Source organism: Candoia aspera, chromosome 3 (assembly GCF_035149785.1).
Source record: "Candoia aspera isolate rCanAsp1 chromosome 3, rCanAsp1.hap2, whole genome shotgun sequence".
NCBI classification, from domain to species: domain Eukaryota; kingdom Metazoa; phylum Chordata; class Lepidosauria; order Squamata; family Boidae; genus Candoia; species Candoia aspera.
This window is the reverse complement of record NC_086155.1, coordinates 95,055,090-95,194,747: the sequence shown is the minus strand read 5'-3', so window position 1 is coordinate 95,194,747 and position 139,658 is coordinate 95,055,090. Positions and strand designations below refer to the sequence as shown.

The 139,658-nt window shown below is 40.7% G+C and overlaps 1 protein-coding gene across 3 annotated transcripts; it reads left to right on the top strand.

The window, feature by feature from the left end:
* Positions 1-28,899: 28,899 nt before the first annotated feature.
* On the top strand, positions 28,900-122,639 carry CFH (complement factor H). Of its 3 annotated transcripts, XM_063298396.1 has the most exons (24): positions 28,900-29,068; positions 42,786-42,977; positions 43,740-43,845; positions 55,142-55,218; positions 57,123-57,317; positions 59,380-59,550; positions 60,856-61,029; positions 69,903-70,103; positions 70,534-70,716; positions 77,247-77,435; positions 79,961-80,137; positions 82,694-82,867; positions 89,053-89,235; positions 90,107-90,286; positions 91,824-91,988; positions 95,423-95,593; positions 96,163-96,339; positions 107,344-107,520; positions 107,907-108,083; positions 110,821-110,997; positions 115,168-115,350; positions 116,359-116,555; positions 116,898-116,981; positions 122,162-122,250. In XM_063298396.1, the coding sequence occupies exons 1-23, from the start codon at positions 29,002-29,004 to the stop codon at positions 116,946-116,948; spliced, it is 3,744 nt and encodes a 1,247-aa protein (XP_063154466.1). In that variant the 5' UTR covers positions 28,900-29,001; the 3' UTR covers positions 116,949-116,981; positions 122,162-122,250. The 3 variants fall into 3 exon arrangements, with proteins under 3 accessions (XP_063154466.1, XP_063154465.1, XP_063154467.1); XM_063298395.1 differs by lacking the exon at positions 116,898-116,981 and having other exon boundaries at positions 122,162-122,639; XM_063298397.1 differs by lacking the exons at positions 91,824-91,988; positions 116,898-116,981 and having other exon boundaries at positions 28,901-29,068; positions 122,162-122,639.
* Positions 122,640-139,658: the final 17,019 nt, after the last annotated feature.

Sequence of the window (139,658 nt, the reverse complement as noted above, 5' to 3'; positions counted from 1 at the left end):
GTAAGTAAATAAATAAATATATATATCTTGGTTCTCCTTTCTGATAATTTCCATAAATTGTGTACACGTCAGAAACTTTTGTTTTTAGCTGTGTTTGTATGGGTTGTGAGCGGCTTAGAGTCATCATATAAGGTAGGTGGCCATATTTGTTGTTGTTTATTCGTTTAGTCGCTTCCGACTCTTCGTGACTTCATGGACCAGCCCACGCCAGAGCTTCCTGTCGGTCGTCAACACCCCCAGCTCCCCCAGGGACGAGTCCATCACCTCTAGAATATCATCCATCCACCTTGCCCTTGGTCGGCCCCTCTTCCTTTTGCCCTCCACTCTCCCTAGCATCAGCATCTTCTCCAGGGTGTCCTGTCTTCTCATGATGTGGCCAAAGTATTTCAGTTTTGCCTTTAGTATCATTCCCTCAAGTGAGCAGAGTGGCTTTATTTCCTGGAGTATGGACTGGTTTGATCTTCTTGCAGTCCAAGGCACTCTCACAATTTTCCTCCAACACCACAGTTCCAAAGCATCGATCTTCCTTCTCTCAGCCTTCCTTATGGTCCAGCTCTCACAGCCATATGTTACTACGGGGAACACCATTGCTTGAACTATGCGGACCTTTGTTGTCAGTGTGATGTGGCCATATTAGTCCTATAAATAAATAACTACACCAGGACTGATGCTATGAATTGTCACCGTATTCTTATATTAAATGGTTGCATTTTAATGCTTTGGAAAGTATTTCTCTTCTATGGTAGTCTGGGAACAAAAACTTCAGTTCAATTATTTACTGAATGGATTGGATTTTAGGAAGCATTGATATCACAACTTTTATAGGACTGACTCAATGGGCTTGTAGTGAAAAAAAGGTTAAAATACAATTTTTGAAGCTATTCCCTAGATCTCTTCGACTTCCCCATCTAATGAGGTGTTGTGACAGGACCCAGTATAAGCTCCCCCACAGGAAAAAAAAAAGTCCAGCAAGAGTACACTTTTTGGTTAAGGAGATGCTTGCATATTTGCAAAGCAGCTAGACCATGTATGCATGCCATATTAACTTGGAGCTGGTTATTCTAGTCTTAATCCATATAAAACCAGCCTGCATTTAATATGATTCAGTGGCTTTAAAAATGCCTTTTTAATTTTGTCCAGAGTGTTAGGACCAGTTGGGTATGCTTTCAGATACGACCTCCCTGCAGCTGCTTAGATGCCACCTGAGACAGGCTGCTTTACAGTAGTGCCCGTACGCAGACCTTGGAACTTTTTTTCCTTTAAGGCCCAGGTTGTTGGTTTATTTTGTAGTGGTTAAGGCATCAGGCTAGAAACCAGGAGACCATGAGTTTATAGATCTGAAGAACATGTAGGCATTCCTAAAGTTTAATATGTGCATGAAAATCCTTTCTCTGATTTTCCAGGGAAATTATAGTGAGATTGCATTGAGGGACAGGGCCTTATCAGTGGTAGTGAATCCAATGTTTTCTGTCTCCATAATTAATTAAAATTAGGATTGCAATGTACTTTTTTAATGTCTTATTTTTTGGCTACTGTTACATTATTTGTTTAGGTTACTGTTTTACTCATGAAAATGCATTTGACATTTTACAAACAGGAAAAATATATATAAAAATCTTACTGCTTCAGTCTCTTCCTCAAATTGTGTAGCCTCTGCAATGAATGTGAGACAGAACAACCAAGTGCATCAGTTCCTTATTCCAGCATCAGTTCCTTATTTCAGCATTAGTTCCTTATTCCAGCATAAGAATATCCTGTTTAGTCCCTGAACATTCCCTCATTCATACACTTATAGAGTTAGGATTGAGTTTGTACGTGATTAATGTATGGTTGTTTACTTGCCAGAGCTCACACAACATAAAGTACTGCTTAGTTAGCCATGGTCCACCTTTAGCATTCAACTGTTCTAAGTCTATATGGGATAATGATTAAAGCATTTTTCTGTCCTTAAATTGCTGACCAAAGTGTCAATTTGCTAATTCAGCATGCTGTGGTTTACCAAGCCAGATGGTCTCCAAATCTGAAACAGATAGTTCTGTAATTTTGCTTAAAAGTGCAGCTTTGTTTTATATAGAAAAGATTAGGAAATATTTTGGGTTAAATGCCAGATGCTTAAAATAACCCATGTTTGATTGGTTGGGAATATACTTAGTTCTTATTGTAAACTAATAATTGATAGAAATAATCACAAGTGAGTAATGGGCTAATAATCCAGAGGAACTAGAAATTGTGCCACAAAACTAGAGCTAAATCATACAGTGAAATATACCACAGTCCAAAACACAGATGTTTCAACGTTCATGTAAAATTCTAGCCATAAACGGCCAACCCTACCATTAGAGAGAGTGAGACAGCTATCTCAGACAGCTAATTTTGGTCATCATGAAACAGCAAAAAATTGCTCTTTAATTATTCGATGGTAGCCCTAATTTATCCTGACAGAGACCAGCAGAACATTTACTCATCAATATTTATAATCATTACTTATATATTGTCTGTGGTAGAAGCCATCAAGGTGATGCGTAAAAAAAAATCAAATAAAACCGTATAAATGAAACTGTTCTTAAAATATGAAAACGTCTCTAAAATGATTGGCTCTGTTTTTACCCACAAAAAGACACAGCCATCCCTTCTTCCAGCTAACTCAGTTTTGTGTCAGTAGTACACCACAGTTGGTCCATCTTGTAGTGGCCATTTTTTTTAGATCTTCCAACCATTGTAAAGGAGGCTGTCACTCGCCACTTAACTACCTATTGATTCCTCCCCCCACCCCTTCAGAGGGTAATTGTTTTTGCAAAAATCCGTAGTGGTGTGACTAAAGTCAGAACCGTTACTGCCTTGCCCGTGAATGCTTCTTTTTGCCTTTTTTTCATCCCCTCCCAGCAGTCAGTAGAATCATAGGGTTGGAAAGAACCTTGCAGTTTCACCAGTCAATAGCTCAGGAGAAAATGGCTGTAGTCCAAAAACACTACAGATGCAGAGCAGGAAAGGACAGGTGGGCTGGGGGTGGCTAGAGGATGACATTGTGTATTCTGGCTCTCAATAATTGGTTTGTAGCTTGTACACATTCTAGGACAACCTGGTCATGCAAATCAGCCTAGTCCCAAGCTGCTTTACATAACTACTATCCATCCAGTACTCTGTTGGGTTGAAAAGACTCAAAACAGAATTTATTTATTTTATTTTTTACATTTTTTTAATGCCACCTTTATTATTTTTATAAATAACTCAAGGTGGCAAACGTACCTAGTACTCCTTCCTTCTCCTATTTTCCCCACAACAACAGCCCTGTGACGTGAGTTGGGCTGAGAGCTGATTTCTGGTCTACATGTTCACTCTTTTCTTCAGTTGCTTAAAGCTGGAGAGATGGCGTATGACAGGCTGGCTCTGGGCTTTTCCTAAGATACAGATCAAACCAAACACACTGTCACTATGTAGCTTTTAAGGACCTGTCCTCATCTCCCATGGTCCATTTATAAGCTCCATTCCCTTATAACACAATTTTTTCTTTGTTTTTCTTATCAAAATCTCTACAAGCTGACATATTCTCTTTATTCACTCCTAGTTCTGGGAACTCAGCCAGAAACATCGGTATGAGGCATTGCTTTAACATTTTTTAGAGTCCTAAACAGACATCATGTGCATTTTCCCCATAATCCTTACAACAGCATAACAACATAAATTAACCTTAGTATAATTTTCATTTTTTAGATGCAACATTGCATCTTGCTCATGGTTGCCCAGTGCAATCAAGTCTTACTTATAACTACTATATCTCCACAGCTTTATCAAAGCTGAAGCCTATTAGGCTAGATTTTTTTTTTTTGTCAGTGGTAGCTCTATGTTTCTGGAAGAAAGTAGGGAAGGTCCCATTTTTGTTTGCTTTTAAATGGATCTCCACAGTTTTGTTTATCAGTCTGAATGCTTTATGGTCATCTTCAAAATGAGACCAGCGTGCCACACCCAGGAAGCTGTGTTTAGCCCAGCTCTCAATGCTTAGAAAATCTGTAAATATGTATTTCTTTCTCTCCAGGTGTTTAATTATTAAATGTGTGAGTATGTTATAATTACTGCTTTCAATCTGTGTTTTCAATTTTTATAGCCTGTCTTTATTTTTAAATTTTGCTAGCTGACTTGAATGCTTGCCAGGGTACAAAGGAAGGACGGAAATCAAATAAATAAATGTCAACCTGTTTCGAGTTTAGTATCTTTTTAATTGCATTGGCAAAGCACCTTGGCTAAAAAGGTTTGTCGTGAAAGGCAGTATAAAAGATTCTACACCAAGAAGATGGGAGGAAGCAAGCAGGGGATGACTTGACGAAGACTCATTCTCTATATTGGTCTTGAGGCTTATCTGAAGATCTAAAGTATATTAGAAATGTATTGAATAATTGCTTCTAGATGCAATTGCCTTATATCTGTTTAGCTTGCTCTTCAGGCGTACATTAAGCATGCAATTTGGACCTCACATTCATTTGTATTAACAGTAACAGAGGAAGATAAATGTTTAAACTTTTATTCCTATGCTAGATCTTAATAACATTTTGCATTGGTAGCGAAGCAACCTTATGCAATCGGATTGGAATGCAATCTGTACTGGAACAAAATTACGATGTGGTAGTCGTTTATTTTTTAACCATAATATTTTCTGATGGATTTACAAAGTGGAGTTAAAACAACAACAGTGTAACAGTGTAACTTTTTAAAAAACAATCTGTTAAGTGAATAATAGTCATTATTGGTTCTCTCAAATTCAAAAGCTGAATGATGAAACTCAGGTTCGGTCAGCAATATGCCATATGCAATCTTCTAATCCCTTCTCATTCAGTTATGCTAAAATATGCTCCAGATACCAAAGATGAAAAATTGTAGCTGTCTTTTCAGGGAATTATTGTACTGGCAATATTTAATAATTTCTAATTCAGTAGTTCAGAGTTCTTCAAGACCAATGACCTTGAAATTAAAGTCAGTTTTAAGAAAAAATGTTCTCTGAGGGCTGAATTCAAAGCTGCTTATGCAAATTATTTTTATATATTTGTATATTTTTCAATATAATAAAATATACAAAACAACAAAGATAGAAAATAAGAAATAGAGGTACAAGAAGAAATTGAAAAAGAAAAGAAAGGAAAAACATACACTATTTCTATTGAGAAATTATCATCTTAAACTTTTCTCCAACTTCTTTGTCTCATTTTTCATCCCCACTTATGCAGATTATGTTGATTGAAAGAAGCTACCCAGGCGGGGGTCTTTCCCAAAACTGCCATTCCTCATCTCTGACTTAGCATTTTTGCTGTTTCTACTTGCTTGCAGCACCATGTGCTGTTTATCTAATCCAAATAGAATAAAGTCTCCTCCAAATGAACTTGGGTATCTGCTGCCCATATATGCCCTAGAATATGGGCAGGGAGGTATTAATCTCATTATGGTGTACTTCAAAATGATCCTATGCTGTTATTGTATAAAGTCCATCAGAGTGAGCATGATGCTTCCTGCCCACACTTTAGGGCACTATGCAAATAGAAATAGCAGCTGCCAGCTACCAAAACTGTAGGGAAGACTACTGGTGGTTGCCCCCTTTTGTTGCCACCAAATATCTTCCTCAATTTCACATATTTCAGAAAGGATAGCAAAGATGTCTGGGAAAAATATTTCTTATTTGTAAATTCTTTGCTGCCAAAGTATAACTAGCAGTGGAAATTTCAAGTTTTATGGTGCACCCATCAATTACACTGCAGTGGGATTTATGTCATAGACCATTTAAGGTTGGCAAATAACTAATTTCATTTGTTTTTTAACCAGGTTCCAAAATGTATTCATAAAAGGAAAATAACCATCCTCTGATACATCATTCCAATGCTCATTTTCCAATTAAGTGGTCTGGGTATGACATTTTGCTTAATTTCTTATTCTGTGTTAATTTGGCTAAGATGTATTTCAAATGTTGTATTTTTGACTGATCTATCAAAAGTGGACATTTTCAGTGCAAAGTAATTTAAATATTTGCAGTTCACAAAAAGTGTGTAATTTAAAATCATCTAAAGCTATTAAGTTTTTTTTTCTGTAATTGAATAAAATTGTGTTTCTGAACATGCTTCTCGAAAAAAAAAGGGAAACTGGAATCTTACTTTGCTTTTCATTCCTGAGAGATGAACTACTTATTAAAAGCACAGAAGAATTGAACAGTATTAATTGTCAAGTAAATATGTTTCCCCATTAGTCTGGACTTAGTCAACTTTAGAATCATTACTACAATAATAATGTATGCTATAGATAGTGAGAGTATGTGGCTTTTTTCCCTTGGACCCTGATGTCAGAATAAATTAGTAAATCTAGTAAATAAATTAGGAGGTCTAGTTCTGGTTCTACAGCTGTCCTCTCCAGATCAAACTGCTGTATAGCTGCTGCAAGATTGGGTATAGTGTACTATTGTTTGGTGGGGTATGCCTTCTGGTTACTTAGGATATAAAGAATATAAACAAAATGCTTTTTAAAATTAAATTACCAGGATTAAGTTTGAAGAAATGCCATAAATGATGTTTGTCCTAATTGTGTCCGTGTGTGTGTGTTTATAAAATTACCTTAGAAACAGGCGGTGCTTGGCAATCTATAAATACGTCTATAATTGGTTCTTGGCTATTTTTGCAGGATCAGAACCAAGATAAATGTACATAGAGTCTTAGATGAGGTAATTAATGAATCTGCCAGACTCAGAACTCTAATTGTTGACATCCTGGCTTGCTATTTTAACTACTTTGGTAGGAATCTAAACAGACAACAAGTATGATTCAGTTCTGAGCTGTTTTTGAGCAAAGGCAGCATCTGGGACTCCAAGGATTACCTCAGTTAGAGATGGATGTAATAAATGCAAACATTGTAGGCCATAGTGCAACAGCTTCGCTTGGTGGTTCTACTGCCATGTACTGAAACAGAAAGGAAGAAAATGAGCATGTTAAGCCTGCAGTCCTGTATCCACCTAAAAGTAATACTATTGAACTCATTGGGACTTCCTTTGGTAAAGTCACATCTAGGTTTAAGTTGTTAATTGTTTCTGCCCTTATAGTCCTTAACCAAACATACAACAGCAGGTGTTCATAGGTTGATTAATTCCTTGCTCTATGTTTTAACAATAAGCAATGCAGTTCACAGATTCTGAAACCAGTTTTATTAAATAAATAATTCATGGGGTCTTAATTTTTAAATACTCATTTATATGTTTCTTACCAACTTATGTCCTTTTTCCAGGCATATCACTGGAAGAAAAGGAAATGGTTTTAAATGAAGATGTCAGCTGATTAGAAGCACTAAGGCATGAATTCTGGTTTATAATCCACAAAGACTGGGTTCAAAGTTAAATCAAAATCAATACTATGTAACTCATCCAGGAATGTTAGCATTTAGGACAAGGTAGGCATATACAAACAGGTGTTTGTGAATAGACCACAACCAGGTGTTTGCCAAAGTGAATTGATCCTTGTATCAAATAGATCTGTACAAGGCATTATATCAAAAAACTGTAGGATTTGTGGTCAAATGAGGTACAAGGTATTACTTTTTACCTTGACCATAGTACTCAAAGGTACCAAGGAAAAGGCAATGATTCTCCAGTGAGTTTAAATTGGAGTTATATATCTGCCTTGGAGATGCCAGTGGTCCCACTTATGCTGTACAGGTAGTCCTCACTTAGCAACCACAATTGGGAATGGCAACATGGTTGCTAAGCAAAAAATCACATGACCATGACTTACGATTTTACTTCCACCTTCTGTATTAGCTCTGCTTGTTGCAAGCCAACTGTGAAGCAAATGAATGGTAGTAACTTGACTGAAGGACGCCTGAACAGTTGTAAATGCATGCTGGTTGTGAAGCATGTGAATGGTGATCACCTGACTGCAGGACACTGCAACAGTTGTAACTATGAGGATTGATTGGAAAGTTATTTTTTTAGCACTGTTGTAATGTCAAATGGTTGCTATATGAGACAATTGGTAAGTGAGGGCTACCTGTACCAGTATGTGCTTTAGTACCAAGATCATTTTTCACTAAAAGTTTATTTTTAAATTGGCCTTTTAAAATCATATGGCCTTAATAACCCATATAAACACCAATGTGCTACACAGCTCTAGAACTAAGGTGTGGGCTATTCCTTATGGCCAATACATGTCTGCTGTGTCAATAAGACCAACAGGAGGGCTAGAGAGAGATCTTTCTACAGCCCTTCAACGGATCCTTCTGTTAAGAATCAACACATCAAATGTTCTAGAACAGGAGCTTTCAAATTTGTAAAACCTGTTCATTTAAAAAAAATCAGAATCCTTATCAAAAAGCAAAGTTTGGTGATAGAAAATTGGCTGCTGTAGAATTTTTTTTAAAGTTATGTTTTATTTGTTTTTGCAGTTAATCTCACAAAATTCCCATCAAGTTGTCATGAAACCCTAGGGTTCCATAGAACAGCTTGAAAAAATCTGATTCTAGAATTCTTGTTATTCCCAATTTTACTATGTAGCTTGTTTTGAGAACTTTTTATTGAAAGGTTTAATATAAGCATGATAACTAGCTGTCTGGATATTATTCACTGATAATTATATTGAACATGAAAAAATGTGTTTACTTCTTCTGGCACAATATGCCAACATGGGTGATAGATCAGCCAGTGAAAAATATACTCATTAAGTTAATGGCAGAGTCAACTTTCCATTTGCTTAGTTTCTTTCCTTTTCATTTTATTTTCTTCCACAGGATAAAAATTGTGTTGAGATATGAACTTAGACAAAAAAACTGATATGGAACAGTTTGCACAAGAACTGTAGCCCTTGAAGGTACTTATCTAAATTGCCATTAATGAGGCAACTAGCAGTTGTAGGGAATTTTTCCCATTTTCATTAGATGACAATATAAAGGAAAGAATTATTTTTATTTACTAAGATTTGTATCTCAAGCCTAGGCTCTAGGCAATTTATAACACAACAAAACAACATAATAGAACAACCATAAAAACAAACAAAGGAACAGCACTTATTCTGATAATAAACATACAACCTCAGCTGTCAATGTCAGGGCTCCCATACAAGTCACAATTCAACAATATTCATAATACAACCCAGTAGTATAACACTATTCCCCAACTGCTTTATGGAAAAGTACCATCTTTATGGCCATCCAACAGAAGACTGTTCCAAAGCAAGGTGGCCATGATTAAGAACACTGCTATGAACTTCCCAATCCTTATCTCCCCAAAGGCTGGGATCCACAGCATGCTGCCTGACCTGACTATAGTTGGTGAGCAGATTCCATTTGGAACAGTCTGGAAGGAATCCAAGGCCCAAAGCATGAAAGGCTTTATTGGTAATAATCAGCAACTTGAATTTCATCCAAAAGTAAACTGACAGCCAGTGCAGCTCCTGCAACATAGATACTAGCTGTCTGTATTTTGCACCACCTGTAGTTTCTGAATTGTCTTCAAGGACAGCCCAATGTAAAGCAAAGTAATCCAAGTGCAAGTAGTTGGAACTACTGTAGTTGTAGTGACAGGCTTGATCCAAATCATTCCCCCTTTTCATGCATACACTATTTCTTAAAATGTAAAGAGACGGGCAATCTTATCATAGACCTCCATCTTGTCTAGACATTAATATATTATAAATCCCCTACTACGGTTTTGTAGGTGAACTATAAAATTTCTTTGGAAAGAGATCATAGATGTTTTATCTTAAATCATTGGGTTGATGAAGATAGTAGTTCAGCAATACTGTGTAAGAATGAATCTAGCCTTCCTTTATCAAGCTTGCATGATACTCAACCTCTCTAATGTCATGAGAAGTTTGAAATCTACATTACAGATACTGTAGTAGTTCAGTTGTTGGATTTTATCGGGAAGACTCTAGTTCAAATCCCTACTTAACTGCAGAGCAAAATGGGTGATTTTGGGCCAGTTATTCTCAGCCCAACCTATCTTACACAATTGTTAATGAAAATTAAGGGAGGCCTTTAAGTATGCTAGTCGTAAGATGAGAGAGAGAGATGCCTATCAATATAATGAGTATTTTGCTTCAGTTTAAATTAAACCACAGCTTGCTACAGTATGTTGTCTGAATCCAGGCAAACTGCAGTTAATCCTAACAATGAAAATGATAGATTTTCAAAGCATAGTTTATTATGCTTCCTTTTCCCCTTTCCTCTGATGACTTCATGAGATTGAAAACTTTTATTTACATGTTAGATTTTATGTGCTCACCCAGAAGGTAGGTGGATGATGTTATTGCTGTCACTGTTTAAATCTATCTTGGCCACCCACTCCAAAAGACTGTGGGTGGCTTACCACATCAAAATATACAATTAAAATAGTTAAAAGCATAACAACAACAACAACACAACAGGGACTCCACAAACACACTAACCCCAGGCCTGGGAACAGAGCCAGGTCTTAAGGGCTTTCCAGAACCTCAGGAGAGTGGGCACCATCTCTTAGGAGATGCTGATCCAGAGGACAGGGACAGGAGAAGCACACTTCCTCTGTCCCATAAGATGACAATGTTTAATTGAACAGACCCGGAGTGCTCCTACTCTTCCCAAATGTACTGACAGACAGAAATGATTGGAATAACTAGGTTCTATGCCATGAAGGGCTTTATAGGTGATGTCCAGCACCTTGAATTGCACCTGGAAGCCAACTGGCAACCAGTGCGGCTCATGAAGGAGCGATGGGCCTAATGATTATTCCTAACTGTGGTTTGTTGAAACAAGCAAAGTTCAACCCTTCAAGAAAAATATAAAGCAAAACCTGTTAACTGGGTTGCTGTGTTACTGTTATGCTTAGTCATTTTCTGTTGTGTTCTTATGTAAAATTGTTGCTGTTGAGTCTGTTTTTCCCAGGAAGTTTAAAAGGTGAAAACAATTATTAAAAAAATCTCTCCAGGGGGATGTGAGAAAGAAATCTTAGGAAAGTAACAAAAACAACAATTATAAATATCAGGAAAGTTGGCCAGCAGCTGAAGTTGATGGAGAGTTCAGAAGGCAAAAGGATGAATCTGAAGAAGCCCTGTCAGAATTGCAAAATATGGTGGTTTGAGATATAAACAGAAGTTAAAAGAAAACTGTACTATCAATAAACCAGGGTGAGCTGAAATTATTGCTATATTCTTAACCTTGACTAAAGGAGACAAATAAATAAGGCTAGGTTTAGATAGATGTGTTGTTTTCAAATGCTAATTGCTATTATGGTTAACTGTTCTAGAAATTCAGGCTTCCGCTTCCTTCCCTCATGTCAACAAATTACTTTTTTTGCTGCTTTTCAGAAACTTTAATAAAATCAAGGCTTTTGTTTGTTGTGTGTGAGGTCTTGATTTTTACCCCATGTCAAACTCTTTTACCAAACTATTAATGTTATACTGAATTTACTGGGTCATAAATGTTTTATGGCTTGTTTTAGAGGCATCCAAGCAACCAGAATATATCCTTTCTAGCATTGCAAAGGATCACAGTAGGAGCAACCAGTTTAACATGTTTTTCTCCAGTCCATAAAGTGGCACAGAATTATGCCAGTGTAATTTATTCTGTTCCAATATCCTGTCTATTTTGCCTTGCAGATGGGGCCAGTGCATGGAGCTGTCCCGATAGCATTAATGTGGGATAAATCATGGGAAGCGATTGGTAGATTCCTGCTCACGAGCAAAACATTCACTCTAGAAGAACTAGGACTGGGGGTGTAGGTGAGCAAATAGACTAGCATGTTCAGCCACCTGTCAGAATTTCATCCGTGGGATGGGAGGGAGTTTTCTGCCTACCTTCCTTTACTTAGATGCCACCACTTGGATGGTCCACAGCCTATTTCTCGCTCGTGCTCACCTTGCCTCACTGCCGTTCCCATACTCATTTGTCACTCTCACCTTTCTCACTTCCTCACTAATCTTTCTCTCTTGCATTCTCTCATGCTATCACTTGCTCACTCTGTCACACTTTCACTCCACTCACCTGTTTTGTGCTTGCTCTATAATCCCTTGCAATTTTATTTACTCTTCAATCATCTGTTGTACCACTCACACCATCACCCATTTGTTCTTCACAGATACTTCTCCCACTTTCTGCATGGTTTGGATATCACCTGTTCTGTTGCCTCCTCCTTCCTCCATGATTAACTCTACTGCTTCCTCTCTCATGGTTATCTGTCTCTCTTGCACTCTGATTCACCTTTTTCCCTTACTCGTCCTCTCACTTGCTAGCTCTGTTGTTGTATCTTGATCTATTGCTGTAAAAAGAAAAAGGAAAAAAAAAAACCTGCTGGGGTGGGGGAGATCTATTATGAAATACTGATTCTTCTGAATGATTCACTTCAACCAATGCTAGTTCACCACACAAGTTGCATTTAATTGGCCATGTAGATAAGGAGCCCACATTATGCCTGATTGGTGCTTTGCATCAGATGCCCAGTGCCTGATCATGCCTACTGCTCAAGCCAAAATATTAATGGAAGGAAGTCACCAGTGACTGGAGGGAGAGGAATGCTCACAGCATCCAAAACAAGCTGGAAAATCCCATCCCCTGCTATATCATCCACATAGTCACTCCTGAAACACCACAAATTGTGTATAAAGCAAGACTTGTGTCAAGAGAAGAATGGAAACACCACTTTTAACAGTGGTTCAAATACAAACTTAGCTTCACCTATACACTGGAGATGAGGACATGTCCTTAAAATTAGGAAGACATCTGTAAGATGCAGTTAAGGGATGTGTGGATGGGTTCAGAAGTTAAAATACATGTGCTGCTATCTCCCACACAGACTACAGCCCATGTCAATGCACTTTCTAGTAAAGTCATTGTGTTTTAGTAATCTGTTTTTGCACATTCCACATGTTAGTGTTCTCTGAATTTTGTTTCCATTTTTTTTAATTGCTGGCACATCCATAATGTCATGCGCTGTCTCCCTCTGAATAACACTCAGACACTGGTTTGCGAATCAGGCTCTGGTTTATTGCAGGGCAGGTACAGCGTCGGTAGAAAAAAGCTGAGAGTGACAGGAGCGCGCCGGTGCGGGGTTTAAATATTTAAACCCCGCGCTGGTCAGCGCCCCCTCGCTCACGGTCACGTCACTCCCCTTTGTCCAATACGTTGCCCTGCCGGTGGGTGAGGGTTTCCGGGATCGCCCATCATCAGGTTTCCCATTCCTCTGCTGATTGCTTTCAGCTGGGCGATCCCCGTTGTATTGCCGCTGATGGCTTGGGTGGCTCCGTGATCCGTTTAGCTATTGTTTGTTAGCCGTTAGTCGTTGTGGGTTGATGGCTACTTATCTTGTACCCCTTCACCTATTTCCTTGTCATTGTCATGTGTGCCATTGCGCTGATGACTTTAGCTCAACGGCACTCATGACATACTGCCCCCTTTTCGAATAGTGTTCTCCCCCGGTTTTCTGGGTTTTCCCCGTGGAGCTGTCAAAACGCCACATTTTTTTTTTTTTTTTCAAAGTTCCCGCCGGAGTAGTTGTCGCCCCTCCCTTTGCTCCTCCCTCTACCACGTGCCTTCCCAGGGTGTGTCCATGCTGCGCATGCTCGGGTCCTGACCTGGCGTGCGCATGCTCCAGCCACACCCTGTTTGTTTGGCTCAGTTCGGCGAGGCGAGAGGCGTGGCTGGTCGGGTGCTTCTCAGCTCCAGGTAGGGCCCTTCTTTTTCTTATTTAAAGTGCGTCGCCTTTGTTGTGTCTCCTGGGCGTTGCCCCCAGGTTGCCCTGTTGACTTGCTTGCCACTCCCCCGCGGCCGGGGGGCGGGGGGAGGGTGCTGGCGAACGTTTGTCACCACCCCGTGGGCCCGGGGCGGGGGGAGTGAGTCCCGGGGGGGGGAAGGTCCACCCAAGTCGCGGGCTTGGGGGGGCCCTTTCCCTTGGGGCACGGGAGGCGGGGGGGGGCCTGCGGGGGGGGGTTTGGTTTTGCTGACCTTGGTTGCGGTTTGTCGGGGTATGCCCGGTGAAATGCTCTGGTCAGGTCAGGCGCGTTAACGTTGTGCGCCGCCACCCATTCCGGGTGGGGGAAGTGTTTCCACCTGACCAGATAGTGTAGAGTTCCTCGTTGCTTGCGGGAGTCGAGAATGTCCCTTATCTCGAAGTGGTGTTGCCCGTCGATCATTACCGGTGCGGGCAGTGGCGTGCTTGGGTGCCATCGGGAGGTGGTTGCCGGTTTCAGGAGGCTGGTGTGGAACACCGGGTGGAGTCTCCGGAGGTTGTGTGGCAGGTCCAAGCGTATTGCTACCGGGTTCACTATTTGCGTGACTCGGAACGGCCCGATGTACTTAGGCCCCAGTTTTTTCGAGGGTTGGGTTGACTTTAGGAACTTGGTGGATAGATAGGCCATATCCCCCGCCTGGAACGTCGGTTGTTGGCGCCGGTGCTTGTCGGCCTGCTCTTTGTAGGCAGCCTGTGCATCCTTCAGCGCCGCCGTGATTACTGGCCATGCTTCCGCGATCTTCCGTCCCCAGTCGCTAGCGTCCACCTGGGGTTCCGGGGGTTGAGGTAGCTCCGGTATGGGGACGAAGTCGCGCCCCGAGACTACTTCGAACGGAGTTTTCCCCGTGCTCGTGTGGACGGCGTTGTTGTATGCGACTTCGGCGAATGGGAGCGGTTCAGCCCAGTCGTCTTGGTGGTAGTTAGTATATGATCGTATAAATTGCTCTAAGGTGGCATTAAGAACCTCAGTGGCTCCGTCCGTCTGAGGGTGCCAAGCCGTAGATAGGGCCTGTTGGGTCCCCGTCAGCTTCAGGAAGGCCCGCCAGAATTTGGAGGTGAACTGTGTGCCCCTGTCGGTCACCACACGTGCGGGACATCCGTGTAGCCTGTACACGTGGATGAGGAAGAGTTTGGCTAGCTGTTGTGAGGATGGGACCGACGTGCAGGGGATGAAGTGGGCCTGCTTTGAGAAGTAGTCCTTCACCACCCAAATGGCCGTTTTCTTCTGGCTGGGTGGGAGGTCCACTATAAAATCCATAGAGATTTCCTCCCATGGGCGGGAGGGTTCTGCCACCCGTTGCAATAGCCCCGCGGGTTTGCCTGGTGCCCGTTTGGCCCTAGCGCACGTTGGGCAGGACGCCACGTAGGTTTTTACGTCTCGCCTGAGCGCGGGCCACCAGAATTGACGCCGTGTTAGGTGTAGGGTCTTGAGGAACCCAAAGTGTCCCGCTTGCTTGGCGTCGTGTGACCTATGCAAGATCGCCTGGCGTTGCGAGTCCGGGACGTAGATTCTGCCTTCCCCCCATGCCAGGTCTTGTGCCATCGTTACCTTGTCGGGGTTTGCCAGGAACCAGGGGTCGGTTTTGAGGGCGGCGGCGAGGTCCGTGCGCATTCCCCCTGGTAGTTGCGGTTGGCTTCTTTCCGTCGCCGGTTGTCCCGCCGTCGGCTGCGCCGTAGAGTCGAGCTGCCTCCGTGCGCCGCTTCGGGTGGTCACGGCCATCCCCAGTTGCGAGGCGGATAGGACCGTCCCAATGGTGTCTGGGGCGGGCTCTTCGTCTTGGGGCAGTTGGGAGAGGGCGTCGGCCAGGAAGTTCTTCTTGCCCGGCATGAACTTCAGCTGGAAATCAAAGCGGCTGAAGAATTGGGCCCATCGGACCTGTTTTGGGCTAAGGCGTCTAGGCGTTCGTAGGGCCTCGAGGTTCCGGTGGTCCGTCCAGACCTCGAATGGTTGGGTGGCTCCCTCGAGTAGGTGTCGCCATGTCTCTAGTGCCGATTTCACCGCGAAGGCTTCTTTCTCCCAGACGTGCCATCGCCTCTCTGTCTCGGAGAACTTCCTTGACAGGTAGGCGCATGGTTTCAGGAGTCCCGTGGGGTCTTTCTGTAGCAGGATGGCTCCCAGGGAGAAGTCTGAGGCGTCGGCTTGGACCACGAACGGCCGTTCTGGGTCCGGGTGCGCGAGGATTGGCTCCGTAGTGAACAGCGCTTTCAGCTTGTCGAATGCGGTCTGGCACGCGGGAGTCCAATTCAGCACTGTGCCTGGGTTCTTGGCGCGTCGGGTGTCCCCCACCCCTTTGGTTTTGAGGAGGTCCGTTAAGGGGAGGGCTATCTCAGCGAACCCCCGGGCGAATGACCTGTAGAAATTCGCGAATCCGAGGAAGCTCTGTAGTTGCCGTCTGTTGCGGGGCCGCTCCCAGTTTAGCACCGCTTCGACTTTTGCGGGGTCCATTTCGATGCCGTCCCTGGAGATTCGATACCCCAGATAGTCTAGGCGCTCTTTGTGAAACTCGCACTTTGTAGGCTTTGCATAGAGCTGCGCCCTTCTGAGCTTGTCGAGGACTTGCCTGACTAGGGTTACATGTTCCTCGTGCGTTTTTGTGTAAATAAGGACGTCGTCGATGTAGACCAGGACCCCTTTAAACAGATGTTCATGCAGTACCTCATTGATGAGCTGCATGAACACCCCAGGGGCCCCCGCGAGTCCGAAGGGCAGTACCTTGTACTGGAAAGCGCCTAGGGGGCAGTTAAACGCCGTCTTCCATTCGTCCCCCTCCCTGATTCGGATGCGATAGTACGCCTCGCGAAGGTCCAATTTGGAAAAGACTTTGCCCGTGGACAGGTGGGCGAGCATGTCCTTCACCAGGGGTAAGGGGTATTTGTTGGACAGGGAAGCCGCGTTTAGGCCCCGGTAGTCGGTGCAGAGCCGTAGGGTCCCGTCTTTCTTCTCCCGGAATAAGACGGGGGCTCCGACCGGTGAGCATGCTGGCTCTATGAATCCCCTGTCTAGATTTTTATCGATGAACTCCCGGAGGGTTGCCATCTCCTTCGGGGTCATCGAATAGATTTTTGGTCTAGGTAAGGGGACGTCGGGCAGTAGGTCGATCCGGCAATCCGTCTTGCGGTGGGGGGGTAGTTGGTCAGCCTCTGCCTCTCCGAAGACCTCGGAGAAGTCGGCGTATTGTTCTGGTAGGTCTGCTGTGGTGGCGGCGTTGTCTTGTGTGGTCGCCTCCGCTCGTCCTACCGTGGGGTGGCTTCTGCCCGCTGGAACTGGTGCTCGATACTCGTCGTCGCCGAATGTGAAGGTGCGGGTCTCCCAGTTGATCCGCGGGTTGTTTGTCGCGAGCCATGGCATCCCCAGGACTGCAATGGGCCGTCCGATGTGCGTGACTACGAACGATGTGCGCTCGGTGTGAGTGCCCATTTGCAGGGTGACCGGCTCGGTTTGTAGCGTGGCTGGTTTCCCTCCCGCTGTAGAGCCGTCCAGCTGGTGGAATGCCAGCGGCGTGGGGAGGGGGAAGCAGCGGAGTTCGAGTTTGGCGACTAGGTCGGGGTGGATGAGGTTTTTTGAGCACCCCGAGTCCACTAGTGCCGCGGCCGTGGTGGCTCCGTTGCTGGCAGAGAGTTGAATTGCTGCCAATATTACGGGGCTTTCGTCGTTTCGTTGAGGTGGTCCGCGTTGCTGTCCCACCGCCTGCCTCGCCACGCGTCTCAGGGCAAGCGGGGAGCATTTCCCGCCGGCTGGTCGGGGTCTGTATTGTCCTCTTCCCCCCAGTAAGCGTCCCAGCCCTCTTCCGGTGTCGCTGTGGCCACGGTCATTCGGCGGTGAGGAGGCGGCCCCGGGTTGGGTGGTTTGGGGCTAATTTTCGGAGTGGGTTTGGGCGCGCTGGTCGGCGGTCGGTTGGCGAAGCAATCCGCCGTCTTGTGCCCTAATTTGCCACACCTCCCGCAGGGCTCCCGGTTGAACTTCTTTTTTGGGTATATGGGGCCGGCCATCCCCCCGTGTGGTGCGGGTACCTTTTTCCCGGCATAGTTTGTGTCTTCCGTGGTTGTCATGAGGAAGGTGCGGTGCGCGTGTTCGGCTTTCCCCGCAAGGTGGATCCACCCGTGTAACGTTTCTGGGTCGTCGCGGTAGAGGGCCCATTGGAGAACGTCGCGGTTGAGCCCCCTTTTGAACATTTCCAGCAGGGTGGTCTCGGACCAGTCGCTGACCTTCCCCGCGAGGGTTTTGAACTCCAGGGCATAGTCAGGGACCGTGCGTGTGCCCTGTTTAAGTCTTTGGAGTGCGCTTTTCGCCCGTACTTTGGCTAGGGGGTCTTCGAAGTAGTTTTTCATCTCTTTGATGAAAGCGGGGAAGGTGGCGAGGGCGGGGGAGCTGGACTCGTACAGTTGGACGTACCAGTCCGCCGCCCTGTCTTGGAGTTTGATCGCCACGGCGGCGATCTTGTCAGCCTCGGAGTCATAGGAGTGTCCGTGCCTCCCCATGAACTCCCTAGCGTTGGTCACGAAAAATGAGAGTTTTGTGGGGGTCCCATCGAAGAAGATGGGGAAGTCCTTTGGGGCCCGGGCGTTTTGTGCGGCCCCGCCTCTCGCTTCCCGGGGTGTGGTGTCGGCCGCCTGTGCCGTCTGCTGGTCCTCCGCTGGCCCGTGTGGGTTCGGTGCTTCGCTCGGGGTGTGGGCTTGTGCGGGGACGTCGTTGGGTGGCGCGGGGGGCATAAGCGCCTGGAGCATGGTCCGGAGTTCCGTCAGTTGAGCCCGCATGGCCGCGAGTTCAGCTCGTGCCTCCTCGTCCACAGCCCGCGCCGCCGCTGGGGCCGGTTCCGTTGGCGCGTCCTCGGGGGTGGGTTGCCGGCGGGGTTCATCGTCCCTCTGCCGCGGGTCCGCTTCCTCCGCCGTCTGATGGGTGTCTCCGTCGTCCTCCTCCGTGTTGAGCGCCGTGGGGCTGTCGCTCCACGCCCGTTGCTGGGGTGCGATGTGGGGCGCGGGGTCCTCCGCTGGTTTCGGAAGTCGTGCTGCTCCCTCCCGCGGTCGGGTTGCCTCCGTCGCCATCTCCCCTTGGGGTTGGAGCTGAGGCTCGGGTCGGGTGGGGTGGGGTGGGCGTCCATGGCTCCGGGAGTCCGCGGTGCCTCTGGCCTTGGTCGGTCCTCCTCTGTCTCTTGCCGCGCGGCTCGCCCTCCTTGCCCGCGCCGTTCCGGCCTCATCTTGCTGGTCTTCTCGCCGTCTACTCCTCCCGCGGCTCGTTGTCGTCCGGTGGGGCTCGGCGAGGCTGAGTTTATGACTCTCAGCTTTATGTCATGCGCTGTCTCCCTCTGAATAACACTCAGACACTGGTTTGCGAATCAGGCTCTGGTTTATTGCAGGGCAGGTACAGCGTCGGTAGAAAAAAGCTGAGAGTGACAGGAGCGCGCCGGTGCGGGGTTTAAATACCCCGCGCCGGTCAGCGCCCCCTCGCTCACGGTCACGTCACTCCCCTTTGTCCAATACGTTGCCCTGCCGGTGGGTGAGGGTTTCCGGGATCGCCCATCATCAGGTTTCCCATTCCTCTGCTGATTGCTTTCAGCTGGGCGATCCCCGTTGTATTGCCGCTGATGGCTTGGGTGGCTCCGTGATCCGTTTAGCTATTGTTTGTTAGCCGTTAGTCGTTGTGGGTTGATGGCTACTTATCTTGTACCCCTTCACCTATTTCCTTGTCATTGTCATGTGTGCCATTGCGCTGATGACTTTAGCTCAACGGCACTCATGACACATAAATTCAATGAGTGCATACTTTTTCTCATGTTCATTTTAATGCCTTTTTTTTCCTGAACCACATTATTGTGATTATAATTATTGTCTGATCATATGAAGACTTTTTATCTGGGGTAATATTCTAGTGTATATTTTCTAATGCTGCCAAAAAAGTCACCTCCAAATTTAAATAACTTTAAAGAGAATGGAGCAAGGACTGCAAGAGCAGCATAAGATTAGATCTAGATATAACTAGAGGTTGCAACACAACCTCCAGTGCATGCCCACATGCAAAAAATACTGAAAAAGAAGTTCTACTAAAGCCAGTGTAACCTCTGAGTCAGTTTGCCTTGAATCATGCAGAATAAAGAAATAGACATTTCAAACATTTTTCCTTACTGTAAACATAGTGTAAACTTGACAATTAATAAACCAATCTTAAATTAAAATTGCCTCGTATTGTTATATACCACCATCTAGATGCATTGTGGAAATTGCACATGAGCAACTCAAGGGTTGAGCAGACAGAAGGGATAGCATATGCCTAATGTGGCCCAGACATTGGTATAACTTAGTCTAATTTAGATTGTGGAAATTGATGCGTAGTTTTGGAATAAGACAGCAAATATCTGGTATGGCTGGAGAGCTTCAAAAGGATGCTTCACTCCACTGAGTCTTTACCTGAAGTCTCCTTTCAAGCCAGTTGCAAAGTGGTGTCTTTCCTTGCAGGGGGAAGGAAGCACAGCATGTCCTTCAATTTTTCTTGGAAACTGCAGCTTCTGTCCATCCAGAGAACCTGCTGTCAGCATATCAGAGCAGCCAATCAAGAAGGAGTGACCCCACCTCACTTCTTCATTAGACTCAACCCCTTTTATGTTATATTTGGTCTTTTATGTGTATATATCTATGTGTATACTCACACAACTATGCACACACATACACCATCATACACAATCGTGCTTTAACTGATGCTACATTGTACCACAGACAGCTCTTGTTATGGGAGTTAATTTTTTTTAAAGCAACTTTATTAAAGTTTCAGCCTAAAGATAAAATACAAAAAGATAGAAAAAGATTAAAAACTAAAAAGTGCAGAAAAAAAAAACAAATACCAAAAAAGGAGTGACTTCTGACCTTCTCCAGCAGAGATACTAATAAAAAATAAATTAACCTCATACTCTAATTTTAATTATAGTAAACATTATTTCTATAAACGATATCCACCTAATCATCAAATCCCAAAATCAAAACTTCGTTTTTTTTCAGTTACAAGCAAATGTTATGGGAGTTAATTAACTCTTGGGAGCTCGGAATATATGGTGGAAAAGAAATTAGAACACATTTGCAAAATTCAAGGAAACTCACATCAACTGATCGCTTTTGCTATGTGGATTTCATTGAAGATGCAGCTGTAAATTTCTCCAAGGAGCTCTGCCATAGCACTAGCAGCAGGCTTAAGACCAAATACATGGATAGATCAAGAACTTACTGTGCAACTAGATATGGTGTAAAGGATGCAATCATGTCTTATATTAACATGTTTTGCTTTTAATATATATTTTAATACCAAGAGCATAGAAAGCATAACAGGAAATGCATTGCATCATACATTCCATTTTAAACTTCAAATTGCTTGTGTCCAGTTCTAGTTACCGTCAGAAAAAAAAGTTTGAATTTTCATGTCCCATATTCAAAGCTATGTTGTGCTGCTTATGTTCTTTCTCCTTTAGAACTCTAAGAATCCCAGAGAAAAATATTCCTAGGATGAATTGTTATTTTTTTATGCCCACAAACTAAAAGTGCTAGGGCATTCTTTGTATTAATTCTTTGCATTAATTCTTTGATTATTGAATTATTTGTATAATAACTTCTGGAAGCAAGAGAGAGTTACTTTCTTCTCTACAGGAATTAATACTGCTATCCTGTGTCCTTTTACTTTTGAAGTAAGCTCCACTGAAATCAATGAAGCCTTTCCAAGTAGGCATCTATTCAATTGTGCTGTTTATGCCACATCCACACTTTAAAACCTGGGAGCTGCTTTTAATGGACAAAGTATCACACCAAATATGAGGCCAGGCTTAATTTCAAGACCTGCTTTTACTTTCTACTGCATTGTTTGATATTTCTGCTAGTTTTACCATGTTGTAATGTTTGACTGGCAAATATTGCAGAGAGATTATTTACACTCTATTCCGAGAAGAGACTCCCACTGACAATCCTTTGGCCAAAACCAACTATAAGCTCATTTGAGCTGGACAAAGTTTAGAAGAGAATGAAGCAATAGACCATCCAAAATTGGAGGGTATTACTAATGAAAAGTGAGGGTTGGGAATGGGGGAGAGAAGCTGAAGAAAATATCAAAGACATGGTACAGAAAATTCCAAAATTTGAAAGCAGAAAAAGTAGATATTTTAGTCTCATGCATCCAAAGAACATGTTACATTTCCAGTATATTTCTGGACTTCATTGCATGGGGCTTTGTTTGTTTTACCAATTTCTAGCGTGCTCTGAATTGGGACCCTGTCAGGGATGTGGGAATAGGACGAGTAGCCCTATTCTCTCTGATATGTTTTTTGTCTGAATTGAAGGTGTGGCTGCAGATTCAATCACCTGAATTAATACACTGAATGTGAATGTTTTACCAATGTAAATTATAGCAGTGAGGTTGACTAGTGCCCATATGTTTAAGGTTTATAATATAAAGGTTGAAATATTCTCAAAATCTCCTGGTGACAAAGCAAAAATGATGCTATTCAAACTCTTCCACTCAATAAATTTAAGAGGTTGAGGTGCACCAGTCAGAAGAAGAACGGTGTAACCAGTCCCTTGTTGATGTTTTTAAAAGATCACTAAGATTATTACTCTTTCTCTACTTCAGAATTATTACCATTCTCTCATTTGTTTGTTTGCTTTTATTATGACGTAATTACTTCCTTTTTGTCCCATCCTCCAGAGGGAACCATATCCTGTGACTGGAGAAAACAAAAATGTTAAACTTAGAATAAGAACAGAATACACATCTTACTTTTGGACAACAAATTTACTCTTACGTATGTGAGTGATGGTAGAACACTCCCTTAGTCAACATATGAAAAACAGTAGTGTTGTTTTTAATACTGTACACACATTTTCCTACTATATTCACTAACTGGATAGCCAATATTCCCCATCCCATTCCATGTTAGAAATCAACTGATCTGGCAGTGACACAAATAACACCTACCGCACCTGAGAGCGGAAGATTAGCTTGGGGGGCTCAGGGAACATTGTAGAGCACACATAATTCTGTAGTCCAGCTCCTGGAATGTTTAACCAGCTGGTTACCTTTCTGCCCGTTCATTCAACCTGGGACCTTTCCTGGTTGCGCTATTAAGGATAGGTAAAGGTAAAGGTTTCCCTTGACATTAAGTCCAGTCATGTCCGACTCTAGGGGCGGTGCTCATCTCCGTTTCAAAGCCGAAGAGCCAGCATTTGTCCGTAGACACTTCCATGGTCATGTGGCCGGCATGACTAAATGGAACGCTGTTACCTGCCCACCGAAGCGGTACCTATTAATCTACTCACATTTGCATGTTTTTGAACTGCTAGGTTGGCAGGAGCTGGGACTAGCAACGGGAGCTCACCCCGTCACGTGGATTCGAACCACCACCTTCCAATCGGCAAGCTCAGCAGCTCAGTGGTTTAACCCACAGCGCCACCGTGACACCTTGGGAGAAACTAAGTAGATGAAAGATAGTGTGATTCACCTAATAAACATCAACAATGTCAGAACAACCACTGATTCAGCCAGAATGAGCTGTCCTCTCCTGCTTGAGGTGGTTGCCAGGCTCTTCCTAATGATACATTAAGCATGGTAGAGAATGTATTACTACAGATATCTATTATACAATACTTATATAATTCCCCCCATCCCCCCAAAAAAGTCTTATTTCTGTAATTTTACATCTGATAACTAGAAAGGAAATTTTACTGAGTCTTGCAGAATTTATTTCTCAATAATCAGTGGGTGACATATACAGTACCTCCTGCTATAATCTTATGCACACATTATTTGGAAATATGCCCCTTGAACTCAGTGGAATTTGATTCCCAAATAAACAAGTTAAGAATGATGTTTTAAACTGCTTCAGAAAAATAACTTTTATAAAAAAGACCCTTTACCATAACAATGTTCATTTAAAGAACATAATAGCAGAAGCTCAACTTACATAATAATTCCTATTACAGCCAATGGTATCAGACTAACTTTTTGCTATTTCTCACCTCTCTTATTCATTAAAAAGAATGAAAGAGCACAGCAACTGGGAAGACTTATTCCTGCTCCATCCAAAGTTATAGCTCTTGAGAAAACAGTTGGCTATTGCAAGACCAGATGTTGGCTGCAATGAGAATTATTTATGAGTGAATGTGCCCAGGTTTGTTCACTAATTCTACTGAATTTCTGAGTAAGCATTACTAGAAGTGGAAATCATTTTTCTTGCTTTGATTTCTGCAAATTCTATGATGTTGAAATATGTCTCATTAGATTCAGTAGAATTTGGGTCAATGTAACCATCCTAGAACTGAATGTATAAGAGGCTATTCTTTTAAAGCCTGCATTCAAACATAATGCTAAATGTGAAAATAAGCTTAGTAAGCTTTGATTTTGTATGCTATCCTTCTGACTGGAAGGACTGCATGATTTAGCAAATGCTTTTTGTGCATATATTTGCCAGAAGCTTTGATCAGCATATTAGTGCTTGGATGAAATTGAACATTTGTAGATGAAGGAAGTCATCTAGCGATCTTGGCTGAGGTGAATCAATTTGAAGATGATTTTCTATCATCCCAAAGATACAGTGGAATGCATGAACTACTGTGTGGTTATAATTATGGGGTAGATGAGTGTGAACAGGCAAGGTCATGGCAGCATGAGTACAAGCATGTATAAGTTTGCATTATGCAGGCAGTCCAGTTTGGAAGTTCTCCTAGACTCAGTGTTAACCAAGGAATACTGTAAGTGTGGCCAGGAATGTTTTCTATCACCATAGGAAGGTACATCAGTTGTGATGCTGTTTGAGGAGACTAGGCCTTGTAAGTTACTCATTTTCTACAGGTATCTATACTCTCTTATTATAAAACACTCAATATAAGAGTGCCTTTAAATATATTTTGGGTTTGTAAAAATGTGCTCCCTGAGTACTGATAGATTCTCATCCTGCACAGGTTGCCACTGTTTTTCCTTCAGTTTAAAGTTTTGGAGTTGGTTCTATACCCTAACTGGTTTGGCTCTAAGCTCTTTGAAGGACTCTCTGCCTTTTGATTCAGCACAGAAGGCCACTACTGAGAAGGCCCCAAATGAAAGAGGCTTCTCACTAATGAGTGCACTTGTGGAACCAAGTTCTAACTGACATCTACTGGATCCCATCATTACAGGCCATCAAGTGGTCCTGAATGCCTTGGCTTACAACTGAACCACACAAGTCAAGCTCTAGTGTGCACGGCATTTGTTTGAAGTGGCTAATCTTGATTTTCCTGCTTTTTTACCATTCATCTTATTAACATTTTATCACAAAGCATCTACAATTAAAGAAAAATTGTGCATCTTTGAAGTAAATAAAAATAATGAAATAGGTCATTGTATTGATTTAATGATGTCATACAAACTTTCAAAAAGGACTGCTTGAACCTTGGCTTCCAGGACATGTTACTCCATAAATGAACTTGACATCTGACTGGAAATGTCTCATTTACAACTGATGATTGGGAGATACTTTTTTTGCTGAAATAATGTGTTATGAGCTAAAAGCCATCATCATTATGGCAATTAGTAATTATGCTTTGGTAATTATGCCTTTTAATAGCATAGATATTAAACATAGATTTGTTGTAGTTTTAGTCTTTGGAATAGAGATGTACTTATAAAAATTATACTGCAGAATAAAAATGCATTATAATTATAGATATCTATTATCAATGAGTACAAACTGCAGAATTGTTATAGTGAATCAAGCCAAAGACCCACCCAGCCCGAGATTTTGTTCTCAAAACAGCCAACTGTGTGCCAATGAAAATGCACAAAGAGGACAAGTTGTTTGGTTGTGAGCTGCCCAGAGTTTGGTTTTCAAGACGGGTGGCCACACAATTTTTTTAAATGAATGAATGAATGAATGAATGAATGAATGATTGTGATAGAATCTTTCTGCAAATGAGCCTTAGCAACTGGAATTGGCAGGCTTGCTACTGTAATACATAGGAATCATGACTTAATAGTCACTAATAGCCTTATATTCCATGACTTTCTCTAATCTGAAATGATGACCTCCTGTAATCAACTGACACCTCCACTACATTTTCTGGTAGCAAATGCTCTAGTTTGATCTTTGCTCACCATTCAGTTTAATTGAACAACTCCTTCAAAACATCTAAAGGTTTGAAGAGAATTAACACTGTTCCATTCAAAGGTCTCTATATTTGCCAGGATTATTTCTTCTTTTTATTTAGAAAATTTATACGGCTGCCCACCTTAAGCAAATAACTCTGCTTAGGAACTGCAATTTAGAAATCCTAGACAGAAATAAGCAAGGCTCCAAAGGATAGATCTGCGGTGTTGCCAATCTATATGTGATAAGTCTTGGTCAAATATAAACAAGAAGTGGATAATAAAACTCTGTGTGTTACCTTTTCAAAGTCTGGTTCGCTCTCCTATTCAAAACATTAAGGAAATTCTTTTAACTATTATCTTTCAGGGAAAAGAAGTCCATCAACATTAAACAAGGAAAACTACTGGCAAAGATTAATGAGTATATGTATGTTGCTTGGTTACATTATCAGTATTTTTTCTGTCTTATCTTGCATAAGTTAAAAGTCTCTGGGCACATGTAGTAAACATTTTGAATCACCATATTAGAATCCAAACAGTATTGCTTTCATTTTGTTTCATTGCTTAGAACTGTAATGGAGAACAGTGAGGAGAAATTCCGATGTTATAGCTACACTCACTGACCCTTTTTTCATTGATTCCAATCCAACAGAATGTTGGAAAGGAAGAGCTCAGAACTTTGTCAGCTCTGCAACAGCACAACTCACAGAAAAATGAACAGAACAGGATTAGCTTGGTGTTGGGGGTGAGAAGCTAGCAAAAGAAAGATCAAGTTTGAAAACAGGATGAGTCGGGGGGGAGGGAGCTGCAGAGGGAAGAAAGGGATCTCAAAAAGTTTCCTCAGTGCATTGCTGAAGGTGAGAAAGTTGGACAAGAATCAGAATGTTGATGATTGCTCCATTGTAAGTTCTCCTCCCTCCTGGTCACGTGATCCAGAGCGGAATGAATGCAGCTGCCCCGGGGCTTCCCAGTGCACATATGCAAATACCTAGATATGACACAAGGGCAGAGCAGAAACACACACACAGATATAACATGTCACTTTATTTTAAAGCAATACAGACACCTCCAATGGCCACTGCTAGCAAGGGGTTGGACAGAGTCTCAGAAATCATGCCTCGCTCGCTCTCCCTACCATATTTTATCACAGGGATGGTTTTGAAGCCCAGTAACCACAGAGTCATTTCAAGATACAAAATGAACTTTAGATACAAAGAGAACTGTATGCCTGCTGGGTCTTGCAGGGAGGAAAAATGTCAGAAAAGTGAAGGTGAGGAGGAAGAGGCAAAGGGAGCTTTTCTTTCATACAGTCCCATTCTATGGAGATTGCTGGGTGTTTAAAGGCTTTGTGAGTCCACATCTGTGCATGAATGCACATAAGGCAGAGTGTGGTCCTTAAGGGAAAAAAAGCTCCATAATTTGATAGTTGATTAAATTAACAATGAAGGATAAAATGCCCATGCTCATCAATATAACAGGTGGCAGAACTCTCTGACACCTAATCTACTTTTTAAAGGTTTGAGTTTTCTCTCTGATGTTGTTTGTTTGTTTTACTGCTGTTCTGTGGAATGGTCCAGCCCCACCATTTCTGCTTTTTGGAAAAGAGTTCCTCTTTAGCCAGGGCTTTTCAGTTTGAATTAATTAATAATTGACTTTCATTGTTATATGGCAATAGGACTTTTGTTGTTAGCTTTGTTTATTCTAGGAACCATCTATTTTTATTGTTAATCAGAAAAGCAGCCTACAAATCAAATAAAATGTATTAGAAGTTGTTGGATCAAAAAACTCTATTAGTGGAACAACAACATTGGATTCAACCCAAAAAGCATCAAGCAAGCCTGGCCCTGCTCTTTGCTTACTTCCCAAATGTTCAGAGTTAATTTTTTGGACAGTTGCAGGGTGGAAGGGATTTGAGGAAACTGCCTTCTGGGTTGAAGATGCACTTCAGTATTCCAAAAGGTATTGGAAACTGCCATTTCTTTTTTCACGGGGCCTTGAGTGATTGGACTGACATCACCCTGGATTGTTGATGGGGAAATATAATAGAGACCTGTAGGTCAAATTTAAGAGAGCCAGTTTGGTTTAGTGGTTAAAGCTACTGGGCTAGAAGCCAGGGGATTGTGAGTTCTAGTCCTGCTTTCAGCACAAAGCCAACTCTGGGCCAGGCACACACTCGCTCAGCCTTAGGAAGATGGCAGTGGCAAACCACTTCTGAAAATGTTGCCAAGAATATTGTCTGGACTTGTTCCTGTAATTACCAAGAGGCAGGTCAACTCAATGAACCACAACAACAACAGATGAAGTTTCCTCCATGTGGAGGGCCTGCCGTGACTATAAACACTGGCCTGACCTTGCAGTCAGAGCAGCCTGCAATGGCTGCTCTTTAATAGTTTATTTCCATATGGGCAAGGTATCCATGAACACACCCAATTAATTAGGGGAGGCATTCTTTATAATTTGCTGTTCTGCACTGCATGTCTTTTAACAAGAGTCTCCACATGGCAGGACAGTGTATTCACATTTCCAGTCACAGCAGACTCATGAAATGAACAATGCAGTCAGCACTCAGCAAACCAAGAGGTAACAGGGAAGGCAAAGTATTGCAGCACTTGCTGTTTAAAACACAGGTGCAGAGAGGAGTAAAACTGTTGGCAACTACGCAAAGGGTAAAATTCTGTGACCAGGAGAACCATGGTTCTGACAGCCTCTGCTTCTGTGGTTCTGTCTTTTGTTAAGAACTGAACAAAAACTGAAAAATCCTTGATGGAGAAAAACAGGATTCCTTTTAAGCAACTTGCTTTTAATGTTGAAAAAAATAGAAGTAACAATGACCCTCTTTGTTAAGAGCTTGTAGGTGAGATTACTCACTATGTGAAGCCTAAGAGGTTGAAAACAAACAAACAAACAAGAGCTAATTGAGAAATTGGGGAGGGTTTTTATTTTTTTATATATATATATATATATATATAAACAAACCTATTTCTCTGTCCATTGCCACACGCACACACACGCCCAACCAAAGCTGAAAGGAAGAAAGAAAAGATTGGTTGCATGTGTCGCAACAGGATCAAGGGGGAGTGACTAATGAAGAAAAAGCTTAGAGTAGGCCATTCTCTGGAGCAGTCAGAAGAGGCAAAGTCAGAATAAGAAGGTTTGAGAGAAACCAGGGGAGCCTTGTGGAAGGGCAAAAGCTCCCTGCCCTGTGATGGCTTTCCGTTTTCTGGGATACGTTTTTCTAGTCCTGTCATGGGTGTGCTTTACAGCTGAGGCAGGTAAGTCAAAAAGTTAAGTGGATGCAGCATTTGATAATAACTGTATAGAAAAAAACATGGAAAGAGACAAACCATATTTAAACATAGCTTTTTGTTTTGTTTTGTTTTGTTTAAACTGGAACTCTAAGCGCCCCAACCTGAATGTACATACCAGTATTAGGAGCTCTAGATAAATTCTTTTCAAGTTTTAATTGTGGAATTAATGGAATAATTGGAATCTACTATGATTTCAGTGATCTTTGCAATAAAACAGTGTCTTGCAATCTTTACTCAGCAATCCCATATGAAGTTTTCATTATCTTGTTAGAGTTGCCAGCCCTACAGACAAATGTAACAAAAGCAAAAAGTGCAGGTATTTAGACATGAATGTTTACATTATTTTTATCATTTTCAGCACGGCATTAATCCAAAGCAATTTTTGTTAAGTAATCTTCATTGCCTGTAGGGGAATTAACAATACACTCAGAAATAAAAATAACACAAATCTGTTCATGACTACTCAGAAGTAAATCCCATTGGTTTCAATGGATCTTATTTATTAAGTATGCATAAAATTGCAAAGTAGTGGTATTGAACTATAATTAGATTTCAAAGATGTGCTGGGGAGACTGATTTTTACTAAACCACAGGGGTGTGTAGTCTTACATTTAATAATGGCTGCAAAGGCAATCATTGCTATTTAAAAAGGGGGGGGGGAGATTTCTCATGTAATTTTAGAGAAGTAATAAAATATTAAGTTTAGCCAAATTGTTAACTGCATGCTTATATATACTTACCTGGGAATAAGTCTTACTAAAGTATATGTGATAAATCTTGACTTGATGCAAATAGGATGTTATTGCTGAAGACAGTAGAACAGAGTTGTCCTTTTTATTGATTTTTGGAAAATTAAGTTGAAATCAATATTAATGTATTACATTATAAGGACAGATTCTATTTTACTTGTGTCAGATATTTCCTTATTAGTGATTTATTAAGTCTTCTATTATATTATCACTATGCTGAGATAGCAATAATGAGGATAGACTGGCTTTATATTAATTACCTCACTGATGATGCTAAGACAGTCTAAATTTGTAGTGAGAAAATGACTATAGCATCACATACCAATTTTATTTTGCATAATACAGCTGCAGTTCTGTATTTACCCTAGTAAACATTCATAGGACATCACGCTGAATTTTTTTCTATTTTTGTGATTTATACAGATGCAGCTACATAAGAATAAAAAAATATAACAGTTGTATTATTTTCTTCCTCTGGCTGCCCAATATCAAATGTTTATTATATGAAAAGCAGAAAATTACTAGGAAAGTGACAATAAGTACTGATTTTTAAAAGATGACACTGCTGTTTTTTTTAAGGTATGTTCCTCCTGCCAGGTAGTAAATAGCTATTTTAAGAATTGCTGCTTTTCATATCCTCTTTAAATATTTACTCTCAAGTTTACTAAGTTTGTTTAAATAGGTCCAACATATTTCTTGTTATTAATAATAACAAGGAAGAAATTGATCCCAAGAATGTATTATGTGCTGCTTCTGGAAATGGGCACCTCTAATTATTCCAAAGTGAATGGGTAAATGCCCACTCTCTTGGGTGTTTGTTGAGGAAGTGATCAATAACAATCATAGCCTCAGCTATAATACTAGAGCTGCTTCTGGGTTTGAGAGCTGCCAAGTAGAATCTCTTCCAATGCTTATCAAATTTAGCCTTATCACACCTGTCTTCAAACCTTTCTACCAGGAGAGGACTCAAGTGGGCATTTCATTCCAGGTCCAATAAGTCTTAAGACGTATGGAGAGACAACACCCCATTACTTTCCTACACTTCAGAACCAAAGATTGGATTCAGCTATACTACTAGCATTCACTCAATAACCGTATAGATTAATACAAATATATAAACACAATAATGATTTGAAACAATAACAACTTTTGAATTATGAACTACCCTCCCTTCCAGTCCTTTTTTTCCCCAATAATTTTATTAAGAATTACTTTAAACAGATAAAACTAATTCAGAAACCTAATACAAAAATACATTGAAAATATTTTAAAAGTACAGAAACCACCCTCCCTGAATAAAGGAAAAAAAGAAGGAAAGAATAAGAAGAAACTTCCCCCTTCATACCCAGCAAGTATACTCAACATCAGCAAGTAACCCTCCTCCCTTCCAGTCCTCATAGGCTTGTTTGGAGAATGTAATCTCTGCCCTGTAACCCAAGAACCAGACAGGTTTTTAAAAACAAAACAAAACCCAGCATATATTCAATTCCAAATGCACACAATTCAACAACCTTGGTTGCCTTACAAAAATCTCATGGCACAATTTACTCTCCCCTCTTCTTGGCTCTGCTTGATTCTTCTTGCACATCCCCCTTGCTGGCCCAGATCCAAATCCCGTTTGGCTGCTCATTGCTTCTTCTGGTCTCAATCCATTCCCTGGCTATCACACACTGGGCAACCCTTGCCATCCTGGCCTCAGTCCTCTTTCCGATGGACATGTTGGGTTGATATCCTTCATGGGTGGAAACTGCCTGCCAGTCTGTTGTCCTTGAATCCCAAGCTGCAGGCTGGCATGCCAGCAGGGCACACAACACTATTCCTTTCCTCTTGCTCATAAGCAATCTGTCTGTCACTCTCTTAAGTGGAATGTTTTGTTTTCTGTCTTCCTTTTCTGTTAAACTGCCTGACTTATGAATAATGTTTCATTTTAAAGCTTTTCCTCCTTTACTCTTGAATAATCCATCAGTCTCACTTAAGTTGCTGACTACATTTTGTTAATGCAGCCTGTAAGCATAGATAATGGGTGAGCTACTCATAATGCCACTTGTAGACATCTTTTCCAACAGCAGCCAGAATATTCAGGTCACATAAAACTCTCAGTTAAGATCACACATGTGAGAAGAATCATGAGGTCACAGAAGTTAACAAACTCTTATTACTAAAATATACAGTGGATACCCCATCACTACATATGTTGAGATTGTTGGACAGTGTTGAGGTTTAGTGTCTGTGGTCTAGACAACAGATTTCTTGACATTTCACCAGCAACTATGGCTGGCATCTTCAGAGGCAAGGTACACAGGCAATTGAGCAGGGACTGACTTGACCCTTGTCATTATAGCCAGGTGTCCTGACTTCTGATTAGTCTTTAGCCAAGCTGGTTTCTGATTGGTGCAGCTTGATGAGGGCTATATTGAGACGCTTTGATAAGCTTTTTGCAAACATGCAGGTGGTAGATGGAATATGGCTCTTTTAAGTGATGGGGACAGGACTAATCCATGTATCCTAAACAACATTTTTAATAGGAAGGAATCAATTTATGTTCTCTCTATGAACAGGTACAGTGTAATGAGTATGGTTGTAACGTGTATTTCTGTTGATCACCAAACATTATTGAGGATATAAATGAAGGAGGAAGGCATGTTACTTTTGAGGAGATTATTTTTTTTCATCTGTGTATAGTTAAGGATTTTCAAGTTGGATTAAAGTAATCCAACTTTATGGGCATTGGCAGTATATTAAATAATGCCAGTCCTAGAAAGTTGGTCTTCAGCAAAGGATCGTTACCTTGTCATGGTGCTGGAGCTTGAGCACCTCAATGATGCCATGAGCTAAACCGTGAAGGGCCACCCAAGACAGGAAGGTCTTGACAGAGAGGTGAGACTAAATGTGATCCCTGGGGAAGGTAATGGCAACCCACCTCAGTATTCTTGCCGTGAAAACTAAATGGATCAGTACAACCAGAGATATGTCGGTATACCATCGGAAGATGAGACCCCCCAGGTCGGAAGATGGTCAAAATGCTACTGGGGAGGAACAGAAGATGAGTTCAACTAGCCCCAGACGTGATGACGCAGCTAGCTCAAAGCCGAAAGGACGGCTAGCAGCCGACGGTGCTGGTGGTGAACAGCGAATCCGACGTTCTAAGGATCAACACACCATTGGAACCTGGAATGTAAGATCTATGAGCCAGGGCAAATTGGATGTGGTTATTGGTGAGATGTCAAGATTAAAGATAGACATTTTGGGTGTCAGTGAACTGAAATGGACTGGAATGAGCCACTTCACATCAAATGACCACCAGATCTACTACTGTGGACAAGAGGACCACAGAAGAAATGGAGTAGCCTTCATAATTAATAGTAAAGTGGCTAAAGCAGTGCTTGGATACAATCCAAAAAACGATAGAATGATCTCAATTCGAATTCAGGGCAAACCATCTAACATCACAGTGATCCAAATATACACCCCAACCACAGATGCTGAAGAAGCTGAAGTAGAGCAGTTCTATGAGGATCTGCAGCACCTACTGGACAATACGCCTAAAAGAGACGTTGTTTTCATCACAAGAGACTGGAATGCTAAGGTGGGCAGTCAAATGACACCTGGAATTACAGGTAAGCATGGCCTGGGAGAACAAAACGAAGCAGGACATAGGCTGATAGAATTTTGCCAAGACAATTCACTCTGCATAACAAACACTCTCTTCCAACAACCTAAGAGACGGCTTTATACATGGACTTCACCAGATGGACAACACCGAAATCAGATTGATTACATCCTCTGCAGCCAAAGGTGGCGGACATCTATACAGTCAGTAAAAACAAGACTTGGAGCTGACTGTAGTTCAGATCACGAACTTCTTCTTGCACAATTTAGGATCAGACTAAAGAGATTAGGGAAGACCCACAGATCACCTAGATATGAACACACTAATATTCCTAAGGAATATGCAGTGGAGGTGAAGAATCAATTTAAGGGACTGGACTTAGTAGATAGGGTCCCGGAAGAACTATGGACAGAAGTCCGCAACATTGTTCAGGAGGCGGCAACAAAATACATCCCAAAGAAAGAGAAAACCAAGAAGGCAAAATGGCTGACTGCTGAGACACTAGAAGTAGCCCAAGAAAGAAGGAAAGCAAAAGGCGACAGTGATAGGGGAAGATATGCCCCATTAAATGCAAAATTCCAGAGGTTAGCCAGAAGAGATAAGGAATTATTTTTAAACAAGCGATGCGCGGAAGTGGAAGAAGACAATAGAATAGGAAGGACAAGAGACCTCTTCCAGAAAATTAGAAACATAAATTCCAGGCCAAAATGGGTATGATCAAAAACAAAGATGGCAAGGACCTAACAGAAGAAGAAGAGATCAAGAAAATGTGGCAAGAATATACAGAAGACCTGTATAGGAAGGATAACAATATCGGGGATAGCTTTGACAATGTGGTCAGTGAGCTAGAGCCAGACATCCTGAAGAGTGAGGTTGAATGGGCCTTAAGAAGCATTGCTAATAACAAGGCAGCAGGAGACGACGGCATCCCAGCTGAACTGTTCAAAATCTTGCAAGATGATGCTGTCAAGGTAATGCATGCTATATGCCAGCAAATTTGGAAAACACAAGAATGGCCATCAGATTGGAAAAAATCAACTTATATCCCCATACCAAAAAAGGGAAACACTAAAGAATGTTCAAACTATCGAACAGTGGCACTCATTTCACATGCCAGTAAGGTAATGCTCAAGATCCTGCAAGGTAGACTTCAGCAATTCATGGAGCAAGCATTGCCAGATGCACAAGCTGGGTTTAGAAAAGGCAGAGGAACTAGGGACCAAATTGCCAATATCCGATGGATAATGGAAAAAGCCAGGGAGTTTCAGAAAAACATCTATTTCTGTTTTATTGACTATTCTAAAGCCTTTGGCTGTGTGGACCATAACTAATTGTGGCAAGTTCTTAGTGGTATGGGGATACCAAGTCATCTTGTATGCCTCCTGAAGAATCTGTATAACGACCAAGTAGCAACAGTAAGAACAGACCACGGAACAATGGACTGGTTTAAGATTGGGAAAGGAGTACAGCAGGGCTGTATACTCTCACCCTACCTATTCAACTTGTATGCAGAACACATCATGTGGCATGCTGGGCTTGAGGAATCCAAGGCTGGAGTTAAAATCGCTGGAAGAAACATTAACAATCTCAGATATGCAGATGATACCACTTTGATGGCTGAAAGTGAAGAGGAACTGAGGAGCCTTATGATGAAGGTGAAGGAAGAAAGTGCAAAAGCTGGCTTGCAGCTAAACCTCAAAAAAACCAAGATTATGGCAACCAGCTTGATTGATAACTGGCAAATAGAGGGAGAAAGTGTAGAAGCAGTGAAAGACTTTGTATTTCTAGGTGCAAAGATTACTGCAGATGCTGACTGCAGTCAGGAAATCAGAAGACGCTTAATCGGGAGAAGAGCAACGACAAATCTCAATAAAATAGTTAAGAGCAGAGACATCACACTGACAACAAAGGTCCGCATAGTTAAAGCAATGGTGTTCCCCGTAGTAACATATGGCTGCGAGAGCTGGACCGTAAGGAAGGCTGAGAGAAGGAAGATCGATGCTTTGGAACTGTGGTGTTGGAGGAAAATTCTGAGAGTGCCTTGGACTGCAAGAAGATCAAACTAGTCCATCCTCCAGGAAATAAAGCCAGACTGCTCACTGGAGGGAATGATGTTAAAGGCAAAACTCAAATACTTTGGCTACATAATGAGAAGACAGGACACCCTGGAGAAGATGCTGATGCTAGGGAGCGTGGAAGACAAAAGGAAGAGGAGCTGACCAAGGGCAAGGTGGATGGATGATATTATAGAGGTGACGGACTCGTCCCTGGGGGAGCTGGGGGTGTTGTCGACCGACAGGAAGCTCTGGCGTGGGCTGGTCCATGAAGTCACAAAGAGTAGGAAGCGACTAAACGAATAAACAACAACAGAAAGTTGGTACTGGTAACTTTTCTGAGAGAGAGCATTATTTCTTCAATCAAAATGTCTTTTAAAATGTTCCCATTGTGTGCACAGAAAATGAGACTGATAGTAGGAAAGAACATTTTGTGAAGTAGAAATACCATGTACCATAACCCAGATTCAACATCCTGGCTATTCAATGAAACAAATTAAATAAAATCTAATGTAATTTAACTTTAAAGAGGCAATTCATTGAATATAAATAAAAAGGGAGGCGATTGGTTTTCCTCTTTTTAAGAAAGATTCTATTGTTCGCTACTGTGAAAATATGCTTAAAGTATCTGGCAGAAATCTCAGACATCAAAAGAAGGGCTGAATCAAATTCCTCATACCAGGGGTTGGGGCTACAGTATGTGTGTGTGTGTGTGAGAGAGAGATTTATACACCACTCTTCAATTGGATATGATACAAAAATCACAATAATTACAGGGAATCCAGTGGGCATCAGTCTCTCCAGTTAAAGCAATATGAGATAATAACTTTGGTAAGATGTGCTCCCAAAGCAGAGGGGCAGGAGTGGAGGAAACCTGCTGTGTTAAAGTTCAGAGCAGCTGGAGTGATCAAGTGATAGTTAAATGAATGGTTTGCATAATTTATTTACTTAGTTTAGACTACAAGTTCCTTTCCCACGAAGTTATAGATAAGGACTTTTTCTATGTAAGTATAGTTTAGGGTCAAAGCATGTCTTGAGACCTTTACCTTACATTTCTTCTGCTTTCACTGGTAGTGTGTTCCTGGGTGTCTGCTTATATATTCCTCTTGAGTTATTGTCTAAAGCAGGGTTTCCCAAACTGTAAGGTGTACCTCCCTTGGGGAGATGCAGACGAAGTCCAGGGGAGGTGTAAAGACCTTTTTAGTACATTGTTACAATCAATCCACCTGTCCCAAAGTTTCATTGTATTGCTCATTGTTCATTTGTGTTCATTTTAGTGTTTGGATTTTTAAGGGAGGTGTGTATATTAAGCTTACACTAAAGGGAGGTGCTATGGCAAAAAGTTTAGGAACCCCCAATTTAGAATCATGCTGGATGGAACTGCACATGTTAAGCCACAAAAATGACTTGATAGAGCTAATTTTTTTTAAGGACATGGATTTGAAACATTCACAAGAAATTATCATCTTTATTCACCCTTAACCTGCATGTATCCAGAGGCAGCTGGGTGGCTGTAGTTGGAGATAAAACAGAGACTCAAACACAAATAGTACATCAGCACTATTGTGACCTGTAAAAGAATCTACAAAATATAATTTGGATATTCTGAAATAAGATCAGAAAATAGATTATTTCAGGACTTGAAGCATTATTCATTACAGAGAGGACTGATATAAAATAATAGCAAAAGTCTATTCAGATCATCAGTTCTCATATCAAGGAAAAAAGAACATTTCTATTTACAAAATTGAATGTTGGAGCAATCCAACATTCTTATGTTAGTCCATAAGAAGAAGATCCAAAGTCCACAGTTAGGTAATATTTACTGTAAGGATCAACCCGCCTTTTGGAACATCATCACCCCTGAGGTTAGATTGGCCACAACCCTGTTGGCCTTTAGGAAGTCCCTAGAGATATGGCTGTGCCATCAGGCCTGGGAATCCCATGGAGGTATGGAGCCTGTAAGATGGCTGTATTGTTCTAAGCTGTTAGCTGGCATTCTCCCACATTTCATGTTCCTGGTTAATTTGTTTTTATTATTTTTATTTATATGAGTTTTGTTGTTTTAACTTGTGAGCTGCCCAGAGTCATGTATGTGAGATGGGTGGCTATATAAATTGAAACAAATAAATAAGTAAACCAAAATGACACAAGATAATACATGAAGTATGAGACAAGGGATAGGAAAGAAACAAAAGCAAAACTCAGTTCAGGTGATAAACATCAACTCAACAGTTCAAAATCTTCAGACCGAATGGATTTGTTAATAATAAGTATAATCAATGACACAATTAATTACGTAGGGATGAAGAAAATGGTTGCGCCTCCAGTTATGAAAAGACAAAGACCATTAGTTTCTGATATTCATCTTCCCTTTGGCAAAGAACACAAAGATGCTGACTCTAATTTTGAGGGGTTTCTAAAGGAATTGGCATGCTAGTCTCTGTTACAGGTGAACTCATTTATGATGGTTTAGGTATTTGTGAATTACAGGCCAATCCACTTCAAATTGCAGGCCATAAACAGTTCTATTGCAATCAAACTTGTCTTTCACTTTGAATGGCTTTTTCTCATTGGGGCTGTAATGAATGCCTTTCCCAATAAAGTACTCAGACTCATAAAGCAAAGTTTAAGTTCTGATTTTATTAGGAATAGAATGCAAACATAATGAAAGCTGAGAATGAGAAAAGCGCGCCTAAAATCAAACTAAATAGCCCCGCTACAAACAGAGTCCCACCCCCCCTTCAAACGTCTCAAATTCACATTCCCAGGTGCTCCTAACGAGTTCTGCTGATCAACGGGCAAAATGACCTTGAACCAAAAAGATAACCCAAACACATTCCTGCCTAACGAACAGAGATAGAGGGCTTAGTACAAGGTTTCTCAGCAGCTCCCTCCCAGCTAGGAACGCGCGTCAGCACCCTGGCATGCAAACCGTTATGATGTACCATGCACATCGAAACAATGAGCATGACAGGGGCTCTCTTTGGTCAATCATGACATGTTTATACTATGTAACAGCTCCCTCTGGTGGCTGAATCATTGCTTAATCCTATAGGTTACTTTAAAATGTCTCAGCAAGAGAATCTCTTCTCAGTGATGGTCTTCTGATTATAGCTGTAGTTTGAGCTGGATAGATAAGTCGCATGTCACATTTGTGAAGGACACCATTTTATGTTCCTAATTTAGTCTAAATTATTCCCCTTAAAGCTGTAACGTTTTGTCTTCGATGTTCTAAAAGGTCTCAGAAGTTCCACTGAAGTTAATTTTTTTAACATTTTCAAAGAAGTATATAGGATTGTTCTTTAAATGTTTTAATCAATTAAATTATTACAATATTTAATTAAATGTGCTGGAATAACCAGGCAAAAAAAGGAAAATATTAGTCAAAATTTAACATGAAGCAATCATTTAGAAATATTTCTAATTTCATAGCAATAAATGCCTCTTCTGAAATACTGCCTGCTATGACGTATTCTAGGTGTGATACAGTAGGGTGATCGAGGAATGCTATCAAATGCAGTTGCCAATAAAAGTATAGTAGGTAACAGTAGGAGACATCTGGTTAGAACCCAGGAGACCGTGAGTTCTAGTCGTGCTTTGGGTACAAAGCCAGCTGGGTGATTTGGAGCCAGTCACTCTCTCTCAGCCCTAGGAAGGAGGCAATGGCAAACCATTTCCGAAAAACCTTGCCAAGAAAACTGCAGGGACTAATCCAGGCACTCGCCAGGAATCAACAGTGACTTGAAGGCACACACACACTCACAGGAGGTGTGGAGATGGATTTCCCATTACAGAAGCTGGATATTTATAAGAAATGTACCATTTTAGAATCTATGCAAGTTATCTAAGCTGAAATTAATAGTATAATTAACAGTGTGCTGACTATCATAAATGGCCTTAGGAAGATAAGGCCATTTGAAACAAAGTTTAAATTAAATCTGTTTATAGTAAATAGTGTTGACAGATATGGACCAGCATAAATCTGTGTTCTAATCCACATTAGCCACAGAAGTCAGCTGGGTAACTTTGGACCAGTCACTCCTTTCCTACAGTGTTCCATCTGTCTTTTTATCTTTTGTTGGTTTCTGGTTTCTATTTCTGTTCTGTCAAAGTCTTTACTACTACTTCTTTTTTTTGCGTTTTTTGTTTCCAGTTGGGCTTCTTGACTCTTCTCCTGGTCCAAAGGTGTCTAGAAGATCTTTTGTGTAACACCAGGTCTGGGGGAAGAAAAAAAATGCCTCTCTCACCCCAGTTTTCCCAACTTCTGCCCCCTTTTCTGTTGTATCTTTCCTAGCAGACCTGTTTATCCTTTGGTTTTACTTGCTACTTTTATTCCTCGGCTTTGGCTCTGTTTATTTAGCCTATTCTTCATGAGGCCTGTGGCTGCAGAGCTCCCAAGTAGCCATCTTGTCTTCCTCCTCCTCCTTCTCCCTGTCCAGTGCTGCTGTTTGATTTGCAGATGCTGTTTGATTGGCAGCTGGGTCATCCTGATGATGGGGGAGGGCTATAAGGGAGGGGAAGGAAGGAACAGATGCTTATTATCTGCCAAGGCAGTCTGTCCTTCGGCACGCCAACTTCTACCTTTTAGGGAAGGCTGTTGAGAAGGTAGTCAAACAGCTGTTGCAGAGGATCCTGGAAGAAGCAGATTGTTTGAACCCATTTCAATCAGATTTCAGGCCAGGATTCTGATGACCTTTGGCAGAGCCAGGATTGGGATTCTGTGTTCCTCCTTGTACTCCTCTATTTCTCAGCAGCTGTCTTTTACTTTGATTACAGTATCCTTCTGGACTAACTTAGAAGGATAGTTTGGGAATTGGGCACACCATGTGTAATGGTATGTGGGAATGACAGGAGGAAGAGCTGCAGACTAGACAACTGTCACATAAGAGTTATCTCAGTCCACAGAAGGAAGGGTGGGGGGTGGGAAGCATTTCAGAAGGGACTCTCTTTTCGGCGGAGTTAAAGGAAAAGAGGTGAGAAATACTTTCAGACTTGCAAGATTCTGTTAATATAACCTTACAATAAAGGTAGAGCTAGTATTCATGATTGTGCTTCATGTCTGGACTACCTTGAAGGGCTAACACCATGTTACAGTGGTTCTTCTCCTTTCTCAGCAGCTGGTTCCAATCAGAGTTGGTGGGGGGAGAGGTCATGCCATCAGCCCCTCATCCTTTGGGTGCCTCGGTGCTTCATACTCAGTTCCCTCCTGTTTATATTTAGGTAAAAGTGCTAGGGAGATCCTATGTCAGCTAAGAGACTGGCATCAATATATGGATGATGACCAGTTGTGTAACTTAATCCTGGGCAGGCCAAGTTATGCTGTCAATATACCATCTCAGTATCTGGAGGCTGTGTCCATCTGGATGGGGAGGAACAGACTCAGACTCAATCCTGCTGAGACCAACTGGATTTTTGTTCCCCACCTCCTCCCAGATCTGGGGACTTTCCATCTTTAATCTTGGATGAGGCTGCATTCCCCCACTCAAGACTGATGCCTAATCTGGGAGTCTCTGGAATTTATTTTTATTTATTTATTTAATCAATTTTTATACCCACCTATCTCAACAAGTGACTCTGGGTAGTGAACAATATTAAAAACAAACATAAAAATAATTACAACCGCAATTACAAGAATTAAAATTCATAGTATCTGAGAAAAATATCACAATTATCACTTGTTAACACACCCAGGAGATGGGTCCCTTTACACACTTGTGGCCCCAAGTTCTGTTCTCTGGGCACAGAACCTGGTCTTTAGGGCCTTACGAAAGGCCAGCGGAGTTAGAGCCGAGCTGATCTCTGGAGGGAAAATGTTCCAAAGGGCAGGTGCTACAACAGAAAAGGCTCACCTTCTGGGCCCTGCCAACCAGCATTCCTTAACTGACAGAACCCTGAGCACACCCATCCTGCCAGACCAGACTGGATGGCTAGAAATGACTGGGAGAGACCCAGTTCCAAGTCATGGAGGACTTTAAAGGTGGTGACCAGCACCTGGAATTTCACCTGGAAGCACACCAGCAACCAATGTAGCTCACAAAGTAGTGGTGTCGCATGCGCCGAGTAACCAGCATCATTTACTACCCATGCTGCCTTATTCTGCACCAGATGAAGCTCCCAAATGCTCTTCAAAGGTAGCCCCACATACAGCACATTGCAATAGTCCAGATGCCAGGGCAAAAGGGCATAAGTGACAGTGAGCAGGGCTCCTGGTCCAGAACGAGCCAGTTTGGTCTAGTGGTTAAGGCACCAGGCTAGAAACCAGGAGACCGTGAATCTAGTCCCACCTTAGGCATGAAAGCTGCTGGGTGACTTTGGGCCAGTCTCTCTCTCTCGGCCCAACTCACCCCACAACTTTGATTACAGTATCCTTCTGGACTAACTTAGAAGGATAGTTTGGGAATTGGGCACACCATGTGTAATGGTATGTGGGAATGACAGGAGGAAGAGCTGCAGACTAGACAACTGTCACATAAGTTGTTGTTGTTATGGGGAAAATGGGAGGAGGAAGGAGTATTAGCTATGTTCCCCGCCTTGAGTTATTTATAAAAATTATAAAGGCAGATTAAAAAAAACTAATAATATCCCCCCAGAAATCTGTTTGGCTCCCACCCTGATAACATTCCAGAAGTCTTTAAAACCCCTTGGAACAGGGTATGGAGCCCCATTAGTTGTGTTTCCTGTTATAGGGACTGTGTTTGTCCAAACACATTTGGTTTAGTCTTGTTTTCTATTTTTTAGGGTAAGCTGTCCAGAGTTGTTGTGGAGTTAGGCGGCCTCTAAATCTTATATCTAAATATAAATAAATATTTACCGAACTGTGAAAAAAATAAAGCGGAAATTAAACATAGCGTAGAATCAAATAATGTAAAACACAATTGTTGGAAATGAAATGAAAATAGACTAACTTTTAATTTACATTTTTTCCAGCTGTACATCTCTAATTAAGAACACATATGATCAAACACTTTATAGCTCATTTTACAGTTTTGTACACCATCACATTTTACAGATGCATTGCTACTGCAACTCATATAATTCCAAACTAGTGTGACCTCTGGCATTCTTAGGGAAGGCTGGTCTGTCCAGTGGCCAATGTTATACAATTTACCATTATCTGAGCAAAACTAATGGAACTATTCTGAGTGGTTGTAAAGCTATCCTTTTACAAAAGAATTAATTTTTTAACTCATTTTTTACAAATTACAGAACACAAGATTTGGCAGTTAGGTTTTGCTGAATGCTGTTTCTTTTTCATTGCTATCTAGCTGAAAAAGAATGTGGACCACCTCCTAGAAGAGATCATGAACAGCCTGTGGAAGAATTGATTGAAGAGTCATTTGCACATGGAATGACAATATCATATAAATGCCGACCTGGATACGTCAAAGCTTGGGCTGTTAGAGTTCGCTGTAATGATGGAATCTGGGAACAATTGTCACCTTTGAAGAACTGCACAGGTAAGTAATAAAATGTTTGCAAAATTCAGTGAAGTAGGATACTGAAATGCTTGAGAAGTATTCTTTCCCCATTTCTGATTAGTATTTTTGATTATATGCCATCAAGTTGATGTCAGCTCGTTCTCCTGGACCATCTGTTCCCAACTTGTCTTTCAGGTCTTCAAAGGTGAACTCATCATTGCTGTAACTGAGTCCATCCACCTTGCTGCTGGTCATCCTCTTCTTCTCTTTCCTTCCACCTTTCCCAGTGTTCTCCAGAGAGCTAGGTCTTTGCATAATGTGTTCAAAGTAGGATAATTTGAACACGGTTGTTCAGATAGTATTAAGAAGTCCCATTTTTAAAAGCTTGAAATTATATTGCTTTTTTTGTCTCTTTTTTCCCATGTATTTTGTGCTTCACTTTGTATTCTTTGTTTTTACTTGATACTCAGTGCCACGAATTACATTATTAATGACTACAAATAGACACTACCTTTCAGACAAGATGCTAGGAGGATTGTATAGCTGCTTCCATGAGTAACAGCCTTGCATTTGCAAGGGTTAATGAAAGGGATTTAATATGATTCCACATCACTCAGAAAGTGCTCACCAGTGAGGTGAAACAGGAATGGGAGGATTCTGAATGCAGTGAGACCATCTTTAGTTCATGTTACCAGTGAAACAGGAAAGGGGGGATGCCAGCGCTGGGCAGTCTGAGGGCTTTCCAAACACTAATTTCTTGCTGTATTGCATTGCATTACCTTTTATTTTTTTAATTTCCAGGAGTATCTTGTGGACATCCTGGAGACGCTGATTATGCCACTTTTGAACTTGTCCGTGGGAATGGTTTTACTTTTGGTGCCCGTGTTGTTTATACGTGTGATGAAGGGTAATCCTTTTTTTTTAATAGAACTTTATTAATTTTCAGAGTAAAGTTAAAATACAAAATATAGACTATAGAAAAGATGAAGTACAGGACTAAAAAGAAAAAAGAAAAACGATAAAAGTACAAAGCAGACCGAAAACAGAAACAGAAAGTGACTTCCGACCTTCTCCAATATAGATAAAAATGCATTTACAAATATAATCTCTGACCATTAGTTAAACCTTAGTAACATTATTTCTATCAAATCAAACCATTTAATCATTAAAACCCAAAATCAAAACTTCATTTTTTTCTGACACAAGCAGATAGTCTAAAAGTGGTTGCCAAATAGCGACAAATCCAGACATGGTATTTTGTCTTATCAGCACTCTTAACTTGGCCATTTGGGGCAGCTCCATCAGTTTGATAATCCAGTCTTCCATGGTAGGAATTTGTGGTTCTTTCCATCTTTGTGCATATAAAGGTCTTGCTGCTGTAATCATGTATAAAAGCAAAGTCCCATGTTGTTTCTCAAGCTGCTTCTCCATCAATACCAAGAGAAACAGCTCTGGGTTTTTTGTAAGTCCACCTTAAGGATCTTTTGAATATTAACACATATTTGATCCCAAAATATTTTGGCCTTCTCACAAGTCCACCAAAGATGATAAAAAGTTCCTTCACCAAGAAAACATTTCCAACAAACATCCGTTACTCCATTATGCATTTTTGACAACTTATCTGAAGTTAAATACCAATGATACATCATTTTATAAAAAATCTCTTTTAAGTTATAATTCAAAGTAAATTTCAAACCTTTGTTCCACATATTCTTCCATTGCTCGAACATAATATTATATCCAAAATTCCTAGCCATTTAATCATACATTCTTTAACTTGTTCATCTTCTAAATTAATCTGTGACATTTTATACACCTTTGCAATAATATGTTAATCATTATACAGAATTCCATTTCAAATTGAGTTGTTTCATTGACAAATTTAAAATTCTTTTTATTCACTTTAAAACGTACTGACAGTTGCGCATATGTGAACCAATGACATGCAAAACCTTCCAACTCTAACTGTTCCCTTGTTTTAAGCTTCGGTTCACCCTCTTCAAAGTTTAACAAATCTTTATAATTTAGCCATCTTGTTCTCCCCACATTTTCTCTTCTAACATATGCTTCATGAGGTGAGAACCACAGTGGTACATTAGGAGACATTCTTGCTTTATGTTTATTCCAAATCCTCATTATGGCATTCCTAGAAAATGGTTTTTAAAAATTTTATTAACTTTATCATACCACAAATAGGGGTGTCACCCAAATCTCAGTTCGTGTCCTTCAAGTTGCAATATCTTCCTGTTCTTCATAATTATCCATTCCTTCATCCAAAGCAAACAACAGGCATCAAAATACAATTTTAAATCAGGTAAACCCAAACCTCCTCATTCTTTGATATCTTGTAACAATTTATATTTAATTCTTGGTTTCTTGCCTTGCCAAATGAACTTACAGATATCCTTCTGCCATTGCTTGAATGGTAAATCTGTTGTCAAAATCAGTATAGTCTGAAAGAGAAACAACGTCCTAGGCAAAACATTCATCTTAATCACAGATATTCTCCCCATAAGCGACAGTTGTAATTTTTCCCGTCTTAACAGATCTTTTTTCACATGATTCCAAATTTTAACATAATTATTCTGGAACAACATACTATTCTTGGGTGATAAAATCACTCCCAAATATCTAACCTTTTTTTTCAATCTTAAAACCAGTCTTACCCAACAACAATTCTTGATTGGACGAAGTCATATTTTTAGTCAGCATCTTTGTTCTTTTGTTTATTTACTTTAAGTCCTGCCAATGACCCAAATTCTTTCAATTTCTTCATCAGATGTTCTGCAGTATCCAGAGGGTCAAAACTAAATAATCAGTGAAAGCCCTTAGTTTAAAAACCTCTTTTTTAATCTTTAGGCCCTTTATTTGTTCATCTCATCTAATATCTCTATTAAAAACTTCCAACACCAAGATAAACAGCAATGGCGACAAAGGACTTCCTTGTCTTGTTCCTTTTTGTATATGACATGGATCAGTTAACTCATCATTCACAGTGAGTTTTGGGGTGTATAAATTGACTTAATTCCCTAAATAAAATACTCTCCAAAATCCACATTTTCCAAGACTTTAAACATGAAACTCCAGTTCAAATTATCAAAGGCTTTCTTTGCGTCTAGGAAAATAAGAGCCACTTGACGCTCATTGTGATATTGTAAATATTCTATAATGTCCAAGACAATACTTACATTATCTTTTAGCTGTCTTTTGGGTAAGAACCCACACTGATCATGGTAGATAAATTCCTGTAAAATTTTCTTCATTTTTTCAGCCAGTATTGAGGCAAATATTTTATAATCATTGTTAGCAATGAAATTGGTCTGTAATTCTTAATCAAAGAAGGGTCTTGACCTTCCTTTGGTAGAAGTGCAATATTAGCTTCTTTCCATAAATTTGCAAGTAAACCAGCATGTAAACTGAGGAAAGAAAGAGAGAAGAAAAGGACATTATTGCAGAGCCTAACAAAATAGAATTCCTCAGTCTTTTAAAAGATTGAAGAATCTGATCCTCAAAACTTCTATAATATGATGCAGGCAAACCATCAGGGCCTGGTGCTTTTCCCAATTTAGTTCTTTTTATAGCTTCCACTATTTAAAAAGGAGTTATAGGATTATTCAATGTTGCTTCTGTGACTGAAAGTTTTGGTAGATCTTGTCTGTTCATCTATCTTCTCCAAAGAGACTTCTTGTTTTTTATACAAGTTAGCAAAAAGAAAACTATAACATGCTTTCTTAATCTTCTCATTGTCCAATAATTCCACATTTCCTTCTTGAATCTTTAATATCCTTTTCTTCTCTCTTTCTTTCCTCAGTTTATATGCTAACCATCTTCCTGGTTTACTTGCAAATTCAAAATGTCTCTGTTTAGTATGTTTCAACTTCGGTTCTATTTCTTTCACAGTCAACACTGATAAATGCAAGAGTAATCCTTTTGTTGCTGTTTTTTCTCCTTTCTGATTATTCATCATATATAACCTGTAGGGTCAGACATGACTCCGTGCTTGCACAGGGGACCTTTCACCTTTCACATAGCCTGTATATTAAAAAAACCCAAAAGCTCTGTCTTCCAAAAGGATAATGCAATTATATTGTATTCTAGTGTGGGAGTTGTTTATGCAGCTGTAACATATCACTACAGAGTCCTACTGTCTTACCTGCATCCAGATCTTTTGCATGTGGCTAGCCCGCAAGAGAAAAGGGAAGCCAACGGGAACATAATAGGAGAAAAACAGCTCATGTCATTCATTTTTACAGGTATGCCTTGTTTAACAACTGCCCTGTTTAGCAACTATTCAAAGTTGTGATGGTGCTGAAAAAGTAAGTGTATGGTCGATCCTCACACTTAGAACCATTGTAGTGTCCCCACAGTCACGTGATCAAGATTTGGGTGTTTCACAACTGGTGGGCGTTTATGACTGTCTCGAGGTCCCATGGTCATATAATCGCCATTTGCACACTTCACAGCCAGCTTCTGACAAGCAGAGTCAATGTTCAGTGGAGAAGCTGGCAGTGAAAACAAAAGTCATGGTCACATGATGTCTCACTTAACAACCATTTATCTTAGCAACAGAGTTGCTGGTCCCAATTCTAGTCGTTAAATGAGGGCTACCTGTATGTGTGTATATATGTGTTTGTGTATGTGTATACATAAGAGCCAGTTCGGTGTAGTGGTTAATGGGCTGGCCTAGAAACTAGGAGACTGTGAGTTCTAGGCCTCCCTTAGTCATGAAAGCCTCTGGGTGACTGGGCCAGTCACTCTCTCTCATCCCAACCTACCTGACAGGGTGGTGGTTGTGGGGAGCATAGGAGGCAGGAGTATTAGTTATGTTCGCTGTCTTGAGACATATATAAAAAAAATTATATAAGAGATAAACATCTAATTTTATACACATACACACACATGCATACACCCACATGCATATATACATATATGTATATATATTTGAAGATGGGGGTAAGATGGGAGTCTGATCTGACTGTAACCTGTGGGCAGGACTGTCTAGGCTGTCAGGAGAGTGGATGTTATTTAAGAAAGAAGTCCTTTTTAAAAAATATTCTCAGCATCCTTTGCTAACCCCTATTCATCATGAGCTTTTGCTTTCCTATCATCAGTTATAGAGTTCCAGGCTGCGTGTCTGCATTTTTCCTTCAGGCCCTAGCTCTCTTTATCTTTCTGTTTTCTAAGCTTCACTAAGCCATCAGCGTTAACCACATTGGCTTCTGCTCCCACCCCACCTGTCTGTCCTGAGGTCCATTTTAATACCTAATTGAAATAGTTTGCAATAGTATTTTTACATTCTTGTTAGGAACTCCAACACATTGCTTTTCCTGCTGTGGAATCTTAATTATCATTGTTCTGTGTTAAAATCTGCTTTTTTAGAAGTTCAGGCAACATGTTTAACTATACCGAGCTTTAAAAAGGTAAAGGTTTCCCTTGACATTAAATCCAGTCATGTCCGACTCTAGGGGGTGGTGCTCATCTCCATTTCAAAGCCGAAGAGCCGGCGTTTGTCCGTAGACACTTCCGTGGTCATGTGGCCGGCATGACTAAACGGAACGCCATTACCTGCCCGCCAAAGTGGTACCTATTAATCTACTCACATTGGCATGCTTTCGAACTGCTAGGTTGGCAGGAGCTGGGACTAGCAACAGGAGCTCTCCCTGTCACGAGGATTCAAGCCGCCAACCTTCCGATCGGCAAGCTCAGCAGCTCAGCGGTTTAACCTACAGTGCCACCACATCCCTTATACCCAGCTTTACCTTCCCTTAAATTCAAAGAGTCCAGCATTATATGGTCATTTCCCAACACTTTTCTTGCAGATTTTCTTCCAGATTTTGTCTCTCAACTGATGTTGGGGTAACTAAAATCTCCCATCACTCTGAAAAACCTGAAATTTTCTTTTGAAAGGTATCATCAATATTTCCTTCTTGGTTGGTTAGATGATAGCAGTCACCAACAAAACATTGCTTTTATTTGTTCCTTCAGTTATTTTAACCTGAAGTTATTCACAGCATTGCCAAGCAGATTCATTTGGATTTTGAGCAGGTATGGTGTGTGTGTGTGTGTGTGTATGTATATCTCAACATTTGCAGCTTTACATCAACAGAGAACTACCAGAAATCCAAGCTGGATTTAGAAGAGGACGCAGTACAAGAAATATCATTGCTGATGTCAGATGGATCTTGGCTGAATGTAAAGAATACCAGAAAGATGTTTACCTCTGTTTCATTGGTTACGCAACTGTGTGGACCATAACAAGTTATGGTTAATATTATGAAGAATGGGAATTGCAGAGCACTTAATTGTACTCATGCGAAACCTGAACATGGATCAAGAGGCAGTCGTTAGAACAGAAAACAGTGACACCGAGTGGTTCAAAATTGGAAAAGGTATGCGGCAAGGTTGTATACTTTCACCCTACTTATTCAATGTATACGCTGAACAAATAATTCGAGAAGGAGGAATGTATGAAGAAGAATGGGGTGTCAGAATTGGTGGAAGACTCATTAGCAACCTGTGATATGCAGATGATACAACTTTGCTTGCTGGAAGTGAAGAAGACTTGAAGTACTTGCTGATGAAGATCAAAGTCAGCAATACAGACTACACCTGAATGGGAAGAAGGTGAAGATACTCACAAATGGGCCAATAAACAATGTCACAATAAATGGAGAAGAAATTGAAGTCATCAATTTCAGTCTACTCGGATCAACGATCAATGCCAAGGGAAGTAGTAATCAAGAAATCAAATGATGTATCGCTCTGGGAAAATATGCCATCAAAGACCTATCTAAAGTTTTCAGAAGTAAAGATGTTAATTTACAAACAAAGGTGTGTCTGACTCATGCCATGGTCTTCTCAATTGCCACATATGCCTGTGAAAGTTGGACATTAAAAAAGGAAGATAGAAGAAGAATTGATGCATTCAAATTGTGGTGTTGGCAAAGATTACTGAAAATACCATGGACTGCCAGAAGAACAAACAAATCAGTTTTAGAAGAAATACAACCAGAATGTTCCCTAGAGGCGAAGACAACTAAGCTTAGACTCTCATACTTCGGGCACATCGTCAGGAAAGACCGATCGCTTGAAAAGGACATTGTGTTTGGTAAAGTCGAGGACCAGTGGAAAAGAGGAAGACCTTCAATGCAATGGATTGATAGAATTACAGCAACAATGGATGCAAACATTGGAACAGTCAGACATATGGTACAAGACCGAACAGCAATTCGTTCTGTTATATGTAGGGTCGCCATGAGTTGTAAATGACTCGATGGCAGTTAACAACAACAACATGATATATATTTAGCAATCATTGCAGCTCCTTTTCCTTTCTAATTCTTCTTTTTAAAAAATTGTATTCCAGTCATGGAAGTCATTCCATCAGGTCTCCATAATACTTACTGAATCATATTTGTCTGTACTAAAATCTTGGTCATTTTGTTTATTCCCCATATTCTGAGCATTCATGTATAGACAATGGAGGCCATGAATTTTATTGTCAAGAATCCAAGGCAGAAAAGCAATATATTCTTCAGAGGCAGCTTGAATTTGGGTGAATCTTGTGGATTATAAATCTTCACGGAGATTTACATCCTTTGCCATAAGCTAACCATGGTAAAATTAGACTGACAAGACCCAGCCAAACTGCAACTTTCAGTTTTTGCTATATTTTATATCAATTGTTTACTACTTTCTTAGTAATATATGGACTTTCTTTTATACCACTTGCCTCTTTTCTGACAATATTGGGACTTGGAGGTTTGAGATTTTCAACTCAAAACAGCTCAGTTTGTCAAAGTAGCTTTATTTTTCTTTGTTAGTGGTTTAATTGCCTTCTACAAAAAATGTTTACAGAAAGGGCATAAACTGTATTTGTACTGAAATCCTGAAAAGGTTCTGTAAGTAAATGCTGCACTTTTTTATTTTTGAATTTATGTGAGAAACCCAAATGAGATAGCCAGATCAGTGAAAACAGACTACATTACTAGTTATAAATGTTTATTTTCCTTTCTTCTCCCAGATTTCACAAGAATTATATAATCATCTGTGCTAGTTTGGTGATGACTGAGGATAGAATCATCCTACTTATTTAATCTGAACTTATTGCCTGTTGGTTTTATCTAGACTATGTATTACACACACACACACTTATATATATATGTATGTATATACTGTATATACTGTGTGTGTATGTATGTGTGTGTGTGTGTGTATGTATATATATATATATATATTTGGTAACAGACTCCACTTTGCAGTGCTATACAACATTATGCACTAATTCTCTGCACTTAAATATTTGTAGCCACAAGAGGGGGCTGCTATACAAGGAATAATTACTTGAGATTTTCACTTACACTTTTTGAGCAAATACTCTACTATATATTTACATGTTTATATTTGTGCGAGAAACCCAAACAGAATATTTAATCTGGTGAAAACAGATTGCAATTTTAGTACATTTTAGATTTATCTAAGCTACATGATATTGTATTTTATAAAAGATTGTAATTGTAATATCACTAGCACAAACCTTTTAGATGCTAATCTTTTCTGTTTAATATACCTTTTACTGCAAGAAGGAGCTCTTGTATAGAGGATGATTCCTGGAATTTTCGTTATAAAACCTTTAAATACTTTATTACTCTGAGGTGCTAGTAATAAGTTGTTTTTAAAAGATATGTAACATTTTAAAAGTTTATTTGTTATTTACTTCTTATACTTTTATGCAAAACATTTAATATCTAAAGAATTATTTTATTTAGGATGTCACTCTTAACAGTATAATCCATTTTTGAACTTGTTCAAAGAAAAGACATTTAGCTGATAAAAATGTTCCTTGTCTGTTCAAAATGAGCAACAGAAGAATATAAAGTTGAAAATCTGACAAGAATAGAGTGTCTAGCCATAACAGCAAACCACAACAGCAAGAAGTTGGTTCCGCTTTTGCTTTATTACAATTTAGAGATTTATTTATAGTGAACTGAGCAAGTTTCAACAAAACTGGATTCACAAATTTTAAAAAATCAGAAGATAACATACTTAAACAAGCTCAACAAAAACAAGGTTTAGAAGCAAAACTGGATCCTTTTTTAATTATTTCTTTTTTATTAACTGTATGGGTGAATTAATATGTTCGATATTACTCTCAATTATACAATAGACAGATATTAAATCTGGAAAAGATTGCAGTACTTAAATACAACACATATTATAAAATTTACAGATCAATAAAAGGAAACCCTCAATAAATCAGTTACAGAAGATGAAACAAATTTAGCAATATGGAATTTGAAATTGAATAAATCCACAGGACCATTTTTTTTCTCCAATTTATTTAAGACCTTCCAGGAAACTTTGATTAAACCATTAATTCAAGCAATGAATGAGATCTACTGTAGGAATGTAAGGTACTTCCCCCTTTATGGTAAAAAGCTTTTATTTCTTTGATTTTAAAAGAGGAAAATTACCCAACTCATCTGGAGTCATTAGAGACCTATCACTCTATAGATTACAAGCTTTTATGGCAACATGTGCAGAGATTAAATAGCCTTTTGAGTGATTAAATGCCATCAAGTTTGTGTTGATTCTTAGTGTCCACATAGATAGACCTCTATCCCCAACCTGGCTCTTACAGTCTTCCAAAAGCGCACCCATAGTTTCAGTAATCAAGTCCATCCAGCTAGCTGCTGGTTGTTGTCTTCCCTTTCTTCCATTTTTCTTTTCAAGGGAGATAGGTCTTCACAAAATGTGTCCAAAATTTAATAGCTTGAGCCTGGTCATTTGTGCCTCAAGATTGATTTGTTCTATGATTGATTTGTTCTATGATTGATTTGTTCTATGATTGATTTGTTCTATGATTTCTTTTCTTGGCTATTCATGGTATTCTCAAGAGTCTTCTCCAACACCAAAGTTCAAAAGCTTCAGTGTTCTTTCTATCCTGCTTCCTTAAAATCCTACTTTTGTTTCCATAGAATGTTCCAGGGAAAATCTACTGCCGGCATGATTCTAATCTTTATAGGTATAGCCATATTGCAGCATCTGAGGATCTTTTCCAAGGCCTTAATTGCTATTCTACAAAGTGCTACTCTGTGGCATGACTTGACTGCTGTTTCTTTATTGCTGCTATTTGATCCTAAAAGGCAGAAATGTTATTACTGTTAGTTATAAGGCTGGTTGCTGTACCTGTTGTCATTAGTTTGGTCTTCTTTATAGTCATACTCCCATTTTTTTCTGTGCTGTTTAACTTTTATTAGTAGAGTTTACAGATCATTTCCTTTTTCAACTATCAGAGTAGCATTATCAGCATAACATAGGTGATTGATTTTTCTTCCTGCAATTTTAAAACTACACTTGTGTTCTGCTAATCTAGCTTTTCTTCATATATAATCAGTATATCGGTGTACAGCTTAGTCTTATTCTGTTTTGTCATGTTCCCTCCAGATTGTGGCTTCCTCACCTATAGTATGTATAGGTTTCCTATGAAGACAATGAGATGTTCTGGGATTCCCAATTTTCAAAGGACATGCCACAGCTTGGCTTGGTGAACAAACATTAAGGCCTTTCTATAATCAGTGAAGCACTTACTAACTTATTTTTGGTATTTTTGGCTTTCTTAATTATCTAGCATGCATCAGCAATAATGTCTCTTGCTTTGTAGCCTTTTCTAAAGCCAGCTTGAAGAATAGGCATTTCTTCATGTAGGGCTGGTAAGCCAATCCACATTATTCATTGTATTTGGGTTAAAAATGCAAAGGTCTGCTTTTCCACAGATGGGCTTATCTGTCAGTATAATGGGAAATACAGGTATTTTTATAAAGTATTGCCATATGTACTTGTGGATAAGCCCATCTGTGGATAAGCTTGATTTTTGGGGGTGTATTTTGACACCTAAAATTCTAAACTTATCTGTGAATATATGCAGTACCCTTGGCATACATTCCTAGCCTTTTCTGTTTATCCCTCCAAAGAACACCACACCCACACCCACATACCTAAGATGAGCAAGACTTTGGTGGAGAGGAAATGGTCTTTTAACTGAACTACCACAACCTGATCATAGTAGATTTACACAGAAGAGATACATGAGGGATTATGTATATGTATATGTATATAATACTATTGATAAAATAAACTTTAAAAAATCAAGAAAATGGTTATGATTTTTCTTGATATGGAGTTTGCTCATTCAGAACAATTTCATACAATTCTGAAGAAGCTGAACTGCAATTCAAATTTGCTTACATGAATACAGAGTATTTATAAAGAACACAAAGCCAAGGTAGTGGCAAGTGGACTTTTATCACAAAAATATACTATAACAAAGGGCAGTAGATATGCCTGCCCCATCTTTCCTTCCTTTCTAGTGATATTAGAACCCTTGGAAAAGAAGGAAGTAATCTAAGGTTACTTCAAAATTGTATTCAGCCTTATATGGCTTCTAAACTTTTTTCCCATTTTCTTTTTGTTCCCCTTACATTTTTCCTGCTTTTCTATTTTATTCTGTTCTTTTTAAGTATCTACTAAAATAAATAAAAATAGATTTTTTTAAAAAGGAAGGGATCTTGTTTCTTATTTCCTGCTGAGGTGCTCATGTTAGGAAAATATAATCTCTTGACTGACAGGGAAAATATAGTAGGAACTTGTCCCTTATACTCCTTGACCAAACTCTACTGCAAAATTCCTATTAGCTAGTTTTGTTCCAAGTGCTTCCTGCAACTTGGAACTTGGTTTCATGGGAATGAAGGAGGGAGGGCAGTCTGATTTAATGATTGTATTCTTGCTGTTTTTAATATCTACAATGCTGTTTTTGCATGATCCTGGGTGTGTTTTTTTTTAACTTGAATATCATTATGTTTTGGAAATGTAATACAGTACTGTATATCCAGAAAAGCATTTGAATTTGGTGATAGTTTCAGAAGTTTTGGATGAGAAAATAGATTTAAAACTTGGGGAGAATGAATTTCTCTTTTCCTAACTCTGAGACGGAATTCCTAACTTGTTTCAGGTGAACACTTCTACAAGTCCAAGAATGATCAGTAATAGCTAGAATAATGCTTCTTTTCTCTGTATGTTCTCAATTATTGTAAAATGTGCTTTTGATGTGCAATTCTACTGCTAACATGTTAGCATGTTTGATGTGCAATTCTACTGCAAATATGTTAGCATGTTTGGTTTACTATTTTTTTTTTCATTATCAGCTATAAGATGCTCAGCCAATATGATTACCGTGATTGTCGTGCAAATGGATGGACCAACGATGTTCCTCACTGTGAAGGTAAGTAGGCTCTCCAAAATTTTACTTGGGATCAAAGTAGCACAAACATGTTTAAGCTTTTAAACCTGAGCTTTTGTAAGCTTGGAAATCTCTTCTGGGCAGTTTCTCGCATAGCCAGCAAAGACAAGTGACCACAAAGAATCTGACCAAATTACCAAAAATAATTCAAACGAATTTGGAAAATCGATTTGAAAGATTTATGTCATTTACAACAGATAAATGTGAAACCGGGCTTATGAAGATGCATGCACAAGAAATAAAGATGGGAAATGATTATACAAGTGTTTTTTTAAGGGAAATAAAAAGAACATGGAAGAAAAATGTGAAAATTACACATGAAATTAAGTGTGAATAGCTCTGATTTAAGTTTAAGTAACTCTTGCCTAAATCGTTTTGCATGCAAAGCAAAATCTGCTACAACTTAAGCCCTTCATATAAATCTTCTATGTTTGCCCTGGTATTCCGCTCTTCTGCCCCATTTAAAAGCTACAGTGAAAAAGGTTCTGTGGGACCTCCATTCACAACTTTCTCGATCTTTCAGAAATGTTTGGTGGGAATCCACCCCAGGTATATCCTGCAGGTAGGCACAACTCCTGCTGAACCCCTTTATCTTAGGCACCCAGTCCAGGTGTGAGCCCCTACATTGCATCACATCACCTGGCTCAGTCTGGAGGCAATGCCGAGCCTTCTGAGCCTATCTTCATGGCTAGGCTTTTCTACAAGTACTGTGCCACATCTTTAAACAGATTCTTTTAATAAAAAAAAATAAAATGAGATGTAGACATGCTGCAAATCACCACCTGCCAGTGTTTTCACTATTTATAAAGAATATCCCTTGCCTTTATAACAGCCCCGTAAGCATTCACATAAAATAAACACGTTGAATTGTTGCCCCAGAAGCATTCACAGAACATAAGCACAATTAATTGTTGCAGTCAAATGCAGTATATGTTTTAGAAAAAAAACTACAAAGGTGGGGGATAGTATTTGGGGAAGCTACAGAAGTGTGAGGAGTAACTTCACCTATTTGCCATTTAAGATATAGCCCAATCAGACTTGAGAGATTCTGTTGTTATAGCCATTCAATAAGAGTAATTTTAGCCTTCCTGTGGAGTTGATTTCCTGGTCTGGTCTACCTGATAGGACTGACAGAAGGGCCATTAAGGCCACTGACTTCAGCCCGTGGATCCAAGTTAAAATTCATCACTTCAGATTTAATTCATGTTAGCTGTCTTGTTTTAGGTGATATAGATGGTAATATTTTAGATTTACAGTATACTTACACCATTAATTAACACACCATTATAGTATGTTACATTTTTATTTGTTATTTTATTTTTGTTATGCTAGTATTTTATCTCATCTATAGAAAAGAGACAATAGAAAAGCCAAAAGACCAGTACACTCCCTTGCCAGCAATCAACACCCAGATATGCAAAAATCAACACTAGATTAACACCAGATGAACCATCAAACAGCACAATACACCCTAATCAAGGAACTATTAACTCAGGCAATCAACCAAGCAGCAAACAACAGCCCAATCAAAGAGCTCCCAAGGAGAGAACAACACCCCCACCAACACAAGCAGGGCAAGCCATGATATATAAACTGAGAGCAAGGCCCACTCCCTCTTTGCACTGAAGATGTTGCCTAGTCTGGCAATGAAACGTCTGCAAGAAAACAACACCAAGAGAGCACCAAGGACTCCACAGTTCAACCCTGAGCTACAAATATTTGCTTTGACTGGTACAATTCATTTTGTTGAATATGAGTTTCAGTTTATACAGTATATGCCTGCCTGCCTGCCTGCCTGCCTGCCTGCCTGCCTGCCTGCCTTCCTTCTTCCCAAGTTTAAAAAGTTTCTTAATTAACTTTATATTACAATGTTACTTGATTTACAGTCAACAAATGCTTTCCAGTAGCACCACCAGCAAATGGGAGGATTGTTCAGGGAGCAAAAGCTCAGGTGGACGATGATTTTTTATCTGGTGACATAGTGATATTTGGATGTCCTGGAACCTTCAAAATCAAAGGAGCTGATAAAATTACTTGTAAAGGTGATGGCACCTGGAGTGCGCCTGTCCCAGAATGTATAGGTAAGTAAGGGGACGAATAGTGTGCTCTGGGGATGGAGTGATTACCATCACTCATTTCTCATGGTTGGATTACTCTTTGATTGCCCTGGAGTCCTCTGGGGCTGTTCCCCGCCTCAGATAGGCTGGACCTATTTTATTTATATATTTATCATATTTTTATGACAGCCCATCTCCCCTGCACGGGGGACCCTGGGCGGTTCACAATAAAAACAATTTAAAATTCAATAAAATCATAAATAATACTATTTGATTGGTCTGCCCCAGGCAACTGATATTTTTAAAAAATTATTTCAAATTCAGGCCACTTCACATTAAAGAGATAAGTTTCAGTCTTTACTTTTAGTTTAAGAACACTATTAATTCATATACACAGGCCTACACATGAACCTAATATAAGAATTTTGTAACTTCAGGCCTATATTTGAGCCTGAATGTGCAGGGGTTCCCTGAGGCCTGAAAAACATTTCAAGGGTTCCTCCAGGGTCAAAAGGTTGAGAAAGGCTGGTCTAGAGTGCCACTGGTGGACAACACGAAGTGAACCCAAGTAAGCATGAGTTAGAGCTACTGCTAAGGCCTATCTCATGGTCAATGTTAATCTGCCCTTATTGCATGTGCCGATAGCCATCTGGTAGTTTTGTTCAAGGTAACCCAGGCCGTCCTGAGGAGGATTGTGAGGAATATGCTAGGCATCTGTTGGATAAAGCAGCTTGGATTCACTGCAAACTACATTCTAGCCTTGAGGCAAGCTGTGTGGAGCTAATTGAGACCCAGTCTAGCTTGGTTATCTGGGAGGAGTTTGAATCTGTTAGTACTGACTTTTAGCTTGGCCATCTATATATTACATCCATCTCCCTCCTGGTAGGCTAAGGTCTCCCATCAGATGGGGCATGGTTGGGTTCTGACAGTGGTGAATGTTTACTTCAGAGAGGAGGTGGTCCCATATTCTCTTAAGGAGGCAGTAGTGCACTCTTTCCTCAAGAAGCCATTACTAGCTGGATAAATATTGTCCAGTCTCCCATCCTGGGGAAGGTAATTGAGAGGGTGCAACTGCTTCAGAGAATTCTGGAGGAAGCAGACAATCTGGACTCCTTTCAGTCAGGTTTCAGACCTCAGTATGGAACTGAAATGACATTGATCACACCTGGATGACCTCTGGTGGGAGCAGGTTGGTGTAGTGCATCCATCCTTTTTCTTCTTAATATCTCAGCAGCTTTTAATCATGGTAACCTTCTGGACCGGCTTCAAAGGTTGGAATGGGCAGCACTGCGTTACATTGGTTCTTCTTCCTCTGGGGCCAGTTTTAGTCAGTGCTGATGGGGGGAGAGGTCCAGCCCACAACTCCTGCTTTGCAGGTTGTCTTAGAACTCAGCACCCTCCTTACTTCTGTTCAACATCAACAAGAAGCCCCTGGGTGAAGTTGAAGGCATTTCATTTGATTGTAAAAATAACTGAGAATACAGGTAGTTCTCACTTAACGACCACAATAGGTACTGGAAAACTCATTAAGCAGTGTGGTCATAAAGTGAGTAACCATGTGATCAGACCTGAATTTATAACCATTTTTGCATTGGTCGTTAAATGAATCCAGCTTCCCCAATGGATGGTTTTTGCTGGAAACTGGCAAAAAAGGTTGCAAATCGTGATCATGTGACCGCAGGATGCTGCAACTGGTCATAAATACAAGCCAGCTGCCAAGTGCCCAAATTATGATCTCATGACTGTGGAAGTGGTGCGACATTTTGTGACAGTCATAAGTGTGAGTACAGATTGTAAACACTTTTTCCAAGGCTGTCGTGACTTCGGACCATCGTTAAATGAATGGCCGTTAAGCGAGGACTACCTGGCATTAGGCATTGAATATTATCTGTTCCCAATGAGTATGATAAAAAGTCACTTATTCAACCTGATCTTACCTGAATCCTATTGGGATGAAAAATGAGATTAGAATTACAAATAGAGCTCTTTCTTCTTTAATCTTTTAGATAAGTAATATGGATGTTTTTTTGATTCAAGTGATTACAGGGAATATTCATGAAAAACTTTTGTTCATATTTTATAATAGAAATAACTTGCCAGGCAGACTATATTCAGCATGGAACCATATTATCTCTAAAGAACATTTATAAGGAAGGTGAAAGAATACGATTCTCCTGTGATGAAGGATATACATACGTTGACCGATCAGATGCATTATGTACTGAGAGTGGATGGGGTACAAAGCTTGAGTGTACAGGTCTGTATATGTTTCTAATGGTCATGGGTTGCTTTGAAAACTTACACACATTTTACTCTTCTTGCTATGCATGTGTAGGATTGCAGCTCCAATCAATCTGACCCGATTAAGAACTTTCTGGTAAATTAGGAAAGGTCCCTTTGCGTGTTTATACTTGATTTTGTTTTCATCAGAGGAACTTCTAGATAACCCGAATAGCATGCATTGTCAAGCAAGAAGAGTCATTCTTTCTTTCTTTCTTTCTTTAACATGCAAAAGAAAATGCTGTTTCCATTTTCCTCTGAACCTATGGATTATTTATATGCATACTGACTTGATTGCCTAAAGTAGCTATAATTAGTTTAAAAGGTATAGTTTAAAAAGAGCCACTAATTCTATAATTCTGATATCTTATTAATCTTTGATAAATAAAAACTCAGGGTCCGTGGTTTCCTGGAACTTGTCAAACCAAATGGCATACTGTACTGTCTTTTAATTTTAATTGAACAGACTTAGAAATGGCCAGTGTCTTTCTTCTGAAGATCATCTGGGGTCAAACATTTATTTCTCTCTGCAATCTTCCCTAAGTAGTTTGGTCAGCAATAAATGTGGGGCCAAACAGAAATGAATGTTTCATGTAGCACTCCTTGGACAGGGGGAACATAATTCATCTAAACGGCTTTGTCTATCAAAATCTGGGTGTAGTCCCACAAGGGGGCAGCTCAAGCTATTTTGGAGACATTCATAGGAGGCGGAATTGATCCCCAGAAGATCAGTTGACCATCTCTGTTTCAGACTGAAATCACCTTGTGACTTCACTATTGGTCGTTCTCATATTTGGGCACTATTCCTATTTTTCCCTTCTTTTCTGAGTATTGTAAAATCATATAAAGCCAGGCTGCAAAGTGAGAACATAGCATCAGGGCAAAACCCTTGGGTCAGGGTTCCCCAAAGTGGCCAGTATCAACCCCCAGGGTTCCTAATTCACTGAACCTTAAGAGGGAGGAGGAATACAGCACAACCAGACTGACCAGATTCTGTTACTATAGCCAATCTCAGTGAAGGTAGCCTTAGCCTTCCTGTGGAGTTGATTTCCTTATCTGCTCCATCTGGTGTTGCTGACAGGACCAAAACACATGAGACAGAGAGAGGTCCCACAGCTTGTGTTACTGGCAAATTGAAAGAAAAACGTCATAAACATGAAATAAATTCTATAGGCCCACCTCCACGGTCTACAGCATGAGGCACCTCTCCCCCTTTTGCAATAGGTTAGTCTCATAGACAGTGATTTATTGACCACGTATCCCTATTCATATTCCTCCGTAGCAATTCAGTGTCGCCCTCCACAAGTGACGAATGGCCGCTTTCAACCTAGACAACCTCAATATGTGTATGATGATGAAATCGAAATAAGCTGCGCAGAAGGGTTTATCTTTGGAGGCCCAAGAAAGATTTCCAAGTGCACTGAGAATGGTTGGAAGCCTCCTGCCATCTGCAAACGTACGTAGATTTTCCTTTTTAGTTTCTGTCTAGAGCAGGAATTGCTTCATTGTTTATGAATGATATACCTGTAGTTAGGGTGGATGAGATGAGATAATTATGGTGGCAGGAGGCTAGTTTATTATAACTACTAGTCGTAATGGTAGCATTTCTGTAGTTTTCTCATAAAAGAATTCCCAAGGCATTTATAATAGTCATAAAATTGTCCCAGAATAAAACAAGGAAAAGCAAGATTAAAAATGGAGTAAATGCAAATTAAATAATGATACAGTCATTCCACAGCACATTGCTACCAAGCAGAAGACCTGCTCCATGCCATCACTGACCAGTAGTCCGTAAGCCACAGCACAAGGGGTAGGACCCCGCTGAAGATTGTAGGGACCCAAGAGGATGATTTAATCAGAGCGATTCTTTAAAGAAACCACACCCTGCCACAGCAAGGGCAGGAGAGCAGCTCCAGGGCTACAGATGTCGGTTTGCAACTTTCCTTGTTCACTTTCTGAACTAAAAGCTTCACACAATCACACGTTCACACAGGCCGCATACCTGCCCAACTCAAAATCTGAACCTGAGATGCAGGCAGAAGCAGGCCGACGTGTGCCAGGGAAACAGTGGCTGTCCTTGCACCGTGCCACAGACTGTGTGGATCTGCCCTAAGTCCTCCCTGTTGCTTAGTATCTGTTCAAAATGGTTGATCCCCCTCTGCCTTCCTCAGCGACACAAGTCAGAAATTTCTTGGAAGTGGCAGTGTTTGTTTCCCAACAGATGTCAAGATAACTGAAATCTCCTACTCAGCCTGCAAAGTTTGGAAGCGGGTTAGTGGCAGAAACATAACACTGGGAGTAGCATAGGAGAAGAGGGTAAGGTGAGAGCATCCAAAGGCCAAGAGGGCATTGCAGGCCGCATAAGACATCCCACCAGCTTGCATTTTTTCTTCCCTAATCAGTCACTTTCGATAAACCTTTCAGTCACCTTGCCCAAAAAGTAGGTATTTGCTAAGAGCAATTCTAATCCTTTAAATCCGGAAAGATGGGTCTGTTTTGTGTCCCGTTCATGCACTTTGAGTCTGAAAGTTCACAAAGCCTTCAACTTTTTGGGGAGGAGGCATATGGTAAAAGATTGCTTCTACTGCCCCATACCAATAACGTGCCCCCTGGGCTGTTTCTGAACAGATGCTCCTGGTCTCTTGAAAGCCCATGCAACAGGAAGACCAGTAAACCATTCTACCAGTGGTCTCTGAGACTAGTAAACCTCCATCCAGAAATAACCAATCTGACAGGTCTCTGGAGGGAAGTGGGGATATTTGTTGAAGCTCCTTGCCATTTGCCAGCCTTGCAATCTACCAGCTGTCCTATTTTGGGACAAAGATTTATTGGTCTTATAGAACAGTCCTGGATAGTTTTACAGCTAGAAGGAGAAATGCTCAGAACTCTTGCGGATTTCATCCCAGCTTGCAAGGGAATGCTGGCAGGAAGTGGCAAGTGTACCCTGAAGTATGCTGGGGAGTGTGCAAAATGACATTAGAGTAGACAAAATGGGATATTTCCATGGGATATTCCTCTGTAAGATGACAGGCAGGGACAAACAGGTAAACGTAGATGCCACATTATCTATTCACAGCAGGTGAAATTCAGAGGTATGCTGGTGCCTCGCCCATACAGGAGTTGGTCTATCAGTATTCCCAAACCCTGCCCTTTTCAGGTATATAAGCAGCCCCATGCCAGGCCTGACAAGTGCTCACAAAGCAAAGTGTAGGTGGGCTTTACAGGGAAAGTTCTTTTCAGGCAGGGTCAGGCAGCCCAAAGTGAAAAGGCTGTGGCTGCCAGTGCCCAGGGGAAAGCAAAGGTGTACCGCAGATAGACTGCATAGTACTAGGTGTGGAAGCAGAAATCAGACAACACAAGTTCTGATGCAGAGCAAGAAACGACAGGCAGAAGCAGTTATTGCGATGGGCCAGGGAACAATGCTGTGCATTCTGGTCCTCAACAAACTCTTAGTGGGGCATCTTTGCTTCGGGGCAAGCAGGAAATGTGGATGAGCCTGTGCCATAAAAGGGACAGATAAGTTTGCTAGTTTATCTTTTTTCCTAGCACATGACTAGACCTAATGCAGCAATAGAAGGAAAATCCTAAGTTGAGGAAATGAAATGTTATTAAATGAGGAATGGAAGGAGTATTACTGAAATGGCAGGGCAGAAGGGCTAAACACCAAGAAATGTTGAACGCCGATGGCTGCAGGCATGACATGCATAGCTTTAAGGAGGGAAAGAAAAAGACAGAGTAAAAGTTAGAACTGCCTCAGTCTAGAATAATAGAAAAACACAAGGATCTCATGTCCTGTTTGGTTTACAGATGCTTGAGAAACACAGTGAGCACAGTCCACTCTCTATAAAGGTTGTCAAAAGCCACAAGCTGTTTAAGCACTCTTGAAATCCATGTTGTCCAAAAACTATCAATGGTGACTTATCCAAAGGTGATGGTAGGGAAACTAAACCGAGATTTGGGTATTATTAGCAATTCTGATGACAAAATTGTTTTTTTATCAAAACTGAACTTTAAAAAGAAATAACCTTAAAGAGGCAAGGAGAAACAGTAAAAAAAAGTTAGCCAAAAGGTGGCCCAGTAGTCGGACTTTGGCAGTACCTTCCTAAAATGTTCTAAGTTTCCAGTTTAACCACCACTGAACTCAAAATCTGAAACTCATGAGGAGTTCAGAAAGTCTTCTTTAAACCAAAGAATGCTGAAGTCAGGAGCTCATTTGTCACACTAAATCACAATGAGATATGTCATTATCTACATACAACAGAGTTGTTCAGAAAAAGATATTCTGGTGATTTTTTGTTCTGCTTATTAGATTTTCTATCCTGCTTTAATATCCAGATATTGAATCAAGATCATCTTACATGCTTCATGAAAAAGAAGGAATATGAACCTGCCTCTTTCCTGTCCTAACCCATAGCTGTAGCCACTGCAATGTATCATGAGAAGTCCCCCAGGTGACTGGCAATTTTGGTTGAAAAAGAAACAGAAATCCAGAAAAAAGGTCAATGCTCTGGGCAAACCACAATTCCTGGAATTCTGTCTGTCCAAAATCTCCTTAAAGATACTGGTGAGGTTTTGCTTTCTCATCAGTGATCACATCTATCAATTTTTTTAAAAAAATTGTATCTTACGAACCTGCCTGAAGCATGCATAAAGCTGAACTTAATCATTCTGTTCCATAACTTCTACAGTGACTTGGAAACGATGGAACTTAGCATCACCAGAAAATGGACATCTAAATCTTAACCCAAGTTCCTGGCTAGACATTCTACCTCTTTCACCAAAAACAGAAGACATTCTGAATCAAATCGTCTTCTGTTTCAGGGTTCCTGGACATTTTCTCAGAGGCTGCTGGGAAGATAGAAGTCCTTCTCCCAGCTTGCAGCCGGGAACTACTTTTTGTCTTAAAAGTCGTAACTCTTTTTCCCCTCCAGAAGGGGGCAGGGGGTGCCAGGGGAATTCAGTATGTGACCAAAGCCATATCTACTGGATTGTGACTTGTATCTCAGTGGCTGCAATCTGCTATTCAACCTATTTTCACAATGTTAAGTAGTGCTACATTACCTGTCTAATAATGTCCTTGTATCTGAATGGCCATGTTTAAGGATCTGAAGCTTAGAAATGGAATGAGAAATAAGGATGAAAGGAAAAAAAGACTTACTGAATAGTATGCGCAAATGTTCCTGATGAGGCAATCAAAGAGTCATTTTTTATTGGAAAGAGTCATTTCTTAAAATATTAGCTGAGGAAAGCATTTTTTCTTAGGACCAAAGCAGTATAATTTAGTTCTCAGCTTATAATTGGTGCAAACCTTGAAAGGAAGTCTTTGGTGAGGAATATTATCAGAACTTGTGATCATTTCACATGGTGGGATTCAGTAGGCCAATCAAAGATGTGTGTGCAGGTTGGCTTTCTTTCAGTAGAAGCTAAACAGGGAATGAAGCATCTGAGTACATCCAGAACCAAATGCCCAGTATGAAGAGATGAAAGCCCCACACATGCAGGTTTCCTCAAAAGCAACACCTGTCTGCATCAGCTAAGTTCATCCCTAGGAAGGTTTCACTGTTTATATGTCATTCTACCACAATTATCCATACCTCTAATTCAGCACACTTAATTGTTTATAGCTGTTGCTTGTCAGCCAGGAAATGTTTCTGTGAGACAACACCAGCAACCCCTGCCCCCCTCCCCACATCACCATTACTTAACATAAGTGGATGGCCTTGGCAAATCATTTCCAAAACGAAAAGATAAAACTTTTAAAGTAGAGTGCAGGAGAAGATGAGGAAACAGGTAACCATGAGAAACACCTGGGGTGGGGAGAAGCTTAGAGGCTTAATTTTAGAAATCTGAGCCTTTCCTTAGCCATGCTCTGCACAAGAATACAGAGGAGAAGCCACTGGTGCACGAAGCACAGAAAGCCAAGCACACAGTGAGAGGGCTCTTTTGGAAAAGTTGCAGATTGCCAACAAGGAGAGGACTGTTAGTGTCTCCAGGAAGGCTTTTATTATACAAAAAACTTGGCAGACTTACTTCTTTCTCAACTTCTCACTTAACACCTCTCGATAAACCTATACTCCAGAGCCAGTTTGGCGTAGTGGTGAAGGTGCTGGCCTAGAAGCCAGGAGACTGTGAGGTCTAGGCCTCCCTTAGGATGAAAGCCGCTGGGTGATTTTGGGCCAGTCACTCTCAGCCCAACCCACCTCACAGGCTGTTGTTTTGGGGGATATAGGAGGCAGGAGCCTTAGCTATGTTCCCTGCTGCCTTGAGTTCTACAGTATATGAAAAGGCAGAATCATCATTGTCATCCCCCAGTGAGGCACTACCTTGATGCGGTTGTGGGGTTGCGTGCTTTGAGGAGGAGGAGAGCTATGCCCGAGGTTCAGCCATACTGGACAGGTCTCATCAGAGGATCCAGACAAAGAATGCCTCATCCATAGACCATAAGGTGAGACCTAACTTACAGAAACCTATACCGGATCAGTCGTCACCCAGGTCAACAAGGACTGCGTGAGGTGTTTGAGTTCCTGGACATCTGGTGACAAGTGGGCTACAGGAGTCAGGTTTGTTGGCTGAGTAACCAGGGCCAGCAGCTGTAGAAAAGGTGGTTCCCATCGCAAATATACAGAGACTGAGAATGTAGAAATAATGACCTGCTATTACGAATCAAGTCAAACGAGAAGAGGATATCTGAAAAGAATGCACCCCTTCTGGAAAGAACAACATCTAGAATCAGAAATAACAGAACAGAGGCTAGCAGATCAACGTCAATTTTTAATACGAAATAAAGTATTCACAGAAGTAGAATTGGAAGAATTGCAAAGGTCTACCCAGGGCAAAGAAACTGAAGCCTTGTGAGAAGTAGCTCAGACTCCCGAGGCAAACCAGGGCAAGCTGGCAATAGAGGAAGCCAGTATGGCTACTGAACCAGTTTCATTCTCAAACCAGGCACCCTCTTCTCTGCCTTCTCCTCAGAAAGAACCAAGTCCTCTAACTGAGAAACAGGAGGAACTGAAACAAAGAATGACTAATCATCTAGAACGGTACAAAAAAAAAAAGAATAGATTGCCTGCATTGAAGCTTGTTATAAAAAAAAAAGGTAGCACAAGTACTAAAAGACGCCAAAATGTAATATCAAATATACTGTAAGTACCAGCTCATTGCAAGAAACAGACCAGCTGATGTACAGCATGGCTGGAGTCATGACTGAAGATCTTGGATGCAAAATCAATAAACAAGAAAAAAAGCCAAACAGTGCATCACCAAAATGGAAGATCAGGTTGGAAAATAAGATCAGCATTCTAAGGTCAAATGCAAGCAAGCTAGAACAGATGAAGGAACAGAAGCTGAAGAACAAGAAGACCAAAGAGTACCTGATAAAGAAATGTCACCTAGAGACAAGGAAGATCAAGGAAGCTCTGGAAATAATAAAGCAGCAAATAACAGCCATAGCTTATAAGATCAGCATATATGAAGCTCGAATTGCACACTATAGGCAGAAGCTCCAAGTCCAGTCAAATCGGAAACGCTTCTACCAATCCATCAATGGGGAGACTGCAAAGAACCAGCCAACGCCGGAGAAAGAAGAAACAGTGCAGTTCTAGGTGCAGCTATGGGACAACCCAAAGAAATACAACACGAGTGCTGCTTGGATAAAGGAGGTGGATAAGAATAAAAAAGAAGCTGAAATAAAAGAACCTGTAATAAGAGCAGAAATGGTGGAGAGGAAGGCAAGGAAGATCAAGAACTGGACAGCACCAGCTGAAGATGAACTGCATGGTTTTTGGCTGAAGCATCTGACTGATCTGCACCCCTCACAGCCAAGCGGTTTAAGACCATACTGCAAGGAGGTGAAATTGAAGATTGGTTAACAAGTGGCAAAACCTACCTGATAATGAAAGACCCAACAAAAGGGGCAGCACCAGGCCAATTACCTGCTTACCAACAACTTTCAAATTGCTAACTGGTGTGGTAGCTGATGCAGCCCAAGAGCATCTACTTGAAAACAAGCTCTTTCCACCTGAGCAGAAAGGAAACCGCCCAAACAGCAGAGGAAAAAAAGATCAGCTCCTAAACGGAAAGACTGTTTTGGAAAATTGCAAGAGAAGGAAGACCAACCTCAATGTAGCTTGGATTGATTACAAGAAGGCATTTGATTCCCTGCCACGTGACTGGATAATCAAGTGCCTAGAAATAACAGGAGTCAGTAGAAACGTCAGAAGCTTTGTGCAAAGATCAAAGGCAGAATGGAAGGCACAGTTTCTGGTCAATGGTGATAGACTGGGGGAGGTTAACACCAGGAGAGGAATCTTTCAAGGAGGCTCACTCTCACCACGACTGTTTCTCACCGCATTGATTCCTCTGTCAACAATACTGAACAAGTCCGGCCGTGGCTATCAAACATCAAAGCCATCTGCCAGGCTACCCCACCTCCTTTACATGGAGGATCTGAAGCTGTATGGAAAAACACCATCTGAAATAGTGCTCCACACTGTCCGAACGTACAGCCAAGATATTGCAGTGGAGTTTGGACTGGACAACTGTGCCACCCTTACCAACAACAGGGGGAAAATAGTGAAAACTGAGGGAATCAAGATGCCCTATGGAAATAACATCAAGAGGCTGGAGGAAGAAGATCACTACAAATACCTTGGCATCCTTCAAGCTGACAACATCAAGCACACTGAAGTCAAGAAGATTAGTAGTGAATATATCATGAGAGTGAAGAAGATCTTACAGTCCAAACTCAGTGGAGGAAATACCATCAAGGCGATTAACACCTGGGCAATTCCAGTCATTAGATACAGAGCTGGAATAGTGGACTGGCCTCAGGTAGAACTAAAAGCCCTGGATAGGAAGACCAGAAAAATAATGACAATGAACCTTGCCCTTTATCCACGCAGTGACATTGACAGACTCTACTTACCAAGGAGCATAGGTGGGCGTGGAACATTGCAAGTACAGCAGACAGTTGAAGAAGAAAAAAGGGTATTGGAAGAATATCTGAAGGACAGTGTGGAAGATGCCCTGAAGCTAGTAGACCATGAAGGTCTCCTGGATACCAAAGAGACCAAACTGGCCTACAAGAAAGTGAGCAAATGATGAACAGAAAAGAGACATGGCAAGGCAAAGTATTACACGGCCAGTACATGAAAAACCTAGCAGGCAAAGCAGGCAACAAGAAGACCTGGCAATGGCAAAGGGCAGGAAAGTTGAAGAAAGAGACAGAGGGGCTAATTCTGGCTGCACAGAACCAAGCCTTACAACAAAGGCATATAAAGCCAGAATTGAGAAGACAGCAACAGACAGCAAATGCTGCCTCTGAGAAGAAGCTTAGGAAACAGTGGAGCCCCTGGTTAGCTGCTGCAAGAAGATTGCACAGACTGACTACAAACACTGGCCTGACAAAGTAGCAATGATGGCGCATTGGCGTATCTGCAAGAAATACCAGTTGCCTGCAGGCAAGAACGGGTAATAGAAAGTAACAGAAAATGAAGAAGGCAAAGTGCTCTGGGGCTTCAGAATCCAGACAGACAAGCATATGCTGCACAACACCCCAGGCTTAACAACTGTGGATAAGAAAGACAATAACGTCTGGGTAGTGGACATTGCAATACCTGGAGACAGCAGAATAGAAGAGAAAGAACTGCAGAAAATCACAAAATACAAAGACCTGCAAATAGAAGCAGAACAACGGTGCCAAAAGAAAGCAAAGATAGTGCCCACAGTGCCTTGGGTGCAATCGCAAAACATCTGGGGCACCACTGGAACACCACCAGCACTGCCAAATCAGCATCAGTCAATTGCAAAAGGCAGCTTTACTTGGAACTGTGACGATACCTTTTACACCATCAAACAACACCTCCCTACCCTAGGCCCTTGGGAAGGACTCGATAGGTGGGTCAAAATGCCAAATCCAGTCTAAACATCGGGCTGACTGTGTGGCCAACCATAGTAATAGTGCTTTGATAAGTCACTTTCCTAAAACAGGAAGGTAGAAAGAAGTTGCAAAAACCTTGAGTACCATTCTACAATTTCTCCACTTTAAGATCTACGGCGTCAGGCCATCATCATTCCATTCTCCCCACAGCCCAAAAAGATGGTAAGCGGAAGAAATAAGGGCCTCTTCTCCCATCCCCCATTGACACGCTCTGTTTCCTTCTTCCGATGCAGGGGAGAAATCCAGGCCAGACTCTGATATTGTGCTAGAACAACAACATTAATAACAGGTTCATCCCTGATGCTAGCACAGACTTAAGCAAAGCACATGAGCTAATAGAATATTCTGAATTTGGGGGTGCTTTACTTTTTTCCGTCTCCTCTTTTCTGCAGGAAAGGGTTGTGACTATATCCGTATAGAAAATGGAAGAATGTCTGATTATTATCATAATCAGTGGAACACAGCATTTCCAAGATGGGAGGGACAAACTATTGACTTTTATTGTTATCGTGGATTTCTGCCTGAAAACAGACAAACATGGCACAGGGCTACATGCATCAATTCTCGCTTTGTCCCAGAACCAAAGTGTTTCAGTAAGTAATTTTTTCTCCTTTGCATTTTCTGTTGTGATGAGGAACACAGGAGATACCGCCAAGCATAAACAGAACAGGCTGGGGAGATGCTACTCTGACCTCGCTTTGACCTGGGAGAAGCAGCGCGCAGTAGCAATCTCAGCCTGTTCCTCGATTCCTCTGCCTGCTTGGTGTGACTTCTACTGCTGTCTCCAGGGACCCTCAAGGCTGTTTCGGAGTGTATGGTTTGCAAAAGTCCGTGTACGAAAACCTTAAATGAGAGAGGTGAAGACCTGGGTCATTTTTTAAAACAAAAACAAAGAAAAAAACAGAAAAATAGAGTTTTTCCTCATCATCTTCTTGACATCTCTGTGAATTAGCTATCAGGTGGAGTATGAATTGCCTTCCAATAACCATGAATTATGAAACTAACCGCTCCTTTTGCTTTTAGAAACGTGTGATCCTTCTTCACGTTTTCGTCATGGTTACTTCGTTTATACTTATCAGAACAACTACATAGAGGGTGACAACATTACATTTGCTTGTTACGATGGATATTCTCCTGCAGAGCAGCAGTCAACAGTCAGGTGCACAAGAAATGACTGGTCACCTGTTCCAAGGTGCATCCAACCAGGTAAGCTTTAGGACTGTCAGCTAAAAATGCCTGACCTGAAATTACTTATCATGCTTTGCTGTAGATATTTTTCTTGGTGCTTCGCTCAAGACAGAGTTCTCGGGGGGCAGGGGGACTAGGAGACGAGGGAATTCCTTCATTGCTCCAGCTGCAAAATGGAGCCTTTTGAGGACAATAAGGTCATGCACTTTCCCTGCTAATTGCTTTGGGAAACGGCTTATTACTGGACTGAAGGAAGTTAGACCCCTTTGGACTGACAAGATTGGGAACACCAGATGGGTGAATGCTCTTAATCCTCAATATAAGACTATGAAGATTCATTTTTATAATCTCCAAGAACTTAAAATAAACAGACAAAAGTAAGGTAAGCCCTCTTCCTTAAGGGCTCCCCTGCTGCTCCAAAGAACCGACTCTCCCACTTCTTCTGCCAGCCCCGCCAGTCCTGCCAGCCGATACCCAAGGCTTGCCAGGGCTGAGGGAGATGGAAGGGGTCATGTGTGAGGAAGGCTACGGAAAACGTTGGAGGTCTTGGACTTTGAATATTAAAATATTAAGGTTTTGAAGTTTTTTTTTTTAAATAAAAAATAAAAATATGCTTGTAGAGAAGGGGAAAAAATTGAGTTTGGAGACAAGCAATTTATAATGGCATTTAGAGACATCTGTGAAGAACTGCTCAGAGACCTGTGTTGTGGAGTGGAAGCTGTGTTGTGTTTCCTAGAGAGGTTGTTTTCAAATAAAGAGGTTACCAAACGTGATTCACAGCAAAATTTACCCAAGGAGAATATGAACGCTTTGAATGAAAATCTGTTACTAGATATACCAGATGAGGTTCTAAAAATCAAGAAGGAAACAGAAAGGATAATCCCAGAGAGTAATTGGAATAATCTCTTTTTGCTGAATTTACAAAAGAGATGGTTTAAAGTGTAGAAGACGTTTGCAGCGGGGATCGGCAATTGCCTGAATGGATTGTAGGGAAAGACTGTCTTGTATAATAGAAGAAAAGACTACAAATTTGGCTTGTTTCATTAGGGTTAAGATGGAATAGATTGTCATTCTGGGTAATTCTTGCTGGATTTAGTGATATCATATTGGATTTGTCTAAAATGAATATGATGTAAAAGCTTGTCCCCCTGGAGTTATTCTATATAATCCTAACTTGATAGAATATACGGTAGATGGCTTTACATTTAACTGCTTTTAAAAAGGAGAAATTGTGTCTTTTTGTTAGTTAAACTTTAGCTTTTTGTCTGTATTAGGATGCTGGGATTATTTTATACTTGTGAAATGTGGATGTGCCTATACTTTAGAGTGGAGATAAGGAATGTATCTTTGAAGATAAATTGTTAATTGGAATGTGGTGTGTTGGGGCTTGTCTTTTGCAAAGGAGAAATGGTCCCTTTTTGAACATTTCATGACTTTTAAATGGGATTTTGTTACAGTTAAAGGATGAGATGTGGGATGTTGCGTTTTATATATGTTAATTAATGTTAAAATCTTAGAGCTTTGTTTTTTTTATTTATAAAACTTTATTATTTTCAAGATACAGTTAAGATACAACTAAAAGAGAAGATAGAACAGATAGAAAACAGAACTAAAGAAAAAAGAGCACACTATGAAAGTGTCAGTAGAAAGAAAAACAGAAAAGGAAAGTGACTTCCGACTTCCTCCGATACAGATATATATTTCAATTAATTAAGCTATCTTAATGTTATTTCTATTAAAGCAAACCATTTAATCTCTAAAACCCAAAATCAAAAGATCAGTTTCTTCTATTACAAGCAAGTAATCCAAAAGTGGTTGCCAAGTTGATATAAATGCAGAAACAGAATGATCTCATATTAAAGCTGTCAATTTAGCCATTTGAGCCAAGTCCATTAGTTTCACAATCCAATTTTCAACTGTAGGTATTTGTGGATCTTTCCATCGTTGTGCATATAACAATCTTGCGGCCATGATCATATATAACAACAACACTCCATGTTGTTTCTCTAATTCCTTTTCCGTCAATCCCAAAAGAAAAAGTTCTGGTTTTCTTTGTACAGTTACTTTAAGAATGTTTTGAATAATAATACATACTTGATCCCAGAACTTTTTAACCTTCTTACAAGTCCATCAAAGATGCTCAAAGTTTCCTTCACCCTGTAAACATTTCCAACAGACCTTAGTTACACCATTATACATTTTTGACAACTTATCAGGAGTTAAATACCAATGATACATCATCTTATAGAAGTTTTCTTTTAACTGATAATTCAGCATGATTTCAAACCTTTCGTCCATATATTCTCCCATTGATCCAAGATATTATATGCAAAATTCTTAGCTCATTTTGTCATGCAGTCCTTGACTTGTTCATCTTCCATATTCATCTATAACAACATCTTACATATCTTAGTAATTACATGGTCATCATTTATACAAAGGTCCATTTCAAACTGAGTTATTTCATTAACAAATTTATAGTCCTTTTTGTCCAATTTAAAACGTTCTACCAGTTGCATATAGGTGAACCAATAACAAGTAAATCCATCCAACTCTAACATTTCCCTTGTTTTAATTTCTGGGTCACCTTCCTCAAATTTTAACAAATCTTTATATTTTAACCAACTTATAGGTCCCACATTTTCTCTTCTAACAAATGCTTCCTGAGGTGACAACAATAAAGGTACATCTGGAGATAACCTTACCTTATATGTATTCCAGATTCTCAGTATGGCGTTCCTGATAAAATGATTTTTAAAATCCTTATTAACTTTAACTTTGTCATACCATAAGTAAGCATGCCACCCAAATCTCAATTCATGTCCTTCAAGCTGTAGTAGTTTCTTGTTCTCCAAGGTAATCCATTCCTCCATCCAAAGCAAACAGCAGGCATCCAAGTACAATTTCAAATTAGGCAGGCCCAAACCTCCTCGTTCTTTGGCATCTTGTAACAGTTTATATTTAATTCTTGGTCTCTTGCCTTGCCAAATAAATTTGGAAATATCCCTCTGCCATTCTTTAAATAGTAAATCTGTTGACAAAATTGGTATAGTCTGGAAAAGAAACAGCACCCTAGGCAAAACATTCATCTTAATCACAGATATTCTTCCCAAGAGAGACAATTGCAATTTCCCCCAACTTATCAAACCGCTTTTCACGTCATTCTAAATTTTAACATAATTATTTTGTAACAACATACTATTTTTAATTGACAAAATTACCCCCAGATATCTGACCTTTTTTTCAATCTGAAATCCCGTCTTGCCCATCAATAAATCTTGATTGGACAGGGTCATGTTTTTTGTTAACGTTTTAGTTTTTTGTTTATTTACTTTGAGTCTTGCCAATGACCCAAATTCTTTCAGTTTCTTCATCAGATGTTCTGCAGTCTCCAGGGGATCATGTAATATCAAAACTAAATGGTCAGCCAAAGCTCTTAATTTAAATTCCTCTTGTTTGATTTTTAGTCCCTTTATTCGTTCATCACTTCTAATATCTCTCTTTAAAACTTCTAGTACTAAAATAAATAACAAAGGTGATAGAGGACATCCTTGTCTTGTTCCTTTCTGTATCTGACATGTTTCAGTTAATTAGAGCTTTGTTTTAATTTTTTGCTGGTAACTGGATTGGAGAAGATGTTCCTTATTTGATTTGCCTACTGTTAAGAAATGGACAATGGGATGAAGAGTTATATATTTCTTAGCTAAGAGAAGGCAAAGACATTAAGGAATTGTTTATACTTGCTGTGAGGAGGGTGAGGAGTCGCTTTCTTAGGGGGCAGGATTTTTTTCCCTTCCCTTTTTTTCTTTATATTTTTCTTATCTTTATTTATTTTTCAAATTTATATAGCTGCCCATCTCACAAACAAGTGACTCTGGGTGGCTTTTAGTGTTTTATTCAAAAACCTTAATAAAAGTATTGGGGGAAAAGGAGAATATATATATATATATATATATATATATATTTAAATTTCTATCACCGCCCATATAAAAATTTAAATTTCTATCACCGCCCATCTCCCCCAACCGGGGACTCTATGTATTGTATATAGGATCATATTTGTGTAAAAAGAATTAGCTCTGTATTCCAAATACTTCCACAATTGTGCAAAACTACAGAACTCTTAATCCCCCAAATCCTATCAGTGAAGCTGTAATACCACTGATATAACACGCTCTTCCACTCACACAGATGGTGCAACGTATCATGTTATTACTCCTATGTGTCACTATGCATAGCACTAATATATCCTTACAGTTTTAGGGATTCCAAACCCCATATGTGGTTGTCTTTGGGATGGGGGGCAGTATAACCCCATCTAGAACAGAATGTTCTGCTGGAGTTTTCAAACCCGTTCTTGAGCATTTCCATCTTCTCTGGATTCAGCTCCAATTTCATATTCCTCATTTATTCTTCCATAACAATTTCAGGGAAATGGCTAGAGATGTTGCAGAGAAATACATTTGGGTGCCAGTAGCATCCTAATAGGATTAAGCTCCAAATCTCCTGATGCTGTCACCTATGCCTTCACCATGTAATCCAAAGGGTCTGGAGCAGAATAGAGGACATTAAAAACAGGTGAGGACCTGCAGCCCATGGTCCACCTGGAGCAATTCCCACAGGCATGCCCAGAGGAGACTCAGATCATGCTACTAAAATATGGAACACATGATTCTAAGGCAGTATGATGTGTTTATTTTTTTCTATAATTAAGGGGCAAAGTAGATGCTTTACGTGTCTTTAAAAAAACAAAAGACAATCCGGAATCTGGCTAATCAGACACAGGAATTTCTTCACTCAATCTGCCTATGGATTTTTCAAAGCTTTGAATACAGCATCTCTTACCTATCTCGTCGTCCCGTTATTCTTGGCTTTGAAAAGAGGCAATCTTCCTCCGGCCCCACTGTTTGTCATGGAGAGTGACAGCTCTGCCAAACAGCTGGTTGGCATCTCAGGCCTCTGCAAGGTAAAGCAGGACAATTGGCTCCACTTCTGGGTGTTGAGAGGACTCACTCTCCAACTTTGCCCGGGAACTTCTGCAGCCACCAAATTAGCTGCCCAGTGGGTTTTCCTTGAGCATGGATTGAATGCTAAACTGCTGTCCAAACTGGACCACCAGCCAGCTGTCCAGGGGAGTGGAGGAGCTGTCCCATAAAGGAGTATAGTTTTCCTTTCCTCATAGACAATTCCCGCCAATGAACTGATAGCCCTCTGGCTGGTTCCAGGATGTGGCAAGTACAATACAAGAACCCAACTCTTTCAGACTCTCCACCTCCCCAAGTTTGCCAGGCAGCTGATCAGGAGGCTCCAGAAGGTAGTGGGTTCAAAAGAGCTGGGGGGCTTTCACATCATCCATCCCCCAGATCAGCTGCTCAGACTTAGAGAGGCAGGGGGTTTTGATAGATGGCTAAACTTAGGTCAACTTAGGTATTGATCAAACCTTTCTGCATTTGCCAGCGCTGTAACTGGTAGATGGTTTCCTAGTCTATGGTGACCTTCAGAAAGGGAGAAGGAAGCAAATCCAGAAGGATTAAAAGCCAATGACTTTCCATGGTAAATCTGCCCTTGTGGTCTATGGATCAGGCCCCGCAGCATCTAATCCATATGCATGTGGTGCATTTTGGAAGACCACTCAGTGCATATTTGGAATCACATCCAGCGTTCTTCCAGAGGACCACCAACACATGTAAGAAAATGCATTCACTCGGCCCGCTAGATCACCCACTGCTATGCTACTTCCCTGGGGCTGGGTGGCAGATTTACCATGGGGGAGCAGCTAAGGAGCTGCTTCCTTTCCCCCAACAGCTCTCCAATCCCACAGAATACCCCAGTACAGTAAGAGAATTGCTGGATAAAGTCACTTCCTTCCCCACACATGACTCTCTTTCCATCTCTCTAAGCCCTGGCAGCCCTTGGTATGTGCTGGCAGGGTTGGCAGAAGAAGTGGGAAAGGTGGCTCATTACCTACTGCCAAAGAAGATTTGCACTGGAAAATGGGCCAAGGAGCAGGGGTATGTCCTGACAGCAGCCTTAGGTGGACAAAAGGAGCAGGGAAGTTCCCCAGCTTTCAATTTAATTGACCTGAGGGCCAGAGACAGTCCAAATGGTGATGTCATGAGTAAGGATGGCGAGCAGGGGGCTCCCATCCAGACTGTCAAGCGCATGCGTAGCACTGAGGAATTGTTCAGCCATTCAAAGAGACACAGATCGGGACCGCCTTAACCCTTGGGGGTTATATGTCTGGGTTTTTCCCACGCTTCTTCAGTTTGTTAGGATTCCTGTTAAGTACTAGTAATAAATATTAGAGACCAGTTCCTTGTCTCAGTGTGTTTCCTGGTTGTTAGGACAGGTAAGCTGTGTAGCACCACAAGCTACTGACAAGAAGAAGAGGAAAAGTCAAGTTCAGGCTACCTTGGTGGTGGGTTGGGAGTGAGTTGCAGCTGGTATCCCTTTCAGTCTCCTGGAAACTCTGTGTGAAGCATCCTCACACTGTGGTTAGTGGGCCATGCAGAGGAGTTCACATTTATACTAATGACTCCTTTTTCCAGTACCAGTTGAACGCACCTGTGAGAAGGTTTCTCTACCTCATGGGTATTTTGCTCATCGGAAACAGCGTTTTCAGGTCAATGAAGAAGCAAAATATCTATGTTATGATGGCTATACAACTCCAGAAGGAGGGACTGAGGGACAGACACGGTGCCTTGAAGAGGGCTGGAACCCAGAGCCAAAGTGTACCAGTAAGTAGATACAATTCCATTGGAAGATAGATTAAAACTGACTGGCACAGAGACATGGAAAACTTATTAAGTGAAGTTGAAGAATAATCTGATATAATACCCATTTGTAATGTGTATCTCTTCAAGAAGTCTATAAAAGTATAGCACCCTAAAACATACTGGATTTGGTGAGGATTTGAAAAAAATAACTTGGAACTTAAGTACGTATACACTTTCACGGTAAACAAAACAGCTTGTAGAATTTACATTTTATTTCCTATCTCCATAACACAAAATATTGTATAGATGGAAACAGAAAACATTTCTGTAGACCCTCTGTTTCTTCCAGAACTCTGTGAGGCTATGAAAATCTGGGGCATCCAAATGAAGATCAGTCTGTAATTAAACACTGCATAAAATAATAACTGAGCGCTAGGACAGCATATACTCTGGTTTCTCTTCAGCCTCAAGAGTACAGTCCAAAGGAGAAATGGTAAAATAGAAAGATTGGAAGGAAGAAAAGAAAATGCAACCAAGTTACCAAAGTTGAAGTCAAAATTTAAGTATACCAAGTCATATCATCCCCACAATTTCACTTAATTTGTTCATTCTTTGTATTAAGAGCAAATCCAATTTCTTCTAAACAGTTTTGGATTGCTGTCATTTCCCAACAAGCCCTTCAGAGTTGTGAGGCCTTGGAGAGGTTCCTAAATGTCCTGCTGGAAGTCTGGTGGGACCAGTTCCTTTCAGATCAGCAGCAAGTGACTTTTTGGCAGCTTTGAGCTGCAATTTCAATACCTCTATTGGTCTCTGAGGGTTGCAAGAGTTATGACAGGGACATGACACCCCTGGAGGGGACAGAGCTGGAATACGTGGCCTCTTTCCACACTGGCAAGGGTGTGTGGAAAATTAGCAGGAAATCATGTGCTCGTGATTCAGCCACTAGCATCCTAAGCAAGTAATTAACGTTCTACATTTTCCACTAATTTCTCGCAGCCAGAGTAGCTCACAGAGAGTAGAGAAGGCAATAGGCATATTAATGTGCAGACAGAAAATGGAAAAAGCTACTCCTAATTTTAAGAACAGATTTTCATGGGGTCAAAAGTGTATTTTGGGCAGGGGGTGGGGGCTGCCACTCCATTAGCTCTGACTTTTTCAAGATACCTGGGTGGAAAAGCCAGGTTTATTTAGTCAGAATAACATTGTTTCTTCTAAATCTATTTTGGGGATAAATAAATGCCGTTTAAGCCCAAATGAGAAAACGAAGAGTTTGCCTACTGATGTTACTCCCTTTCTTACCACCTCATCTTCTGATAACATGGTGTCTTAGGCATGGGGCCTTATTATTGTGTCCCTCATTTGCTTGGAAGACCAGAATTCTTTTAACAATAACAGTGTATGAACAAATTATATGCATATAAGGGGGGTGTTTAGAGGTATCACTTATTTATAGGACATATGCTGCCTCCTGCTGTTTCTCTCTTATTTTTCAGATACGAAATGCACACAGATTATCTCTTTTTCCTTTCCTTCTGACCTTCCATCATCTGACAGCTGCCCTGCCATGAACTACTCTTTTCTATCTACTACTTTCTCCTTCAGTTCTCCAAGCTCTCCACCACCACCTCTCTTATAAAGGAGGACTGAATGAACTCTTCATTTGCCTTTCACTTAAGCAACAATCTACCATTCCATATACAATTTCAATATTTTTCTTCTTTTTCTTAGGAGTTTGGCAAATGGGCAACTCACAAGTCTTACTAGCATTCCAACACTGTTGTTCCAGCAAAACAAGTCTTTCAGGAGATGCCACAACTTGGGCTGGAGTTTTCATTTACAGGGAGAGACGCATCTCGTTACACTCACAATACTGCAAGAAAGCCTCAGAGGTTGAATACCTATCATTTTCTGTACACAACATATAATAGGGGTGAGATTCACTTCAGGTTCAAAAGCAAAAGGTACTTCAAAGCACTCAGGGTGCTCATGCAACTGTCTGCAGTGCCTGGGATTGCAGTTCCTGGGATTGCATGGCAGTTCTCCACAACTGCAGCAGAATCCTGAAAAACCATGCATCTTGTTCAGGAGTTGAACAAAACAGCTTTCTGCCTTTGAATCCGAAGTGCTATTCAGACCTAATATGTAATGTTGCCCTTTATTCCTTGTGGAAGGATTTCAAAGTCAGAATCTTGTGCATCATGACATAGAAGGAAACTCAGATCTAAAATCAACGTGTTCATCAGATGCTCAGTATGGCCCTGTGGATATGCCAAGAGATGCTAGAATCATGAAGGGGGCAGTGAACCAGTCGGCAAGACCAAGTTGTCTATTGTTGCCTCCTGGCCCAGTTGAAGAACAACTAACCGTGTTTGCCAAAATCACCAGTGTGAAGCAGTGGCAGCTTATTTATAGCAACTCACCAGTTACTTCCTGCATGTGCCTACGCCTGAGAGGTCACTCTTCAGTGGGAGTTTTTGAGCTTATGGCCGGCGCTCATGAGAAAAGAACAGCGGGTCATTAATAATATCCACTCTTTGATTCCTCAGAGACGTGTCAAAAGCCACCTGCAGATATGTTTATCCTCAACTCAACGAAGTCGGTTTTCTTCTCTGGGGATGAACTTCAGTATGAATGTAAAGAGGGGCTTGAAACCCTTAAAAAAACCACTGGTGACACCGTTGTGTGCAGTGAGGAGGGATGGCAGTCAACTCCTGCATGTCTGCGTAAGTTCCTAAAATGCCATTCTAAAAATACAGTGGCCTAAATCAGTTCCTCAAGAATGTTGTTTCTGATGATTTCCATAGTATCGCATTCCCACTTAGGTATCCCTAATTCTAAATTAATTCCCAGAAATTGGCTTTTCAAATATAAACTAAAAAAAATGTAGAATAATTAAATCATGTATTTAATTTTCTCCAATATGAACTTCCAGTAATTTCTAATTATTAGCTATAACTTCCGCAATAATAATCTGTTTGTCGTATATTCACTGATTTAAAAAAAGTGCTGAGCAGTAGCTGGCAGAACATGTTTAACCAGTACTGGAATCTGTCTTCCAGCAGTTTTCATTAAAAAAGCTTTTATTAATATGTTCAGTACTTCAGCACTGTGTGGGTATGAGTATATATCTTATATGTATAAATGTTGATATAAAAGTTTCAATAAAGGATAATTATATCTCATTATAATCATTCATCCATAGTCTCTGTTTGGGAGAGCCAGCATGGTTGCACCTTGCTGGGAAACCCGGTTTCTAGTCTCCCCCTCAATGCAGAAAGCAGCTCGGTGTCCTTGGCCAGTCCCTCCCTCTCAGCCCCAATAAGCGTCAGCCTCTGGGACAAGCTGGCTGAAAAACAAAACCCCTCATTGCATCATGCATTGATGGCTTTACTGGGTGACTAGGTGAGCATGGTGCAAAAACAAGCAGACTTTGCAACCAAGTGGGGCAAACCCTAAAAAGAAAAACACCACCAGTAACATGGCCCATATCTGTAACCAATTCATGTATAAGTCACAAATAACATCAGCCTACTGAGTAATTGGGGGCATAAATGTATATCTCCAAATCTGAAGGAGGCATCTCTTGAGAAGGGCACAGAGAATCCGGTTCTGTGGTCCGGCCATCAATCCACTACATAGTTAAGTAATTCAAGAGAAAATGGACATCTAAAAATACTCAATTTGCCTCAAAGTCAAATTAATATATGTCATGATTTCTTCCTAGAATTTAATGATTTTAGGGCATTGCAAAAACATGTTTGAATGAATACTCTGGTTTAATCTCCAACAATAGGTTAATTTACCCATTCCTTTTCTATAGAAATGCAATGGAGTCCAATAAGTCCAAGATACTTACTTATTTACTCATTTATTTTTCAAATTTTGCCACCGCCCATCTCCCCCCAAAAGAAGGACTCTGGGCAGTTTACAACAAAGCTAACAAGTTAAAAATAATAACCATAAACAGTATATAAAATGTAAATACAAATACAAAATATAAATATAAAAAAATAAAAATAAAATCCAGATGGCAGTAAAAGATCTAGTTCAGTTCATATGTATGTGAGGAGCACTCTAAGGTACCAGCCATCCCCAAGAATGACTACTCCCCTTCCTGCCCCAAGTGAGGTGGCAGAGCCAAGTCTTCCGGAAGGTCAGGAGCGAAGGGGCCTGCCTCAGCTCCGGGGGCAGGATGTTCCAGAGGGTGGGAGCCTATTGATCAATTTTAAGGTCTGGGTTACCTCATAAAATTCATTAGCATGAGAAAATGTATCAAAGTGGGATTTTCCAGAAGTGGTGTAACGCAATCATCAAATTGATTTATTTGTTACATGGATTATGTCTAGTCTGTTTTATTTTGAACTTCAAGCTGTTCAAATAAATAAAGGTATTATGTATGAATATTCCAAGAGGGTCCCAAAATGAGAGTTTATACTAAGTAAAGCTGCACAAAATTTGGTTCTAATCAAAATATATGCATAAGATTGTAATTCAAGATTTGGAAAACTAAAACTCCTTTTTCCTTATCCTTCTATATCTTTGGATCTGAGTTTTGATAATTGATAATAAAGTATTAATGCAACTCCTGAGTTATCATCTTGAAACAATCTCAGAACTGAGGATTAGAAGAACACACAACTGCAATTCAAGTCCACAGGACACTAGATATTCACTTCTGTAGGTTCAATAGTTATAATGTTATTAGTGGGAAATATATAAACAACTCTCATTTCTATCACACTAGAAAGAGTCCTGATAAGGCACAGAAAATGGCATTCATGGCTGGTTGACCGTCCAAATTTGTGACATGAAGGGAAATGTCGTATACGGAGTGCCTGCAAGTTTGATTTTGGTGATCTTGGTTGCCCCATATCCTCCCCCTTTGGAGAAAGTCAATGGTGGCCACAACATGGATGAGAGGAGGGGAAGGTTGCTTTAGGGAAGAGATGGAGCTTAGGACAAGGGACTGCGCTCAAAACCATGGGCTGAAAGGGATGGCTTAACAATCCAGATTAGGCCTAGTGTTCCCCATTCCGGAGAACGAGGAAGGATCGATATCTGAGTCAGGGTTCACCTCCTTAGGATTTAAATGTATTTATACTGGGAAAGTCAGAGGAAAACAGAACTCATGTTGCAGCTAAGGAATACAATATAATGTTTATTTGTATACCTCAAACTTGCAAAGACAGAAATTGTACAGTCGAGGAAATATTTTATAATTTTGGCAATCTGTTTCATTCTGAAAAACTCTTATTCTATTTTATTCAACATTTATTTAGCAATAGAATGTCAAACTCCATTTCTGGATAATGGCATGATTCACCCAAGAGAGGACAAATTCCTGCACAAAATGGTGGTGCATTTTAAATGCCATGGAGGATTCACAAGAGTTGGGTCTGAGTCTGCACAATGTTACCACTTTGGATGGTCTCCACAGCCTCCAATCTGTAAAGGTAAATATAGGCAATCACTGTAACTGAGCTGGGGAGGGAGATGTGGGGCAGGTTCTTAAAAACACATTCTGTTTTCTAGATTGTGTGAGGAAAGCTGATCGCTGGCCAGTAAATTGATTTCTCTTAGCAATATGCGTTGAATGGGTCTCTCACTCTTCAGCAATTATTCATATACAATTTACAGCAGAACCGTATTCTTAAACTGTGAATAGAAAATGTTAAGATTTTAATTGTTTAGAATGTTAATTGTTTTTCAGTTGTACATCTTTTGGAGGCAATGGGACTGTTCCTTTTTCAATATATTCAAGGGGCTTTTGAATATATTTTTAATGTGACTGTGCACAAAAAGAAATCAGATAGCAGAATTAAAAGCCTAATGCAAACAATATTTTGACAGTCATAAATACAGACCTATATTAGGCTTAAACAGACTACCTATACAAAGCCAGAAATGTATATTGCAGAAAGAAAGAAATTGAAGTTCCCCTGTATTGACAAAGAATGCACCACTGTATTATCAATCAATCAGTCCATCTTTATTGCAATCTTTAACAAGCACACAATTTCTATAGTAATTTTATTAAAGATCACAATTACAACAGTAAAAACTAATACTAACTAAAAAAAGTAAAGAATAATGAAAAAAGAGAAAGTGCAGAAAAGAGAAAAATAGAAATAGAAAAGAAAGAAAAAATAAGAATATAGTAAAGAAAAAGAAATATCTAAAGAAATTACTTCCCCCTTCATCACAACTAGTATAAACAATTTTAGTAACTTAGCACCTTCTCTTAATATACAGCAAATTATTTCTTCTTCCCATATCCCATCTCTTATCTATAAATAAACCCATCAAGCCTCATTTCAGTCAGGATGTCAGCAAAAGTCCATTAAGGGTTACCAGAGATAACAACACATCTATTTTAATCTTGATCAAATAAGCCAACTTTATATTCCTTCCTTTTACTTCTAACAATCTTGATCTTAAGATCCATCAAATAATGTTGTAGAACTTGATTTCTTTTTATTTTTTTTTCTCCCTTCTCACAAAACTCTTCAAAACTTCAACAAGCCTCTTTTGTAAATCCAATATAAGAAAATTATCCTCTTGGTTTGTTATTTGTATCTCCCCTTTAATTATTAAGACATCAGCCGGCTTCTTTTGTATATCCAGTGTAACATCTTTTTCCATATCTTTCTTGTAGCCTGTCATTTTAAAATCCACTGTTAGATCAGCCTCCCTTTTGTCCAGGAAAAGTTGTTCCTCTTCCATAATATCCCTTAAACGCAGTCTATCTATAGAGGCAGACACTCATGAGATATTTACATTATATAAATGTCTCCAAATCTAAAGAATCAAAGGATTCTTTATACTTAATTCTAAAACCTTATTTCAAATTTATCTGGACCTTTAGTCAGTTTGTAACTTTCTAAAATCAAAGTTTTAATTATCCTTTTGCTTTTCATTCCCCCCCCCACCCCCAACTTTTTCTAAGTTCTTAAACTTGTTGTTAAAAACTTCTTTTGCTAAGGATTGAAACTGGGAAACTCACCCAGTGCTTAAAACTTGTCAATCCAAAGGTTCCTAATTTTTGAAAGGCAGTTAACGAGCAATTTCTGAAAGTGATTAGAAAAAGAAGTTTATGAACTTAGTGTCCTTTCAAAGGCGCTGACTGCAGTTTGAGCAAGATGGCTATTCCCTCATCTCTCAGAGCTCTAAACCTGCCAGAGACCTGCTGTCTTGTGGTTTCCTCACGAGGAGCAGCTTTCTGAAGCACTTGTGGTGATCTCAAGGCCTCTCCTTGTCTGGAAAGGAGTTATCAAAGAGCTGGTCTACTTACTGGCTCTTCATTCTGCCACAGTCATTGGTTCCGCTTTTTGTGGAAATGTCTTCAGTCCTCAATTTCTTCCCCAAAAGTCTAACCAGCACACCATTTTATGTATTACTAATCAGAAATGAAATGAATTATTCCACAAGGTGGTACTCCATTTCCTTCGAGAGTTTACTCAGTCCCCCCGTGATTTCTACTTCTCCAAAAAAGAGTTAAGGAATTCTTCTTTAGGCAGGCCTTTTCCATTTGAATTGGGTAATAGTAATTCTAACTCTTTTTATCCTCTTTAATGCTGGACATTTTATTTCTTATACTAAGCTGTATTGAGAAAAGCAGGATATAATTTATCTAAGCAAACAATGAAGTAAGTAATACAGCATGCCCAGAATTACTAATTTTTGTTGAAAACTGCAATTTGAAAATGCTGAATTCAGAATGATTTTCAAATATTGAATTCATAAGCTTCATTAAGTTGTTATTTAAAGTCGTCAGTCATTCAATGATTACTTAGAGTAGATTTTTAAATTTCCTGTTCTTCCAAAACATCAAACCAAGACTGAACTTGCTTATTTCTCTCCTGGAGGCAAGGAATGATTGAAGGGGATAAGAAGGAAATGAAAAGAAAAGGCATGATAAATTCATAGCAGTTAACATTAACTTGGAGAAAACTTGGGTAGGGAAGGCATTGCACATTCCCAAATATTGGATCTTCCTACAATCAGGCCTATTGTCTCTTAGCACTTAGGAGCTAAAAGCCTTGGGATGGGATTTCTGGGAAACCGTTTCTACATCTCTTCTTAGCTATCTCTCCAAGAACTTTTCATCTCTTCAGACTGCAGAATATATTCAATTTATTGTGAAAGAAAGGCAGAGAATAAAGTTGGTATTATTTATTATTGAATTCCAAGGTTTTTTTTCCAGAGCTATCCTACTTCCTGTGGGTAAATATAAACATTCCTCTTTCCCAAACATTGTACTCTTTTCTTTGTCGTCTTATGCTTTTGAGCTAAATGAGAATTGCTCGAGGGCAACTCTACCAAAATAATAAACTATGGAAATTCCACCTGAATGGGTAGGATTCCGCTTTATCCCCAAATTCATGCACCAGACATTTAACTATACTGTATAAATGTATCTGCATCTGATTAAAAGCTACTAGAGCGAAAGACTTTTGATTGGTTTATTTTCATTTTATTTACTTATATGGCCACCCACCTCAGACACATGACTCTGGGCATCATACAAAGAAGAGAAAAAAATCAACCAATACATAATAAAACAACACATTTCATTAAAATCTTCTAAGAAAATAAAACAATGATCAGAAACTCCTCAGATGGGAACTCTGGTCATCCTGACCCAAAGGCCCAGGGAAAGATCTTACTGTAGCTACTTTTCTAAAGGTCTGCAAGATGGGGGCCAGTCCTATATTGGGGGAAGATCATTCAGAAATGCTGGTGCCACCATGAGAAGGCACATCAGCTGGGTCCCATAAGATGACTTTGTTTCAATGAGGGAACCCAGAGTGTATGAGATGGGTACATACCCTTGGGAGCAGTTGGCCCTGCAAGTAACCAGTCCTATCCCATGAAGGTCTTTATAAGTGATAACCAGTGCCTGGAATTGCACCTGGAAGCCTATTGGGAGCCACGGCAGCTTGCAGAGTAGAGATGTCACATGGTCATACTGAGAGGTGCACATAACTACCCACATCATTGTATTCTGGACCAGTTGAAGGTTCCAGATGGTCTTCAGGAGCAGTCCCATGTGGAACACAGTGCAATAATGCAGTCAGGAGGTGACTAAGGCATGAGCAATTGTGAGCAGTGCCCCTGCAGAGAGTAAAGAGGATGACCTTGATGGAGAGCGGGAAGATCCGTTACCAAGGCAACAAAGAAATAAATATTTCAGAAGCCCAAATGAGGGGGGAGGTGTACAAAGACATCTCAGTTGGGCATCAACCTAATTCACATGAGATATAAAAGAGGGAGGAGGGGAAGCAGATTCTGACTTGCAAGATTCTATTGCTATACCCAATCTTAATAAAAGTAGTTTTAGGCCTCCATGGTGTCTATTGGTCTGATTCAGGAACAGGCACCACTGGCATACAAGATGAAGCTTTATGAAGGCTCCCCTGGCCACAGCTGCCACCTCTTCAAGAGGAGCCATGAGTGCAGGAGGGCCCCCAAAGTATGCACCGAACCCCAGCAAGGAAGTGCAGCTCCACTCAGAGTCAAGGATGGCATCTCCAGTTCTAGGACCGACTGGGCCAAAACCCCACAGCCACCTCGTCTTGTTAGGCTGGATCGGAAGCTTGTTCTTCCCCATTGAGACCCACACAACCTCCAGACACTGGAACCAAGGGAGCATCACTTGAATAGCCAGGGACAGAAATGTACAACTAAGTATAATTGGCATACAATAATGCTGCACAAATGCTGATGAATTACCGCCCCCAGCAGTCTCATGTAGATGTTAAAAAAGGGGGGAGCCCAAAGTCACCCCACAAAGAAGGGGGCTAGGACTAGTTTACTCCACCCCACACTGACTGGGACCAGCCCTGGAAGAAGCAGAAGAAATGCACAACTCGCCCAAGCCCTGAAGCTGGTCCAGAAGGACACTGTGATTGATAGTATCAAAGGTTCCTGAGGGGTCAAGGATGCACTACCCTTATCCCAGATGCCCAACCAAAGCTATCTCTGTACCGTATCTTGGTCTGAAATCCTACTGGAAGAGAAGGCTCTCTATGGAACGTCAAGTCCCAGCAGCCATAGGGAACATGCCCATTAGAGAGGAATGCTGGGTCTGGTGGTTCAGTAATATCTGCAGTGATTCAATTTGCCTAGACCAGTGGTTTTTAAACTGAGGGGGATTACTCCTAAGGGGGTAATTTGAGCATATCTTGGGATAATGGAAGGATTTGGAATTGCTTGTTTATGAGTTGAGGATCCAGTTTGGAACTGCCACTGCTGAGACACTGCTAAGTCAACAGTCTCTTTGAGGGGAAGGGGGGTAAGAACATGATTTGAGACCCGGAAAAGGGGTAATTGGGTCAAACAGTCAAAGAACCATTGGCCTACACCATACAGACCAAAATCTGCAAAGTTTTTGTTTAATAAAGTGTATATCAATATTTATATTGTGCTAGTTAATAAAAAAGGGGAAAAATCGAGATCTTTGGCCCCATACAAAAACAGGGCAAAATTCCAGAAACCCTAAAACTGGAAAAACTACTGCATAATCTCATAATCCAGCCCTCAGTTTAACAGCCCCTGAGTGAATTCATCTGTTTCTTTCTCCCACCTTTACATGATAACAGACTTTTGGGGCTATCTGTGTAAAAGACAAAGTCTGATTGAGACTTTCAGGAGCAGCATAGTTCCCAAATGATGGGAAGTCCACATTTTACATTTGTTTAAAGTCCTGCTCAGTTTCTTTCAGGGCTATTTATCTCTGCAGTTCATGCTTTCTTTCAGATGAGCCCATCATTATCCCTTTATTGCCCTTTCTCTTGGAATTCAATCCCCTTTTTAAAAAAAACTCAAGACACACTCATATTCCCTTTGCTTTTATATTGCTTCAAAATTAGTCACTGGTCTGAGATGGGTGGCTATATAATTTAAATACTATTTTGAATACACTTTTTTGGTGCCATGTTGTGTGTTGGAGGTTGCAGTTTTGTAGCATGCCCCTGAAAACTGATTACTTGCTGCTTGTCTGAAGCTGTTCTTGGGCAAAACTTTGGGCATATCTAGATGTAATGCAAAGTATATACAATATTAAACACATACAGCCTTCCTGCCTCTAGAAGTCAGACTGCAAGGATTTCCTGTTTCTAGTACTTTCATTCATTCCCCTGTTCATTCATTCATTATTTTTTTCCCTGGTGGTTGGTACCAAGTCAGGTCAGTTGATCCTTTTGTAACTTTCCACATCCTCTGAAGAAGACAATTGTTGGAAAGTCATATCTTAGTATGGCTGAAGTGACCATGCTTGAGAGAGTTTCTCCCTATTACTACAACTTCAGATCTCTTTGAAATATTTGCAAGCTTTTTACATCTTTTTTGGGGATGAGGGAGGAATGAGGAGCAGTTCCCAATAGCAGACATTAAAAGCTACTTATGGTTTTTACAGATATATCAAGTATATTCCCTTGGATATCAGAGCTGTATTGACATTTTTTAACAAACAATATTACAACACTCATATTACAGCAGTTCATTCTACTGCTTTTGTTCCTGTGGTTGTCGTAGTACTTGTAATAGAGTTTCATCATAAGGCTAATGATATTCAAATATATCCTTTGGGGCCTTTGAGTAAACACGCAAAGTGAGAGTGATATTCTCTTTTTTCTAGAAAATGTTAAACCTTGTCAGGCACCACCCAGCATTTTACACGGCGTGGTTATTGGTGACCTTAAAGAAGTATATCAGCATGGTGATAACTTGGAAGCTCAGTGTAACATCTCATTTGCACTTCATGGATCAAAAAGCATGGAATGCATGGATGGTGAATGGGCACCCTTACCATCATGCATAGGTGAGCAGCAATTGCCTGAAAGGTGTGTTCACAGGAAGAGATATGAGCAGACAGACTTGCATGTAACATGGTAGTTGCTGTGCTAGCATTTAGCTTGGGGGTGGGGGGGAGACGTTCCTTGATGTGCAGTCTTCATAACAAATTTGAATATATTAGTCGTAGAAAAATGGAAGTGGAAAGATTCCTTGCCAGTGCTTAATAAATGTCTAACTCCACTACATCTTAGCAGGCTTAGGACACTAATAAATTATAGAGGAATTAAATTATTCTGATTAATCATAATAATCTCATGAATTTATTCCTGTGTTCAGTGGTGGCATTTGAGTCTTTGGTACTTGCAACAGGAAGTAGAAATTGAGAGCTGCCCCTTTCCTTGCAGTGTTTTGCACTGCTACATCAGTACAAGGGTAAAAAATACATTGCTACAGATGGGGTGATATCCTGAAAATCTGAGAAATATTGAAAGTAAAGTGAGTTGGCTTAATGTAGCCATTACGTTTATCAACTCCTCTTAAAAATACCTTTATAGATTTCGAGAGTTCAAGGTTGCAAATTAAATAAAAACTTAACAAAATAATTATAGCAAATGACTCAAATAATTAGCAATACAAATTATGTAAGTCATGATAATATACTACAAACTGAGGGTATTTGGAATGCAAAAGTCCAATTATATTTGCCAATAATACATATCTCATTTGATCAGTAATTTTTCTAATAGATATTAATTGCCTCTAACAAAAATTAAAACTGTCCTCAGTTTATTTTTTTGATAATGGAGTTACCATAGGAATGGAGGGATAGATAGTTTGGAAGAAGCTAAAGAATTAATACTTTATCCAATAAAATCTTTTTCTGCTGCTTTCAACAGAGGAAGTAAAAACTTGTACACGGCCTCTGAACATTAAGAAGGGAACACCTGTCAGTGTTAAGTCAACTGCATACCGGCATGGTGAAACTGTGCTATATGAATGCCGACAACGTTCTGTTATTACTGGGACCAACCCAGCCAAGTGTCTTCATGGGCAGTGGGAAGTACCATCATGTCTTGGTAAGCTGGAGTGTTATGGGTGAACCTACAGAAATGAATGTTAGGCCTGTGTTGGAATACATCAGCATTTATTATTACCATGATTGCTGAGAAGTATGATTCAGTGGGGGGGGGGGGAACTGGACCTGCTGCAAGGAGATCTACTGAACTGGTTTATGCCAGCCTGGGCCATGGGCACATTATTTTTCCAGCAGGATCCCTATTTAAAATGGAAGTCCTCAAAGATAATGGGGAGGATACATAGGACATAGCAACCCCTTTTGAAAAATATGCGGGGCATATGAGTAAAAATTATGAGACATACCAAAGATACTTTCAAACTGACTAATGGTTTTTATCCCCAGTTTGTAGCTAGCAGTATTTATGAAACAGTACTCACAGTGGTTTTACTTATTATGCACTTATGACTAAGCTCAGTACAGAAACAGAACAAACCTATTAATTCAATAATATAGGAACCTCTAAACTAAAAGATCCATGATATAGAATAATACAAGTGAGTTCGTAATAAGTTTATTGTTCTGACTGCAGGTCATACCAGGACATAATAGTATTAATCTCAATACGTTCCAAATGGCAAGTTTGTATTTATTTTAAGGCAGCTTCACAGGGCCCATGAAAAAGAAGCATTCTGAGTGCTTTTGAAAGTGATCCAATCCCAAGTATAATCCTGATGGGAGTCTCTTCCAAAGAAACAGTGTCAGGTGATACAAGCATGATGTGGCTCTTCTATTACATGGTAGAACCAAATGTGCCTGGCATGACTACTCCTGGCTCAAGCTCTCAGGTAACTGAGCCACCAGCAAGTCTTTCAAATAATTGGGTAGGCCCATATGGAGGCCATGATGTGTTGACCCCATAAATTCATACTATTATTGTTCTCAAATTCCCAACCAATATAACAACTGACAGTAAAAAGAGGTAGGGGCGAAATAAGGAAGGTTCAGGATCGTACAAACAACAGCATTCTTGACACAAATCAAAGGGCAGAGTGAGGTGTTAAGTAACCCAGCCAACAAACTGCTATAGTAGTCCAGGGAGTGAACCAGGAGCTTGACCATCTCAGTAAGAGAGAAACTGAGAGATTCTCTAGACATTCATTAAATGCAAAGAGCGTTTCCATTTTTTCACTGAATTGTTTTAAAGACCATCTATCATAGATTTGGACTCCTACATTCCTCACAGTTGGGGAGACCTATAGCTAGCAGCCCTGAAATTCAGAGTAGAAACAGAAAGTAGAGGGATGAGATTACCAGGGGAACACAATCATCTCTGCCTTCTCTGTGTTCAGTTTAAGTTGAGGAGCACATCAAATCTAAAATCCTACCTAGGAGTTTGGGAAGAGATGTCTCCAATGTGTCATCCAGAGTAGGGCCAGATGAATAAACCAGAAATTCATCATTGTATACGTGGTAGATGTACTTGAAATATGAAGTCAGCTAGCCGAGAGGAGGAATTATGGATTTATTATCTAAATAAAGAGAAGAATAATGGATTTATTATATAAATACTTATATAACAATATTTGAATTGTTAGTTAATCCACGACTATGTACACGTCCATCGAATGCAGTCTTTCAACCAGATGTTTCTCTTGCAAAGCAGTTTAAGATCAATGAGGTTGCAACCTACCTGTGTGGTTCCAATCAACATGAAACAAAATGCATTGATGGAGTATGGTTTCCCGAGCCACTATGTAAAGGTATCATTTGCATGCTATGTATAAGTTCGTGGTTTCTTCAGTAGGATGACATTAGTCATCACCAAAAGCAAAAGTGGGGCACACCTCAGGAGTGTTTTCCTATGTAACATCTTTTGATGGCTTCTGAAAAGACCCATCAAGGTCCTATGAGCTCTGCATGCTTTGTCTGATCTGATGTAATGAAACAGTGTGATATGTATCCATCTCAAAAGCAAAGACATTTTTTCCATATGGGAAAAAACCCTTCTCAATGTCACAGGGAGAAAAGCAACAACAGTATTAGCCTTACAATCAGTTGGTTTCTTCCTTAGCAGCTATTTCCTTTCCTTCACAGCAGCAGCTCCATCTCAAGGATCAACTCAGTTGTGGCACACAGATTACAGATGTGTTCCAGCCTGAATTGGAGAGCATAATTTTGCCACCTTTGCCCCATTTGGCAACGATCTAGATTCAGTGATAAAATTTCATGTGTCGCATTACAAAACTTGTTTGCTTTGAGTCTCTCATGACTTGGGCAACTGAAATAATCTTACCTAGAACAAAAGCATGTAAATCTAGTGTGAAATTGAATCTTGGTACTTGCATGGACACATCCATGCAGGTTTCTTGGCACAAGACAAAATCTCACTGGAAGAGGTTTCAGAACTTCTGCTGCTTAAGTGGAATTGTCAAACAAATAACCCATTGTACCATTATATTGCTCCCCGTTAATTTCAAAATATCTTCATTAAGGGAAAATGATTTTATCATTACAGGTAGTCCTCACTTAGCAACCATTTCTTTAGTGACACTTTGGACTTACAACGGTGTTGAACACAATGACTTATGACCGTTTCTCACACATATGACCATTGCAGCATCTCTGTGGTCACGTGATCACGATTTGGGTGCTTGGCAACTGGTTCACATTTATGACCATCACAGTGTCCTGTGGTCACATGATCACCATTTTTTACTTTTCTGACCAGCTGGCAAGCAAAATCAGTGGGGAACCACATTATTCGCTTAATGACCACCACAAAAAAGGTCGTAAAATCACTTAATGACCACTTCACTTAGCACTTCACTTCAAACTGCTTTTGAATCAATTAAAGCTTCTTTTTGTTCAGTTCAGGGATACCCAAACATTGTAATAGTTGAATGGATAAACTATTCCTGGATTAGATGACGGATTGCAACTGGCTACCTGAGCTTACCAGTGGCCTTTCCTCATTCTCTAGATTCAGTCTCAGCTTGTCCACCTTCATCTAATTTAGGTTTAAGGTTGTCATCTACTTTCATATGTGGCAAACAGCAATACAGTTAAATTTCACATTAATGTCATCTCTGCAAAGTTTCGATGGCTCCAGCTGGTTCGCCAGTTGTGGCTTTAAAGTAAAAGGATCTTGCAACAGTGACTCATTACCACTGCTATTTTATGTAGGTAGGTATTGCTGGAGTTTAGTTTGTGATTGCTGAATTGGTTTTGAACTTACATGTCTTTTACTATAGTTGTTTTTTGTGTACACCATTGAAAGTCTCATGACTGCAGTAAAGTTCCAGTGTGATCACTTGATATTAGGGAACAAATGGCTCTTTTGTAAGAGTTTCCAGGTGAAATGTTTAAGGATGGATTATACATTCTATCTGACAGCAGAGGGTTAGAACTGGAAGAAACAGACATCATGACCTTAAATTTGGGTCTTGGAATATCCATCAATGAGTCAAAAAACAGACTGGACAATATGAAGATGAATGTGAGAGTGGATAGCAGAGAAGAGAGATTGAGAGAAAAGAGAGATGAAGGACTTACATTGTCTGATAAGAAATGACAGCTGTAGTTGTTTTTTGTTTGTTCCCCAGCTGGGTGAATCCTGGGGTTCAATATCATTGTGGGAAGAGAAGTCTGTGTGGCATCTATATGGATGGCACTCTGTGATGGAATTTTAGCGTTTGCAGTTTGTTGAATCAGTGTGATGGCTTCCATTTCCACTACAGCAACCACTGGAGACCCAATCAGAGCATGGGGTTAGGTGCTAAACCTTGGAGAAGACTTCTGGAGGAAGAAGTGCTTAGTCAAGGATTCTCACCGTGCAAGCAGTCTACTCCAGAGACAATGAGAGACTGGCAAAGGAACGAATGGCACGTAGGGCCTTTCATTGGTTCCCAATAGATTTCCAGGTTCAAATGCTGGTGTTGACCTATCAACCCTATATAGCTTGGCCCCTGGATACCTGCAGGACCACCTTCATCAATCACACTCAGCCAGACCACATGGTTGTGTCAGAGAAGGTGCTGGTTGTACCCGGCTTCCATGAAATAGGGGGGGGGGGCCTGCGATGCACAGTTTCTTTTTCTCAGGAGTAGCACCAGCTCTCCGGAATAGTATTTTTCTTCTAGGAAAATGCTCAAAACTGACACACCAGTCAAGAAAGATGAGAACCACCACAAGTTTCTCCAAGCCTCAGCTGTCAAAGAGAGAAGAAGAATATCCTAGCCAAATGTACTGAAAGTGGCCAAAAATTTGAAGGGAACCACAAAGACCACCTGCCAGCTCTACCACCCAGTCATTTACCAACTGGCTGAAGCAAATTTCATCCTATAGCTCAACTGAAAACCTGACTAAAATAAGCCCTGATAATTGTATCATACAAATATAATTAGGATTTCAGTCTCACTGTGACCAAGGAATTCTCAATCACAGTAGCCAAGAAAGAGATGTGACTTGATCTCTTCCTAAGAAAATACTCAGGATTCATCTTCATTGGGTGAAATACAAATGAGATAATACCGAGCAGGTTTATTCAAAGATTTACAAACTTTAAAATATTCCATTCATGAAGAATTATGTCTTGAAATATATTGGGAATCCTGCAATTGTATAACTGACTTCTTTATTTTGGTTGTGGCTTTATAACTGATTTTGCTCCTTGTTATTGCTCACAATTACCTTGGACAGAAGTTCTCAAAGTGTGAGTCTGGACCACCCAGCATGTGATGAGCAACCCTGAAGGGACGTTAAATCAATCAAGCCAGCGAGCGAGCCTGATCAGACTTAGGCAGGCAAGGCTGATGCAGGCAAGGCTGGACCACTGTTAAGACTCACTCTGGGCTTGGTTCCCCATGTTTCCAGCACAAGAGCACTGTGGGCAATTGTACCACAAAGTCTGAGGATCACATGTATGTTAGAATTTATCAAAACTAAGTGGTTTATTTATTTCTAGCCCAGACCTAATCTCAGTGAAATCCTTAGTTCTCTACACAGGGGTGTCTTATCTGCATTAATGTATCATTTCAGGGGGTCACAGTACCAGAAGGGTTGAGAATTGCTGAACAACTGTTTAGATTATATTACAACAGTTATCTAGTGACACTTTGAACCACATCAGGGGTCAAAATACTTGGGAGGAAAACCCATCTAATCAAGCTCTAATGGTAAGATGTTTTTGTTGAAGAAACCTGCCCTCCACCACCTCAGCTTCCCAATGCCATCAATATAGCCGAGATGAGAATCTACAGGAGTGGAGAAGAAATCAGCTTCAGGTGTAAACAACAATTCCTTCTTCGTGGGCCACAAAAAATAAAGTGTGAAGATGGAAAGTGGCAAACACCTCCACGCTGTCTTGGTTTGTATGCTCAGTTTTACTTTCATTTAAAAGAAACTGGACATTACAGAAAAAATGTAAACAGCTGCTTGAAAGAAGTTTGGGAAAGCATCCAAAGTGAGGTTGATGGAATTCTTCCCGGCCATTCTTCAGCAGTGGCCTCTGGGTGTATGTGTGTGTTCTCCTCCAAGGGACTGATCAGGTTGCGGGTATGCTGTATGTGTTGCCTGTGTGTGTGTTTCTGTGACAGTCAGATAGGGCTGGAGCATGGATGCTGCCAGGTTTTATGTGTGTTTCTGCTCTGCCCGGTGTCTGTGTGTGCTGGCAAGCATACAGGGATTTCACATGCCCCACTCTGGATCATGTGACCAAGAGGGAGGGGCTTAGGTAGAACAGCTGTCAGCATCTTGAGCCTCTCTCAAATGCCTCTCCCATAGGGACTGGGTTTTTTTTTTTTTTTTTGCGTAGGGGTCTTTTTCTGAATGGTCTCTCATTGAAAGGTAGAGATTTGCTATACAGATACAATAGAATTTTCTTTATGGTATTTGATTTCTTTAATTAACCAACCTTCCTGTATTTCCAATTTCTAGATTTACGGTGTAGCCCTCCTCCTGAAATTGACAATGGTGTAGTAAAAATGGGTAATCGCACAACATTTTTACCTGGTGAAAGTGTGGAGTATCTCTGCTGCTCAGGTTTTGAAACTGATCAGATAAAATATGTAAAATGTGAAAATAAGAAATGGTCTAAACCACCTGTTTGCAAAGGTAAGAAATAGTTTTTCCTTCCGTTGAAATGTCAAGGGTGGATCGTAGTTCTTAGAAAAACTTGTCCAGGCAGTTTTTCAATCTTATGCTGTTGTTTGAAATTATGCAAGGAAGATGCATAAACAAGGAACTCAGTGGTTTTATATAAATATTGAGAAGCCACAGATCTCAAAAATGTCACATACAGTATATGGTCTCAAACAATAATCTTAAATGAAATGTCCTGCAAACTTCCTGTTGTCAGAGCAGGGTTCTGACATGTCAGGCCCAGCCCAGGAACTTCAGAGAATCAGTCCAGCCAAACTCCAGTTCTTTATTTGCTCGCACTGTATAGACAGAATCTTGCCAGACTAAAGCTACTCTATCTAACCTGGGGGAAAATAACCTGGGGAAGCTCTAGAAAGCGGGGCTATTCTGAGCCTTTTTGTTTTCCCACATTCGCTTTCTGGACTGTGTCTCCTCTTACCTTGTCCTCCTCCTTGAAATGTGCTTCCTCCTTCCTGAAAACCAGCAGCATTACTGAAATCCACCACAGACTTCAACTTATGCTTATACTCTTATACTTATTCACAGTTAAAAAAAGGATTCAGAAAGAGCCATTTGGGCACTAGCCCAGCACCTCTGTTGTTCAGCAAAGAAGCTTAATTTTTCCAAGGTGAACCTGAAAAAGAAATGCCACTTCTTTAATGAATCAGCTTCAAAGATTATCTTTTCAAAAGGCCTCACTTTACCACTGCAGAGCATAGATGGAGGGTTTAGATAGTTTAGACAGGGGCCACAAGGTAACCGAAAGGACACCGAACAAGTAAGCACAGCTCTGCAAAGCTCTGGGAAGCCCTTTCTTGCCCTTCCTTGGCTGGGACTTCACTAGTATAGTGTCCCTTTGAACTTTGGCCCTTCAGGGCTATTCTGGCAGCCCTGTTTTCTCTTCCAGATGTGAGCTACAAAAGTAGGAGACCATTATTGCTTTCTCTGGGGAAAAACAAAGACCTTTTGCTCTGATCTACAGGAATCTCATCTCACTGGGATTGTCAGCATTTCCATGAAAGACATACAATCTCTCTCAGTTTCTCTGGAAAGACTGGGTGGGGGACAAAGCTTGGGAGGTCTGGGGCATTCACTTCTGCTTGGGGTAGGATGCCAAATGGCTATTAGGAGAGATTGCAGTTACAGAATGAACAACAGGATACAAAGGCTGGTGCAGGTCATTACTCTGTGTGTGTGTGTCTGTGGATGCGTGTGTTTGTGTGCGTGCACACACAAGCGCATGTCTTTAAGATTTTACATGAAGTAAAAGACAAATCTAAAGAAAGAGATACAAAAGAAAGAAGAAAGAAAAACTAAAGTTATGAAATATGACATCCGACCTCCTCTTTAACAGATATTAACAAACCTATTCTCCCTCTTAACTCTTCCAGAAATCCCTTCAACCCCTTATTTAATTCTCATCTCTTTCAATCATTAATTTCATAAATCATCGTTTCACTTTTTTCTTTTAACAAAAAGTCCATGAAAGATTTCCCGTCTTTTAAAAAAGCATTTGTTTTCTCCCTGATCAGATAGGTCAGGTTTGCTGTTTCCACAAGCTCTGACATTTTAACGATCCATTCCTCCATTGTGGGAATTTCAATAATCTTCCCATCTTTGTGCATATAACAATCTTGCTGCCATTACCATATAAAAAATAGTCTGCAGTGTGTCTTTTCTAATTCAGTATCCATAAATCCCAATAAAAAAAGTTTTGGTTTCTTTGCAATATTAATCTTTAAAATTCTTTGTATCGTTGTATGTATTTGTATCCAAAATTTCTTGGCTCTTTCACAAGTCCACCATGCATGGTAAAATGTCCCTTCACCTTTTTCACATTTCCAACGTTGACTTGAGGTACTTTTATAAGTTTTTGATGGTTTCTCTGATGTCATGTACCAACGAGACCTCATTTTATAAAAAAATTCTCTTAAATTATAACACAATGTAACTTTTATCCCATTTACCCACATTCTTTCCCATGTATCCATTGGTATATTATAGCCAAAATTGGTAGCCCATTTTATCACCCAGTCCTTAACTTGTTCCTCTTTAGTTTCAAATCTTAACAAAAGTTTATACATTTTTGCAATTACATGTTCATCATTTGTACATAACTAATTTTCAAATTCTGTTTTACGTTTTTCAATTCCAATTACCCTTTTATCTAGGTTAAATCTTTCTTTTAATTGCACCTATTAAAACCATTGAAAACTATGTTCCTCTGCAAGTCAGTTGTTCTCTTGACTTCATCTTAAGCTCTCCATCGTTCTGTATTAACACATCCTGGTCTCTTAACCATTTCTCTCTGTCTGCTGTTTCTCTTCTGTAAAACGTTTCCTGGGCTGAGACCAATAAAGGCTTTTTTGGACACAACCTGGGTTTGTCTTTGTTCTGTAATCTTAGTGTAGCACGTCTCACATAATAATTTTTAAAATCCATATTAAGTTTTTCGTACCATAAAAATCCATGCCAACCAAACTTCAAGTTAGCTTCTTCCAAAGCTACCATTCTTCTGTTTCTTGGCAACAACTGCTCTTTCATCCAAACTGCAGGCTGCAAAATAATCCTAATCCTCCTCTGTCCTTTGCATCCTGCAGTATTTTAAATTTAACCCTTGGCTTCTTATCTTGCCACACAAATCTAGACATCTCTTTTTGCCATTTTTAAATGGTGCATCATTTTTCAAGACTGGTATTGTTTGAAACAAAAACATCATTCTAGGCAATACGTTCATTTTTATCAAAGAGATTCTACCAAACAATGACAGTTGTAATTTTTCCCATCTTTTTAAACTTCATTTCATTCCTTCACATAATTATTCTGAAATAACATACAATTCATATTACATATACTAATACCCTGATATTTAATCTTTTTTTCTATCCAAAAAACAGTTTTCCCAGTCAATTCTTTTTAATCTTCTGTACTGATATTTTTTGTTAATAATTTAGTTTTCTCTTTGTTAATTTTAAATCCAGCTAACTTTCCAAAGTCATTCAGTTTCTTCATTAATAGATTCCTTCGAGAGGATTTTAAACTATTAAAACCAGACTATCGGCAAATGCTTTTAGTCTATATATTTCTTTTTTTACCTTCACCGCGGTTATTTGTTCATCTTGTCTTATATTTCTTTTAAGAACCTCCAGAGCCAGAATAAGCAACAAAGATGAAAGTGGACAACCTTGCCTTGTGCCTTTCTGTATTTCACATGGTTCAATGAATTCACTATTCACTATAATTTGTGCTGTTTGTGATGTATATATTTTTACCCATTTAATAAAATTATTTGCAAAATCCATACTTTCCCAAATTTTAAACAAAAAAATCCAGTTCAGATTATCAAAAGCTTTCTCCACATCAAGAAATATTGGTGCAGCTTGTTTTTCCACTGTGCTGTTCTAAATATTCTGTAAAGTTTACAGTGTTTATTGGCTTATGATTTGGTCCTGTAAATAAATGCAGTAAGCCTAGCTCTAGAGAACATTCAATTCTTTGATTAGTGATGGTACTTATCTCCCCAAAAATTTTACATAAAAAAGGTATAACTTCATCGCATGATCACCACAAAGGAAAAAATGACCCCCCCTTTTTTTTTTTGGCAACCTCTCCAACATTTGGAAGTATAATTTTGATATATATGTGCCAGGAGTCAAATATCAGCGATGTATAATCCTCCACTGCATTTCTTGCATTGAAGCTGAAGTGAATCCACTTGGTTTCTATACCTTCTGCCAATTTGTCTCCTGTATGGGATTACCAAGATCAGTATCCCAAGCTTCCTTTAAACCATATGGTGGATCCCCTATTTTTGATTGCAATAATAACCTATAAATTTTTGAAATTGTTCTTTTTGGTTGCTCGAAATACTGAAGTATTAAATTCTTGAAATTGGTATAGGGTCATGTTGCTGAATCTCTAATATTTCTGATATTGCTCAAGAGAGAGCTAAGTTGATGACAGAAGAACTGTGGTAATTTATCACCAATTCATTGCTCAGTTTGATCTTTATTGAAAGGTTCCCTATTACTATAAAAAGCACTTGGTCTATAAAGATGATATTCTCTCAAAGATTTCATTTTAGCCAAACCAAAATAATCATCCTGACATATATATGTTATTAAAGGAGTTAAAAGGGAAGTGTCTTTTATCAAAACTGTGTATTTTCCAAATCTGAAGCATTGTTTTGGTAAAACATTTTCAACCTCTTTTATTCTAGAAAAATATTTTGTGTGAAAAAATCTGATTTATAAACTTATCTGGCTCTAATGTAGTTTCAGTATGAATCCATGTCTTCCATAATAAATGGAATCATATGCTGCTTGGTATTATATTAACAAATTGGGCATGCCCCAACCTCCCCATTTCTGAGGTCTATATAAGATCCTTTTATTTACTCTCAGTTTTGTGCATGGAAACAGAAGCTTTCTATGTAATATAGAAAGCTTCTATATTACCTATTTCTGTATTCTATATTCTTATATAGAATGTTCTATATTCTATATCATATTATATTATACTATATTATATATTTCTGTAATATAAATTGATTAAATAAATAAATAAATAAATAAATAAATTCTGTGATATAAATTAATCTCTCATAAATACCTTACTTGCATCCCAAACTTTTTTTTATATCTGTATCTTTATTTTATTTATTTATTTATTTATTTTCTATCCTGCCTTGATTGTTTTTTATAAATAACTCAAGGCAGAGAACTAAGTGAGAGCTGCTTAACTCTCTACATGCCTACACAGAAGGGAAACTGAAACTAAAACAAGTCCAGGCAAGTTCCTCCCTTAGGCAACGCAACCATTAACACGTGAAAAGGGGACAATTAAATTCAACCTCTTAAAATAGTTACCATGGTAACCTTAATCTGTAGTAGAAAACATATTAACACATCTATATGTTTTGTTTTGTTTTGCTTTATTTTGTTTTCCATGCATTACCATAGTCACTGGATTATGATCTGAGAAGTTTTTGCTACTAACTTTGCTTTACTAATATATGTAGATAGCTTTTTTGAAATCAATAACATATCTATTCTTGAAAAAGAACTATGTCTTTCAGAAGGGTATGTTATATTCTCTAGAATTTCCATTTATATGTTTCCATATATCAATAAGTTCCAAATCCTCCATCATTTAAAAAAAACTCTCGGAAGTTTGTCTTGTGTTAATTTCTTTCACAGACATTTTGTCTTTTTGTGGACAAACCACTCCATTCCTGTCACCTAAGAAACACCAATTTTCATATGTCAATTCTATTAATATTTCCATCAGTCCTTTAAAGCACATAGCTCTGTTGCGTTTGGTGCATATAATTCTACTAGCAAAATTTTCATTTCATTCCGTTTAATTTCTGCAGCTATATATCTGCCATGTTCATAATTTAATATTAGCTTTGGTTGCAACCATGGATTTATATACAGAGCAACTCTGTTTTTCTTAGTTGTCCCTGTGGATACAAATCCTTATCCCAAACGTTTATAGGTGAAATATTTTTCATACTTTTCCCCTGTGGATACAAACTCTTATCCCAAACTTTTATAGGTGAAATATTTTTGATCCTTTTTCCCTGTGGATACAAATTCTTATCCCAAACTTTTATAGGTGAAATATTTTTCTTCCTTTTTCCCTGTGGATACAAATTCTTATCCCAAACTTTTATAGATGAAATATTTTTGCTCCTTTCTTATATGCATTTCCTGTTAGCAAATCACATCTTGTTTTAATTTTTTTCAAATGAAATACCTTTTTTTTTCTTTTTTAAGGAGCATTAGCTCCATTTATATTCCACGTTAGGCACCATAAATCCATGTCTGTATTCCAAATTTGGACAACTTTAGTCCTGCGGTACTTAATACTGTAGTCTCCGTCTCATCTTCCTGTTGTGCTTGTCCCTCTGGATCTTTCTGTGTTGCATGCCTTGTCCTTGTTATGGCTGCAGCTTTTCCAGATCCTCTTTAAACTTTTCATAAAAAATCTCTTGCCTTTTGTACAGAGTTCAGCATGTACCTCTGTTGACTGAATGTCAGAATTATTCCTTCCACTTTGCCCCAATGAAATGGTATTCTGTTTTGCTTAAGGTTATCTGTCAAAAAGTTGTATTTCTTTCTTTTTTTGTAATATTCTGATTGGTATCTCCTTCAGCAAGATTCCATCTGTGTTGTTGACCTGTAATTGGTTGCTGAAATGTCGCTGAAGTAGCCAGTCCCATGTCTTCTTTCTTACAAAGTGCACCAATATATCCCCTGGGACTTTTCTCATTTCTGCAAAGCTAGTAATAATACTGTACACTTTGTCCAACTCTGCTTCCATATCTTATTCCTCCGTTCATCAAAAAGTTTGATAAGGACTCCACAGCTTTCTGTCTATTACCTTTACCAGACTCTTCTGGCACTGCTATCAATCTTAAACAATATCCTTTCTCTCTTAATTCTACAAGAGCCATATTACATTTCTCTTTTAATTATTTCCCCTTTATTTTCCAGAATTTCAATGTTTGTGTATTTTCTTTAACCTCTCCAGTTAATTTTTAAAGGGGTCATCAGGTTTTCTATCTATATTTTTCCATATTTGTAAATCTCTCTTCCATTCTCTCCTCCAAATTATCCAATTTTTTCCCCAGGTCTTTAACAGATATAAACAAGCTTCCCCCATTCCTCCAACATTTTTGGTAAAGTATCTTGATTAATTGTTTTTTCCATTTGTTGACCTTCAGTCAAAGATTTCCTCCTTGATGTAGTCAGTTCTGTAACATTTACTGCTTTCCTTGTAATTGCCATTATTTTATATTTAAAAACTTTATAATCCAAGTAATAGGAAGGAGAGATAATCAAAAGCAGAAAAAATAGATTCACAACCAGCAATTTAATACTTCTGGTGTGCTGTATCTTTACAGTATTCCAAACAATTTTGTAACTTCCTGTTTCATTTCTCTATCACCTCTGTCGTCCCTTTGTTTATCAAAGGCAGCCAATTCTCCTCGCTCAGCAATGCAAAACAACAATTTTTCCCACAGAGGTGTGTTTTGTTTGTTTATTTACTTTGGCTCCTTTTATTTATTTAATTAGCAAAAGTCTCAACTTCATCTGGTACCTTAGTCTGTTTTTAACTAACTTAGTGCAATCTCTCAGACAGCTTTTTGCTTTCAGTTTCTTCCTTAGTATTTTTAGCCCTTTTATTTCTTTCCATGGGTTGAGGGTCCACTCACCGGGCTGGTAATATCCCCTCCATTGAACTGAAGGTCTCTTTTGTCAGTAGATTCTTTTGCATAACAAAAAAGGTGCTCAAGAAAGTAGACTCGACGAGCCCAATGTCTGTTAACAGTTTCCAACTGAAGTTTGGCATATGCTCTCTTCCATAGCTCCCAGTGCTCTGTTTGAGAGGTGCTAGTAACATCCCTTCGGATCCTGGCAGCTTTCTCTCAAGCCTTCCAGAGCACAGACGGGTGATCTCAGAACTTCTCCTTGGTCCAGGAAAATGCTGTTTGCATGGGTGTAAACCCAGTTGCCAGCTAGATCCTCAACATTGTCTCCACAATTAGGCAAAGGCATGTTAGCTTGCCGGTGTTCTACCTGGAAGTTCTGTATCATGATGGATTTTAACCACCAAAACAAAGAAGCCTCCTGAAAGGATGATGACATTTGGCAGGAAGCAATGGAAGAAAGATTATTATTAGAAATGCTTTTTAAAAGTGGAGTAATAGCTCAAAATAAACCAAAAGACAAACAAATATAAAATACAGAGCTACAACCCCAACCTAAAACAGCTCAAGTGGAAGAAGGGAGTAGCATAATAGTATATTGGGATACTGAAAGTATATCTCAAAGACCAGAGTTATTGGCAGGAACATAGACAATGAACCTAAAATCATTGCAAAATAGTTCCAGAAACCAAGAGGATAGTATTTAACAATATAAACTATAATTTGTAAAACTACAACACAATGGAATTAAAGGAAAACATTCCAGAAAGGTATCCCTGTGCCAGCTTTTGTCTGATTTCCATTGCAGCAACACAAAGTTTAGCTACTGAGCAAGTGATGTAGGATTTCAAATCTTCTAAAAGGAACTTCCCTAGGTGCTTGTTCAATCTTCCAGCATGGTTGCATGATAGGGGTGAAATCTTGGTCTGAATGGTCCTGTAAAATCTACAGTGTAGTAGGACGTGGCTGATTGTATTTATCTCATTAGCACCACATGGGCAGAGATGCTAATGCAATTTTAGCTCCCTTCCTTGCAGCAATGCAGAGGGAAGGGTGCTATGTCCGGCTTTAAAGAATGCCTTTCTCAGTGTGGGGAAGGTGTGACTATGTAAATATAATTTTGAAATGCTTGATTTTAACTTGATTGGCATATTAGCAGTGAAGTCCATTCTTGACTGGATTAGTACATAAGAAGAGAATTGATAAGGCTAACCATGATGAACCTAAATACCAAGTGTTTCCCTGGGAGTATGCTTATCACACCTACATGTTCAGCAGCACACATATAATCATTTTTATTTACAATTGTAGTGACAGGCTGAGCCCAAACGATGCTGAAAGGCTGGAAGTCTCAAAGTCTGCATACTCCAACCATGATTCCTGCCTTGGTTTTGCTGCTTGATAATCCCAGGGGCATGGCAGCCTATGCTCCGTTCTGGGAAGTAAACAAAAAAGTAAATGATAAAGATAAAAAGATAAGATAAAAGGGAACTACATTCTATAGCACCACCTCCTGTCCCTGTGTAGGGAGGAATGTGACTGTAGAATTCAGCAGCCCTCCCCCACCCCCACTTGGGAGACAGATCGATCTCACAAAGCATCAATAGAATCAGGATTTTTTTTAAGGGAAACAAAAATGTATAAAAATCCTTTTTCATCTTTAAGTAATCCCAATAGCAAAGAAACTAAAAATATAGAGCTGCTAAAATTACACAGAGCAGTTGAAAAGACTCTCCTATACATGATGATTATAATGGACATCAGATGGCTCCGGACCAGGTAATATGTCTGTCCTTAATTTAGAGGAACTAGGCGATGAATAGATTCCAAGTTTCATAGAAACATACAGTTTACTGGGCAGGTATGGAGAACATGAATATGAGAGATAATAAACCTACAGAGTATCAATGATTAAATTTAATGCATAATTCCTAGCTGGACTTGTTAGTCTTTTTGTCAGGATGACCTGTGCTTGAAGCTAAAGTCACCTGCTTGCTTTCCTCAACTGTTTTCAGCTTCTCCTTCAAGGGGAGTGGGGGAGAAGTTAGAACGCCCTATCACTGGTAAGATCAGGATGTTTCATATTTAGATCACAATGAAAGTTAATTATTGTGGCCATGGACCATTTTGACCAGTCCCCACACAGAACAGAGTAAAGCAAGAATGCTTTCTGGCACTGCGTATGTTCAACCTAAATGAATTCCTCAGGTTTATAAACAACAGACCTCTTCCCAATAGAACAAGCTTGATTCTTTAGATATTTAGGCATGATCTTCCAAGCATTAGACAGTTGGACCAAACAGGTAAGAATCATGACCGATTATGCTCACAAGAGGTCTCGAGCTATTTGAGGTTTCTTACCAAATATTGACCAGCTGCCTTTAAGATTTTTAAGGTTCAAAGTCAAAATTTCTCAAAGCAACTTCCCATGTTCCTTGCCATGTAGCAGATACATTGCTGCTGTTGGCACCTGAAATGTCTTCATTTGAGGCAAGTGTGAGGATTTGTCATTAGAATTGCTGGTGTAGCTTGTTTGGTAGATAATCCATAACCACTCATGTTCGAGAAAGTACATTCTACAATTTCTTTAGAAAGAAAATCAACAGGATGAGATTATTTTCATAAAGCCCATCTCTTGTCTCCTAGGACTGGGTCAGAGTGAGCTTTTCAACTCCCAACAGCCGTTTCCCAAAGATAGGATGCCAGAAATTATTTTCAAAATGCAAACCTTGTACTAAGCCCAGTCTTTTGTACATGTCCACAACAGCTTCAGAAAGGGCATACTTTACAACACTGCCTTGTGGCAGTGAGTATACTTCACATTAGTGTCTATTAATTTGCTTTTAGAATGTAGTGTTAATAATACCCGAGGAACCTCAAAGCCCTTTTAGTGGTTTCTCTTTGAGAAAGTGAGAAATGTGTATAGTTTACATTAGTGTCTATTAATTTGCTTTTAGAATGTAGTGTTAATAATACCTGAGGAACCTCAAAACCCTTTTAGTGGTTTCTCTTTGAGAAAGTGAGGCAGAGAAGCTTTTATGCAAAACAAAAACAAAAGTTTAATGAACTGCTTCAATGTGTTTCCTTGGTAAAGAAAAGGCATTTCAGTAAAATACAAACTACAGTTTTCACTTTATTATTAAATTATGCTGTTCTGACTCAATCATACAGATTAGCTCCCATAATCTTCTGCAGCATGTAGGATTTTATTTTAAAAATGTATTGGACTTCTGAAATTGATAGCCTACCATGAGATAATTCTTTGCAAGGAGAAAATCTGAACAGCACTAAACTATGAAAGCCAATATCACAAATCCAAACATTTCCCTAATGTTTGCTTATATCATGCATGTTAAATAACCAAGCCTTTTGCTTTTATTTTGCAAAATTTTATACAATATGCAGTTATGAAATACTCTGACTACCCTCCCCTCTTCCTTTTCACCCACTTCTGACTGTCCCTAACTTCATGTGGGCTTTTACCTAAATCCATGATCAAATCCCCTCCTTTATTTTGGGACTTGATTCAAGCGAACACAAGAACAGCTCCCCTTCAGGTTGGGGAATGGATATGCACAGCCTTTCCTCTACCCGGCCTGGTGCATTCAGATAAGCTGAACAGGGCTCCTGCCTCTCACCCTTTCCAAAAATGGTATTGATATTGATATCCAGCTTTTATAATGTTTAAAGAAATCTTGGCATAAAGTGATTTGTGTTGAACATTGTTTTTCCAATGTCTGTGTTATTTTTATTTTTTTCAGAAAAGTCATGTGGTGTGTCCCCCAGAGTCCCAAATTCTTCATTAGAGCGAGAAGATAGAGAACGATATGAATCTGGAGAAATAATAAATTATACATGTAATCTAGGGTTTGATGCTAAAGAACCAACTAGCAAAACATGTAAAAAAGGACAATGGGTGGGATCTTTCACTTGTGAAGGTACAGTAAATATTTTGCCCGGTTGCAAGTTCCCCAGGTAGTTGTTTTCAAAGCAAAACTGTTGAAAACCAGTGCTGAACAGCAGTGGAAAGAGGACACACTTTCTCTCTCACTCTTTGTAGCTCTTCAGGCTCAGACAGACAGGAATATGTTGTTCCAGAGACTGAATTTTCAAAAAGCTCTTAATCGGATCACGTGGATTCTGCGGAATATTTTTAAAACCTGAATTAAACAGACATTGAACAGGGGTTTCAACTCTTTTGCTTTGATCCTTTTCTCCTTTAGTGAATATCTGAAAAATCCTAGCGCTGTTATCTTTATCCCCGATAAGACATTAAGAAAAATAAATAGCAAAAACCACTTCTCTGCATCATCTCTCCATTTAGATACAACTTGTCCAGAACCTCCTCCAGTTGAACATGCTGTAATTGTGGAAGAGAGCCGCAAAACGTACCTGTCTGGCCAGCAAATAAATTATCAGTGCAATGACGGTTTTGAAATATCTGGGTCAGCTACGGTAACATGTACAGAAAAGAAGTGGTTACGTTTACCGAGATGTGAAGGTAGGAATGCATCGTCTCTGGGATACGCTCCGGATGTTCTTGCTGAGAGCCAAAATTCACCTGGAGGGTACGGAGAGGGGAAATTTGAGAAATTAGAGGAAATGAGGGCAGTGGGTTTTTTTGATCTCAGAACATTTTTTTTAAATTCAGAAATGACATTAGGTATTATTAACCTGACAAATAGGTAAGCCTGTGGGCACTTTGATAACCCACCATTTTCCCACCCATCCCCAGCTGCGCACCTTCCATCTCGCAGCTTTCCTTATCTACTCCCTAAGTACGCCAGCCTTCCCTCCAGCTGGCCAGTAGGAAGGAGCTAAGCATAGCCTCTAATTAGTGGGGGGGGGGGATTAAGTTGCCACTTTTCAGAAGATTGGCAAGACTCTCCTTCGGATTGACTAGGAAGGACAGGGACTCCCTGGCCAGCTGCAGTTGCTGCCTTGGCTTCTAGAAGGTAGCGATACTGAGAGCTGGGCGGTGGGATGAAGCAGAAGTTCCTCCAGGGGGAAATGTCTGCTCTTCTGCTCGAGAGGAAATGCAGCTCGACACTCTTGGCAGCAGTTCCTCTGTTTCAGCGTTTCCTAATTGGATCCACCTATGAAGATTTCCACAGTCTCCACAAGGTCATGCAGACACGGGATGAGAGACAGATCAGTGCAATTGTTGTGCCTGGAAATAGCATGTGTGTCTGTCTTGGTCCCTTTGAACGATCAAGTATATTTTTCTTTCTCTCTGTCTGTCTCTCTCTCTCTCTCTGTCTCTGTCTCTGTCTCTCTCTCTCTCTCATCTTCCCCACTTCTACCCCACCACAATCCAGAGATTCTGAACTGCTTATATAGAGTATAGAAGCCAAATAAAATATCCACAGTATTACCCAACTATAAAATCAGTAAAAGAACAGCACCGAAGCAGAAAACTACAAGCAGTTAAAAAGAGAAAAGGAGACTGACTAGCCTTCATCTCAGCCTCTTCTCTCCCATCCAGATCTGACAGCTTCCAAGCACCAGGAAAGGACGTTTAGGGCATCTCCCTCATAGCCTAGGTAGCTGATGATAGCACAGCCTGCACTGTCAGATGACCTTGCCCAGTGGCTCCATATGGATTAAAGGGCAAGCAGAGAGGACTGGCCCCGATGGAACCCCCAGAATCAGGGGCCTTTGAGCCAACCTCTCCTCCCCAACCAATCCAATTGCATCCATAGCTTTGATATCCAGCTTCGTGAGAGACTGATGGGAAGGTAGAAGGCCAGAGTAGTTCATCAAGCAGAGATTCATTAGACAGCTTCTCCTCTGCATGTAGTTCATAAAGGTTTTATCTGATTAAGTGTCATGCTCCCCAATCAAACATTCCCAGAACATCTGATTGGACTCACATGCATGAATGGTGTCAACATGTGTAGAGACTTGTGGGTCAGTCGAGTTGGGAGGGGTGTGATGGTTGCCTTAGTCCAAAAGAGACAAAGACTCATTTAGTCAGGGCTAAGGATTTCCGGTTTATTAGGAGTAGAATGCATACACAGAAAAAGACGGGAATGAGCACATGGCGTGCGAGGTAGCCGGTAAATACCCGCGGTGCGGACCCGATCCTTCCCCACCCCCTATTGTCCCAAAATCCTGATCCGGAGTCTTGATGGACGATCAGGGGCGATTCCGGAGTCTTGATGGGCAATCGGGGGGATTAGCGCTGATTGCCTCTGTCCTTTTCCTGTGTCCGGAGCAGGTGTGTCCCCCGTGGTAATGCAGAACTGTCAGGGAGATAAGATGATGGTTTTCCCAGTCAGGACAAAGGTATGGTTCCTTTGTCCTTTATTTGTATTTGACTTTCGTGCTTATAAGATTATCACTGGTTCCTTCCTCCTTCCTCCCCTTCCCTGGGAAGGCATGTTCCCCGTTGTGATATATGTATACATTGCAATGGGGGACATGACAAGGGGGAATGTGCAAGGAGGGAAAAACATCTTGCTTGGACCATCTCTGGCATTCAAGGCCAACCTGCTGAGAGCTGCTGGGAACATCTGTAGGGAACCGGACTGACTGGCACAAAGGGGCGTGAAGAGGGGGGTTGCGTGCCTGAGAATGGGGAGGGATTTTAACTCATTGGGTTGTTTCACTGGGAAAGCATGGGAATTTCATTCACAACCTTTTCACTGCTACACTCCGTTAAAGAGATTTCTGAGTAAACACTTGTGAATCAGATTTAATGGAAAGTTGAGCATCGCAGTCATTACATTAAGTTTCTTGCAGGATCATGCAGTGTTCAGGACAACATTTCGGAATGGCTCTAAAGCACAGTTACCCAACTTTCATCTGTATTCTTCTTTAGCTTTTACAAACAAAATTAGACAACAGATTGCATGCTTTACTGGGGTGCCCCAACCCCCAAGTTAATGTTCATCTTGCAAAGGAAGTTTCAGGGCAAATTATTGACACAGACAACCCACCACCGTTGATCTCAGGCTGAGCAGGTATCATGACAGCAATTAGTGAAAGCACCAATTTCATCTCTGCGCGATGGACAGAAACAGTCACTGCTGGAGGAAGAGGAGATCCCATTGTATCCCACCCAAGTCAGCAGGAAGCACCTTCAGGCCTGCAGGGCCACCGTTCTATTTTCCATTCCATGTGATGTGGGCTGTCAGTCCTGATTTTAAAAGTGGGGGCATGTTTAGACGAGTTTGCTTCGGGGGCATGTTTAGATGAGTTTTACTGGAATGGGACCATTTTTTTTACCATTTTAGATGTAAGATGTCCTCCTCCCCCTCAACTCCCAAATGGTCAGATGAACGGTATAATAAAGGAAAGGTATTTGCCCATGGAGAGGGTGAGCTATCGATGCCGCTCGGGTTATAGTCTTATTGGACGTGCTTTCATCACATGTTCGAAGCAACGTTGGACAGAAGCACCGCGTTGTGCAGGTATTTATGTCCAGGTCTTTACTGTGTAGAAATGAGGACAGAATTGGAAATGAATTTGCTTTCGCTATACCGGGTCCTGCGTGTCATTTTGGAAAGGTTCTAGCATGCTTTTTCAATATTTTACTGCTAAAATTATGTGCTGTTCCTCAGAATTTGATGTTTCTTGCTGGACTATGAAGGTAGAACATGTTTTCACTCTTCTCGAAAAGTTTTGAATTTCCACTTATATAAAGGAGCTCAGTTTCATTTTCTTGCTAGAACCTTTTTCTCATTTGGGAGGGTATGTGTCTCCTGGAGCACACAGACACAGCTCCAATTCACAGTTAGCCTCTTTTAACTCTCCCTTTCAGCCCTGTAACATTACGTGATACGAACTTGGTTGTCATTTTAAAAATCTCACATATAGTTATTTATGACAACGTCTCCCTCCATTTTCCCACCCTTAGTCCTCATTCTGTCAAGGTAGACAGATCCGCCTACTTGCTTCATTTTCCCCCATTGATTAATAATGTGTACTCCCTTTCCCCTTTCAAATTTAGCTATTTCAGTGATCACTATATACTCCGCATTGCATCATTCACGTATCTAACAGTCGTTGCAGATCGTTTACCTTCTCAGCCAACAATAAGCCTCCACCCATAAACAAGAGTAAGGTCGCATTCACGTCCCCAGGCATCCTTACAAGCGCTCAGGATGCTCTCATACAGGAACGTGTAATAGTTAAGCAACGCAAAGAGCGTCACATACCCTTGTCTTCCTTCCTGCTTGGTTAAGGGTTCCCTTGATTGTCATGCTTGCCTTAGATCTCTCCACTACCACTGTTACCACATTCAGCAACCAACTTCCAACTCCACGTTCACACAAAATGTTCCGTAATTCAAGCCTGTTCCCTTTGCTGTAAGCTTATCCTGAATCAACAAATGTACAATAATGTTCCTTTCTCACATCCAAATATTTCCCAGTGACCAGCTAAAGGGCAAAAATATGGATTGTGTACCCCTGCCCAGCATAAAGCCACGATGACCTTCCCCAATTTTGCTCATTGTCACATCTTGTATTCTCTCCCGGGTGCATTCACAGGAACCATTAATAAGCTAATCCCCCTGTAGCTTTTTCACTCACCCTGGCTACCTTTCCCTCTCCATGGGGAGCAATAGCAGCATTCTTCCAATGATCAGACACAGATGTGTTGAAACGTGCGTGCGTAATAAGCCACATAGCACAATTTCCTTGTTTGTTAGATTTACATCCCACCTTTCCTGCCCTTTGTAACAGGAACCACTCCTAGCCATTCTCTTTGGCTATATTTTTGGCAACTCTCTTCTTGCTCTCTAGGAACGTTATAAAATGTCTTTCTCTCATCCCTATTTTTTTCCCTCACAATCATTTCCCTATATGACTTTTTCTTATTTACCGACTCTTCCACTTCATCCCACTAAGCATCTTCTTTCCTGCTTCCTATGATCATAACTCCACACACTTTTGAAGCACACTGTGATGTAGTTTTTCAGCCTGTTGCTAGCAACTTTCTTCCAGTAATTCTGGTAGGAGATTACTCTAACTGCTAATAATGTGACCTGCAGGGCTCATACTTTCTCTTGCTGCAGGCCTGCTACTTTCCCTTCAGTTACTTTCACTTTATTAGTAATATTATTTTCTTCTATGTCCATCATTTTTTTCTGAAGACCAAAAAGTGTTCCGCCCAAATTCAGAGACTCGTCTTGCGCTTGTATGCTTCAGTAAGTCTCTCGTACTTTCACCATAAACAACCAAACGGTGCTTTTAGATTCTTTTATGCTACACGTATGCATGAGTAGACATATGCTTAACCCACGTATTCAAAACAGACAGATATATTATTAACAGATATTCACCAAATAGTGACATTTTTCATTCATTCTTGGGTCTCTGAATGATCCAATCACTTTTTCTGTAATCTTTCATTTCCTTCCATCCCTTCATGCTACCCAATATTTTTTGCCCTGGATTGCATTCATTCCGAATGCTGCACACCTTTCCCCAAAATCTGTTCCTTGATATTTCATTATTACCATTCACTGGAGCATAACATGCCACTATTATCAACCTACGTGTTCCTACTTTCATACACACCCACAACACTCTAGATGACAGAAATCCATATTTTCTCACTGGTTATCCTTAACTGTCTTGAACAGAGGACCTACTATATTCGTAATTATCTTTATAAAAGGAACTGGAATCTCAGGCTCTTTCTCCATAGGATTCCTATCTGCCACCCCTTTTGGATTCAATATTTGGCATTTGGGACAAAGTTGATAAAATGGTACCTCTTCCACTGAAATCCCTAGCCAACAGAATCTAACCAAGGTCCAGAAAGCAGTCCAATCATTGCCAAAATGTTCTGCCAATGATTGATTCGTGTCTTCTACTTTGAGTATCTCGGTCTTACAGTTGTCTGGCACTCTGGTTCTCCTGTAAGAGTGTGTTATTACACAATTCATCACTCTTCAAATTCTGGCTTTTCTTTCTATCCTGTAGGAGTCTCCATTTCCTCTTCCCACATGCCTTTAAGGATTTATCTTTGGTTGTATTGGGCCTAAGCCCACCTCCCACTGGATTTCTTTCTCTTCCAATGGCTGCACTCTAGCCTTATCTGTTTCCGCAAGCTTTTCCTTTACAGGGACAGCCCACACCTCCCATTAATTCCCTAGTTAGATAGAGCCAGGAAGTGATCTTTGAGAAAGAATCCAGAGGCCGTTAGGGAAACCCCACATGCAGAAGAAATATGTGTTAAGTCCAGAGAGGTGGGACAGTGTTCTGAAGAGATTCAGCCTACCCTCCCACTCCTCCTCCTTGGGGTATAAGAGGAAGGGAAGGGAAGACAAGACACAGTGTTATTGAGACTGCTGGTGAAGAAGAAGGGGGCCCTCTCCAGCGGGAAAAGCACACGGGTAGTGTTGAATCTCTTGGGCTCCCAGACAAGAAGGCCAGAAAAGACCTGACTTCGGTTTCTGGGTTTTTTTCTGGTAGAGTTTGCTAGTGCCTTTCAGTTTAACAGGATTCTGTCTAGTAGAGTAGAACAATAAACACTAGAGCTTAAGCTTCTGGTCTCAATGTGGTTCTTCACTCTATATCCTGACACACAGACAGACTTGCAAGCTTCTGTTACTAAAACCTGTCTCAATAAAGCATATTTCCAGTCTTCCTGTGGAGTCTGTTTCCTGATCTGGTCTAACTTGAAGGGATGACACTATAGCTAAGAACCAATGAATCCTAAAATTATTGAATTGGAAAGTTCACAGGATCTAATGCTTTCATCAAAATTGTGATGGATCTCGGAGCTGGAGGAGGAGGGGCTGCATTTCAGGGAGAAAAGCGTTCTCACCATGTTGAAAGCCTTGACTGGCTGACAAACAAAGTTAGGCTGGCCCCACCTAGAGTCCCAGGAGTAGTTTTCCCCTTAGAGCAGTTAGGGTACCTTCAGTCTAGCAAGATTCTGTGTATGGTAGGAACAGTAAAGAAACTAGAGTGCAACTCCAGCTCAGCGTGGTTCTTGCCAGTTCTGCTGAAAAAATGCAAATTCCACCCCTTTTTACGTCTGTGCAACGTCATGACACTTGTACAAAAAGGGCAGAGGTAGTACACTGTTTTACTCATCCCCCCACCCATCAACATTTCCTAAAAGGAAATCAAAGCTTTCATGGAAAAGAGTCTAATTAGAGGAACAGGTAGGAGTTCCAGACATCAGGATCAAAAAGGACAAAGCTTTTTTAGGAAGCAGAAGACTTTCGGGTATTAGCACTATACAACATTCTGTACAACAACGACACATCCTATTAGTGGAGGATTTGAACGGTTATTAATAGAAAGTGGGTAGTAGAATTAAGAACCCCTTGTAGGGAGATCCCATGTATCTCAGTGCCACGGCTATTCGTGTGATCACAGATCTGATTAAGGTACTACGAAAGTGCTGATGATATACTTTCTAAAGTTGAAAGACAACAATAGGGACAACTGATTAATCATTTTCTGCTCATCAGTTAAACAAGCTGTATGACAGTGTTGCTTTTTCAAAATTACTTTGCAATGTAGTTCCTTACTGAATAAGCTTATAAATATGTCTGTGTGTACACTATAATATTTGTAATCATGAGGGGTGTTGCTCAATAGATTCTGTATCTAATGTAGATATTGGGGGAAGATGTGGACGCCCACCTCATGTGGATGATGGAGACATCGTGGAGATCCCCAAGTCATACTATAACACAAATGACAGGGTAACTTATCAATGCCAACATCGTTATAAAATGATAGGATCTCCAAGAGTGACTTGTCAAAATGGCTATTGGTCACAAACACCAACATGCAGAGGTATAAGTAATATTTATAATTCTTTATATATTTATTCTTTATAGAGAAATATTGTACTTCTTGAAATGTATAAATTTCATGACGACAGAGCTGTTGTGTCAGTATATTATAGTCAGAAGGTGTTTTACTGCCCTATAATGGCGTTAGAAATGATTCTGTCATGAACCAAGGGAAGGGAACTATTTCAGAGAGAAACTGCCTCATAAGGGGAATTGTACAATTACCATTTACAAATGTTGTCCTCATTTTGTGAAACCTTCCAGTGAAATGCTGCTTCCCCTAAGCTGCACTTCATATCAGTCCATTTTTCAATCAGTAACCTGACTGAAAAGAACTTGTCAACATTCAGAATTTAGCTTACTTGACCTCTGCAGTCTACATTTTCTCCTTCTTAGTGTTTCACCGCTGAGAAAACAGGGCGCTCCAATCATCGTCGTCATCACCAATCATTCCATGAACAGAAATTGTAAAATGCCCAGTTGCCCAACACCCCGCTAGGCTTTTCTGAATGCTAGTAGTAATTGAATCTCTGGGGAGCAAAAAATAATTTTTAAAAATAGAAATTTTAAGTATGGATGGTAGACTCTGCTCTCTTTTGACTCAGTCACATCTACCCTGACTAGTCCATGCTGAAAGAGAAGATCTGAAGTGACGTCCCAGTAGCAGTTGGCTGAACCTGTTCTTTGCATAATTCTGACCTTCAGTAAGAGGAAATCTGGAAGAAGAAGGGGACTAAAACGTTTTCCTTCTGCCTTTTAGACATACAATGTTGTCTTGCTTAAAAGACGTTCGTGTAAGTCAGGCGGTTTAGTTCATGAATGATAACAGTTGAAAGACAAAAGGAAAGGGGGGCAGTAAGAGGGAAAAAAAAAAATTACTCAGAACTCTAACAGTTTTTACCCTATTGCAACACAGAATTTCATGCCTAAACTTTAATCTCTTTATCAGAGAAATTGTTTGGTGCAAAATTAAACTTCTATATGTCATCTGATTTTTGTTCTCCTGCAGTTCCTTGTACAGCAAGTGAAGAAGATATGAGACAACACAATATAAAGTTGAGGTGGAAGCCAGATGATAAAATATATTCTGAGGCTGGAAAGGTGGTTGAATTTGAATGTAAAAGAGGCTATCAGCCAGATCCAGCTTCTGGATTATTTAGAGTTCCTTGCATAGAAGGGAAATTTCAATATCCACGTTGCATTGATGTATGTATATTCTCAGAAAAACACTTTAATTCACCAATATTAACATTTCTTTTCCCTCCCAAACCTGGAGAGAGATTTGTGCCTTAAAATAAGAAATGGCTCCTTTTGTGATTACATATGCCTTTATTGTCAGATCTGGAAACCATCCTGAACCCCAACTTGCAACATAAAACTAACTTTGCAAATTATTTTCAAATTATTTTCATTAGCCCCTTCCCTTTGTGTTCTTACTCCTCTTTCTTATCTGTCTCCTTTCCCCTGCTATCCTCATCTTTCCTTGTCTTCCCCCCATATTTTATAAGCAGTTTTGAAAAAGAAAAATCATTTTCTTCTGTTTTTCAGATGTCTTCTATTATTCAGCACTGCCAAGGTGATTGCAGCTCTTCCTCCTAGTTGGATAGACTCCATCATTAAGCTAGATGAATGGTGAGTAATTTATGCCTAAACTTTTTTCAGTTTTCCCTGGTTAACTTGGATAAAAGATCATTTTGGTGATATGTCCCGTAAAATGAAAAAGGGCTCCCTTTCAATTATCTTGAGCCAAAAGTTCCCCTTTCAGATAACAGAGAGGGAGAAAAGCAGGATGAGTTTGTGTACTATTTTTGTATATTATATATGTATCTGTGCATTGAAAAGCACTTGAAACATTAAAAAAGCCAAAGGTCTGGCAGTTAAATGGATGAAATGGATTCTAAGCCAACTTGATCTTCTGTAATTGTTCGAAATCAGGACAGTTCTTAAGCTTCCTGTGATCTAAATAAAAGTTCCTTCTATTCAGAGCAATGGCAGAGAAGTATTGTGGTGGTGGTGGTGGTGGGGTGATACTAAAAAACACTTAGGAATGGGACAGGGAGATACGAACAGCTGCCATTGTTTCATCTCTTCTGGTCTGTTGCTGAATCCTGGCATATTCCAAGACTGAAGACCAGGAGATTCCTCTGTCCTGGGGCTGAAATGGGTGGAAACTCGACTTTAGCCCCAGTGGGCTGTTTTCACTGATTTCAGTGGTCTCAGTGCAACAAATTTAGTCAGTTTTGTTGTTTATTCGTTTAGTAGCTTCCGACTCTTCGTGGCTTCATGGACCAGCCCACGCCAGAGCTTCCTGTCGTTCGTAAACACCCCCAGCTCCCCCAGGGACAAATCCATCACCTCTAGAATACCATCCATCCACCTTGCACTTGGTCAGCCCCTCTTCCTTTGGCCATCCACTCTCCCTAGCATCAGCATCTTCTCCAGGGTGTCCTGTCTTCTCATGATGTGGCCAAAGTATTTCAGTTTTGCCTTTAATACCGTTCCCTCAAGTGAGCAGTCTGGCTTAATTTCCTGGAGGATGGACTGGTTTGATCTTCTTGCAGTCCAAGGCACTCTCAGAATTTTCCTCCAACACCACAGTTCAAAAGTATCGATCTTCCTTCTCTCAGCCTTCCTTATGGTCCAGCTCTCGCAGCCATATGTTACTATGGGGAACACCATTGCTTTAACTATGCGGACCTTTGTTGTCAGTGTGATGTCTCTGCTCTTAACTATTTTATCAAGATTTGTCATTGCTCTTCTCCCAAGGATTAAGCGTCTTCTGATTTCCTGACTGCAGTCAGCATCTGCAGTAATCTTCGCATCTAGAAATACAAAGTCTTTCACTGCTTCTACATTTTCTCCCTCTATTTGCCAGTTATCAATCAAGCTGGTTGCCATAATCTTGGTTTTTTTGAGGTTTAGCTGCAAGCCAGCTTTTGCACTTTCTTCTTTCACCTTCATCATAAGGCTCCTCAGTTCCTCTTCGCTTTCAGCCATCAAAGTGGTATCATCTGCATATCTGAGATTGTTAATGTTTCTTCCAGCGATTTTAACTGCAGCCTTGGATTCCTCAAGCCCAGCTTGTCACATGATGTGTTCTGTGTACAAGTTGAATAGGTAGGGTGAGAGTATACAACCCTGCCATACTCCTTTCCCTATCTTAAACCAGTCCAATTTTCTGTGGTCTGCTCTTACCGTTGCTACCTGGTTGTTATACAGATTCCTCAGGAGGCATACAAGATGACTTGGTATCCCCATACCGCTAAGAACTTGCCACAATTTCTTATGGTCCACACAGTCAAAGGCTTTAGAATAGTCAATAAAACAGAAATAGATGTTTTTCTGAAACTCCCTGGCTTTTTCCATTATCCAGCGGATATTGGCAATTTGGTCCCAAGTTCCTCTGCCTTTTCTAAACCCAGCTTGTACATCTGGCAATTCTCGCTCCATGAATTGCTGAAGTCTACCTTGCAGGATCTTGAGCATTACCTTACTGGCATGTGAAATGAGTGCCACTGTTCGATAGTTTGAACATTCTTTAGTGTTCCCCTTTTTTGGTATGGGGATATAAGTTGATTTTTTCCAATCTGATGGCCATTCTTGTGTTTTCCAAATTTGCTGGCATATAGCATGCGTTACCTTCACAGCAGCATCTCGCAAGATTTTGATCAATTCAGCTGGGATGCCGTCGTCTCCTGCTGCCTTGTTGTTAGCAATGCTTCTTAAGGCCCATTCAACCTCACTCTTCAGGATGTCTGGCTCTAGCTCACTGACCACACCATCAAAGCTATCCCCGATATTGTTATCCTTCCTATACAGGTCTTCTGTTTATTCTTGCTACTTTTTCTTGATGTCTTCTTCTTCTGTTAGGCCCTTGCCATCTTTGTTTTTGATCATACCCAATTTTGCCTGGAAATTACCTCTGATGTTTCTAATTTTCTGGAAGAGGTCTCTTGTCCTTCCTATTCTATTGTCTTCTTCCACTTCTGCACATTGCTTGTTTAAAAATAATTCCTTATCTCTTCTGGCTAACCTCTGGAATTTTGCATTTAATTGGGCATATCTTCCCCTATCAGTGTTGCCTTTTGCTTTCCTTCTTTCTTGGACTACTTCTAGTGCCTCAGCAGACAGCCATTTTGCCTTCTTGGTTTTCTCTTTCTTTGGGATATATTTTGTTGCCGCCTCCTGGACAACGTTGCGAACTTCTGTCCAGAGTTCTTCCGGGACCCTATCTACTAAGTCCAGCCCCTTAAATCTATTCTTCACCTCCACTGCATATTCCTTAGGAATATTAGTGAGCTCATATCTAGCTGGTCTGTGGGTCTTCCCTAATCTTTTTAGTCTGATCCTAAATTGTGCAAGAAGAAGTTCGTGATCTGAACTACAGTCTTGTTTTTACCGACTGTATAGATGTCCGCCACCTTTGGCTGCAAAGGATGTAATCAATCTGATTTCGGTGTTGTCCATCTGGTGAAGTCTATGTATAAAGCCGTCTCTTCGGTTGTTGGAAGAGAGTGTTTGTTATGCAGAGTGAGTTGTCTTGGCGAAATTCTATCAGCCTATGTCCTGCTTCGTTTTGTTCTCCTAGGCCATGCTTAGCTGTAATTCCAGGTGTCATTTGACTGCCCACCTTAGCATTCCAGTCTCCTGTGATGAAAATAGCATCTCTTTTAGGCGTGTTGTCCAGTAGGTGCTGCAGATCCTCATAGAACTGCTCTACTTCAGCTTCTTCACCATGGGTGATTGGGGCGTATATTTGGATCACTGTGATGTTAGATGGCTTGCCCTGAATTCAAATTGAGATCATTCTATCGTTTTTCGGATTGTATCCAAGCACTGCTTTAGCCACTTTACTATTAATTATGAAGGCTACTCCATTTCTTCTGTGGTCCTCTTGTCCACAGTAGTAGATCTGGTGGTCATTTGATGTGAAGTGGCCCATTCCTGTCCATTTCAGTTCACTGACGCCCAGAATGTCTACCTTTAATCTTGACATCTCACCAATAACCACACCCAATTTTCCCTGGCTCGTCGTTCTTACATTCCAGGTTCCAGTGGTGTGTTGATCCTTAGAACATCGGATTCGCCATTCACCACCAGCACCGTAATTGTTCGAGATCAGGACAGTTCTTAAGCTTTCTGTAATCTAAATAAAAGTTCCTTCTATTCAGAGCAATGGGAGAGAGTGTGTGTCCCAATAGCAGTGACAAGTGATGTCCCAGTAGCAGTTGGCTGAACCTGTACTTTGCATAATTCCGACCTTCAGTAAGAGGAAATCTGGAAGAAGAAGGGGACTAAAACGTTTTCCTTATGCCTTTTACACATACAATATTGTCTTGCTTAAAAGACATTCGTGTAAATCAGGCGGTTTAGTTCATGAATGATAATAGTTGAAAGACAAAAGGAAAGGGGGGCAGTAAGAGAAAAAAAAACATTTACTCAGATCTCTAACAGTTTTTACCCTATTGCAACATTGAATTTCATGCCTAAACTTTAATCTCTTTATCAAAGGAATTCTTCGGTGCAAAATTAAGCTTCTATATATCAACTGATCTGTGTCCTTCTGCAGTTCCTTGTACAGCAAGTGAAGAAGATATGAGACAGCACAATATAAAGCTGAGGTGGAAGCCAGATGATGAAATACATTCTGAGGCTGGAAGGGTGGTTGACTTTGAATGTGAAAGACGTTCAGTTAGTGATGGCTAACCTCTCTTGTCCAACTGAGTTCAGAATCCATTTTCTCCATTTCTTCTAAGCTTGGAATCATTTCATAGGATACCTTGTTTTACAGGCAATGAATGGTTATCAGTAGTTACTAATTCAGTTAATGCTTATTTTTTCTTCTGGTCCTGTGGCTTCTGACAGATATGTGTGTGTATGTATGTCTGTGTGTGTGTGTATGTATGTAGGTATGTATACACACACACACACACACACATACTGTATACACATACACACAAACAGACACATATAGAAACATAAGTGAGTTTCATATGCACATTCAAAGGGGAGGGGAAAATGTCAATATCAATGCAAATGAAATAAGTAAAATAAAATTTAATGGGCGTTCATTTGGCACCAATCACTTTGATTCTAGAAATCAGGAATTATTGTATCATAGGGCTTGCATTTGATATTACAATTAATACAAACAGTATTGGTGGAAATACCAATTTGTGTTGAGATTTACATGTAAATATCAAATATTTCCCTAGTCGATATTTTACTGGAACTTTTTCCTTCCTAGCCAATAAGGAAATGGGGGCTTTCTTGGTATTGCTGAACTACAGCTCCCAGTATCCTTTCTGCTGGCTATGTTGGCTGAGGATAATGGGAGTTTGTTTATTCACTGCATTTCTATTCCACCTTTCCTCAAGGCCATCCCCTGTGAGGGTGAATTGGAGTTTGGTAGCATCTAATTCCCCACTCCTATTTTTAAAATGTTGGGCTTGAGGATCACTCTGGCTGCCAGAATTTATATCCTGAAATATCAAGAACATTGCCTAATAAATATTCTTACAGTTTATTACATTTTATTTTTTCAAAAGTAACTAAAAAAAACCAAAGAAATTGCTCAGTAATAGAAAGATCTACAGCTTTTGAGTCACTTGAGTAATTTTAGCCATTTGGTTTAACAAATTGAGGGACGGACATTTCAGAAACTTCTTGTCCATGGGTGGAATCAGTTTAAAATCTTAAAATTATCAGAGGCCGCCTTCTGCTGCAGATCAAGACGTATCAGTTTAAAAAGGAATTACATAAAATGTACACATGCCAATTTATTTCTTCATTGTTCACATTGTGTTTTACAGCTCCAGGTAAATGAACAACAGGACATATACAGCAGCCTTTCTGAACCAGAAGACAGATGTCAGGAATCATGTATCATTCGCTTTAATATGACCATGTGAAACTGGATTCTCCTTTTTGAAAATTGTTTTTATCTGGATTGGCTATTAACAGTGGGTCTGAACCGAAAAGCCTACTTTGTAAAAGCCAAACTTTACCAACTGTTATTACTGGAAAATGATAACATTTATAAGCATGTTTATGGACCACCTTTAAGGCAGATAAAATATTACAATGTAACTTTATATAATTCTTTAAAAATACATCTGGAGTGAGGAATGTAGATTTTTTCTATATACATTTTAGCTGTAAACATTTGATTAATCAGAATTATCAATCATTAGCCCATGTTAAAGCAATGACAATAGATAATCACAGTTGATATTTTTAGCATCTGGTTGTGTTGAGTTCATTAAAAAAAATTAAAAAATCCAAAAATGATTTTTATTGCCATACAATTTGTAACATGTTTTTTAAAGAAACAGAGGCATACAGTAAACACTCCAATTCTCAGTCCAATCCAAGAACCAGAAACATTTTGGTCCTCCTCAAGTTTCTCTGTAGGTAGCATATGTTGGCAGAGTCCTAGAAAGCATTTGGCCCAGGAGAGATCAGAAAAGCCACATACCAGGCATTTCTATATAAATAAATTTATTTACAGAAAGCACAAAAACATATTTACAGGCTTTGCATTTTCACAACCTCTCACAGAGCGGCTTACTATCTGCAAGTCTAAAAAGAAGGAAAAAACTAACAAAACTGCCCTCGCTTCAGGCTATGCAACCATTAACACATGAAAAGGGGACAATTATATTCAACCTCTTCACCTGGCCAAAATGATTAGTTACCATAGTAACCTTAATCTGTAGTTTTGTTGTTGTTTATTCGTTTAGTCGCTTCCGACTCTTCGTGACTTCATGGACCAGCCCACGCCAGAGCTTCCTGTCGGTCGTCAACACCCCCAGCTCCCCCAGGGACGAGTCCGTCACCTCTAGAATATCATCCATCCATCTTGCCCTTGGTCGACCCCTCTTCCTTTTGCCTTCCACTCTCCCTAGCATCAGCATCTTCTCCAGGGTGTCCTGTCTTCTCATTATGTGGCCAAAGTATTTCAGTTTTGCCTTTAATATCATTCCCTCAAGTGAGCAGTCTGGCTTTATTTCCTGGAGGATGGACTGGCTGGATCTTCTTGCAGTCCAAGGCACTCTCAGAATTTTCCTCCAACACCACAGTTCAAAAGCATCGATCTTCCTTCGCTCAGCCTTCCTTATGGTCCAGCTCTCGCAGCCATATGTTACTACAGGGAACACCATTGCTTTAACTATGCGGGCCTTTGTTGTCAGTGTGATGTCTCTGCTCTTAACTATTTTATCGAGATTTGTCATTGCTCTTCTTCCAAGGATTAAGCGTCTTCTGATTTCCTGACTGCAGTCAGCATCTGCAGTAATCTTTGCACCTAGGAATACAAAGTCTTTCACTGCTTCTACATTTTCTCCCTCTATTTGCCAGTTATCAATCAAGCTGGTTGCCATAATCTTGGTTTTTTTGAGGTTTAGCTGCAAACCAGCTTTTGCACTTTCTTCTTTCACCTTCATCATAAGGCTCCTCAGTTCCTCTTCACTTTCAGCCATCAAAGTGGTATCATCTGCATATCTGAGATTGTTAATGTTTCTTCCAGAGATTTTAACTCCAGCCTTGGATTCCTCAAGGCCAGCTTGTCGCATGATGTGTTCTGCATACAAGTTGAATAGGTAGGGTGAGAGTATACAGCCCTGCCGTACTCCTTTCCCAATCTTAAACCAGTCTGTTGTTCCGTGGTCTGTTCTTACTGTTGCTACTTGGTCGTTATACAGATTCTTCAGGAGGCATACAAGATGACTTGGTATCCCCATACCACTAAGAACTTGCCACAATTTGTTATGGTCCACACAGTCAAAGGCTTTAGAATAGTCAATAAAACAGAAATAGATGTTTTTCTGAAACTCCCTGGCTTTTTCCATTATCCAGCGGATATTGGCAATTTGGTCTCTAGTTCCTCTGCCTTTTCTAAACCCAGCTTGTACATCTGGCAATTCTCGCTCCATGAACTGCTGAAGTCTATCTTGCAGGATCTTGAGCATTACCTTACTGGCATGTGAAATGAGTGCCACTGTTCGATAGTTTGAACATTCTTTAGTGTTCCCCTTTTTTGGTATGGGGATATAAGTTGATTTTTTCCAGTCTGATGGCCATTCTTGTGTTTTCCAAATTTGCTGGCATATAGCATGCATTACCTTGACAGCATCATCTTGCAAGATTTTGAACAGTTCAGCTGGGATGCCGTCGTCTCCTGTTGCCTTGTTATTAGCAATGCTTCTTAAGGCCCACTCAACCTCACTCTTCAGGATGTCTGGCTCTAGCTCACCGACCACACCGTCAAAGCTATCCCCGATATTGTTATCCTTCCTATACAGGTTTTCTGTATATTCTTGCCACCTTTTCTTGATCTCTTCTTCTTCTGTTAGGTCCTTGCCATCTTTGTTTTTGATCATACCCATTTTTGCCTGGAATTTACCTCCAATGTTTCTAATTTTCTGGAAGAGGTCTCTTGTCCTTCCTATTCTATTGTCTTCTTCCACTTCCGCGCATTGCTTGTTTAAAAATAATTCCTTATCTCTTCTGGCTAACCTCTGGAATTTTGCATTTAATTGGGCATATCTCCCCCTATCACTGTTGCCTTTTGCTTTCCTTCTTTCTTGGGCTACTTCTAGTGTCTCAGCAGACAGCCACTTTGCCTTCTTGGTTTTCTCTTTCTTTGGGATGTATTTTGTTGCCGCCTCCTGAACAATGCTGCCAACTTCTGTCCAGAGTTCTTCCGGGACCCTATCTACTAAGTCCAGTCCCTTAAATCGATTCTTCACCTCCACTGCATATTCCTTAGGAATATTAGTGAGCTCATATCTAGCTGATCTGTGGGTCTTCCCTATTCTCTTTAGTCTGATCCTAAATTGTGCAAGAAGAAGTTCGTGATCTGAACTACAGTCAGCTCCAGGCCTTGTTTTTACCGACTGTACAGATGTCCGCCACCTTTGGTTGCAAAGGATGTAATCAATCTGATTTCGGTGTTGTCCATCTGGTGAAGTCCACGTATAAAGCCGTCTCTTAGGTTGTTGGAAGAGAGTGTTTGTTATGCAGAGTGAATTGTCTTGGCAAAATTCTATCAGCCTGTGTCCTGCTTCGTTTTGTTCTCCCAGGCCATACTTACCTGTAATTCGAGGTGTCATTTGACTGCCCACCTTAGCATTCCAGTCTCCTGTGATGAAAATAACATCTCTTTTAGGCGTGTTGTCCAGTAGGTGCTGCAGATCCTCATAGAACTGCTCTACTTCAGCTTCTTCAGCATTTGTGGTTGGGGCGTATATTTGGATCACTGTGATGTTAGATGGCTTGCCCTGAATTCGAATTGAGATCATTCTGTCGTTTTTTGGGTTGTATCCAAGCACTGCTTTAGCCACTTTACTATTAATTATGAAGGCTACTCCATTTCTTCTGTGGTCCTCTTGTCCGCAGTAGTAGATCTGGTGGTCATTTGATGTGAAGTGGCCCATTCCAGTCCATTTCAGTTCACTGACGCCCAGGATGTCTATCTTTAATCTTGACATCTCACCAATAACCACATCCAATTTGCCCTGGCTCATAGATCTTACATTCCAGGTTCCGATGGTGTGTTGATGCTTAGAACATCGGATTCGCCGTTCACCACCAGCACCGTCGGCCGCTAGCCGTCCTTTCGGCTTTGAGCTAGCTGCGTCATCACGTCTGGGGCTAGTTGAGCTCATCCTCTGTTCCTCCCCAGTAGCATTTTGACCATCTTCCGACCTGGGGGTATCATCTTCCAATGGTATACCGACATATCTCTGGTTGTACTGATCCATTTAGTTTTCACGGCAAGAATACTGAGGTGGGTTGCCATTACCTTCCCCAGGGATCGCATTTAGTCTGACCTCTCTGTCATGACCTTCCCGTCTTGGGTGGCCCTTCACGGTTTAGCTCATGGCATCATTGAGGTGCTCAAGCTCCAGCACCACGACAAGGTAACGATCCTTTGCTGAAGTAATCTGTAGTAGAAAACATATTAACACTCCCCTTTTTATACTACAGAATAAGACACAAACCAATTTTCTTTGTCAACTCTGTATGTCTTTCCATTTACAATATTTTAACATTATCTCCCCTTTGGTTTAACAGAAAGCTACCATCCTTCTCCCTGTGTATTTCCAAGCCTAGGTAATTTGTTACTGTTCCAAGGCTTTTTAATCTGAAATGGCTTTTCATGCAGACTTCAAAATCAAGCCTTTGTTTTTCTGTTGATGTGAACAGCAGCAAATCATCAACATAAATGCACAGATACATACAGCCTTGTTTGTCTTTCTTCATATATACACATGGATCTGCTTTTCCTTCTTCAAAACGAAGATTCTGCAGTTTTTCATCTAATTTTTTGGTTCCAAGATCTAGCAGCCTGTTTTAACCCATAGATTGACTTGTGCAGTTCACAGACTAGATTCTCCCCCTTTTCATAGCCAAGGGGTTGCTGCATGTATAATTTGTGGTCTAAATCACCATAGAGAAATGCAGTTTGTATGTCATAGTGGTGAACTGACATTCCTTTGAGTGCAGCAATTTTTAACAGTAATCTAATTGATTCACCTTTAGTAACTGATGCAAAAGTCTTGTCAAAGTCTAAATCTTTCCTTTGAACCCTATTGCAACTAACCTTGCTTTATATTTTTGGATTTTGCCATCAGCATCCCTTTTCAGTTTGAAAACCCACCTGCAACGTAGACAGCGTTCATTGGGAGGTAGATTTACCAGTTTCCATGTTTTATTTTCTTTCAAGGATGCTAACTCCTGTTGCATGGCAGAATGCCAATTTTGTGCAATCTCAGGTGGTAAAGCATTCACTTGTTCTAAAGACTCAGGTTCTGTAAATATGTGAAATGCCTTTACTGTTTCAGCCTGAAAATGTGATGGAGGAGCACCTTTATTACTTCTCTCAGATCTGCGAGGTAATACAGGGCTTAAATTTTGACTCCTATCATTTCCTGAGAAGCATCTGTCTCATCAGACAGATCTTCAGTTTGCTTTTCTGGCTGAATGTCCTCATCAGGCAAAAGATCACTATCAGCAAGTCCTTGCTGTTCTCTTGTGGTGGTCAGATCAACTGGAGAGCTAGAGTTTAATCTCACCCAGTTTTGTTCAGCAAAAGAAGCTCTTTTGCTAATTATGAATTTCTCTCCCATTATGAACCTGTAGCTCCTTTGGCTTTGTTCATAGCCAACAAAGATGGCTTGCTTTGTTGTGGGGCCTCCTTTCCTTCTCTGTTGTTTTGGAATATGAACCCAAGCAGTGCTACCAAACACTCTAAGATGGTTTACCTTTGGTTTCACACCCTAAAACAAATGGAATGGAGTGTCCTGAATCACAGAGTTATACAATCTGTTTTGTACATAACAGGCAGTAGATATTCCCTCTCCCCAATACTTAAAAGATAAATGGGAATCTTTAAGCATGCTTTCCATAGTATTTTGCAAGGTTCTGCCCTTTCTTTCAGCAACACCATTTTGCTGAGGCGTGTAAGGGTTAGAAAGAATTTGTTCTATCCCCTTTTCCACTAGGAACCTTTTGAATTTGTGAGAAAGGTATTCTCCTCCTCTATCACATTGGAGTGCCAATACAGGCCTAGGGAATTTTCCATTTTCCTGTGTCACAAAACCTTTAAATTTGTCAAATGCCTCATCTTTATGTTTTAAGATGTAGATAAATGTGTATCTTGAGAAACCATCAATGATGGTCATTGCATACCTTGCTTGTCCAAGACTTGGAGCAAAAGGACCAATAATGTCAGAGTGTACAATTTCCAAAGGTCTAGTTGTAACTCTGTCACTGTGCTTACTCACAGGAGCTTTTAGTGTTTTGCATTCTTTGCAAACTACACAATCTCAAATTGCATTCTTTGCAAACTACACAATGTCCAGCTGAACCACAAGTGAAGCATTGCTGGCTGGCTAGCGCTGTGGCCTCAGCTTCTTGTAATGGTTGCCTAATCCCAAACACTCAGTCTCACAAGCTCGGGCTTAAAGATAACTGATTTATTAAGGAATAGTATGCAAATACAGAGAAAGCTGAGAATGAGCAAAAGCGCGCCAAATACAAACTTAAAAGCCTTGCCTGTGAGCAAGTTCTGCCCCATCCCTCGTCAGGGCGCTCCCCCTCCCAGGTGCTAGAAGCCGTTAGATGCGCCTGGGAAAGTAACCTTGAGCAGGAGCGCAAACCCAAACATACATTCCAAGCCCTCAAAACAACGGAGGGTGAAGGAATGGAAAAACCCTGGGTGAAGGAACACGGAACAGAAAATGACATGTGAAACGTTACAATGTTAGCAGCACATTGAAATGAGAACATGACATATTGCCCCTCCAAAAAAAAATTATGGAGCAGGTTTGTCAGGATAGGCAGAGTGGAATTGGGCTACCAGACGAGGGGAAAACACGTCTGGAGCAGCAACCCATTCAGGATGAGGGAAATGTTTCCAGCGGACGAGGTACTGTAAAGCGGAGCGCTGGCGTCGGGAGTCGAGGATGGACGTCACCTCGAAGTGTTGCTGGTTGTCGATCATGAGTGGAGGTGGTGGAATGGGTTGTGGATGCCAGCGGTCCGACGACAGGTAGGGCTTGAGTAAACTACAATGGAAAACAGGATGTAAACGTTTAAGGTTGTGAGGCAAATCAAGTTTAAACGTAACAGGGTTGAGTTGAGCGATAATTGGAAAAGGTCCGACAAATTTAGGGCCAAGTTTCTTAGAGGGTTGTGGGGATTTGATAAACTTAGTTGATAAGTAGACTTTATCCCCGACAGCAAAGGATGGTTCTGGGGAACGCTTTGCATCGGCATGGCGTTTATAAGCAGCCTGGGCATGGAGGAGAGCTTGTTGAATATTAGACCAGGAGTCCTTGAGAGAGTCCGCCCAGTCAGCAAGGGAGGCTGGCAGCGGTTGTGGATGGGGAAGTTCAGGAATAGGAACAAACTCACGTCCAAAAACTGTTTTAAAAGGAACTTGACCAGTGGTTTGATGAACGGCATTGTTGTAAGCGACCTCAGCAAATGGGAGTAGGTTGACCCAATTGTCCTGTTGGTAGTTAACAAAAGCCCTGAGATATTGTTCCAGTGTAGAATTAACCGCCTCTGTAGATCCGTCCGTTTCCGGATGCCACGCGGTGGAAAGTGACTGTTTGGTACCCAAAAGTTTTAAAAATGCCCGCCAGAATTGTGACGTAAATTGTGTGCCTCTGTCACTCACCAAACGGGCGGGGATACCGTGGAGGCGGTACACGTGGATGAGGAAGAGGCGTGCCAGCTGTTGTGCGGTGGGGATAGAAGCGCATGGGATAAAGTGGGCTTGTTTGGAGAAAAAGTCTTTGACCACCCAAATGACAGTTTTGCGTTGACTAGGGGGTAGATCAACGATAAAGTCCATGGAAATGTCCTGCCAGGGGACAGATGGGGTGGCAACGGGTTGAAGGAGACCTTGGGGTTTGCCTGTTTTGCGCTTTATCGCGGCACACACAGGGCACGCAGTAACATATGCCTTGAGGTCGTTGAGTAAAGTTGGCCACCAGAATTGTCGGCGAACAAGGTGTAGAGTTTTTACATAGCCAAAATGTCCAGCCAGCTTGTCATCGTGGCAACGCTGGAGTACGGTTTTACGCATAGCATCGGGTACATAGAGGCGATCGTTGTGCCAGGCAAGATCGTCAGTGAAGGTTAAAGTGTTTCTATTTGTTTGTAACCAAGTATCTGTTTTAAGGTGGAAAAGCAACTGTTGTTGCAAATCGGATGGAATTGACAAGCGCGGCGAGCGGCTGGAAGGCAGAGCGGCTGGAGGTTGCGTTGATTGCGTTCGGGTCTGGCTGCGAGTCACCGCTGCCAAACTTAATTGTTTGTCGGTCCAGACGGTGCCTTGGACCGTTGGCCCTGGGCCAGCATCTTGGGGTCTGCGGGAGAGTGCATCAGCTAAAAAGTTTTTCTTGCCTGGTATAAATTTAAGGGTGAAGTCGAAGCGGCTGAAAAACTCAGCCCAGCGAAGCTGTTTGGGACTGAGTTTTCGACTGGTGCTTAGAGCTTCCAGGTTTTTATGGTCAGTCCAGACTTCAAAAGGGTTGGAAGTGCCTTCCAATAGGTGTCGCCATGTTTCTAAAGCCGTTTTTACAGCAAAAGCCTCTTTTTCCCAAACGTGCCATCTCCTCTCAGTTTCAGTGAATTTGCGAGAGAGGTAGGCACAGGGTTTTAAGGCGCCAGAGTGGTCAGATTGTAACAAGATTGCTCCTATGGAAAAATCAGAAGCATCGACTTGTACAACGAAGGGTTTAGAGGGGTTTGGATGCTGTAAAACTGGTTCTGTGGTAAAGATTTGTTTGAGCGCTTCGAACACTTGCTGACAGGCAGGAGCCCATTTAAGGAGCGCGCCTGGGTTCTTTGAACGTCGCGTATCCCCCTGTCCTTTAGTTTTTAACAGTTCAGTAAGGGGGAGGGCAATTTCAGCAAAATTTTGGGCGAATGCCCGATAAAAATTAGCGAATCCAAGGAAACTTTGTAATTGTCTCCTGGTACGGGGAGGCTCCCATGCCACAATAGCTTCTACTTTTGCAGGGTCCATTTCAATGCCCTGAGCTGAAATTCGATAGCCTAGGTAATCAATTTGTGACTGATGAAATGCACATTTTGACAGTTTTGCGTACAACTCCGCTTTTTTCAATTTAGCCAGTACCTGACGCACCAAGTGGATATGTTCTGATATGGTTTCAGTATAAATCAATACATCATCCAAGTATACTAGTACCCCCTTAAATAAGTGGTCATGCAAGACCTCATTGATTAGTTGCATAAAGACCCCAGGTGCTCCGGATAACCCAAAGGGTAAGACTTTGTATTGGAAAGCTCCAAGAGGACAGTTAAATGCTGTTTTCCATTCATCCCCTTCCCTTATGCGAATCCGAAAATAGGCTTCTCTCAAATCCAGTTTTGAGAAAATTTTACCCCTGGCCAGATGTGATAACATATCTTTGATCAGGGGCAAAGGATATTTATTTAATATTGAGACCGCATTGAGCCTGCGGAAATCGGTACAAAGCCTTAATGACCCATCCTTTTTTGGCCTGAATAGGACAGGGGCTCCTACCGGGGAATTAGCAGGCTCAATGAAACCCCTAGCAGGTTTTTGTCAATGAACTCCCTTAGCGTAGTGAGTTCTTTGGGAGACATGGGGTATATTTTTGGGTGAGGCAATTTCACGTTTGGTAAGAATTCAATGGCACAATCCGTTTTTCGGTGGGGTGGCAAGCGATCTGCTTCCTCTTCCCCAAATACCTCAGCAAAATCCTGATACTGATTGGGTAGTCCCTCAAGAGGTTGAAGCGTTTGCACAGTAGTATACGCTACCCCTCCACCCTCCATGTCTTCCAATAGGTCCTTTTCGGGTACTTTGTAAAATCCATCTGCAAAAGTCACAGTTCTATGCAGCCAGTTGATAAAAGGGTTTTGTTGCACAAACCAAGGCATCCCCAAGATTACCAGAGGACCCCCCACTGGAGCTACCACAAATGGCAACTTTTCCTGATGGGAGCCCATCTGCAAGGCGACCAGTCCCGTGGAATGATTGACTGCTTTCCCTCCCGCCATAGTTCCATCCAATTGGGTGAAGATCATAGGTCTTGGCAAAGGGAACGTGGGCAGTTCCAGAGCCGCTACGACATCAGGGTGCATAAGGGAACGGGAGCAACCCGAATCTAGCATGGCCCAAACTTCCACAGTTTTGGTTTTTGAGCTCAGTTTAACTTTAACAGTCAGTGTGGGGAAATTTCCACTCACCGAATCGTGGTTACGCCCGGTTTCTTCCACCTGCCCTAGGGCGCCCTTCAGGGCAGGTGGTAGGCTTTTCCCGCCGGCTGCTCGAATTGCAACTCTTCTTCCTCTTCTCCGAAGGGTAGTTCTGGGGGGTCCAGTTCTGCGACGGCTGCTTTCAGTTTTCGCGGTGGAGCAGGAGCAGGCGACTTTACCGTAGGTTTCGTCTGTCATTCCTCTGGACGGCGTCTCGGGCACGACGTGGCTCGATGCCCTTCTTTCCCACATCTCAGGCACTGACCTTTGGAGAACCGTCGTTCCCTTTCCTCTTCCCAGGTTTTCGGTTTGGGGCGGCTGGCAAGTCCAGATGTGCGCGCTCCTCTAGCAAGACGCGATTGTCTAAGCTCTTTGGTATGGGCATAGGTTTGTAGGGCATTTTCTGCGCTGCCCGCCAACTGAATCCACCCATATAGCGTTTTGGGATCATCTCTTCCTAGTGCCCAGCGAAGGATTTCGGGTTCTAGCCCCTGTTTGAACATTTCAATTATTGTTGGCTCAGACCAGTCTTCCACTTTTCCTGCCAAAGCTTTAAATTCCAACGCATAATTGGCAACTGAGAGGGACCCTTGGTAGAGTTTCCGCAGGTCATTTTTAGCTGTTTCTTGGGCTAGAGGGTCTTCGAAATGCTGTTTAAGTGCCCACAAAAAGTCATCGAAGTCCTCTAACTCAGTTGCCTCAGCCTGGCATAGTTGCACATACCAATCAGCTGCCCTTCCTCTCAGTTTGTTGGCAATGAAATTGATCTTGCCATGTTCTGACCGAAAGTTCCGGCCCCAATCTTCTATATAATGCTTGGCATTAGTGATAAAGAAGGAGAGCGTTGTGGAATCCCCATCGAATTTCACTCCAAATGGTGGGAAGTTTCTTGCTGGCTCAGCTGGCTGTGGCGGTTCCGCGAATGTCAGCGTACGCCGAGCCCCCATGGGTGGTCGATCCCTAGGAGGTCTTGCCTCTCACCCCCCCCCCCTTGACGGGCTGATCGAGTCTTGCTTCTCCCCCTGGTTGATAGGGTACTATGCCTGGGGTACTGTGACGGCTCTTCCTCCCAATCCTCCGGGGTGGGCTCTGCCTCTCTGGGTAGATCCTTAAGGATTGTCACTATTAAATCCATTTTATCCTCTAATGCCCTCATACGAGCTGGAGTGACCGGCTCTTCCGGGGGTTGGTTGGTTACCACCACCCTCGGTGACAAGGGGACTTCGGGCTCCCAGGACAATTGTGGAGACCCCCTCCCCGGTGCTCTTTCCATAACAGTTCTATGTTCACTCCTGAGGCTCTCCTGCATGGATATCAGCAGCTCATCTAGTTGGATATCCCGCAACTCCCGACGTGCTGCTCTTTGCGCTCTCGAGGTTAGCGCTGGCCGGATTCTGGCCGCCTCCCGCTCCTCCTCACTTCCATCACTTGCGCGAAGCTGAGGTTCTGTCATCGCTAGCGTTCCCTCTTATCCAACGATTGGATGGGGCTAGCGGAAAATGGATGAAATGATTCTCAGCTTTATGTAATGGTTGCCTAATCCCAAACACTCAGTCTCACAAGCTCGGGCTTAAAGATAACTGATTTATTAAGGAATAGTATGCAAATACAGAGAAAGCTGAGAATGAGCAAAAGCGCGCCAAATACAAACTTAAAAGCCTTGCCTGTGAGCAAGTTCCACCCCATCCCTCGTCAGGGCGCTCCCCCTCCCAGGTGCTAGAAGCCGTTAGACGCGCCTGGGAAAGTAACCTTGAGCAGGAGCGCAAACCCAAACATACATTCCAAGCCCTCAAAACAACGGAGGGTGAAGGAATGGAAAAACCCCGGGTGAAGGAACACGGAACAGAAAATGACATGTGAAACGTTACAATGTTAGCAGCACATTGAAATGAGAACATGACACTTCCTTTCCCTTCTTTTCCCTTGTTTTCTGGTACTGCAGCTTTCCAGGAGAGATGGGGGGGGGATCTTTCCTCTCTCTTCTCCCATTCAGTGAGTAAGTGCTGTGTAACATACAATGGGGTGAGGACTGCTTCAGGCATAGCCTCCAGGGTACAAATCAGTGTGTCCCACATTTCATTCAGTGAGGACAGGAAGATACAGGATTTTGTGAGAGGTGTAAATTCCATTCCTCTCTCCTGCAACTCAACAAACAGCTGCTGAATGTGATGCAGGTGCTCAGGAAGGCTATCTCCTTCTGCAAGGTAGGCTTTGTACAGCTTTTTTGTCAGGGTAACTTTACTCCCTGCTGTTGCCTTTACATACAAGTCTCTCAAAGCGTCCCAAAGTTGCTTTGCAGACTGCATGCCTCGCACATGGACTAGCTGATTGTCCTCAACTCCCAGGATAATGGTGGCTCTAGCCCACTCATCCTGTCTAAGCCATTCAGCACTGGGAGTTTGGGGGGTTTGCTCACCAATTGGCAGCCAAAGATTCTCTCTGCGAAGATACATCTCCATCTTCAGGGCCCAATTCAAATAGTTGGTCTCTGATAGGCACTCCAGAGGCATTGCTGAGGGCTGGGAGGTAGCCATGGCTTCTTCCTTCTTTTGGCTTCTTTGTCCTGTAGACCGACAGTTGCTGGAAAATATCCAGGTGGCTCCCACGAAAATCTTCACAGGTCTTTGCTACCTGCCTTTAAATTGTGCATGAGGTGTGGAGCTAATCTCTCTATTCTCTCTGGGGGTTTACTGGGCTTACTGGGTTTACTGGGCTGCTTACTGGGCCCATAACCTGTTGGCAGAGTGCTAGAAAGCATTTGACCCAGGAGAGATCAGAAAAGTCACACACCAGGCATTTCTATAAAAATGAAGTTATTTACAGAAAGCACAAAAACATATTTACAGGCTTCGCATTTTCACAGGCTCTCAGCTGCTTACTCTCTGCAAGCCTAAAAAGAAGGAAAAAACTAACAAGGAAAGCTGCTGTCACTTCAGGCTATGCAACTATTAACACCTAAAAAGAGGACAATTAAATTCAACCTCTTCACCCAGCCAAAATGATTAGTTACCATAGTAACCTTAATCTGTAGCAGAAAACAATACACCAAACAGCATAATCCAACTGGATGTTCAGAATCAGAGGGAGGTTCCGCAAAATGGATTTCTGCTATCCTAAAGTCTAACATGGGCAAATCACCAACAGGTACAAGGTTTTGTTTTTGTTTTTTCTTCTTTTTCTTTTTCCCCCTTTTCTACAGTATGGAATTACATAATTATTTACATACAATTAAAGATTAAGCTAAATGTTAGAATATGGTGCAGGGCTTTCCAAACTACACTCCTTCAAAAATTGTTATTTGCCAGAGAATGGGAAAAAAAAATCCGTGATATAAATTCAGACTGTTCCATTGAAGATGTTCTGTGCAAGGTGAACCCCAAATCAGAAGGAAACTTGTAGCACTGTTTTGGACTATCAGACTTAAGGCTGTCCTCCTACAATGGACAAAGTGAAGGGACCTTCATGAGGAATTTGATGTTCCCTTTTTGAATGTGAGAGAGCTGATTGGTGGAAGCTTATATGGAAGTATAATATGTTATCTCACTGGCCTTTTCTAAAAATTAAATGAGTTGTTACACTAGCTCAGCCAGCTAATACACCTAACAAATACAAGTGATCCTCATTTAGCACCCGCAATTGGGACCAGCAACTCAGTTATTATGTGAACTGGTTGCTAAGTGAAAAAATCACGTGATGGTGACTGTGCCTATGATTTTACTTCAGCTTTCCTTACTTTACAGCTTCAGAAGGATATGACCCCAACCTGCCAGGTGAGCCCAAATGGCATGAAAGGTTTCTGGACCTTGCCTCACAAGGAAGCCAGGTAAAAGGGCAAATCTTATAGCCCTTTTCCCCCACTGCCCACCCTTTGGAATGGTCACCCTGGTGCCAGGATACTTAGCAAGAAGAGAACTAATGTTTATATTTACATTCAGTTGAGAGGAAGGGATTACAAGACAGTAAGCAGGCACACAAAGGGGAACATACATCCAAAGGAATGCACTAGTGCCAGCTGTTTGCCTAGCGCAAGCCACCAGCCATTTAGGAGGCAAACAAAAGCTTTTGGTGTGAAACTGATGAGCATCTTGACAGTGTCAGGCAGCAGAGGGAGACCAAGGGTTCTAATCAACTATGGAAAGTCCCAGAGCTGAGCTTGTTAACCTGCAGTTAGCACTTTTTAGGGAAGTGCTGTGCTGGGGAGAAAAGCAGCTCAGGAAGGTAGAGCTTGTTTAGGTAATCTTTTTGGTCTGCAAGGGACAAAGGAGAAAGAGAGAAAAAGAAAAAAAAATGAATCAGGCACAGGACAACACCTACTAACTGAGTGTAATCAAGAACACATGACAGAGAGAGATGCTGCAGAGGTTGTAAATGCAGAAATTGGTTGCAAAGTTAATTTTTCATTGCCATTGTAACTGCAAACAGCCACTGTCTGAAGCAGTCACGAAATGAGGACTATATGTATCCTCACAGTACAGTTCAGGACAACAAGCAGGTCACTCAAGAGATGGATTACATGGCAAATTATTCATCAATGAAGCCAGTATTTTCTATAGATCATGAAGGAACTCTGGACAAGGAGATCAGGAACAACCTTCTGTAAAAGCACTGCAGAAGATTGGCAAGAAGATAGTGACCTTGTGTATACCTGTGTAGAAAGGATTACTTAGTCAGTTGAGACAAAATGTATGTAACTTAGCAAGCATAGCAGATTGCATCACTCTCTCATTTGAAACTTGTCTGTATTTACAAGATTTTGTCTGTATTTACAAGTTAAAGAGGACAGCAGGAAGTCCCTACTCTAATACCAGCTAAAAAGGGGAGCAGAAGCTTCACACTAGTAGCAATGTATCTCATAGGAATATTCTTAGCAAAAGGTCAACTCTCTGAGTTCCCAAGTTATTAAAAAGACATGTCATCAGACCATCTCCAGGTGCAGTGTGCTAGAGACGATGTCTGACTCAAAATATCTGTGATGATTCCAGCTCTCAAATCAGTTCTTAAATCCTAGACTTAGAAATTCTCAGTCCAATCCATTTAGGATATAGGAGAATTCTTTATTAGGAATAAGTAACTTGAAAAGAGTAACATGGAACCTAGGCAAAGCCCTCTTGGCTCAAATGGCTAAATTAACAGTTTTAATAAGAGAACATTCTGTTTCTAGATTTATATCTACTTGGCAACCACTTTTAGAGTACTTGCTTGTAATAGAAAAAAAATGATGTTTTGACTTTGGGTTTTAGTGATTAAATGGTTTGTTGCAATAGAAATAATGTAATGATAGGTTAATTAATTGTAAGAGATTATATTTGTAAATTTATCTATATCTGTATTGGAGAAAGTCAGAAGTCACATTCTATTTCTGTTTTCTATCTATTCTGTATTCTGTTTTTTGTGTCTTAACTATACTCTGAAAATAATGAAGTTTTATATAAAAAAAAGAACCTAGGCAAAGCCCTGAATGAGATTTTCCCACTCAAACCTTTGAATAAAACACTTTCCCCCTCCGTGCCAACCCTTCCTTCTGTCCAGACTAAGAGGCGGCCAGACAGACTTACAAAAGGAATTCTTTTATTTCAACAACTATTTACATCAGAAGAAAGTCCTTAGTAAGTTAGATAAACAAGTCCATCCAGGAAGTGGAAGGCAACAAGGTTAGTCTGCAGGATCAAAGGCAGCAGCAATTCCTGGCAATACAGCAACACAAAGCTCTGGACAGGAGGCAAGAGTAAGTTCTGCTGAAGTGGCAAGACTAGGTGTGGCTGGAGCAACAAGACTCATACTGGAGGCAAGACTAGGCACAGCTGGAGTGACAAGACAAGGCTCAGTACTGGAGGCAAGACTAGGCATGGCTGGAGCAGCAGGATGCAGCTTGGAGCTGGGAACAAGGCTGGACTTGGCTGGAGTGGCAAGACGTGGCTGGGAACTGGAGGTAGGGCTGGATTGGGCTGGAATGGCAGGATGAGGCTTGGAGCTGGAGGCAATCCGGTACTTGACTGGAGTGGCAAAACACGGCTGGGATCTGGAGGCAAGGCTGAACTTGGCTAGGGTGGCAAGACAAGGCTCAGAGCAGGGAGCAAGACTTGACTCAGTTGAATCAGGGTGTAAGGAAGGAGCTTCTCAGCTCTTCTCTCTCTAGCACTGATTGGAGGATTCAAACCTCTCTCCGAATTCTGACCAATCAGCATCTCTAATCCTTCCCACTCTGCTAAGTCACACCTGGTTTCTTTTTCCCCAATTCCTTCCAGATGAGTTTTGTTTCTCCTTTCTGGCTCAGCGTAAGTTTCATTTTCTGAGTCTGACTCAGACTCAACAGACTCAATACTTACACCTTCTGAGTCTCTTATTAGACAGTACTTTTCATTTCAGCTTTACAAGCCCCCACCAGTCCAACTTCTAGAAGCTGCTAGACAGCACCGACAGGACGACCTTGATGCTAAGTTCTTCCGTAAACATTCTTCAACTGTCTTTGCTGGAATGTTGCCCCTCCTCCTTTGCCCAGGCAGAATTCTCTGGTGGTGACATGCATCTGGCTTGTAACTCTCTGTTTGCACCCCAATATACAAACCCATGGCAGGGCTTCACAATTGGGCAAACCCTGACATACTGCCTGCTCAAAGAAAGAAAATTCTTTGGGCTTCACATTTGGATGAACGCAAAGAAAAGGCAATTACACATGTGATTATAATAGGCAAAGATTAAATCAAATGAGCCTGATATCAAATTGAGTAAGATATGAAACAGCTACTTTGGTTTATCAGGAAATCATTTATGAAATAGGTCCATGAGTTCAGGAGCCTGAACATGTCGACTAGTGATCCATTCACTATAACTTTTGGGAAAATGTTTCCATTGGGTTAAGTACTGTACCTTCCCCCTTTGGCAGTGGGAATCGAGGATTTCTTGTACTTCAAAATGTTGTTCGCCATTAATCATCATGGGAGCAAGAGGAATTTGCTCTGGATGTCATGTCTCTGCATCTTTAACTGGTTTTAGTAAACTGCAATGAAATATGGGGTCAATCCTTTTAAAATTCTTAGGTAATTGTTATTGCACAGTCACAGGATTTATGACTTTAGTGATAGGGAATGGGCCTATGAACTTGGTCCCCATTTTTTTAGATGGTTGAGTTAATTTAGGTACTTGGTTGACAAGTATACTTTTTCTCCAACTTTCATCAGCCATTCTGCAGATCTTTTGCAGTCAGCAAGTTTTTTGTAAGTTTCCTTTGCCTCTTGTAAGGTTTCGTTCATCATAGGCCAGTTGTCAGCTATACATTTTATCCATTCATCTGCTAGGATCAGATCACTCTGATCCTGAGGCAATTCTGGCATGGCTATGAACTCCTGTCCATTTACTACTTGAAAAGGAGAGAAACCAGTGCTTTGGTGTATAGCATTATTATACACCACCTCAGCAAAAGGAAGCAGGTCCACCCAATCATTTTGCTGGTAACTAATGTAACATCTCAGATATTGTTCTCATACAGAGTTCAGACATTCAGTCAATCTGTCCAACTCCAGATGATGGGAGTAGCTTAAGCTTTGC

Coding starts and splice junctions, on each gene's coding strand:
- CFH (XM_063298395.1), top strand. CDS start 29,002: ATGGCTTTCCGTTTTCTGGGATACGTTTTTCTAGTCCTGTCATGGGTG. Junction 55,219..57,122: donor CGATGTTCCTCACTGTGAAG/GTAAGTAGGCTC, acceptor CTTGATTTACAG/TCAACAAATGCTTTCCAGTA. Junction 96,340..107,343: donor TAAACCACCTGTTTGCAAAG/GTAAGAAATAGT, acceptor TATTTTTTTCAG/AAAAGTCATGTGGTGTGTCC.